This window comes from Bubalus bubalis, chromosome 4 (assembly GCF_019923935.1).
Source record: "Bubalus bubalis isolate 160015118507 breed Murrah chromosome 4, NDDB_SH_1, whole genome shotgun sequence".
NCBI lineage: Eukaryota > Metazoa > Chordata > Mammalia > Artiodactyla > Bovidae > Bubalus > Bubalus bubalis.
This window is the reverse complement of record NC_059160.1, coordinates 30016006-30160184: the sequence shown is the minus strand read 5'-3', so window position 1 is coordinate 30160184 and position 144179 is coordinate 30016006.

Genomic DNA, 144179 nt, shown 5'->3' with positions numbered 1-144179 from the left:
CTTCGTTTTCTGAATGTTGAGCTTTAAGCCAACTTTTTCACTCTCCACTTTCACTTTCATCAAGAGGCTTTTTAGTTCCTCTTCACTTTCTGCCATAAGGGTGGTGTCATCTGCATATCTGAGGTGATTGATATTTCTCCCGGCAATCTTGATTCCAGCTTGTGTTTCTTCCAGCCCAGTGTTTCTCATGATGTACTCCGCATATAAGTTAAATAAGCAGGGTGACAATATACAGCCTTGACGTACTCCTTTTCCTATCGGGAACCAGTCTGTTGTTCCATGTCCAGTTCTAACTGTTGCTTCCTGATCTGCACATAGGCTTCTCAAGAGGCAGGTCAGGTGGTCTGGTGTTCCCATCTCCTTCAGAAATTTCCACAGTTTATTGTGATCCACACAGTCAAAGGCTTTGGCATGCTCCATTAGATAGTGTCATTTGAACATATGAGCTAAATTTATGGCAGTTTTGTTCTCCCAGGGGAGCTGCATGTCTCTGAAGCTGTGGACCATCATCCATTTCCCTGTCAGACTGAGAGCACAAGTGACCGCTTCCAGTCAGGTAGGAACCTGCACATCAGGTAATACTCTGAAGATGGCTGCAGTATGAGGTTTGATCTAGCCACCATCTTTCTTCATTGTATCTTGCTATTTCTCTCCACTCCTGTTCCACAGCTTCTACAGGTACAATTGAGATTTGAAGTAAAATACACAGTTTGTTTATTCCTGTCAACATCATCTTTCTCGTACAGATAAAGCATCTTCATTTCTAGAATATTGTTCTGAGACTTACTCATATTGATGAGATCACTCAGCCTTGTGTCATCTGCAGATCTTAACCTAAACAAAGACATTCTCTTTGGAAGGAAGATTTACAAGAAGTCTGCCTAGAGGAAGTGAGATGCTCCAGATGACCCTGAAAATCTGTGCCAGGTTGTGTTTTGAATTTCCCATAACATTTCATTATGTAAAACAGACCCATTAGCTGTGCTTACTCAGGCACATGAAAGAAAATGGAGAAAATTACCTAAAATCCACTGTAAATTTTCAGTCAATGTTCTTAAAGAGAAAGTGAGAAATGAGCTTGAGTTATCCAGGGTGTTTATTTACATTGATCAAAGTCATAAAATAATTATTTCATTTTACCCTGCCAGATTAGTCATAAGTTCCTGACAGTTCTTATCTTAGGACAGACTGAAACTGAAACAGAGTAAAATGCTGTAAAAACTGACATCAGCTATGTTAGTTTTGAAATAAGGATACATTAAGGGTCCCTTATTTAAAGTGAAAAAACACTTCCAAAAACTCAGAATTTTTAAAGTGTAAGTTAGATTACTGAGGCTACAAAAACTTATTCAGTGATTAGTGACCAAGAAATGATCATCAAAAGAATACTAACTTTGTACCATAAAATAATCATATGGCTTTTGCTAGCCCTTAGTCAGAATCACAGCCACAATGCTGAGTTTCACAGAAGGTGGCAAAACAAGAGGTAAATAATATATGAAGTACCCTTTCTACCAGGGTGAAGTGAAAGAGACATTTTGAAACATTGTTTAGAATGACTGAAAACTTACCCATGAATTTATTAATGAAATTTACCATGGGAACTGGAACATAAAAGACCCTTAATAGTCAAGGCAATCCTGAGAAAGAAAAACACAGCTGGAGGAATCAGTTTCCCTGACTTCAGACTATACTACAAGGCAACAGTCATCAAAACAGTATGGCACTGGCACAGAAACAAAAATAGAACACAGTGGAAAAGGATTGAAGGTCCAGAAATAAACTCATGCACTTATGGTCAACTATGACAACTATCTATGACAAAGGAGGCAAGAATATACAATGGAGAAAATACAGTCTCTTCAGTAAGTGGCACTGGGAAACCTGGGCAGCTACATGTAAAAAAATGAAATTAGAACTCTCTCTCAAACCATATACAAAAATAACCTTGAAATGGATCAAAGACCTATATGTAAGGCTGGACACTATAACACTGTTAGAGGAAAACATAGGCAGAGCACTCTGACATTAACCGCAGCAATATCTTTTTTAAAAAAATAAATGAAACCTCATTAAAATTAAAAGCTTCTGCACAGCAAAAGAAACTACTGAATGTAAACAAACAAAAAGACAACCCACAGAATGGGAGAAAATATTAACAAACTAAGCAATTGACAAGGGATTAATCTCCAAAATACACAAACGGCTCATGCAGCTCTATGTCAAAAAACAAACAACCCAATTAAAAAATGGGCAGAAGATCAAAATAGACATTGCTCCAAAAAAAGACAGATGGCCAAAAAGTACATGAAAGATGCTCACCATCCCTAATTATCATCAGATCAGATCAGATCAGTCACTCAGTCGTGTCCGACTCTTTGCGACCCCATGAATCGCAGCATGCCAGGACTCCCTGTCCATCACCAACTCCTGGAGTTCACTGAGACTCACATCCATCGAGTCAGTGATGCCATCCAGCCATCTCATCCTCTGTCATCCCCTTCTCCTCCTGCCCCCAATCCCTCCCAGTATCAGAGTCTTTTCCAATGAGTCAACTCTTCGCATGAGGTGGCCAAAGTACTGGAGTTTCAGCTTTAGCATCATTCCTTCCAAAGAAATCCCAGGGCTGATCTCCTTCAGAATGGACTGGTTGGATCTCCTTGCAGTCCAAGGGACTCTAAACAGTCTTCTCCAACACCACAGCTCAAAAGCATCAATTCTTCGGCACTCAGCCTACTTCACAGTCCAACTCTCACATCCATACATGACCACAGTAAAAACCATAGGCTTGACTAGACGAAACTTTGTTGGCAAAGTAATGTCTCTGCTTTTGAGTATGCTATCTAGGTTGGTCATAACTTTCCTTCCAACGAGTAAGTGTCTTTCAATTTCATGGCTGCAGTCACCATCTGTAGTGATTTTGGAGCCCAGAAAAATAAAGTCTGACACTGTTTCCACTGTTTCCCCATCTATTCCCCATGAAGTTATGGGACTGGATGCCATGATATTCATTTTCTGAATATTGAGCTTTAAGCCAACTTTTTCACTCTCCACTTTCACTTTCATCAAGAGGCTTTTTAGTTCCTCTTCAGTCTCTGCCATAAGGGTGGTATCATCTGCATATCTGAGGTGATTGATATTTCTCCCGGCAATCTTGATTCCAGTTTGTGTTTCTTCCAGTCCAGCGTTTCTCATGATGTACTCTGCATGTAAGTTAAATAAACAGGGTGACAATATACAGCCTTGACGTACTCCTTTTCCTATTGGGAACCAGTCTGTTGTTCCATGTCCAGTTCTAACTGTTGCTTCCTGACCTGCATACAAATTTTTCAAGAGGAATGCAAATAAAAACAACAGTGAGGTTCTATCTCACACTGGTCAGAACAGCCATCATCAAAAATCCACAAACAATGAATGCTGGAGAAGGTGAGGAGAAAAAGGAACCCTTCTACACTGGTGGGAATGTAAACTGGTATAGCTATTATGAAGAACAACATGGAGGTTCCTTAAGAAGCTAAAAAAAGAACCACCATATGATCCAGCAATCCTACTCCTGGGCATATATCCTGAGAAAACTATAATACTAACAGGTACATGAGCTTCAATGTTCACTGCACTGTTTACATAGCCAAGACACGGAAGTCACCTAAATGTCCATTGACAGAAGAATGGGTAGAGAAGATATGGTACATATATATAGTGAAATATTGCTCATCCATAAAAGGAATGAAATAATGTTATTTTCAGGAACATGGATGGACCTGGAGATTATCATAGTGAAGTAAGTCAAATAGAGAAAGACAAATATGATATGTATTTGATATCATATTTGATATCACATATGATATCACTTATATGTGGGATCCTAAAAAAATGGAGTCATAAATGCAGAAACTTATGGTTACCAGGAGGAAAGGAGGGTGAATGATAAACTGGGAGACTGGGCATGACATAAACACACTACTATATATAAAGTGAAAGTGGCTCAGACGTGTCCAACTCTGCGACCCCAGGGACTGTACAGTCCATGGAATTCTCCAGGCAAGAATATTGGAGTGGATAGCCATTCCTTTATCCAGGGGATCTTCCCAACTCAGGGATCAAACCCAGGTCTCCCACATTGCAGGCAGATTCTTTACCAGCTGAGCCACCAGGGAAGCCATATATATATATATATCTACTATATATAAAGTAGATAACAAATAAAGACCTATTGTATAGCACAGGGAACTCTACTCAGTATTCTTTAATAACTCACATAGGAAAAGAATCTAAAAAAGGGTTGGATATATGTATAACTGATTTAATTATCTATATAGCAGAAAGCAACATAATACTGTAAATCAACTATACTCCAATAAAAAGTTTTAAAAAATAAAATTTATCAAGGGAAACACAAGATAATTCTCATGGTAGGAAAAAAGAAAATAATGTAAATACCAAAAAAATTGGACTACTATGATTTGAGAAAGTGATTTAAGACAAAACCTAATTTTTCTTTTTCCATGGTTGATGTAGTATCAAGTCAAAAATCATGCTCATCATAATTTTCTATATATGGTACTAACAAGGCTATTTATTTCAGCCAAAGATCAGGAAACATTCCATGGCAATGAGATCTCTTAATCTGTGAAACATTATCTCAGGGAAAATGGTAGAGTCACTTTCACTGGCCACTCATTGTTTACTTAAAAATTAGAGTGGACAAGATATGATAAGATACATCATGGGAAGCAAATTCAGTTTAAAGACAGAGGTAAGAAATTTAAAAGATTAAAAATGAAACAACTGCTGCTTAATGCCCACTCTATGGGGAAAAAATCATTTTAACACACTTCTTTAATATTCATAGTCACTCTGGGAAAGGATGCTATGAACATTTTGCAGATGAGAAAACTGAAGCTAAGAGCAGCTTGCTGAAATCAAGAGTTGTGAGTGACAGAGATGCAGACTTGACTATACATAAGACCATGTCTTATATCCTGATGGTTAATTTTATGTGTCAATATGACTAGGGCATAGGATGGCCATGTCATTTAATTAAACATTATTCTGGGTGGGTCTGCAAGGGTACTTCTGGATGAATGTTATATAGAATAACATTATTCTAAGAGGCTGAGCGAATCAGATTGCCCTTCCCAGTGTGAGTGGGTCTCATCCAATCTGTTTGAAGCCTGAACAGAACAAAAGATGGAATAAGAAAGAATTTGTTCTGTTTTTCAGCTGGGATATTGGTCTTTTGCACTTGGACTGGAACTTACATCATGAGCCTCTCCTGAGTTTTCAGAAGGCAGATTGTGGAACTTCTCAGCCTCCATCATCATATGATCCTATTTCTCAAAGTAAATCATACACACACACACACACACACACGTGTGTGTGTGTGTGTGTATATATATACAGGGCTTCCCTGGTGGCTCAGTGGTAGAGGATATACCAGCAATGAAGGAAACTCAGGTTTGATCCCTGGGCCAGGAAGATGCCCTGGAAAAGGAATTGGCAACCCACTCCAGTATTCTTGCCTGGAGAATTCCATTCACAGAGGAGCCTGGTAGGCTACAGTCCATGGGGTCACAAGAGAGTTGGACATGACTCAACAACGAAACAACAACAACAACCTGTGGTCCAGTGGTTAAGACTCTGCTTTCACTACAGGGGGCATGAGTTTGATCCCTGGTCTGGAAACATGCCACACAGCTTGGCCAAAATCTTTTTTACAAAATTTAAAAAAGTTAACAATAATAATTTTCATTATTATTATTTAATTAAAATAACTGAGGTAATATTTGAAGGGATGGAAATCAGAAGAAGTAGAAGTGATTCATTCTGGAAAAAAGATGGAAGAAGGAGAAGATGTGAGTAAACACAGAGACACTTAATGCACTGTAGTCATTATCTCTAGGAAATCAAGAAGACATCAGCTGTGAATAAAAATGCTATGTTCAGGGACCTGAATAAAAGTATACATAATACTATTATTATGTATATGTAATGCTGCATGGAAAAGGGGACAGAGGTGGAAAGATGGAAATGGATGGGAAAAAAGGAAAAGGATTGGGACTTACCTGGTGGTCCAGTTTTTGAGAATCTGCCTTCCAATGCAGGGGATGTGAGGTCGATCCCTGGTCAAGGATTGAACCTGCTGTGGAGATATATGCTATGGAGCAACTAAGTGCACATGCTGAAACTACCAAGACTGAACACCTTGAGCCCGTGCTCCACAAGAAGAGCAGCCTGTGAGCGGCAATAGAGAAACCTCTATGTCGCAACTAGAAAAAACCCATACACTGAAAGGAAGACCCAGTGCAGCCAAAAACACCCCCAACGAACCAACAAACAAATAAACAAAAAAGAGGAAAAGAATTGTTGTGTTGTGCAGCCCTAGACAATTTGAGATGGGAACAAAGTTCCTGCTTAGATGATATTTGCCACCAATCATCAGCATCTTGGAAATAGAAAGGACATGGTTTGATATTTCCTAGGCTGATGACTCAGAGGGCAACAGATGTGATCAAAATAGCAGGAGTACAAGTAAGAATAGAGTTGAATTGGAAAGTCAAGGATCCCAAGCTAGGAGGAAGACAAATGAATATAATTGGGACTGATATTGTTGTTAATAATAATCCTAGAAAACTAGTTGGAGATATCAACAAGCTGACTCTAAAATTTATACAGAAAAGCAAAACACCTAGAATAGGCATTTAACACTGAAGAAGATGGGCTTCCCTGGTGGCTCAGAGAGTAAAGAATCTGCCTGCAATGCAGGAGACCCTAATTCAATCCTTGGGTCGGGAAGATCCCCTGGAGAAGGAAATGGCAACCCACTCCAGTACTCTTGCCTGGAAAATTCCATGGACAGAGGAGCCTGGTGGGCTGCAGTCCATGGGGTTGCAAAGAGTCAGACAGGACTGAGCAACTTCATACTTTCTCTCTTCTTTCATTGAAGAAGAAAGACAGCTCATACTATCTGATCAAGATAGTCACATTGACACAATAATCAAGATTGCATAGTACAGATAAAAGAAAAGACACATACATCAAAGAAGAGAACACAGAGCTTAGACATAGATTCACAAAAATATAGTTAACTGATCTTTGACAAAGGTGCAAAGATAATTCATTGGAAATAAGATAGCCTTTCCAACAGATATTGCTGGAACAATTGGATATAAGCAACATAATGACTTTAGACATAGACTGTATGACTTTTATCAAATAAACTCTAAATATTACATAACTATGAAATGCAAAACTATAAAACTTCTGAAAGAAAACAAGAGAAAATCTCCATTTGATCTTGGGTTTGGTGATGATTTTTTAGATAAAACACTAAAAGTATGACTCATGGAGTTAAAATTACTAAATTGTACTTTGTTAAAGTTAAAAACTTCCTTTTTGCAAAAGACACTATTAAAGAATGAAAAGACAAGCTGTAAACCAGGAGAAAATATTTGTGCAACACATCTAGTCAAAATATACAATGCATTTGTAAAATTCAACAACAGAAAACCAAACATCCTATTTAAATGGGAAATCTCAGCTCAGACACCTCACCAGGATATGCAGGTAGTAAATAAGCATATGAAAAGATGTCCCACATTTGTCATTAGAAAAATGTTAATGAAAACAACAGTGAGATATGGCTATTTTAGACTTGTTTAAATGGATTAAATTTTTTAAAACCTGACAATATCAACTGGTGGTGAGAAGCTCTTACTCATTCCTGGTGGAAATGCAAAATGGTACAGCCACTTTAGAAAATAGTATGGAAAATTCTTTCAAATCTAAACATAATCTACAACCCACCCAGCTGGTTTGAAAACTTTATTCTACACAAAATACTGCATGTAATTTTTATAGGACTTTTATAGGACTTTATCAAAACTAGAAGTAACCAAGATGTCTTGTAGTAGGTGGCCAGAAAAACTGTGGTACAGCCAAGTAATGGAATATTATTCAGTGATAAAAAGAAATGAACTATCAAGTCATGAAAAGACATGGAAGAACCTTAAATACATATTGGTGAGTGAAAGAGACTAAACTGAATGAAAGAAGTCTGAAAAGGCGACACAGTGTATGACTCCAATCATGTGACATTCTGGGAAAGGTGAAACTGTAGAGATGGTAAATAAATCAGTGGTTGCTAAGGGTGCAGGGTTATGGGGAGAGATGAATAGGGGAAGTATAGGGGACTTTTTAGCATGGTAAATTATACTGTAATGATGGATACAGACATTATACATTTGTTAGAATGCATAAAAATTTACAGCAGAGAAAGTGAACATTAATTAATGCAAGTTCAAAAAATCATTTAGGAGTTTGAGGATTCTGAATTCATTGTAGATTGTGACAAAAGAATCTAACTATGTTACAAATGTAGGAAGCAATCTAATTGAAGTGGATAAGACTTAAAAAATACTTACCTAGGTAATTTTAGAAATGCACTCAGGCACTCAGTCGTGTCCAACTCTTTGCGGCCCCATGGACTCTAACCCACCAGGCTCCTCTGTCCACAGGGATTCTCCAGGCAAGAACACTGGAGTGGGTTGCCATTTCCTACTTTAGAAATGATTGATGATTTTCTAAGGCTAAAGGCAAAAGGAACTTCACATAAGCACTTTCTAGTTAATGAAGTTATTTTTCAAATGGGTACAGGTGAACAGTTCTAAAACAACTATATGTATATACTGGAATAAACAATTTCATAAGTGGATGGCAGGGGATGGGAACCAAGTTTCTCACTGTGGGAGTGAGAGGTTACAGATAAGCAAGAGGGAGAAGGTTAGAATGATCCATGTGGTATTAGATGATTACTCATGTTAGCTTAATATGATACTAATGAATATGATATATGTAAAAATATAGATATGTGTGTACTCAAAGATTAGTATGTATAGATATTTCCTTCCTCACTTATAAAAAGAAACCAGGCTCCTTGGAGAAATGACTGATTCTAAGACTGGGTTAGGGAATAAATATGAGCCTCAAGCATGTCATAGTGCCAAAAAGTAAAGTATTACTAAAATGTTTTAAATAAGCAATGGTGTGGGTTTACCAATGGGATATGGGGGGCAACTGAAAGAGCTCCCAATGGCCAAAGCAAGAATAATTTGAGGGAGGAAAAAAAAAGCAGTACTGGCTTATAAAACAACTTTTAAAATAAATATTCAGGAAGCCATACTGATGTAAATAAGTGATTGAATTATTAAATAAGTTGAGGAAAGGAAAAAAAAAAAGGTATTGCAGAAGAATTCCACATAATTTTTTTCCCCACATAACTTATATAGATGCTTTGTCCTTAAGAGAAGGAACATAACTTCTTGGTTCATTAAGTGTGAGATGTGCATAGTGAAGGTTTCCCAGGTGGCTCAGGAGTAAAGAATCTACCTGCCAGTGCAGGAGATGCAGGAGATGTGGGTTCAGTCTCTAGGTTGGGAAGAACCCCTGCAGTAAGAAATGGCAACACACTCCAGTATCCTTGCCTGGAGAATTCCATGAGCAGAGGAGCCTGGTGGGCTACAGTCCATGGGGTCACAAAAAGTTGGATATGACTGAGCATGCACATCCATACTTCTTTCCCAAGGAATATAGTATAAAAGAGGGTCAGGTGGTGTGAGAGAAACTTTACAGAGAAGAAACCTGACAAATGCTACCTCTCCCGGGTTTGTCAAAGTTAATATCAACAGTGCTAACTCATGTCAAGCAGACCTCTTGATATGATATGATGAAAATGGCCATTTATCTGTGTGCTCTTCCTCAAAACTCTTCACTTTAGTCAAACCATAGAAGAGAAAAAAAAAAAAAAAAAAACAATAAAGGGACATTTTACAAAGTACCTGACTAGAATAACTCTCAAGGTCAAAGCTCTCTGGGTCATCAAAAACAATAAAAGCCTGAGAAACTGTCACAGTCAAGAACTGCCTAAAGAGACATAATGATTAATGTAATGTGATACCCTGGATAGAATTCTGAAACAGAAAAAGGACATTAAGTAAAAACTAAGAAACCTGAAAATGTATGGACTTAATGATAACGTATGTGAAAGTTGTTCCTTCATGTCTGACTCTTCGTGACCCCATGGACTGTATAGTCCTGTATAGATTCTCTGTATAGATTCTGTACAGTCCTGTATAGATTCTCCAGGCCAAAATACTGGAGTGGATAGCCATTCCCTTCTCCAGGGGATCTTCCCAACCCAGGGATTGAACCTAGATCTCCCACATCGCAGGGTGATTCTTTACTAGCTGAGCTATCAGGGAAGCCCAATGATAACGTATTGATATTGGTTTATTATTTGTGACAAATGTATCACATTACTATAAGATGTAAGTAATAAGAAAAGCTGCATGTGGGGTATTTGGGAATCCTTTGTACTCTGCAAATTTTCTACAAATTTAAATATATACTGTATAATATATATGTAAAATGGTCTATTTAAAATAAAAAAGCATCATGTCTAACATTAAAACCTTATCATCTTTGTTCAAAAGTCAGTTTCTCACTATCAACTGAGTCATTTATGTCAGAAAACTAGATATTCTCTTGATTCTTTCCTTCCTTCATCTGCTCATTTAAATAATCACTGAGTTTGGCCAATTATTCTTCCTTTGTAATTTACAGATTATGTTCTACTTCATTCACACTGCCTTAGTCCAGTATTCTTCACCAAGCACCTCAAGAGATTTGCATTTAATGTCCCAGTTTCTTCTTTTTTGTCCCACTTTCATTCATTGTGTCATGCTATAACTAGTGAAATTTCAGTAAAACCAAGATGATTATTTTTCTTTAGTGTTTAAAATTCTTACTGACACCCCTGTGTCTCCATCATGGAACCCTAACAGCATAATCACATCATAGCAGGCCTTTGGTGATAACATTTGCCTACTTTTTCAGCATCATCTCTATATAGACTCATGCCCATCCTCTTCATCATATTGAAGGGCTTGTAGTTATTTAAATGGTTTAACACTCATATCACTCTACTAAGTTTTCCTTCTGCAGCTGAAATGCTTTATTTTCTGGGAAGCCTCCTCCACTTCTTCTAGACTATTAGATATTCTTCTTTTTTCCCCTAGTTTTCTGGGTGCACTTCAGTGAAAACAGTATTGCATAGTAATTTTGTGTCATTTGTTGAACTCACATACACTCACCTTGGGGGCTTCCCTGGTAGCTCAACTGGTAAAGAATCCACCTGCAATTCAGGAAACCCCACTTCAATTCCTGGGTCAGGAAGTTCCCCTGGAAAAGGGATAGTCTACCCACTCCAGTATTCTTGGACTTCCCTGGTGGCTCAGATGGTAAAGAGTCCATCTACAATGCAGGAGACCTAGGTTCGATCCCTGGGTTGGGAAGATCCCCTGAAGAAGGGCATTGCAATCCACTCCAGTATTCTTGCCTGGAGAATCCCATGGACAGAGGAGCCTGGCAGGCTACAGTCCATAGGGTCTCAAAGAGTCAGACACGACTAAGCACAGCACACTCATTTTGAGCCCTTTGAGGAAAAGGACAGCATTTTTCTCCCTGAATTCTTAGAATCTAGCACAGTGTCTGAATGTAATATTCAGCAAACATCTGTTTCAGAAGTTCTACAGCTTAATTCCTGAAACCATAGCTGGCCCTAAAGAAGCTGCCTTTTTTCTTTTAGAAGGAGTATGGAGTATATTTGGGGTAAGGAAGAGGGAGGTGATAATATCTGTTAAGCAAATATCACATGCTAGGTATTAGGATGGGAGATGCATGTGTATAGATAAATTAACGCATTAAATGTATTAAATCCCATTTGCAACTGACAGTTCTGAGGCTTGGGTGGAGAAAGCTACACTGGGCAAAAGTTTTGAAGTTTAGAGGCATGATTCTTGCCTTGAATTCAGAAACAATCAAGATATAAATGCAAGAGCCTGACAGACCTAAACAAACAGAGCTCCATGGCTGTAAGGCTGAAACTTTGGATTTTATACACAAATAGAGTCAGATCTGCAAAGCTGAGGAAACTACCAGAACCACTGCTTCAAACACATCAAATGCCCCCACCATTGCCATCAATTTGGGGAACAAAGATAAGCTTTCAGACTTGTTCTAAGTTTCAGAAAATGGGTCCTCCCATAACATCAGTAAGGAACTAAGCTCTCTGGGATTTCAGACACTACAGAGCACGGAGGGATTTTCCTAGGACAGTATACGTATTATGACTTTGTTGAGCTTGACTGAAGAAAAAGGATGATCCCTATGACACTACATATTTTACCTGAAAATACAGTTCACAGAGTTCTCTTTTAAGTTTTTTATGGAAAAAAAAAAAATACAGTACAGGATATAGACAATCAAAACTGGATCTTTTTTTAAGTCTGAAAATCCAAGATTTTATTTTATTTTTTAACTTTACAATGTTGTATGGGTTTTGCCATATATCAACATGAATCCACCATAGGTATACACGTGTTCCCCATACTGAACCCTCCTCCCTCCTCCCTCCTCCCTCCCCATACCATCCCTCTGGGCCGTCCCAGTGCACCAGCCCCAAGCATCCAGTATCCTGCATCGAACCTGGACTGGTGACTCGTTTCATATTTGATATTATACATGTTTCAATGCCATTCTCCCAAATCATCCCACCCTCTCCCTCTCCCACAGAGTCCAAAAGACTGTTCTATACATCAGCGTGTCCAAAAGACTGTTCTATACATCACTGTGTCTTTTGCTGTCTCGTATACAGGGTTATTGTTACCATCTTTCTAAATTCCATATATATGCGTTAGTATACTGTATTGGTGTTTTTCTTTCTGGCTTACTTCACTCTGTATAATAGGCTCCAGTTTCATCCACCTCATTAGAACTGATTCAAATGTATTCTTTTTAATGGCTGAGTAATACTCCATTGTGTATATGTACCATGGCTTTCTTATCCACTCATCTGCTGATGGACATCTAGGTTGCTTCCATGTCCTGGCTATTATAAACAGTGCTGCGATGAACATTGGGATACACGTGTCTCTTTCCCTTCTGGTTTCCTCAGTGTGTCTGCCCAGCAGTGGGATTGCTGGATCATAAGGCAGTTCTATTTCCAGTTTTTTAAGGAATCTCCACACTGTTCTCCATAGTGGCTGTACTAGTTTGCATTCCCACCAACAGTGTAAGAGGGTTCCCTTTTCTCCACACCCTCTCCAGCATTTATTACTTGTAGGCTTTTGGATCACAGCCATTCTGACTGGCGTGAAATGGTACCTCATAGTGGTTTTGATTTGCATTTCTCTGATAATGAGTGATGTTGAACATCTTTTCATGTGTTTGTTAGCCATCTGTATGTCTTCTTTGGAGAAATGCCTATTTAGTTCTTTGGCCCATTTTTTGATTGGGTCATTTATTTTTCTGGAATTGAGCTGCAGGAGTTGCTTGTATATTTTTGAGATTAGTTGTTTGTCTGTTGCTTCATTTGCTATTATTTTCTCCCATTTTGAAGGCTGTCTTTCCACCTTGCTTATAGTTTCCTTTGTTGTGCAGAAGCTTTTAAGTTTAATTAGGTCCCATTTGTTTATTTTTGCTTTTATTTCCAATATTCTGGGAGGTGGGTCATAGAGGATCCTGCTGTGATATATGTCGGAGAGTGTTTTGCCTATGTTCTCCTCTAGGAGTTTTATAGTTTCTGGTCTTACATTTAGATCTTTAATCCATTTTGAGTATATTTTTGTATATGGTGTTAGAAAGTGCTCTAGTTTCATTCTTTTACAAGTGGTTGACCAGTTTTCCCAGCACCACTTGTTAAAGAGATTGTCTTTAATCCATTGTATATTCTTGCCTCCTTTGTCAAAGATAAGGTGTCCATAGGTGCGTGGATTTATCTCTGGGCTTTCTATTTTGTTCCATTGATTTATATTTCTGTCTTTGTGCCAGTACCATACTGTCAAAACTGGATGTTTTAAAAACATAATTGTTTTGACTTCAAAGCCAAAGATACCCATTTTAAATTCATGTCTAAGTTAATTCATTAACTCTTGTGTTAGCTCAGTATTATTAACAATGAACTCAAAATATTATTGACAGATTGCAAACAACTCTTTAGCAGTATTGAGTTCTTCACATTCTTCTACAGTGAGTTCCTAAATGCTATCAATTACAATCAGAGGAGGCGATGGCACCCCACTCCGGTACTCTTGCCTGGAAAATCCCATGGACGGAGGAGCCTGGTAGGCTGCAGTCCATGGGGTCGCGAAGAGTCAGACATGACTGAGCGACTTCACTTTCACTTTTCACTTTCATGCATTGGAGAAGGAAATGGCAACCCACTCCAGTGTTCTTGCCTGGAGAATCCCAGGGACGGGGGAGCCTGGCGGGCTGCCATCTATGGGGTTGCACAGAGTCGGACACGACTGAAGTGACTTAGCAGCAGCAGCAGCAATTGCACTTAAAATTGTCCTCATATTTGTTCATATAAGAAACGAATCGCCAGTCCAGGTTTGATGCAGGATACAGGAAGGTTGGGGCTGGTGCACTGGGATGACCCAGAGGGATGGTATGGGGAGGGAGGTGGGAGGACAGTTCAGGATTGGGAACACGTGTACACCTGTGGTGGATTCATGTTGATGTATGGCAAAACCAATACAATATTGTAAAGTAATTAGCCTCTAATTAAAATAAATAAATTTAAATTAAAAAAAAAGAAAACTGTAAAATCATTATTCATTATCATATAATGACAAGTTTCAATTTCAACTTAAAATCTTGTACCTCTCTAACTAGGTCACAGACAAGCTTTCCCTCCCCTGCTTAGAATTTGAAATAGCTCGTTCATATGCAGTGTGAAAATGTAAATCACAGTGCCATAGATAAACCAGTCTTGTCAATGTGGATGCAAGTATTAAAGGAGAATGATTTTTCAGTTATGGGAAATACTTACATTTTTACATAATTATTTATGTATCAAATAATACTTTTGTGACACCTAAAGTATGTGAATATACTTTTCCAACTGTGAATTACATAAAATCCCCTCATCTATTCCTTATAAAACCTGAGCATCCAAATATGGTGTACTGTAAGTATACGGTACACTTAGTAAGAAGAAAACAACCTAAAATATCTCAATATGTTTTATATTCATTATGTGATGGAGTATCATGTTATATGAAGTATATTATGAAAATTTTCAAAAAATTGAATTAAAAATAAAAGTGTAAAAGTTTTAGAGACAAATGATAGAACATAAAGTAGTTCTAATATATTCACAATTGAGGTCTAAAGGAAACACACTAGAGGAATTCACTAGACATACATAAAGGGATGGGCTAGAATAAATTATGTTTATATAAAAAATTCATTACATAAATGAAGATGACATTCTTTCAAAGATACTTCAAAAATGAAGAAAGAAAACCTAAGGAAGCCAGAGAAAAATATCAAATCATTCGTGGGGGGAAAAGCAGACTGGCCTTTTGTTTTTCTCCACTGCAACGTTCAATTGTAGAAGGCTAAAGAATAATAATTATCTTGAAATGGGCAGATATAGCCCCTGCCCTGGGGGTTCATAATAGAACCTAGATAGGCAGGGAAATCTGAACAAACCATGCCAGTGAGTACAAGGCTTGGCAGCTTACACCAATCTATGAATTTCTCTTCTTTTTCACCGTATTTCTTCCCCTTTATTCTTATAAAACTTTGTATATCAAGTAAATACATTACTGAATTTTTTTTGCAGACTTCTCACTGAGAGTTTAAATGGATCACAGCTTCGTCCGAAAAGAGTCCTTTAGCATCATTTAGCACAGATCACTGACAACTCTTCACAGGGAATTGGAGATTAAATTCATAAATACTTATATTTAAATAAAAATATTTTAAGTATAAAAGAGTACAAGACACACAAGAAAGATTCAGTTCAGATCAGTCAAGTTACCCAGTCATGTCGGACTCTGCAACCACATGGACTGCAGCACACCAGGCTTCCCTGTCCATCACCAACTTCTGGAGTTTACTCAAACTCATGTCCATTGAGTCAGTGATGCCATCCAACCATCTCATCCTCTGTGGTCCCTTTCTCCTCCCACCTTCAATCTTTCCCAGCATCAGGGTCTTTTCCAAGGTGTCAGTTCTTTACATCAGGTGGCCAAAATATTGGAATTTCAGCTTAACATCAGTGCTTCCAATGAACACTCAGGACTGATTTCCTTTAGGATGGGCTGGTTGGATGTCCTTGCAGTCCAAGGGAATCTCAAGAATCTTCTCCAACACCACAGTTCAAAAACATCAATTCTTTGGTGCTCAGCTTTCTCTATAGTCCAATTCTCACACCATAGATAACTACTGGAAAAACCATAGCTTTGACTAGACAGACCTTTGTTGGCAAAGTAATGTCTTTCCTTTTTAATATGCTATCTAGGTTGGTCATAACTTTTCTTCCTAGGAGCAAGCGTCTTTTAATTTCATGGCTGCAGTCACCATCTGCAGTGATTTTGGAGCCCCCCAAAATAAAGTCTGTCACTGTTTGCCTTGTTTCCCCATCTATTTGCCATGAAGTGATGGGACCAGATGCCATGATCTTAGTTTTCTGAATGTTGAGTTTTAAGCCAACTCTTTCACTCTCCTCTTTCACTTTCATCAAGATGCTCCTCAGTTCTGTTTCACTTTCTGCCATAAGGGTGGTGTCATCTGCATATCCGAGCTTATTAGTATTTCTCCTGACAATCTTGATTCCAGCTTGTACTTCATCCAGTCCCGCATTTCTCAGGATGTACTCTGCATGTAAGTTAAATAAGCCAGGTTATAATATACAGCCTTGACATGCTCCTTTCCCGATTTGAAGCCAGTCTGTAGCTCCATGTACAGTTCTTATTGTTGCTACTTGACCTGCATACAGATTTCTCATGAGGCCACACAAATGTTTTAATACATAGCCAAACATGAACCGTGAACTTCCAGATGTTCAAGCTGGTTTTAGAAAAGGCAGAGGAACCAGAGATCAAATTGCCAATATCTGCTGGATCATTGTAAAAGCAAGAGAGTTCCGGAAAAACATATATTTCTCCTTTATTGACTATGCCAAGCCTGTGATTGTGTGGATCACAATAAACTGTGTAAAATTATAAAAGAAATGGGAATACCAGACCACCTAACCTGCCTCTAGAGAAACCTGTATGCAGGACAGGAAGCAAATGTCCAAATAGGAAAAGGAGTATGTCAAGGCTGTATATTGTCACCCTGCTTATTTAACTTCTATGCAGAGTACATCATGAGAAATGCTGGGCTGGATGAAGCACAAGCTGGAATCAAGTTTGCCGGGAGAAACACCAATAACCTCAGATATGCAGAAGACACCACCCTTATGGCAGAAAGTAAAGAAGAACTAAAGAGCCTCTTGATGAAAGTGCAAAAGGAGTGCTAAAAAGTTGACTTAAAGCTCAACATCTAGAAAACTAAGATCATGGCATCCGGTCCCATCAGTTCAGTTTAGTTCAGTCGCTCAGTCGTGTCCGACACTTTGAGACCTCATGAATCTCAGCACGCCAGGCCTCCCTGTCCATCACCAAATCCCGGAGTTCACTCAGCCTCACATCCATGGAGTCAGTGTTGCCATCCAGCCATCTCATCCTCTGTCGTCCCCTTCTCCTCCTGCCCCCAATCCCTCCCAGCTTCAGAGTCTTTTCCAATGAGTCAACTCTTCACATGAGGTGGCCAACGTACTGGAGTTTCAGCTTTAGCATCATTCCTTCCAAAGAAATCCCAGGGCTGATCTCCTTCAGAATGGACTGGTGGATCTCTTTGCAATCCAAGGGACTCTCAGGAGTCTTCTCCAATACCACAGTTCAAAAGCATCAATTCTTTGGTGCTCAGCTTTCTTCACAGTCCAACTCTCACATCCATACATGACCACTGGAAAAACCATAGCCTTGACTAGACAGACCTTTGTTGGCAAAATAATGTCTCTGCATTTCAATATGCTATCTAGGTTGGTCATAACTTTTCTTCCAAGGAGTATCACTTCATGCCAAATAGATGGGGAAACAGTGGAAACAGTGGCTGAATTTATTTTTCTGGGCTCCAAAATCACTGAAGATGGGGATTGCAGCCATGAAATTAAAATACGCTTGCTCCTTGGAAGGAAAGTTATGACCAACCTTGACAACATATTAAAAAGCAGAGACATTACTTTGTCAACAAAAGTCTATCTAGTCAAGGTTATGGTTTTTCAAGTCATCCTGTACGGACTTGAGAGTTGGACTATAAGGAAAGCTGAGCACTGAAGAATTGATGCTTTTGAATTGTGGTGTTGGAGAAGACTCTTGAGAGTCCCTTGGACTGCAAGGTGATCCAATCAGTCCATCCTAAAGGAGATCAATCCTGGGTGTTCATTGGAAGGACTGATGTTGAAGCTGAACCTCCAATACTTTGGCCACCTCTTGCGAAATGCTGACTCATTGGAAAAGACCCTGATGCTGGGAAAGATTTAGGGCAGGAGGAGCAGGGGATGACAGAGGATGAGATGGTTGGATGGCATCACCGACTCAATGGACATGGGGGACTTTGAGTGGACTCCGGGACTTGGTGATGGACAGGGAGGCCTGGCGTGCTACAGTTCATGAGGTAGCAAAGAGTTGTACACAACTGAGTGGCTGAACTGAACTGAACTGAATCTTATAAAAGACTCTAGCAAAAACTTGGGTAATATTATTTCCATGAATAAGTACTTCTTGAGAAAACTACTATAGTCAAACTTCAGTCAGTCAAGAGACAAATAGAGAAATCCTAGCAAAGTAACTGGCTGTGAAAACCAAGGTTAAAGTAGTTGTAGGGAGTGGAGTGAAAGCAAAAAATTATATATATAACCTTTTGTTCTGAAAATCTAGAAATGATGGAACTAAGGAAAATTGGTGGGCAAAGAGGGGGGAAGGTTGAAGGTAAAATAAGTTTACCGATGACCTCATCTATAATCTCTGAAGTCAAAGGATATCATTTAATGTTAGCAGATCAATTAATACATATTTAATTATATTTAACAGTACAAAAGTAAATATGAAGAAAGATAGCACTGTTGACTAAAGTCAGTCCATGGAGAAAGAGAGAGAGAGAGAGAAGTGGAAATATGTGATTTTAGCCTTGCTTATAGTAGAGAATTAATAGAAACTGGCTAGGAATGCAGATGACACCACCCTTATGGCAGAAAGTGAAGAGGAACTAAAAAACCTCTTGATGAAGGTGAAAGAAGAGAGTGAAAAAATTGGCTTAAAGCTCAACATTCAGAAAATGAAGATCATGGCATCTGGTCCCATCACTTCATGGGAAATAGATGGGGAAACAGTGGAAACAATATCAGACTTTATTTTGGGGGGCTCCAAAATCACTGCAGATGGTGACTGCAGCCATGGCATTAAAAGATGCTTATTCCTTGGAAGGAAAGTTATGACCAACCTAGACAGCATATTCAAAAGCAGAGACATTACTTTGCCAACAAAGGTTCATCTAGTCAAGGCTATGGTTTTTCCTGTGGTCATGTATGGATGTGAGTGTTGGACTGTGAAGAAGGCTGAGCGCGGAAGAATTGATGCTTTTGAACTGTGGTGTTGGAGAAGACTCTTGAGAGTCTCTTGGACTGCAAGGAGATCCAACCAGTCCATTCTAAAGGAGATCAGCCTTGGGATTTCTTTGGAGGGAATGATGCTAAAGCTGAAACTCCAGTACTTTGGCCACCTCATGCGAAGAGTTGACTCATTGGAAAAGACTCTGATGCTGGGAGGGATTGGGGGCAGGAGGAGAAGGGGATGACAGAGGATGAGATGGCTGGATGGCATCACTGACTCGATGGACGTGAGTCTGGGTGAACTCCGGGAGTTGGTGATGGACAGGGAGGCCTGGCGTGCTGTGATTCATGGGGTCACAAAGAGTCGGACACGACTGAGGGACTGAACTGAACTGAACTGAAGAAAACATTAGACCCAAAATGTGTACTTCAAAATAGAAACAGACTCACAGATGAAAAGAAAGTAGTGGTTACCATTTGGGAGACGGAAGTGGGGACAGGCATTGGATTAAGAGATGTAAACTGCTACATATAAAACAGATAAGCAACAAGGATATATTATACAGCACAGGGAAATACAGCCATTGCTTTGTAGTGACATTAGATGGGATATCTCTATAAGAATAGTGAATCACTATGTTGTACACCTGGAAATAATATAATTCTGTAAATCAACTACACTACAATTAAAAAAAAAATACACACTAAACCAATGGATCTCAGAATGCTACCTGTGGACATAAAGGAGTCCTGGCAACAGTTTGAGGAAGTTTATGAGATCATAAACCAAAATCACTGAAGACGGTGACTGCAGTCACAAAATTAAAAGACACACTCCTTGGAAGAAAAGCTGTGATAAACCTAGACAGCATATTAAAAAGCAGAGACATCACTTTGTAGTCATGTACGGATGTGCAAGTTGAACCATAAGGAAGGCTGAGTGCTTTCGAACTGTGATGCTGGAGAAGACTCTTGAGAGTCCCTTGGACAGCAAGGAGATCAAACTAGTCAATCCTAAAGGAAATCAACCCTGAATATTCATTGGACAGACTGATGCAGAAGCTCCAATACTTAAGCCACCTGATGTGAAGAGTCAACTCACTGGAAAACACCTTGATGTTGGGCAAAATTGAAGGCAGGAGGAGAAGGGGATGACAGAGGATGAGATGGTTGGATGGCATCACCGACTCAATGGACGTGACTTTGAGCAAGCTCCAGGAGACAGTGAAGGACAGGGAAGCCTGGTGTGCTGCATTCTATGGGGTCACAAAGAGTCAGAACAACAGCAATGAAAATATTTGCATAATGATGCTAAGATGTTGTTTGTCCCTTTCTCTGTGCAGAGAATTGTACTAATGCTGCCAAATAATAATAGTAAAATTGTTTTCATTTTAGAAGAAATCAAATCAATGACACACTTGTAATAGTAGTCACTGCATTCTTCATTGTCATAACACTTAAAAAAATACTTCTTGCTTTATAGAAGTATTTGAAGAGGTAAAAATTCTTAATTTTATTACACCTTAACCCTGGAAGACAAGTCTTTGAAAAATCCTGAGTAATAAAATAGAAAGTACGCAGACCACTTCAGCTGCTCACCTAACTTTGATTATTGTCTCAAGAAAAATCAGTTCTTCCCTGATAGCTCAGTTGGTAAAGAATCTGCCTGGAATGCAGGAGACCCATGTTCAATTCCTGGTTCAGGAAGTCTGACTAGAGAAGGGATAGGCTACCCACTCCAGTGTTCTTGGACTTTCCTTGTGGCTCAGTTGGAGAAGGAAATGGCAACCCACTCTAGTGTTCTTGCCTGGAGAATCCCAGGGACAGAGGAGCCTGGTAGGAGGCCGTCTATGGCGTCGCACAGAGTTGGACACGACTGAAGTGACTTAGCAGCAGCAGCAGCAGCTGGTAAAGAATCCACCTGTAATGTGGGAGACCCGGGTTTGATCTCTGGGTAGGGAAGAACTCCCGGAGAAGGGAAAGGCTACCCAATACCCAGTATTCTGGCCTGGAGAATTCCATGGACTGTATAGTCCATGGGGTCACAAAGAGTTGGAGATGACTGAGCAACTTTCACTTTTCAATTGTTTCAGCTGTGAGTGAAACCAGCTGTTTCTTCTCATGAAACATCATTTTTGCTTGAAAGAATTGACAACCTGTGGTTAACCTGATTCCAATATTTAGCAGACATGACTTAGAAAATGAACAAAGCAAGCTTACCAGCTCACAAAAAATCAGTGAAAAGCAAAAGTCAGAATCTTGGAAAAAATTGTCTCTGCAATTTCAAGCTTGACAGTTTTCTAATATTTGAATTTTTTTTTTTTTTTTTGCTAATGAGAACAGTGATGATGCTAATAAATCTTTTATAATGGTTGTTAAAATGTTTCAGTATTTGGAAGATCTGTGTAAGTCAGTGAACCAACATTTTCCAAATGATTAACGCATCATTTTGTAGAAAGGTGAATAGGCAAACGGTCCATTTGAAGTGCAAAATAAATTTTAATGCAACTGAATACCAAAACTTTATTGATATGGTTTATGTTCCACCTTGTGGTATAATACCTTAAAAACTACTAGTTGCTGAATTTTAGTGAAATGTCAAAGAAGGATATTGACAGTATTCTGAAAAATATGCTAAAAAGCTTGGTATTTTCCAAGCTTTGCAAATCTGTATGAAACCAGATTTTCTACATACACTTCAACCAAAACAATACACCATAACAGGTTGAATACAGAAGCATATACGAAACTTCAGCTGTGTTTTATTAAGCCAGGCATTGACATTATTTGCAAAATGTGTAAAATGCCAACCTTCTCATGAGTAATTTGTTTTGAAAAATTATATTTATAAATATTTATGTATTTATGTTATGTCATTATATTTGTGTTAACATAATGAGTTTATTAGTTACTTTGAAATAAGATGAATATTTTTTAAAATATCTCAGCTCTAATATCTAATACAGGGAACATGGGTAGGAATAGCTCACATAAACATGGACTCTTTAGGGTTCTCAGTACCTCTTAAGATCATAAAACAAATCCTGAGACAAAAAAGTTAGAGAATTAAAGTATGTTATATAGCTTGACAATTTAAAAGCCTACCTTGGAAATAATCCTTTAAATGTAGGATTAAATGGACTCACTTTACTTTATCATGCATTGCAGGAAGATTCTGTATCGTTGGAGCCACCAGGGAAGCCTCTTAATATTATTAAATATTTCTTAAATACATTTGAAACCTTGCATTATACATCTGCTGGATATAGAAATCTAGGAAAAATTGTACTACCTTTTATGACTTTTATGTTTTCTTTTTTTTTTTAACTGAACATCTTTCAGAATGTTTTATTTTTTTTAATTTTATTTTATTTTTAAACTTTACATAATTTATGTTTTCTAATAAGAAATTTATCCTCACTGAAATCATTATTCCCTTATAGGCAAAGTATTATTCTGCTGTTTTGAAGAATTTTTTCTTTTTCTTTAGTTTCCAAAAGTTTGATCATGTGTCTTGATGTGGATTATGTCTTGTGTGGTTATGTCTTTTGCCAAATTTGGGAAGTTTTCAGCTATTATACCTTGAAGTACTTTTCAGCCCAGTCTTCTTCCCCCTCTTATTGCAGGACTCTGATAACATGAAAATTATTATAGTCTAACAGGTTCCTGAGGCTCTGTTCAAATTCTTTTCAGTCTGTTTTCTCTCTGTTTTTTGAGACTTAGTAATTTCTGTTGTTCTATAGTCAATTTCACGTTCTTTCCTCCCACCTTCTTTCTGCTATTGAGCTCATTTGTCACCCTGTTTATTTAGCTTATATGCAGAGTACATCATGTGAAATTCCAGGCTGGATGAAGCACAAACTAGAATCAAGAAAACCAAGAGAAATATCAATAAACTCAGATATGCAGATGACACCACCCTTATGGCAGAAAGTAAAGAGGAACTGAGGAGCCTCTTAATGAAAGTGAAAGAGGAGAGTGATAAAGTTGGCTTAAAACTCAACATTCAGAAAACTAAGATCATGGCATCTGGTCCCATCACTTCATGGCAAATAGATGGGGAAACAAGGCAAACAGTGACAGACTTTATTTTGGGGGGGCTCCAAAATCACTGCAGATGGTGACTGCAGCCATGAAATTAAAAGAAGCTTGCTCCTAGGAATAAAAGTTATGACCAACCTAGATAGCATATTGAAAAGCAAAGACATTACTTTGCCAACAAAGGTCTGTCTAGTCAAAGCCATGGTTTTTCCAGTAGTCATGTATGGATGTGAGAGTTGGAATATAAAGATAACTGACTGCCAAAGAATTGATGCTTTTGAACTGTGGTGTTGGAGAAGACTCTTGAGAGTCCCTTGGACTGCAAGAACATCCAACCAGCCCATCCAAAAGAAAATCTGTCCTGAATATTCATTGGAAGTACAGATTCTGAAGCTGAAGCTCCAATACTTTGGCCACCTGATGTCAAGAACTGACTCACTAGAAAAGATCTGATGCTGGGCAAGATTGAAGGCAGGAAGAGAAGGGGACAACAGAGGATGAGCTGGTTGGATGGCATCACTGATTCAATGGACATGAGTTTGAGCAAGCTCCAGGAGATGGTGAAGGATGGGGAAGCCTGGCATGCTGCAGTCCATGGGGTCACAAAGAGTCAGACAGGATTGAGCAATTGAAGTGAACTGAACTGAGTTTTCAATCATAATTATTGTGTTTTTTCAACTCTAAACTTTTCACTTGGCTCTTCTTTCTAACTCCAATTTTGCTGCTGAAATATTCTATTTGCCTGCTATGACATTCTATTTTTTGTTTTTAATTTGAACATGTTCATAATTACTTGTTGCAACATTTTTAAATGACTACTTTAAAACATTTGTCAGATAATTCTAACACCTCTGTTGTTTTAGTGTTATCTATTGATTGCTTTTTCATTCAAGTTGGGATTTTTCTGGTTCCTGGTATGATGTGATTTTCTACTAAAATCTGGACATTTGGGTATTATGTTATGAGGCTCTACATATTATTTAAAATTTGTATTTTAGTTAGCTTTCGTTTACAGAACTCAAGCAGAGGAAGGGAAAAAGACACCTCTACTGGTTTAGGTAAAGTCCAGGTTCTCATTCAGTCTCTGTTGACACCTGAGGGGAGAAAAGGCTCTTTGTTAAGGGAGGTATTAGTAGGAGTTCTGTTTCCACATTAAGCCTTTGCTGATACCATCTAGGTGGGAGGGGTAAACTATTTACTGCTTGGTGAGGGTGAGACTCCTGTTTCTTCAGTGGGCCTACTCTGATACCATGGGTCATGGAGAAGAGGTGGGTTGAGGATCATCAGCTTTCACAGGAATAGGTAGAGGTAGAGTCAGAGTTTTTTTCTGTGATATTTGGCTGGTGTAAAAGGGTTATTGTCTAAACATTTTCTGTTTTGTCCCCTTCCTGGTTATCTGGCTAGAGAGAGTAGGCTTTTGCTGGGGCTTGTTTTTTGTCTATGTCTATTTGCATTTGAGTTTTCTGCTTTTCCATTTCCATGCCTGATTTCTATGAGCCAAAAATAAAACCCAGGGAATTTATCACTAAGTTGTTCTTTGGGTCCCAAGTTCTGCAGTTGTCTTCTCTTCACTTTTCGGAGTCTTCTCATGTTTGTCTTATAAATGTCCAAGATTTCTAGATGTTCTTTGAAGGGGGAATAAGGAAACATAAATCTGTTTCATCTTACCAGGAGTAGAAGTGTCCAAAAGATGAATTTTTTAATATCAAGGAGTAGTACAAGGTAGTCAAATAGAAAAATAAAGTTGGATAAATATCTACTTGTGTGTGTATGTGTGTTGAGTCGTGGCCAACTCTTTGCAAATCCATGGACAGAGGAACCTGGCAGGCTAGAATCTATGGATTTTCCCAGGAAGAATACAGGAGTGGGGTGCCATTTCCTTCTCCACCAGATCTTCCCAACCCAACTGAGGGATTGAACCTAAGTCTCTTTCATTGGCAGATGGATTCTGTACTACCTGGGAAGTTCACTAATTATAATACACATCATAAAATATTCTAAGTGAATTAAATATTTGAGTGAGAAATACCAAAACATAAAAAACATGGAAGAATTAATTTATAAGTTCAGACTGGGGGAAAATTATTCTAATTATATTTAAAAACTAAAAGAAAATGAATTCATTTAACCACATAAAAATTAAATATTTTCCTTGGCAAAAAGTAAAACAAATATTATAAGCATAGTCAAAAAATCAAATGGCAAACAAAGTGTATACTCACAATTTTTTCACAGAGTTAACCTCCTTGGTACATAAAAAGCTACCAACTAGTAAGAAAATCATCAATAAGTCAATAAAAAATGGCAAAAATATGAAAATATAATTCACAGGAAAGCAAATGCAAATGGTTCTTAAATATTTTTAAATGTATTTAACTGGGAATATATTGTCTTCCCACATCTCTGAGACTGGTAAAAATCCAAAAATTCATAATGCATTCAATAAGTAAGAATATGGGGAAATAGAGAATTTCATCTATTCCGAATAGATGAGTATAAACTGGTACAGCCCTTTAGAGAGAATTTGGTAATCTCAAAATTATTTCTAGGAATTTATCCTAATATGTAATTGCATGTGTGGAAAATGATGCATGTATGTGGTTATTCATTGTAACTTTTTTTTTACTAGCAAGAGATTGAAAACAATCTGTAGTTAAATAAAAACATGTGTACTATGCTACCATGTATTTTTTTTTTTTAAAGAGGAGAGAAAAATCTACAGTTTTATTGGTTTGTGCTTACATAAAAATTCTTTGTAAGAATAAACAGGAAAGCAAGGAAGAGCGATTTCCTGGGACCTGGGAGGGTTAAGATATTTCCTGAGACAATAAGAAGACTTACGTGAAGGCAACTTTTATTGGATACATTTTTGTAGTTTTGATATTTGAATCATGTGAAATAAGCAAGAAAAAAAGACAGGCAGAGAGAGACAAGGAGAAGGGAAGGAGGGAAGAAGGATGATTCAGGACACTGCAGTACAGTTCAGTTCAGTCACTCAGTCATGTCCGACTCTTTGTGACCCCATGGACTGCAGCACGCTAGGCTTCTCTGTCCATCACCAACTCCCAGAGCTTACTCAAACTCATGTCCATTGAGTCAGTGATGCCATCCAACCATCTCATCCTCTGTCATCCCCTTCTCCTCCTGCCTTCAATCTTTCCCAGCATCAGGGTCTTTTCAAATGAGTCAGTTCTCGGCATCAGCTGGCCAAAGTATTGGAGTTTCAGTTTCAACATCAGTCCTTTCAGTGAATATTCAGGACTGATTTCCTTTAGGATGTATTGGTTGGATGTCCTTGCAGTCCAAGGAACTCTCAAGAGTATTCTCCAACACCACAGTTCAAAAGCATCAATTCTTTGGTGCTCAGCTTTCTTTATAGTCCAACTCTCACATCCATCCATGACTACTGGAAACACCAAAGCTTTGACTAGATGGACCTTTGTTGACAAAGTAATGTCTCTGCTTTTGAATATGTTGTCTAGGTTGGTCATAACTCTTCTTTCCAGGAGCAAGCGTCTTTTAATTTCATGGCTGCAGTCACCATCTGCAGTGATTTTTCAGAGCCCCAAAAAATAGTCTGTCACTGTTTCCATGGTTTTCCCATCTATTTGTCATGACGTGATGGGACCAGATGCCATGATCTTAGTTTTCTGAATGTTGTTTTAAGCCAGCTTTTTCACTCTCCTCTTTCACTATCATCAAGAGGCTCCTCAGTTCTTCTTTACTTTCTGCCATAAGTGTGGTATCAGGAGACAGGAGGGAAAAAAGGACAGGGAAAAAAAATTAACATGAAAAGACAGCTGCTGGAAATAATTTGTGATTATTTAGGCATCACAAAGGGGAACAAGTTGATGATATTGAAAAGGAGAGGAAAGAACAAGGATCTACTGGGAACTATATTCAATATCTTGTAATAAACCATAATGGAGATGAATATGAAAATATTATATATGACTAATTTGCTCTGTTGTACAGCAGAAATTAATACAACATTGTAATAAACTGTACTTCAATAAAATAAGTTTTAGAAAAGAATGAAGCAGAAGAAAGTTTGCTAGAAGAGGAATACAGACACACACACATGTGTTCATGCTCCTACTCAGTTGCTTTAGTCGTGTCTGACTCTTCGTGATCCCATGGACTGTAGACCACTGCATGCTCCTCTGTCCATGGGATTTTCCTTGTAAGAATATTGGAGTGGTTGCCATTTCTTCCTCTAGGGAATCTTCCCAATCCAGGACCGAACCTCCATCACCTATGTATCCTGCATTGCAAGAGGATTATTTACCTCTGAGCCACCAGGGAAGCCCCTACACACACACAGGCACAGGCACATGCACACAAACACACACACACATTTTTTTTTTAAATAAATTGTATCTTGACAAATGCAAATTATGGTAGCTGACTCTTCAGTTTTGTTCTTCCACAAACTGGTAAGAACAAAAGTGACTGTATTTTCAAAGACAGAAAATCTTCTAAAAGCGCCTGTGTGAAAGCCAGGAATGGGTTTAAGATTCAGGTCCATGGTGTGGAGAAAAGGGAACCCTCTTACACTGTTGGTGGGAATGCAAACTAGTACAGCCACTATGGAGAACAGTGTGGAGATTTCTTAAAAAACTGGAAATAGAACTGCCTTATGAGCAGCAATCCCACTGCTGGGCATACACACTGAGGAAACCAGAGTTGAAAGAGACATGTGTACCCCAATGTTCATCGCAGCACTGTTTATAATAGCCAGGACATGGAAGCAACCTATATGTCCATCAGCAGATGAATGGATAAGAAAGCAGTGGTACATATACACAATGGAGTATTACTCAGCCATTAAAAAAGAATACATTTGAATCAGTACTAATGAGGTGGATGAAACTGGAGCCTATTATACAGAGTGAAGTAAGCCAGAAAGAAAAACACCAATACAGTATACTAATGCATATATATGGAATTTAGAAAGAAGGTAACAATAACCCTGTATGCGAGACAGCAAAAGAGATACAGATGTATAGAACAGTCTTTTGGACTCTGTTGGAGAGGGAGAGGGTGGGATGATTTGGAGAATGGCATTGAAACATGTATAATATCATACATGAAATGAATTGCCAATCCAGGTTCGAGGCATGATACTGGATGCTTGGGGCTGGTGCACTGGGATGACCCAGAGGGAGGGTACGGGGAGGGAGGAGGGAGGGGGGTTCAGGATGGGGAACACGTGTATACCCGTGGCGGATTCATGTTGATGTATGGCAGAACCAATACAATATTGTAAAGTAATTAACCTCCAATTAAAATAAATAAATTCATATTAAAAAAAAAAAGATTCAGGTCCTGAGACCTAGTCCATCATGATACTTACCATCCCATAATACGATACGCTACAATATCAGCACCAAACAGTCACTGTGGGCAACAGATCATGCAGGATGCATCTGGACATACAAAGAGAGACTAATCAGAGATCAGTCAGTCAGTTCAATTGCTCAGTCGTGTCCGACTCTTTGCAACCCCATGAATCACAGCATGCCAGGACTCCCTGTCCATCACCAACTCCCGGAGTTCACTCAAACTCATGTCCATAGAGTTGGTGATGCCACCCTCTGTCGTCCCCTTCTCCTCCTGTGCCCAATCCCTCTCAGCATCAGGGTCTTTTCCAATGAGTCAACTCTTCGCATAAGTTGGCCAAAGTATTGGCGTTTCAGCTTCAGCATCAATCCTTCCAATGAACACCCAGGACTGATCTTTAGGATGGACTAGTTGGATCTCCTTGCAGTCCAAGGGACTCTCAAGAGTCTTCTCCAACACAACAGTTCAAAAGCATCAATTCTTTGGTGCTCAGCTTTCTTCACAGTCCAACTCTCACATCCATACATGACCACAGGAAAAACCATAGCCTTGACTAGACGGAACTTTGTTGGCAAAGTAATGTCTCTGCTTTTGAATATGCTATCTAGGTTGGTCATAACTTTCCTTCCAAGGAGTAAGCGTCTTTTAATTTCATGGCTGCAGTCACCATCTGAGGTGATTTTGGAGCCCAAAAAAATAAAGTCTGCCACTGTTTCCACTGTTTCCCCATCTATTTCCCATGAAGTGATGGGACCAGATGCCATGATCTTCGTTTTCTAAATGTTGAGCTTTAAGCCCACTTTTCACTCCCCTCTTTCACTTTCATCAAGAGGCTTTTGAGTTTCTCTTCACTTTCTGCTATAAGGGTGGTGTCATCTGCATATCTGAGGTGATTGATATTTCTCCCGGCAATCTTGATTCCAGCTTGTGCTTCTTCCAGCCCAGTGTTTCTCATGATGTACTCTGCATATAAGTTAAATAAGCAGGGTGACAATATACAGCCTTGATGTACTCCTTTTCCTCTTTGGAACAAGTCTGTTGTTCCATGTCCAGTTCTAACTGTTGCTTCCTGACCTGCATACAGGTTTCTCAAGAGGCAGGTCAGGTGGTCTGGTATTCCTATCCCTTGAAGAATTTTCCGCAGTTTATTGTGGTCCACACAGTCAAAGGCTTTGGCATAGTCAATAAAGCAGAAATAGATGTTTTTCTGGAACTCTCTTGCTTTCTAGATGATCCAGCAGATGTTGGCAATTTGATCTCTGGTTCCTCTGCCTTTTCTAAAACCAGCTTGAACATCTTGAAGTTCATAGTTCATGTATTGCTGAAGCCTGGCTTGAAGAACTTTGAGTATTACTTTACTAGCATGTGAGATGAGTGCAATTGTGTGGTAGTTTGAACATTCTTTGGCATTGCCTTTCTTTGGGATTGGAATGAAAACTGACCTTTTCCAGTCCTGTGGCCACTGCTGAGTTTTCCAAATTTACTGGCATATTGAGTGCAGCACTTTCACAGCATCATCTTTCAGGATTTGAAATAGCTCAACTGGAATTCCATCACCTCCACTAGCTTTGTTCATAGTGATGCTTTCTAAGGCCCACATAGTGATGATTCATATTCCAGGATGTCTGGCTCTACGTGAGTGATCACACCATCGTGATTATCTATCTGGTCATTAACTTTGCTCTTTACAGGGTAAGAACATGGTATGCATGTTGGGGGTGAATTGAGAACCAAGAGGCTCCCATTGCCTGCAAATACCATCTTTCATAGACATGTTAAATCTACATAGCATCTTGAAGCACCCAGTAAGCCCCGAGAGAAAAAGAACCATGTTAATTAAGTTAATTAATACTGTTAATTAAGTTTTTCAGACCCAGGGAGGGGCTTCCCTGGTGGCTCAGACAATAAAGAATCCACCTGCAATCCAGGAGACCTGGGTTTGATCCCTGGGTTGGGAAGATCCCCTGGAGGAGGGCATGGCAACCCAGTCCAGTATTCTTAGCTGGAGCCAGGTAAGAATCCAGTATTTTATATGGACAGTGGAGCCTGACAGGCTACAGTCCATGAGATCACAAAGAGTTGGACATGACTGAGCGACTAAGCACACAGAACTAGTGAGCCCCTATGTTACACCTGGAAGCTTCCCAGCCATGACATTCCCCCACATCAGAAATTCCTGCGGACCTCAAGGAGTGCCATCAAGGTGGACTACCATGCACCTGCTCTCTGTGGTCAATGCTATAGCTGAATAGCTGTGTGTGTGCTCAGTCGCTCAGTTGTATCTGACTCTTAGCTACACCATGGATGGTAACCCACCAGGCTCCTCTGTCCATAGGATTCTCCAGACAAGAATACTTGAGTGGGCTGCTATTTCCACCTTCAGGGGATTGTCTTGATCTAGGGATTGAACCCACATCTCTGGAGTTTCCTGCTTTGGCAGGTGGATTCTTTACTACTGAGTCACCTGGGAAGCCCAGTTGTATAGCTATACACTTTGTCAAGTAATTTAGAATCTTTTTTTTTCAAATCTGTAAGTAAAACAGTGCATGATAAAGAGGGAGATGGCTGGGGAGAAAGAAGAGATGGGGTAAGAGAAGAGAGAAGGAATGAGACGGGGACAGAGAAGATGAGCAAGAAACACAGAGGAGGGAGGAAAGTGGAGAAAAAGCAGGAAAAGGAGAAGAGAGGAGGGGGAGAGGAGAGAGAAAATGGCAGGAGAGAGGGGAATGACTTCTTGGATATTTGATGTGCTCTCCTACTTTTTAATTGAAGTATACTTAATATATAATGTTGTGTTCATTTCAATTGTACAGCAAAGTGATTCACTTATGTGATGTGCTTAGTTGCTCAGTCATATCTGACTCTTTGCAAGCCACATGGGCTGTAGCCCACCAGGCTCCTCTGTCCATGGGGTTTCTCTAGGCAAGAATACTGGAATGGGTTGCCATGCTCTCCTCCAGGGAATCTTCCCAACCCAGGGATCGAACCCAGTTCTCATGCATTGTAAGCAGATGCTTTACCATCTGAGCCACCAGGGGAAGCCGAAGAACACTGGAGTTGGTAGCCTATCCCTTCTCCAGGGGAACTTCCCAACCCAGCAATAGAACCGTGGTCTCCTGCATTGCAGGAGGATTCTTTAACAGCTGAGCTACTTGGGAAGCACAATTTAGTTTATATGTGTGTGTGTGTATATATATATATATATATATATATATATATATATAAACTCCCACTCTCTATATATATATACATATACATATTCTTTTTCAGATTCTTTTCCATTATACGTTATTACAAGATATTGAGTCTAGTTCCCTGTGCTATACAGTAGTCTTTGTTGTTTCAGTTCAGTTCAGTCACTCAGTCATGTCCGACTGTTTTCAACCTCATGGACTGCAACATGCTTAGGCTTCCCTGTCCATCACCAACTCCCAGAGCCTACTCAAACTCATGTCCATAGCATCGGTGATGCCATCCAATCATCTCATCCTCTGTCATCCCCTTCTCCTCCTGCCTTCAATCTTTTTTGTTTACCTAGTTTATATATAGTAGCTTGTATCTGTTAATCCCAAACTCCTGATCTCCCCACCCTCACCATTTTCACCATAGTTTGTATTCTATGTCGGTGGGTCTATTTCTATTTTAAGTTCATTTGTATTCTTTTTTTTTTTTTTTGAGATTCCACATATAAATAATATCATGCAATATTTGTCTTTCTCTGTGTTACTTCACCACTACTCTGTCCAGGATGGTCCATGGCAACTGTGTGTTTTTTTTTTTTTTCTTTTTCTCTCTCAGTGATGAACTGCCTCATGATATGACTTGTTCAAGCTACTTTCTTTCCTTCATCATTTCAAAGTAGTGTATTTCTAATTCCCTGATGATTTTTCTCCTTCAACAATTTCCATTGAAGGTGAATAGAACCACTATAAAAGTTTTATGCTAGCATCTAGAAGATCAAACTCCACTAGTATTTTTGCAGTACCTCAAAAATATCATCCATCACCACTTAAGGTCAAACTGTTCAGTATAGTAATGAACACACACACATACATACATACATACATACATAAAACAAAACCTGTTTCTGAGACACTCAACAAGGACACAGGTAATGCTTATACAGCCTTGTACTTCCCCAATATCCTTCCAGTGCCTCACAGTAACCCTCCAGGGCAGGTCCCATCCCTTTCAGCTACCCAGTTATATTCTCTTCTGGTTACCCATGAGGCTGGGCAGGGTGAATTATCCAAGTTGGACAGCAAATATGTCTGTCACCTTTAGACCTTATTGTTTCAGAATCATATTCTTTCACAGTACCATTAACTTTCCTGGGTATTGCTTTTATTCTATTTTTTTCCTTAACCCTTATCCATTGTGACCTAACATTCCATTCTCCGGTTAATCTCACCTGTAGATCACAGCTACCTTGGTCTTCTAACTCTACCAATAAGGAAATAATTTCATTAAGTAACCAATCAACTTGAGAAGGAAATGGCAACCCACTCCAGTTTTCTTCCCTGGAGAATCCCATGGGGAGAAGAGCCTGGAGGACTACAGTCCATTGGGTCGCAAAGAGTTGGATACGACTAAGCAACTAACACACACACACAACCAATCAACAGGTCATCGTTATGTGTTCCTTCCTGGGTGCAAAAGCAATCTGCCATATCTTTGGCATCTTTGCTTGCAGAACTTCTGAGAACAAGAGCTGTGATTTACTTCTGAGCTCCCAGAATTACACATCCCTGAAGTCTATACAGATTACTGTTCTCTCCTTTCTCCATCCTGAGTTGAAGACTGTAATGGCAAAATATACCATACAATTTTTTAAAATTCTGCACCAGCATGGTTGAGCAAGCACAGGAAATTTCAATATCAATTTGACTGAGAGAGGTGCAAAAGAAATGCTATTTACTATACACATTGGATTTGTGGTGTGCAAGAGATTCCAGAAATAATTACAGGACTTAATAAGAGCTATGACAATAAAAATGGAATACTGGTATATGCTTCCTCAGGGTCATTTTTCATTTCTATATCCAATAAGTGTTTACTGAGTCTCTACTAAGTTCCAGAATTATGCTGAATACAAGCTAGATAATACAAAACAAGACCTGATAATGTGTGATGCCTACTGGGGAAACATGGCAAGGAGAGTGTTGGGCTGGTTATTCAGACACTGGATTACAAATCTGTCTGCAAACAAGTGCTGTGTGATGTGTGTGTGTGTGTGTGTGTGTGTGTGTGCGCGCGTGCGCGTGTGTGTGTGTATGTTAGTCACTCAGTTGTGTCTGACTCTCTGCGATCCCACGGACTATAGCCTGTCAGGCGCCTGCGTCCATGAAATTCTCCAGGCAAGAATACTGGAGTGGGTTGCCATTCCCTTCTCCAAGGGATATTCCTAAACAGAGATTAAACCCAGGTGTCCCATATCACAGACAGATTCTTTACCATCTGTTGGTTAAGTCATTAATCTCTGAAGTTCTTTTTCCTCAGCTATAAAATAATTTAAATTATGTCTTCATTCAGGTCTCTCTCAAGGTTCAAAGTTGTATGGTCTGCAATAGGTGCCGAATGGTCAACAAAGTTGAAAAACACAGATATTTGCCTATAGACAAAATATTGGTGAAATTCCAAAGTTAAAGAAAAAAAACCCTAGGATCCACTTTCAGTATTGCCTGATAAATTACTTGATCCTTTGAAATGTTTATCTTCTTTTCAAGAGTCATCCCCCAGGTCTGGGGAGGGTGAGGGGGATACATCATGTAATTACACTAGAGCTAGATATTCAGGAACCACAATCAAGACTGTTTTAAAAATAGCAACAAACAGAGAAAGACAAATACCATATGATTTCACTTATATTTAGAATCTGAAAAACAAAACAAACATAACCAAATAGAAGCAGAATTACAGATACAGAGAGGTACAAACTTCCTGTTGCAAAAAAATGAGTTATGGGTATGAAATATACAGAGTGGAGAATTTAGTCAATAATTACACAACATCTTTGTATGATGACAGACGGTTTCTATACTTATGGTGATCGCTGTAATGTGTAGAAATAGCGAATCACTATTTTACATACCCGGAAAAAACATAGTGCTGTAGGTCAATTATACTTTAACAAACAAACTCACAAAAACAGAGGTCAGACTTGTGGTTACTAGAGGCAGGAAGTGAGGGAAGGGGAAACTGGATGAAAGTGGTCAAAAGGTAGACATTCAGTTATAAGAAAAAATAAGTACTAAGGATGTAACAAGGCTATGGTTTTTCCAGTGGGCATATATGGTGTGAGAGTTGGACTGTGAAGAAGGCTGAGTGCCGAAGAATTGATGCTTTTGAACTGTGGTGTTGGAGAAGACCCTTGAGAGTCCCTTGGACTGCAAGGAGATCCAACCAGTCCATTCTGAAGGAGATCAGCCCTGGGACTTCTTTGGAAGGAATGATGCTAAAGCTGAAACTCCAGTACTTTGGCCACCTCATGTGAAGAATTGACTCATTGGAAAAGATTCTGATGCTGGGAGGGATAGGGGGCAGGAGGAGAAGGGGATGGCAGAGGATGAGATGGCTGGATAGCATCACTGACTAGATGGACGTGAGTCTGAGTGAACTCTGAGAGATGGTGATGGACAGAGAGGCCTGGCGTGCTGCAATTCATGGGGTCGCAAGGAGTCGGACACGACTGAGCGACTGAACTGAACTGAAGGATGTAACATACATTATTAAGATGATAAGCACTGCTATATGTTATATATGAAAGCTTTTAAGAGAGTAAATCCTAAAGAGGTCTCATCATGAGAAAAAAATATATTTTTTTGTTTTCCTCTTATTTTATATCTATGTAAGATGATGGGAATTCACTAAATTTATTATAATCATTTCATGATATATGTGATTCAAACCATTATGCTCTACACAGACTTATACAAGGTTAATGTCATTTATATCTCAATAAAATTGGAATAAAAAAAGTCAGCAACAAGAATTAAACAGTAAAAACAAATGTATCACTACTCTATTAGCAAGATAACTTTGTTTATTTTACATTGCAAATGTTATCTAATTTAATTTCCCTCGTTCTTTAGCAATATTACTTTGCCAGTTCATGTCTCTCCTTTATGCTACTAACATTGTTTGGCACCTGAGTTCACATTTGGAATTTTCTCATCTCATTGTCAAGTAAGTAATTTTTTGTAATAGAAGATGTTACCAGTAAGCTTGAAAAAAAACAAGACATAAAGATCATCTCTAGACTCTAGTTAAGTAATATTCTTATCATTATTTCTCACATGGAATCCCTCTTTTTTGAACTTTTGCTTTAAATCTTTTTTTTAAATTTAGAATTGTATGAAGGATATGAAATACTGTATCAAAGAAGCTGTTTTGAAAGGTCATTTAAAACATATCTAGTGTGTTCTACTCTACATATAAAACTAATGAGGACATCAAGTCCTGCTTGAACCATAAGCATTATCATTAGCACTCTGAGCAAAAATGTGATTCCAAGTAAAAATATTTATCCATAAAACTCCAAAACTCAAATACAGTATGATTTATCAAGATAACCGACTCAATAAAACAGACTTCTATTCCCAAAGATAATTTGTCAGAAGAGTTCCCACTCCACAGACAGCGGAGTATATCTGAGAAGTCCAAAACATCAGTGATATGCATGATCCCATCTGTAAGAAACAGGGAATGAACTAATCCTCTAATTACAGTCACAAAGAACAAAACTTAAATCATGTTAATCCTTTTTTAAGTTATTGAAGAAATCAAGGAGATGCTGAAAAGCAGATGAGAGCCAAAAGAGAGGAGTGATTTTAAGCAAATAGTTTATTAGCAGAAGCAGAAAAATTATGTTGGAAATAAGTCTAAAGATATTGCTTAGCAGAATGCTTAAAAGTACATTCTTGTCCACATGTACACTCAGTGGTAAAGACACTTCTCTCAGAAAATGACATACTCGTCTTATACTGGGCACATCCTTCTCACTATTATATAATAAACCATCAAGTAGAATCCTCCAGCTTTACTTTCCCACCTGTGGTTGGGATGCAAATATATTAAGAACAAAAACATAAAATTCAGGGACTTCCCTGGTAGTCCAGAGGTTGGAAATCTGCCTGCCAATGCTGGAGACACCTTCAATCCCTGGTCTGGGAAGATCCCACCTGTGGTGGAGCAACTGAACCTCTGTACCCCAACTATTGAGCCTGTGCTCTAGAGCTCTGCAGCATCAGCTACTGAGCCCCCTACCTCAGATCCTAAAGTCTGTGCTCTGCAACAGGAGAAGCCACTGTAATGAGAAGCCAGCACACTGCAGCTAGAGCGTACTCCACCCCCCACCCCCACCACATCTAGACAAAGCCTGCGCAGCAACAAAGGCCCAGCCAAAGACCCAAAGACCCAAAATTAAAACATGAATTCCAAAGTTTATATGATTTTCTTGTTTCATCTTGAAGTGACCCCTTTCATACAGACTATAAAGTTAAATGATACATAGGAAATTAAACAGACTGATGCTAAGTCATTTCAAAAAATCCAATTACTTAACTTACATTTTCAAACTAATAACATAAAGAAGATCTTACATTCCAGGTATAAAGATATGTATTTGCTTAACACAGTCAACTCATTCTTGTTAATACTTAGCATCAGTGTAAAGAAAAGTCACTACAATGGGACTTCATGTGATAGAGGTGGACAAATGAATTCCTATATGGAAACAATACAAAATGATTGCCAAAAATATGAGGTCACCTTAGTGAAAGTGTGAAAGTCGCTCAGTTGTGTATGACTCTTTGCGACCCCATGGACTTCCAGGCCAAAATACTGGAGTGGGTAGCCATTCCCTTCTCCATGGGATCTTCCCAACCCAGGGATTGAACCCAGGTCTCCTGTATTGCAGGTGGATTCTTTACCAGCTGAGCCACCAGAGAAGCCCTCATTTGACTCTAAGTGAGCACATATGTAGGATCAAGGGCTCAGACTCTCCTCTAGCAGCTTCCTTTGCTTAAGCAAAATGGGAAAAGGAAAAGGAACACTCTCAATCAGAAGTGGATGTCACCAGAGTGAACCCCGCCATTCTGGATGTAAGACCACTTGGAAATATGAGATCACCTTAGGCTGAATTTACAACTTTTTATAAAGCAGTCAAATATATGGCGGTAACAGTCCTCTCACTGGTCATACCACATCTGGAATATCTTTCATTCTAGAAAGTGAAAGTTGCTCAGTCACTGTGTCTGACTCTTTTCAACCCCATGGACTGTATAGTCCATGGAATTCTCTAGGCCAGAATACCGGAGTGGGTAGCCTATCCCTTTTCCAGCAAATCTTCCTGACCCAGGAATCGAACCAGGGTCTCCTGCATTGCAGGAGGATTCTTTACCAACTGAGCTGTCAGGGAAGCCCTTCATTCTCGAAGGAATGTTTTAAGACACAATAAGTAACAGGCAAATGCAGAAAAAGCTAACAGCATTATATTGAAGCTTAAAGTTATCCTGTAGAAAGAACAGTAGCTGCTCTTAAAAAGAAGAGAAAGGAAGAAATAACTATTGCTTACCCACCAAGTCTGAGGCACTCTGCTTGATAATTTAAGTGGGAAAAAATGCTAACACACATCTGCTTTCCAAAGAGACTTATGATCACTAATAAAAGCCTTTTCATCAGCTGGCCATTTTGCTCATCTGGAATTAGTAAAATGAGCTAGGGGCTGAGTTTTGGAGTAAGGACTGGAAAGAACAGTATTAATTCAAATTGATTATAATATTTTGCATGAATTATGTAGAATTATTATTAAAACAGAATGAGTTTTGGAAATACCAAAGACAATCATGAATGCAAGGAATATAAGGAAGAAAAAGGAATTGAGAGGCAAAGGAAACTTAGAGCCAAAGGAGATACAGTTCAGACCAAGGAAACAAGTAAGTATGATTTAAAGCAAAGAAAATGCATTGGGGTGGTGGTGCAGTTGGGAGGAATGAACAGGAGTTGTCAGACAGGAAAATTAGTCACAGAATAGAGTCTGGATTTTATCCAAAGGCTGGTGGGAAACCACTAGCAAGGAAGCTGCATGCCCAACGTTGAATTTTATAAGGTCTGTTTTGTCCATAAAGAACAGATAGGAGTGTATAGCTTTATATCAGGTGAAAGATGATGGTGACAAGAAATGAGGCAGTTCCATTAATAGTGGAGACAAGAGAATGATTTGATAGCCCAGGGTAACTGACAGAAAAGATAATATCAAGGTTGACACAGGTTTTTATGGCTTCAGCTGTAGTTAGGGCTCAAGTTAGATTGGAAGGAAATCATGGAACTTCTCTTTGGAAATCCTTCCTTTGCTAGTTTGCCTTCTGAAATTCAGCTTGTGGTTTTCTCCAATGAAACATGCATCCTTTCCCAAAATCCTGAACCCTGGGGTTTTATGTTAACAGGGTTTCCCTGGTGGCTTAGATGGTACAGAATCCGCCTGCAGTGCATGAGACCTGGGTTCGATCCCTGGGTTGGGAAGATCCCCTGGAGGAGGGCATGGCAACCCACTCCAGTATTCTTGACTGGAGAATCCCCATGAACAGAGGAGCCTGGTGGGCTACAGTCCATGGGGTTGCAAAGAGTCAGACACGACTGAGCAACTAAGCACACACACAGCATACAAGGAGCTAGATGGTTATAGAATTCACTAAGCTAGAGGAAGACTATGATGACTTCTGTTTTGTACATGTTCAATATGCAGGTAGACACATAAGTTTCTTGCTCTGAGCCAGAGATACCCATTTGAGACTTAGCCCTGCATAAGGATAGTGCATGGAGACTTGAGTGCAACAACTTAACATGAGGAGAATCTGGAGAGGAGATTGCTTAGAATAGAAATAAACAACCCCAGCAGTTAAGTGCCCTGGAAAAGCTGAAGGTCCAGCACTGCACAGTAAAGAGAAATAAGAAGGATGAGGAAACCCAGACAAAAGCATTCCAGAGGAGAGAGCAGTTCAAAGTGATGAGATTTCAAGTAGCCTAAGAATGTCCTTTTAGATTAATAACCAGAGATGTTTTGATGAGAATCCGGAGTACAGTTTTAATGGAAAAATGAGAATGTTATTCCTTAAAAGTCTCTGTGATCCTTATATAAATATGATTAATTTTATTTTTTAAAGTTAACATTGAAAGAGAATGTTATTGCCTAAACCCTGCTTAACATTAAATTATTCTGAAAAGTGAGAAGTAAAGCAATACTATAAATTTTGCTGAAGTCATAAACACAGTAAATGAGTAATTCACAGCAAAGCCAAGGGATATAACATATTTTTAAGAATCAGACAAGAGGTGTTGAAATCTATTGCTCATGTTGGTTGGAAAGAAGTGACCATAATGCTTATAAACAAAGAAGGTAAACTTACTGCAGTGAAGTTCTTGAGCAATAGGGCTGAGATCAAGTGCACACGTAGAAATATTGACCTTTGATAGGTGTGTGAATGATCCTTTCACCCTAACAGGAGAAGGGGAGTGATGAGCACAGATACAGATAGATTGTGATTCTAAGAGTGTGCAGTGGTTCTCTTCTAATGGCTTCTATTTTTCTCAGTGAAATAGGACCAAGGTCATCAACTCAAAATAGGTGAGAGAGGAAATATTGGAAGGAGGTGAGCAGAGAAAAGATATGAAATAGAAATCTAGCAGAAAAGGGAATGAATGGTTTAGAGAAGTATTCTAAGATTGTGAGCAGCTCTAAGGCCATACATGAGGGTCTGTGGTCATGAATTTAAAGTGAGAGCATCAGAATGGTATTGTGTTGTTTCTAGCTATATTCATCTGGACATGTGCTGACCAAGCAGAGCACTGAGGATTTTTCCTGGTAGGCAGATAAAAGTACATAAAAATAGGGACATTACTTATTATGAAAGAAAGTGAAAAGTGAAAGTGTTAGTTGCTCAGTTGTGTCCTACTCTGCAACCCCATGAACTGTAGCCCACCAGGCCCCTCTGTCTATGGAATTCTACAAGCAAAAATACTGGAGTGGGTTTCCATTCCCTTCTCCAGGGGATCTTCCTGACCTAGGGATCAAATCTGGGTCTCCTGCATTGCAGGCAAATTCTTTACTATTGAGCCACCAGGGAAGCCCCAGTGGATGAGAAGTGAATTTATACTGAATAAGGAGAAAAACGAGAACTTTAGGGAAATGAAAGATAGTAAAACGCTGGTCAATTCATCTGGAGTAGGATAACTTTTAGAATTGGAGTAATTACAGAAGTAAATTAGAGAGATGAGAGGTTTTGGTCAGAAAACAATGTTTAAAATTGAGATTATGAAGTTGGGGTTATTGGTGATGACAAGATTTAAGTTACGTTCAAGAATGAAGATGAGAGATGGCTGAGGTAGAGTGCAGATCAGATTATTAGAGAAAGAGAGATTGAGGAATTTAGAGGGCAGCATATTTGAAGGACTGTCTGTGTAGATGCTGAAATTGCTACCAAGAATGAGAACAGTGCTGTGGACAGTGCCTTTGAGTGTGAAATTTAGACCTTCAGGAAATGAGGAAGAAGGACTTAAGAGTTCTACAGTTGTCTCCAACAAGGTGAGTTAGGTTTAGTTTGATGGGTTTAAAGGGAGTGACTTTTAGAATAAAAAGGAGACACAGAAAAGCAGTGGTAGAAAGCAGTGAATCGATGTGATTTCAATGCTATGATTGAGGGTTTGAGGAGGGCTTCTCTAGGCAGAGCTTAAAGAGAAGCTTAAAGACATTTCTACTCTATGTCCTTGAGTAGAAACATGTGGTGGCTTGTTTCCTTACTCTAGACCACATTTCTCTCTCTCTCTCTCTTTCTCTCTCACTCTCTTCTCACTTTCTTCTCTCTCTCTGCGTATATGCACACACTCCCACATATACATAGCTGCTTATAAGCACGTGTATCAGACAATGCCACCCCTTATCCTCTTTTTCAGACAGCCTATCATTGTACGTGGGACTTCCCAGGTGGCGCTAGTGGTAAAGAACACACCTGCCAATGCAAGAGACGTCAAACCCATCAACGTAGGTTTGATTCCTGGGCTGGGAAGATCCCCTGGAGAAGGAATGGCAACCCACTCGAGTATTCTTGCCTGGAGAATCCCATGGACAGAGGAGTCTGATGGGCTGAAGCACATGGAGTCACAAAGAGTGGGACACTACTGAGCGACTAACACCTTCACTTTTCAAAGCTGAAAAAACTCCAAAAAGCCCCAATTTTCCTCTTGTAAGGAAGCCAGTCATTGATTAGGGCCCATCCTAATCCAGGATGACCTCATCTTACTCTGATTAAATCCACAAAGACTCCATTTCCAAACAAGGTCACCTCAGCCACCCCAGATAAGAAATGCTGTGTTTCCTGCTGGACCAAGGAAACTGATTCCTGGAATCTGCCTCGAAGTCTTCCACTGCTCACGCGTGCTAAGATGCCTCAGTCATGTCCCACTCTTTGCAGCACTATGGACTGTAAGCCGCCAGGCTCCTCTGTCCATGGGATTCTCCAGGCAAGAATACTGGAGTGGGTTACCATGCCTTCCTCCATGGGATCTTCCCGACCCAGGGAGTGAGCTCAGGTCTCCCAAGATGAGATGCTTCCTCCCCTCCACAACGGGCAGACCTCTTCCAAGGCCACAGTTTCATTCCAAACCAAAAGAGAATATTAAATGAAAAAAAAATTATATTATTTTGTTTTTTAGTGTACACAATTTTTAATGCTCTCAGTAAGAGGAATGTGGTATGAATCTGTTAGTAGGATTAATGATCTTATTTTCCTTGATAATGAGATTGACCAAGCCCCGTACAGCTCCAAAGAGAAAGGAGACTTCTGCCCATTGTCTTCTTTGCTTGTTTTGCATCATTAATTTTTCTCAATCCATTGTTTCTTAGTAGGAATCTTTTAGAAACACTTGTCAGTTTGGGTTAGTATAATTAAGATTTGTTGTTGCTAAGTCACTTCAGTCGTGTCCGACTCTGTGCAACCCCATAGACGGCAGCCCACAAGGCTCCCCTGTCCCTGGGATTCTCCAGGTAAGAACACTGGAGTGGGTTGCCATTTCCTTCTCCAATGCATGAAAGTGGAAAGTGAAAAATGAAAGTGAAGTCGCTCAGTCTTGTCCGACTCTTAGCGACCCCATGGACTGCAGCCCACCAGGCTCCTCCATCCATGGGATTTTCTAGGCAAGGGTACTGGAGTGGGGTGCCATCGCCATCTCCGATAATTAAGATAAGATACTGTAATCCATAAATCCACTTCATCAGGCACAGGTAAACTGTGATATACTGTCAACTCCTTCTATGTTGTGAAATGTCTGTGGTTCTCCCTGGATGTGTTGGGAAATGTACATCATATATGATGGTCTGTTGTACATCTAAGTGAAGAAGCCAAGACCAATCTACATACAAATATTAAATAAAATACTACTCTTTTTATAATAATTAGAATTCTTACATTTTCTCCATATTTCAGTGGCTCCTCTTACAACACACATTTTGAGAACAACCTTTCCAGGAAACATCAACATATATCTAAAAGAATTATCCAATAAGATGCTGTTTCAGTTCTTTAATGTTCCCCCTTTCAATTCAGTCACTGTCTCTTTTCTTTAGTCATCAACACTTCTATCTGATCTCAAGATTTTCCAATTCTAGATTTCCTGGTCAACTATAATTTTAAACCGAATGCTATATATTTCATTGAGAAAATCAGTCTAATTACCCTCGTATTGCACTTGCACCTCTTTCATCCCTTCACTTCTTTCTCAAGCCAGTATAACAGAGACAGCAAAATATGTGATCTAAAATCTAGGATTCTAGAGTCAGAAAAACCTGGGTATATGACATACGCAGAGTTGTTTTACTTCTCTGAGCCTCAGTCTCTTTGTCATGGAAAGTGGAGATAAAAACCAAAGTCAGCATAGTCTTCTTCAGAATTAAAAAAAAAAAAAAATTAAAGTATGCAAAGTCTTATCCAGAAAGCTTGTGGTTCTAAAAAAAGAGTCAAATGTAAGAAATGGTCCAGATGGATGAAGTCTGCAAGTATCCAGTGAATTTGACTGCACAAAATAAATGTGTTATAGTAAGTAGCATCATCATGTCTGTTGATTTCTTGGTTGTTTGTTCATCTCTCTCTAGACTCTGTACCATTCTATCACATCTGAATGAGGAGACATCATTCAAATGCTGACTGTTTGTTACCATCTGCTCTCCTTAAAATCTTGTGCTTTCCTTATTGACTCCTGATACTTCTCTAGACTTTGATGATGTCTCCTCTGGTTCCTATTGTTAACTCTCCCACCTTCATAACTGAGACTCAACTTGGACATTATCAATGGTCCAGCATCCTGGTGGCTCAGTGGTAAAACATCTACCTGCCAATGCAGTAGACAAGGGTTCTATCTGATCCGGGAAGGTCGCACATGCCACAGAGCAACTCAGTCTGTGCATGACAACTACTGAGCCTGTGCTCTGGAGTCCAAGAGCCACAGCTCCTAAAGCCTGCTCACCCTAGAACCCGTGCTCAGCAACAAGAGTAGTCACTGCAAGAAGCCGAAGCACTGCATCTAGACAGTAGACTCCACTTGACTCAACTGAAAAAAAGCCCACACAGCAAGAAAGACCCAGCACAGCCAAAAATAAAATAAGCACTTTTTTTTAACTGAAAAAGGGAAAATGACTTTTTTTTTTTAATTTTATTTTTTAACTTTACAATATTGTATTGGTTTTGCCATATATCAACATGAATCTGCCACAGGTATACATGTGTTCCCCATCCTGAACCCTCCTCCCTCCTCCCTCCCTGTACCATCCCTCTGGGTCGTCCCAGTGCACCAGCCCCAAGCATCCAGTATCATGCATCGAACCTGGACTGCTGACTCGTTTCATATATGATATTATACATGTTTCAATGCCATTCTCCCAAATCATCCCACCCTCTCCCTCAGGAAATGACTTAAAAAAAAAGATATTGAGGCACAGAAAAAAAAAGTAGGGGAATAGGCTGGAGTAACCTATATCGTGAAGTCTATCCCTAGGCCTACCACTAAAATAAATGGTTTTCAGGATTGGAATTTAGCACTATTAAAGAATTTTGTTCAGAAAATGGTAAATAGGCAGTGGAAAACCAAGTTGAGGGCTCTGTTTCTACCTGAATCAGGTCATCATGAGCTTGACAACAAAACATGCTCTGTAGTCATCCTTCATACGGTGCTCATGGTGTCCTGGGTACATGGTGTCCAAGTCACCTGTAGATGGTCAAACACTTTTTAAAGACAAAAGTTTGTTTTTGAATTTTTGGTTCATTTGAGCACTCACGGCTTGATTTTGAGTACACAGTCTCATTGAAAATGTAGGTACATATGGCTTAAACTGTCACTTTGAGTGACACTTTCTCATATGTATGCTCCTATATATGAAGTCTCTATATCTGTAAGTAGAACAATTAGAGCAGTAATTTCTAACCATACAGGAAAGTTTCTCCACCTGCTGTTCTCATTTTTCTGGTTTCCATGCAGTACCACCTCCCCCATTTATCTTACATAAGTTGTTTTCTTCAGTTGGTCAAACTTTACAAGCTAAGCAGCATCTCTGTGAAATCATTCTTTCCAAAGTTCTAGAGATGAGATAAAACTAATAAAAGTGGAACTTGTGCATAAAAAACAATGGCTCTTACACCTCCAGTACACAAATATCAAACTTTGAAATTTATTGGAAACTTGATATTTTATATTACTAGAACCCAGAACAGAATTCTGAGTATTTAAATTGAACTTCTAGGATTCCATTAGAGGATAACTTACACTTGAAGCATTTAGGACACGCAATTTTATAAACTTTGAAGCCAGGAAAATGTTCTTAGGATTTATAATCTGGGGGAAAACACATACACATGGAAATAAAAGGAAATATTCAGGTTATACTGTCTTCAGGATCGCATTGTTGCTTTTCAGTTGCTAAGTTGTGTCCAGCTCTTTGCAACCCCATGGACTGCAGCACGCCAGGCTCCTCTGTCCTCCACTACCTCCTGGAGTTTGCGCAACTTCATGTCCATTGAGCCAATTATGCTATCTAACCATATTATCTTCTGCTGCCTCCTTCTCCTTTTGCCCTCAACCTTTCCTAGCACCAGGGTCTATTCCAGTGATTCAGCTCTTCGCATCAGGTAGCCAAAGTATTGGAGCTTCAGCTTCAGCATCAGTTCTTCCAATGAATATTCAGGGTTGATTTCCTTTAGAATTGACTGGTTTGATCTCCTTGCTGTCCAAGGGACTCTCAAGAGTCTTTTCCAACACCCTCAGGATTACATATAGAGTTATATTTTAATATAACTTGACTTTTAATATGACTTCCCTGGTAGCTCAGATGGTAAAGCGTCTGTCTACAATGTGGGAGACCCAGGTTTGATCCCTGGGTTGGGAAGATCCCCTGCAGAAGGAAATGGCAATCCACTCCAGGACTATTGCCTGGAAAATCCCATGGACAGAGGAGCCTGGTAGGCTACAGCCCATGGGGTCGCAAAGAGTCGGACACGACTGACCGACTTCTCTTTCTTTCTCTTTATATTTTAATGGTCTAGCCAGAATTCCAAAACCTCGGATGTATATATCAAAGATACTGTGTCCATGCCTTCTCCTCTGCCTCTGTTACTTCAGACACCCAATTTCTCTTTGACCTTAACCAGAGACTGAATGCCATGATCTCTTGTCTGCATTGTGTGTACAGACAGCATGATCAGACTGAATTGGAAATCTTCATATTTTCTCACATGCCAAATAGACACAGCCATTTTAGAGGACAATTCCACTTGAGATGACAATGGCTAAGTATGAACCCAAATTGTCCATGTGTTAATGCGAGATCTGAGGTGGAGGAAAGCTGAAAGGGGTCACTTCTGTCAACCTTCACAATGTAGGCAGCCATTTATTTGTATTCAGTAGCTTGCAATTCCTTTCAATTTCTCACCTCCTTCTTACATGCTAGATTCTGGCACCATGGAGAACACACTTTTTACAACACCGTATTTCTTTATAGTCTCAGAATTGGATTAGAAGTTTTCTGTCTTATAACTTTATTGATGCTTTCAGTGGGTAAGTCAAAGATCTCTCTTGGTAAATGTCACATTACATTTGAAAATAGGTGGTTATTTTCAAATATCTTTTGATACTGATTTCTAACATAATTCCACAGTGATGAGAACGTACTCTATATGATTTCAATACCTCTAGACTATGAAATTTTTGCACCTTGTTTTATGTCCATGGGTATGTCAGTGTCTCCTAGTTTATAGTCTATGGGAACTTGAATAGAATTTGTATTACTGTGGTGTGAAAATTGTATAAATCTTAATTATGTTGAATTGATTCATGGTGCTTTTCAGGTCTCCTATATCCTTCTACTTTTATGTCTATTCATTCCATTAATTTTTGAGAGTTTGATATTGAAACTTCAACTAAAAACCTTAATTTATCTACCTAACAATAATTGAACTATTTAGTGGAACTATATGCAACTTTGTTTTGCATTTTCCAAATCTCCTGTAAATGTGTTATCATACTTTCATAATTGAAAAAATTAAAAATAAAGAGAAAAATAAGAGAGTCTAGCTACTGCTGAACAAACCAGGAATACTGTGCTTTGTAAATGGTTTATACTACGCATCTTTGTACACTGCAACATTATGCTGGTTTTCCAGTATGCAACATATTTGACACATCCTAAACTTGTTCTCTTTAATGAGTTAGAATACCTTTAAATCCTCTAGTGACATGAGTCACAGCAAGAAACACTGTAAAAGAGGAGAAATGAGCATAAATTTTACTCAAGCATCCCTTTTGTCATATACAAGAAGACCAACATGTCATTATTTGGGCATTGCAAGAGATAAAATAAATAATGTCAAAAGTTTTACTAGTAAATTTAAAATGCAGAACTATAAAACTCCTACCAGATAACCTAGATGACCTTGAATATAGCAATAACTTTTAAAGATACCACATTAAAGACACAGTCCATGGAAAAAATAATTGATAAATTGTGTTTCATCAAATTTAAAAATCTGTTCTCTGTGAAAGATAATATCAAGGGAATGAGAAGATAAGCCACAGACTAGGAAAAAACATTTGCAAAAGAAACATCTGGTAAAGAAACGTTATTCAAGTTATGCAAAGAACTCTTAAAACTCAACAAAAGAAAGCAGACAACCCAATTAAAACATGGGCCAAAGACCTTAACAGACATTTCACCAAAGATATATGGATGGCAAATAAGCACATGAAAAGATGTTCTACATCATATGTCATCAGAGAAATGCAAATCAAAATAACTATGAAATATCACTACATATTTATATGAATGGCCAAAATTCAAACACTGACAATACCAAATGCCAGTAGGAATTGAAGCACTGGGAATGGTCATTCACTGCTGGTAGAACTACAAATGATACAGCCACATTGAAAGACAATTTGGCAGTTTCTTACCAAATCCAACATACTCGTAACACATGATCCAACAAGTGTGCTCCTTAGCATTTACCCTAAATAGTTGAAAGCATGTCTGCACAAAGACCTGCACGTGGATATTTATAACAGCTGTGTTCATAATTGCCAAAACGTGGAAACAACCAAGATATACTTCAGTAGGTGAAAGGATAAATTGTGGTACATTTAGACAAGGAAAATTGTATATATATATACGCGCCGTGCTTAGTCACTCAGTTGTGTCGGACTCTTTGCAAACCCATGGACTGTAGCCCACCAGGCTCCTCTGTCTATGGGGATTCTCCAGGCAAGAATACTGGAGTAGGTTGCCATGCCCTCCTCCAGGGGATCTTCCCAACCCAGGGACTGAACCCAGATCTCCTGCATTGCAGGCAGATTCTTTACCATCTGAGCAACCAGGGAAGCCCATACATATGCACTAAAGCCCATTATCAGCACTAAAAATAAGTGAGCTATCAAGCAATGAAAAAGCATGAACTTAAGTACATATTGCTAAGTAAAAGATGATGCTGAAGATGAAACTCCAATACTTTGGCCACCTGATGCAAAGAATTGACTCATTGGAAAAGACCCTGATGCTGGGGAAGATTGAAGGCAGGAGGAGAAGGGGACGACAGAGGATGAGATGGTTGCATGGCATCATCAAATTGATGGACATGAGTTTGAGCAAGCTCTGGGAGTTGGTGATGGACAGGGAAGCCTGGCGTGCTGCAGTTCATGGGGTCACAAAGAGACAGACATGACTGAGCAACTGAACTGAACTGAAGTAAAAGAAGCCAATGAAAAGATTACATCCTCTGTGAATCCAAGTATGTGTTAATCTGGAAAGGGCAAAACTATGGAAACAATGAAAGGATCAGTGGTTGCCTGGGATAGGGAAATGGGGGAGGGAAGAATAGGCTGAGCACAGAGGAGATTTAAGGCAATGAAAATACTCTGCACCATCTTATAATGACAGATGCATATCATCATACATTTGGCCAAACTCATAGAAAGTATAACACAAAGAGTAAAATCTAATGTAAACTATGGACTTTGGATAATTATGATGTGTCAATAGAAGTTCAGCAATTGTAAAAAATGTATCTTTTGATCAAGGATGTGACAGTAGGGGAAGCTTAGCAATCACCAGGGCAAGGGATAATGCAGGAAACCTCTGTTCCTTCCTTTCAATTTTGCTGTGGACCTAAAACTGCTGCAAAAAAGCTACTGAAAATAATAATTAATTTTTTTTAAGAGAGTGGGTTGGGGGTATGCGGGAAATGAGTGCTCTAACATATTTCCTAACGGAATTCACTTGTGAAAGCACTTTTAAACCAGTGGTCTATACAGATGAATTAATACTTTGCCTTTGATAATCTCAAAGTCAAGGACCTTAAAATTAAATATATATTTTTTTTTTCATTATAGTTTCTCTTTAAAATTGCCACTGTATTTCCTAACATTTAAATTCAATATCTAGGCTCAATCAATAGATATGAATGCATTTGCTCTGAACAGGTGTCTGCTAAGAAACATATAATCCATTTAGTGGAAGCCTACAATACTTGTTTCATTTTCACAGGTGGTGCTGGATTATTAAAGTGGAAATATGCCAAGAAGTTTTTAGAGTATATTTCCATTTAAGTTGGACTTTACATTATTTAAAGCTATGATAATTCAACTCAGCTCTAATCCTCTTATAGTCTAGTCTGACCAAATCCATCATTTTCTGTATCACCTGAATTTCAGTTTTCCTGTTACTAACCCCCGCCTCGTACAAAAAGTTTCAAGGAGGAAAACATCATTCACGTCCAATGTGTTTAGCCCATAGCCATATTTTTTTTTTCTGTTTAGAAAGCAGACAGTGGACACTAGTGGGTTGAAATAGAGTTAGGGGAAGAAAAATAATGGTGAATATACTACTGACTGACTATGGGGAGGTCATTTTGTAGTTCCTTATTTCACTTTAATTATCTGCTAAATAAGGTAGTAAATTTGTTCACACTACTAAGTTTTAAAGAGCAAACATGTTAAAGTAGCTCAAGATTTGCTTGTTTGTTGAGAAATAATATAAATTTAAAATATGATCATTATTTACCTAATCATACACAATACCTACCAAAGGCCTTTTAGTTACTCAGGGTGGCAGTCCCTGTTGTAGAGTAGAAAGATTTGGAGTTGGATAATGAATTCAGTCCTTTCATTTAGTTTTGTTTGTTTAGTTTGCTGTGATCTTCAATAAATGACATATGTGTTTCTTTGGCTGCCTAGAATCTGAACTACTTCGTATCCCTGGAGAATTCCTCATCATATACATTTCTGTTGAACTCTCTCCTAATATATAAGCTGAAAAGACCAAAAACCTACTCCTCTATCCTCTACACTCTTCACTCCTCGCACCTAGGGTATTGGCACAGAACCTAGGCTTCTCCAAATATCAGATTACTCCATTTGAAATTCTTGAATGAAATAGAGTACAATTCATTTTTCCAGTTGGAATGGCAATGGTGGGGATGGTGCTCTGGGCATTTCCATTGAGCTGTTCCTACTAAGCAGTGCTACTGTTATTAGTCAGGAGGCTGAAATGGGGATTCAGATTGATGGTCATGATATCTATCCTGACTTTATACTGAGAAAATGGGAGAAGCCAGAGGATGAATTTAAGGCATGATATTTCATATCAGAATCCCATTTATCATGTGACCCTTCTGAAACACTCATTCAAAAAAATGGACTCAGTGGTAAGTTCCCAGCAATTAGTTTTAGCTCAGAGTTGGTATGATTAATTCCTAAGAGATATGTGGGTTTTTTAAGCTGTCAGTACACTTAGGAGGCTAGAGGAAACACTTACACGAGGACTTGCAGCTATAGTCTATTGTCCGTTCTCATGCTGGTAGATGGGGAAACAGTGACTGACTTTATTTTTCTGGGCTCTAAAATCACTGTAGATGGTGATTGCAGCCATGAAATTAAAAGATGCTTACTCCTTGGAAGGAAAGTTATGACCAACCTAGATAGCATATTCAAAAGCAGAGACATTACTTTGCCAACAAAGGTTCATCTAGTCAAGGCTATGGTTTTTCCAGTGGTCACGTATGGATGTTAGAGGTGGACTATAAAGAAAGCTGAGTGCCGAAGAATTGATGCTTTTGAACTGTGGTGTTGGATAAGACTCTGAGAGTCCCTTGGACTGCAAGGAGATCTAACCAGTCCATCCTAAAGGAGATCAGTCCTGGGTGTTCATTGGAAGGACTCATGTTGAAGCTGGAACTCTAATACTTTGGCCACCTGATGCGAAGAGCTGATTCATTTGAAAAGACCCTGATGCTGGGAAAGATTGAGGGCAGGAGGAGAAGGGGATGACAGAAGATGAGATGGTTGGATCGCATCACTGATTCAATGGACATGGGTTTGGGTGGACTCCGGGAGTTGGTGATGGACAGGGAGGCCTGGCGTGCTGTGATTCATGGGGTTGCAAAGAGTCGGACACGACTGAGCAACTGAACTGAACTGAATTGAACATGCTGGTTAGCCTCCCCTCAGGTGACACTGGGCCCACAAAAGCACAGCATCAGTAATTTCCCTCTCACCATGAGAATCTTCTCCAGGCAAACCAACTCACCAGAAACAACTTTCACAATCCCCTAAGGAAAAGTAAGTGTTCCTAATATGCTGAAGCTTAATTGTCTAGAATAGATTAAAATTGCAAGCATATGCAAATACTAAATGAGTTACCACTTAATTAGAAAATATTAAATTTGTCATTTTTATTACCAAGAAGTCACTTTGAGGGATAAGCCGCATCAGACTCATTTTAAAGATGAGAAACAGAAACAACAAGTGTTCTTAGCAAATATTAACCTAGAGTTTGAAATTGTGGTTCTTTAATTTAAAATATATTGACTCATGGCTGAGTCCCTTCATGGTTCACCTGAAACTCTCACAACATTGTCAGTTGGCTATACTCCAATTTAAAAAAAAAGTACAAAATAAAATAAAACACACTGACTCTAGAGATAAAATTTCCAAGGTACCAATACTAATAAGACATGTTGATTTGTATATTACAATATTTAACAAATGTCTGGCTTCAGAATTAATTTTGCTCCTTTTAAAAATATGTATTTTAAAAGGCAATTATTTTAAATGGATAATACCACATACAAAATAGACTTTATCCACAAATACTGCCTCCCTGGTGTCTCAGATGGTAAAGAATCCGCCTGCAATGCAAGAGACGTGGGTTCGATCTCTGGGTCAGGAACATCCCCTGGAGAAGGGCATGGCAACCCACTCCAGTATTCTTGCCTGGAGAATTCCATGGAGGGAGGAGCCTTGTGAACTCCAGTCCATGGGGTCAAAAAGAGTCAGACACGACTGAGCAACTAACACTTTCCCATTCACTTCACAAATCATACAATGAAAAAATTTTTTTAACTTAAAAAATTATTTTAAGGAATTTAGACAATTAGGACTTAATGATGAAATTCTGATAATTAAGGTAGTGGTTGACATAGTAATAGAGAAATTGACCAACTGAATAGAGAGAGTATAGAAGCCCAGAGGCAGAGCTAGTCCAGTGTGGAAAAAATTTTGTATATACAAATAGGTGAAGAAGAGAGAAACTATTTAATAAATGAAGCTGAAAAAAATTTCCATTATGAAAAAGATCAAATATGATCCCTACCACAAGCCATAATTTTTAAAAAATCAATTCTAAATAGAACAGGTATTGAAAATACAAACAATAAAATTTCTAGAAGAAAATACAGGTGAGTATTTAAGACCCTGCTGTAGGGAAAGATTTCTTACTTTGAAAAAACAACAGAATAAATAAAAATAAACTTTGCTGTATCTAAATTAGGAAATTTTGTTCAAAAACACCTTAGGGAAGGGGGTGTGGATAGGGGAGGGTTTTAATGCAGAAGACATATGAATATTTGTAACGAGAAAAATTTCTATAAAGAATATATCTTAGACTTCCCTGGTGGCACAGTGGAAAAGAATTTTCCTGAAATTCAGGGGTCACAGGTTCAATCCCTGATCAGGAAATATCTCACATGCCATGTAGCAGAACAACTAAATCCATGTAACACAATTCCTGAGCCCGAATTCTAGGATCTGAAGCCCACGTGCCTAGAGCCCGTGCTTTGCAACAAGAGAAGCCACTGCAATGAGAAGCCTTCACACAACTACAGAGTAGCCCTCACTTGCCACAATTAGAGAAAGCCATGCACAGCAAAAAAATCCCATCACATTCAAAAATTAAAAATAAGCTAATAAATAAAAGAATATATATTTTAAAACTCTTAAGAAAACAATAGAAAAATCAATATAGAAACTATAAGAATAAAAGACACAAACATTTAGCTAAAGATAAAATGCATATAAATAAAAAATACATGATAGTCAACGTTGTTAATAATCAGTGAAAGGTAAATCAAGACCCAAATGAGATACCATGTTATGGCCATTAAATTTGCACAACTTAAAAAATCTGGAAATGTCAAGTGTCAGGAAGCACATGGAATTCCAAGGTCTCTTATACATTCCCATTGTAAAGGTATCTGGACGAAATCACTCTGAAAAACAGTTTTATATTACCTCCAAAATCCAAACATTCATAAACCTTATGACCAGCAACTTAATTCTCAGGCATATATACTAGAAAAATTCATAGATATGTACCATAAAAGACATGGATAGGAATCTTATAACAGCATTACTTTCAACAGCAGAAAGCTAAATGCCCATCAACATGAATAAGCTGGTATATTTACAAAGTGGAATATTACATAGGCAGCATTTTACTATTAGATCAATACAAATTGTGGTAGACTGAAAAATGGCCCCTGACAATACACTCAAATCCCAATTCCCAGAACCTATGCATATAGTAAGTCCTTCACATCCTCTCTGTCTATGGGTTCCATATCTATGAGTTGTGCATTCATGGACTGAAAATACAGTTTTTTAAATCCTGAATGTTCCACTAAGCAAAATTTGAATTTACTGCTCACTGGCAGCTATTACTTAGCATTTATATTACAACTATATACCTAGCATTTATATTGTATTAGCTATTATAAGTAATCTCAAGATGATTTAAAGAATGTACATAGGTTATATGCAAATACTACACCATTTTATATAAAGGTCTGGAGCATCCTCGGATTTTGATGACTGGTGGGGATGGGTCCTGAAATTAATATCCCACAGACCTCAGGGATAAAAGGTTAGCTTAAAACTCAGCATTCAAAAAACTAAGATCACAACATCCAGTCCTATCACTTCATAGTAATAAGTGGGGGGAAAAATGGAAACAGTGACAGACTTTATATTTCTTGGCTCCAAAATCACTGTAGATGGTGACTACAGCCATGAAAGAAAAGCTATGACAAACCTAGACAGCTTATTGAAAAGCAGAGACATCACTTTTCAAACAAAGTTCTATCTAGTCAAAGCTATGTTTTTTTCCAGTAGTCATGCATGGATGTGAGAGCTGGACCATAAAGAAGGCTGAGCACCAAAGAAGTGATGCTTTCAAACTGTGGTGCTGGAGAAGACTCTTGAGAGGTCCTTGGACTGCAAGGAGATCAAGCCAGTCAATCCTAAAGGAAATCAGTCCTGAATAGTAATTGGAAGGACTGAAGCTGAAGCTGAAGCTGAAGCTCCAATACTTTGGCCAACTGATGTGAAGAACTGACTCATTGGAAAAATCCATGATGCTGGGAAAGATTGAAGGCAGGAGGGGAAGGGGTCAACAGAAGATGAGATGGTTGGATGGCATCAGTGACTCAGTGGACATGAGTTTGAACAAACTCTGGGCAATGGTGAAGGGCAAAGGGGAGCCTGGCATGCTACATTCTATGGGGTTGCAAAGAGTCAGACATGACTTGGAGACTGAACAACAACAGACACCAAGGGACAAATGTATTACCTTATACGGCAAAGGATACAATCAAGTTAAAGCTACTGAGAAGAAGAACTTGTTCTTATCTTTCTTATGGGCCCTAAATGATATCACATATATCTTTATAAGAGAGAGGAGAGGGAATTCTGAAACAGACATCCATAAAAAGAGAAAACAACAAAGCAGTGGGTGATAGTGCATTTGGAAGCATTGAGAAAAATGAGACAAACAGCTATGTTAATTTGAACAAAGTAGAATAGAAAGATTGTTTTTAACATGGATAAAAGAGAATCATGAAAGTAATAAGAGATGAAAATCCTAAGATGTATCAAAATACAGAAAGACAAATTCTTGGAATTGAGTGATAATTTGACATAGGCCCAATTCTATACACATTTCTCAGCCCCTAATCAATTATATAGAAAATATCTGATTATATTTAGGCTTCCCTGGTGGCTCAGATGGTAAAGAATCCACCTGCAATGCGGGAGACCTGGGTTCAATCCCTGGGTTGGGAAGATCCCCTGGAGGAGGGCATGGCAACCCACTCCAGTATTCTTGCCTGGAGAATCCCATGGACAGAGGAGCCTGGAGGGCCACAGTCCTTGAGATCGCAAAGAGTAAGACACAACTGAGCGACTAAGCACAGCACACAGCACATAAAAATTAGAAGAAATGAATTCAGAATTTTATATATATCAAATTTTGTGAAATTTTCAATAGAGAATTAACCAATGCACATGACCCTTTAAAAATAATATATACCCTGCAAAAAACTTAAATTTCAAAGTACCGAAAATATGCACCTCACTCCAGAAGGCAATGGCACCTCACTCCTTTACTCTTGCCTGGAAAATCCTATGGACGGAGGAGTCTGGTAGGCAGCAGTCTTTCTCTGCAAAAGAATAAAACTAGTTATTTCCAAAAGAAATATTTTTTAAAAAGGATCTGCTGCTGCTGCTGCTGCTAAGTCGCTTCAGTCATGTCCGACTCTGTGCGATCCCACAGATGGCAGCCCACCAGGCTCCCCCGTCCCTGGGGATTCTCCAGGCAAGAACACTGGAGTGGGTTGCCATTTCCTTCTCCAATGCAGGAAAGTGAAAAGTGAAAGTGAAGTTGCTCAGTCGTGTCCGACTCTTAGCGACCCCATGGACTACAGCCTACTAGGCTCCTCCGTCCATGGGATTTTCCAAGCAAGAGTACTGGAGTGGGGTGCCATTGCTTTCTCCAAAAAGGATCTAATTAATTAATGATTCAAAAACAGCCTCATAATACATTGGGCCAAAAATATGTATAATTATAAACTGTTTAGGAAGTAATGGTAATGAGTTATATGTATAAATTGTAGGGGATGGTCAAGGCAATGCTCAAAGGAAATTTTATATTTTAAAGATAAAATTTCAATTAGCTTAAAATGAAATATTTGTTTTTTATTATGTTATTCTAAATTCAAGTATTTGGAGAAAATCCATAGAAATCGAGGCAAGTCAGAAAGAAAATATTAATAGCTTTGAATCTTTGGACTTTGATGCTGAATGAAAAAACACCTACTTTTTATTTATTAAGAAAAAAAAATTGGGGCTTCCCTGGTGGCTTAGTGGTAAAGAATCCACCTGCCAATGCAGGAGACATGGGTTCGATCCCTGATCTGGAAAGATCCCATATGCTGCAGGGCAACTTAGCCTGAGTGCCACAACTATTGAATCTGTGCTCAAGAGCCCATGTGCCACAACTATTGAGCCCACATGCTCCAACTACTGAAGCCCACATGCCTAGCGCCTCTGCACCGTAACAAGAGAAGCCACTGCAATGAGAAGCCCATGCACTGCAACTAGAGAAAAGCCCCCACAGCAACAAAGACACAGCAGAGCCAAAAATAAATTAAAAAAGAAAAATAATTTTTAAAATTGGGTGCTTAATTCATGCTCGGCATTTTTCTATACAAAAAAAAAAAAAAAAAAGTCACAGGTGTTATCCTCCAGAAATAGGGAATGAAGTCAGTAGGGAATTAAGTCAATAGATAATTAAAATATAGGGGATATCAGGGATTCTCTGATAGTAAGTACAAGAGGCAAAAAGGCAGGTAGCTGTACCATCTATAAGCCATAAGGTGACAGTGAAGGTCTTTTGAAGGAAGGATATGCAAAGTAAGTCTTGAGGGTAAAAGGCATTATCCATTAGGGAGAGGGTGTGGTGCACATATAGGGAAGCATATGGAAGGACAAAGAACAGCGTGGATTTAAAGAACTGAACACAATATTGCTGTTGTTCAATTGCTAAGTCAAGTCTGAATCTCTTGCGATCTCATGGAAATGTAGCCTGCTGGGTTCCTCTGTCCATGGGATTTCCCAGGCAAGAATACTAAAGTGGGTTACCATTTCCATCTTGAGGTGATCTTCTTGACCCAGGGATCGAACTTGCATCTCCTGCATTGGCAGGCAGATTGTTTACCACTGAGCCACCTGGGAAGCCCCCAAAACAATATTGTTAGAGAGCAAATGATAAAATGTGGTGATGGAGAAGTAAGCCTGGACCCTATCCTGGAAAATCTCTAGGAAATGTTAAGGAATTTTAACTTCATCCTGAGAAGGGATGAAAGTAGAGGTGTGACATTTTAGAAATGTGGCAGGATGGGGGGTGAGGCAAGCTATCCTTTCTTGGGTGAGAGATCCATGCCATGCTAGGAGCAGAGGGACTCATAAATCTTAGTAAAGCATAGACATGACATGGATGCGAGCATAGACATCTATGCGAGCACAGACATAGATATGAGATGAAGTTAAGCAAGGAAATGAACACTGAAAACCTAAAATTATGTACAGGGAGCCAGGAAGTGAATACTAACAAATACTGACTCAGTAGAGAACGGAAGATCCAAAAGTGAAGGAAAAAGTAAAAGCAGCCAGAGAGAAGGGTACAAAGGAAAGATACAAAACTCAGAGGAGAGTGGAGATGAAATAATAAAAAGTTAACAGAGATGTTATAAATGATCAGAACTGAGGAAAATTGGCAAAGCCTCCATTGTAACCTTAAGGAGAATAATTTCAGTAGAGTTGCACCACAATTCTATTGGGTTTCCTTTAAGGTCAATTGGCAAACTATTTCTTAGAAACTCATCATTCAGTCCTATTATGAAATTTTAATTCTCTAATCAATTAAAAACGCATATTACACTCCCATTCCCAAGATACCTAGGTAGGCTGAATGTGAAAGCTTAGAAAGCAGGTTGTGATTCTCTGGAATCACAGAGCAGTAGTTACATAAGGACTTAAAAAAAAAATAAAAATTTTATGGGAAGCTTCAGAGTAATCTGCCGGGGTCCAGCCCCAGCTGATCCAGGGTATTCGAAGGAGAGACGGCTAGGCGAGGGTCAGGGAACAACTGCTTAATTAAACGTTAATTAAGGAATAGAATAAGGATAGCTCAGTAGGAAAATTCAGTGGAGAAAAGAGGCTGAGTAGCTTGGTTTACGCGGGGGACCAATAAAACTTCAAGACAAGAAGCTTGCACCACTTACGTAGGCCGCAGGCGTCCTTCCGTTCTCCCGAAGGAGAGGAGACACTGAGGCCTCCCCGGTCGGATCTTAGAAGCCCAGGCATAATTAGTAAGCATGGTGGGTTCCGCGCTCCAGATGGAGACTCAACCAGAGTGAGAGAGAGAGACAGACATGGGGAGACCAGTCTTTCGAGGAACTGATCCCAATTCTTTATTTTCCATGGTCTACTTTTATACACTGAGGTGTTATGCAAAAGTCACGCGGGGTCAGCAGTCCTGACTTTTATCAAAGTCAGGTGCTTCATACAAATGTATACAGAGGTCTTAGGGGTGTTACATCATCTTCTGGCCAGGGGGCCTGCTGACAATTTACGACCCTCTCCTTGTGACAGCGGTCAGTCAACCAGGACACTTATTTCTCCAGGGGTGATTATTCTTAAAACAGACGCCACCCAAATAAAGTTACATTCCTATAGGGTGAGGGTGTAGTGGGTTTTAGTTAAGGAAAGAATTTACTTAGCCTAAGGTCTAACGTGATTAATATCAAAGGTTAATACTTATTTCTTCTATATATTCATTAATGTGTATAAGGGCAGGGGATGTGGAGACTTAGCAGTAAACATTGGCTCAACAAATGAAAAACCCTTCACCAATATGATTTCTAATCAGCCCATTATACTTATACTAATAATTTTCTAACTTTTCTAAGGAACCTGTTTTTAGAAGGTTTAAAGCATCTTGTGCCTCTCATGGTTGGGAGGCTGTGAGCAATCACATGTGGCCGGACAAGCCTGTCAGGCAGGCTAGAGAACCTTCAGAGGAGTTTGTAGGTTAAAACACTCTTGTCACGCCCAGGGGTTTTTATCAACTGGAGCTTTAGGTTAACTCCTTCTCCGAAAGAGGTGGTGGGGGACAGCCCCCCGTAAAGTCAGAGGTGTAGGTGAGAGCACAAAGTAGTAAAGTAGGCAGGCTCTGGTTATGGGGGTAGATGCTCGAGGATTTCCAGGGGGACTCCTGAGGCTCGATCCCGCCTTTGCGTATGTCGAGCCTCCTTCCTCATGACCTTTGCCATGGGCGGAGTGCCTCATGCCGGCCCCCAACAGTAATCCTGCAAGTCAATCATTAATTTGAATAATATTGGAAGCTTTTAATAAAATAATATTAATTTCTTGAACATCATTCCCAACAGTGATGGTAACATCACATCAACTTATAACCAAAGCAGTATATGTTAAAAGTGAGAGGCTTCAATCTAAAATGTTTATTATAGGAATGTATGAATTTGCAGCAAAGAATTTTTAGGGGGTATTGTTAGTGAAATATCACTTTCTCGCCACAGATTAGGAAATTCCTTCCCAGTGCCACTGAGCCCTTCTGCTTCCATCAATTTGGTTACCAATCATTTCCCAATATCTATCAATGCCAGTCACTAATATGTTTCTCTGTGGTATTTTAAAAGTAATCTTAAGGATAAAGTGGAATGGAAATGAATCATCTGCTCTTGCTGGAACAATTGGCCAATTCAAAATATTTAAGTGCCAGTTCTGAGTGTCATTATGAATATCACATTAAATACATCAACTGCCAAAGCTGATTATGTGGATACACTCATAAATGAAGTTAAACTTTGCAGAATTTCAGTAAATTGAAGTTCCAGGATTATATAAGCATCTAATTAACTTTGCAGTCAGTTATTCAATCAATCATACATTAAGTATTTATTGAGCATCTACTGTGTACTAGGTCCTCTTCCAGGCACAGGGAGTAGCAGGAACAAAAAAGAAACAACTATATTCTCAATGATTATCACAGAATTGCTCTCTCTGAGTATTCATTTCTGAAATAAAAATTCGTGACACAAGACATTTTGAAGAGGTATATGTTCTTTGAAAGCTTTGAAGATGAGTCTGTGATATATTTTGTCCCTTCTTCCCAAATCCATTTAAAATATTTATCATCTTTCTCTGACAAAATGTAAAATAATGTTTCTTTTTTGAAGGCGATGAAAAAGGATTCTGTAATAAAATTTGCTTATTGCTCATGAGAAAGAATTCTAATAACATAGATAATATTTTTTTAAAAAACACACTATTTAAATTATAATTTTAAATTTGGAATCTGTCAGCCACATACTTGATTTACCAGTCACCTGCATATTAGACAATTCAGTAATCTCTAGATGTGTCTCAATTACACAAAGAATAAAAACACATCAACCCATGTTTTATACCTTTCTTAGCCCACTCCTAATGCTTTTGTTCTGCTTACATATTTTAAGAATTATTCATCCTTTTGCATATTCATGAGTAGTGTCATATAAAGACATGGCAGAATTGAGAGCTTTTCACATTTTCACTTATTCATAAAACATTACAACTTATACATTCAAACAACATGCATAATGATAAGTGCATACACTTCTTTGCTTTTCTTCCTTAAATTCAGCACCTACTTCATTACATTTCCCACCGTTTCATGACTCTGTTGCTGGCCAGCTCATATCTTTTCTTGTGATTTGCTGCTGAAAAGTTTTTACACTCTATGTAAGTTTATGCCCATCATTTTTTCTACTTTGATGAACTTTGAGAGCTTTGAAATTAGGATATATTGACATTTCCAGTGAGTCTCATATATACCCAAATTGCTCTTTTCTTAGAGGTTTCTTATAATACATAGTTGAAAGGGTTGAGGAAGTGATCTCATGTACTGTCATTTTTTTGTTTGTTTGTTTGTTTTTAGTTAGTATCAAATGTATTCCCTTTTTAGGAATCTACTCTCAATTTATATTTCTTGTTTTTCAGGCTAATGTAATTAATCAATCATTTGATAACTCAACAAACATGTATTTAACACTACTTTGTAGGAGGCAGCTTACCAGGTGCCAAGATTATAACTGTGAATAAGATATAAATTCCTGGCCTCATAGAGATATCACATCCTCCTAATATTAAAAGAACTTTTTTTAATTTTTTCTAAAAAAAAAAAAACTTTTTTAAAAGAAATGTATTCCACTTCCCTGGTGGCTCAGATGGTAAAGAACCTGCTTGCAATGTGGGAGACCCGGGTTCAATCCCTGGGTTGGCGAGATCCCCTGGAAAATGGAATAGCTACTCATTCCAGTATTCTTGCCTGTAGAATTCCATGAAGAGGGGAGCCTGGCAGGCTATAGTCCATGTGGTCGCAAACAGTTGGATATGACTGAGTGACTAACAATTTCATATTCTTTTAAAGACAAAACTTCAGTTCAGTTCAGTCGCTCAGTCATGTCCAACTCTTTGCGAAACCATGAATCACAGCACACCAGGCCCCCCTGTCCATCACCACCTCCCGGAGTTCACTGAGACTCACATCCATCGAGTCAATGATGCCATCCAGCCATCTCATCCTCTGTCGTCCCCTTCTCCTCCTGCCCCCATCCCTCCCAAATCAGAATCTTTTCCAATGAGTCAATTCTTCACATGAGGTGGCCAAAGTACTGGAGTTTCAGCTTTAGCATCATTCCTTCCAAAGAAATCCCAGGGCTGATCTCCTTCAGAATGGACTGGTTGGATCTTCTTGCAGTCCAAGGGACTCTCAAGAGTCTTCTCCAACACAACAGTTTAAAAGCATCAATTCTTCGGCACTCAGCCTTCTTCACAGTCCAACTCTCACATCCATACATGACCACAGGAAAAACCATAACCTTGACTAGACGGACCTTTGTTGGCAAAGTAATGTCTCTGCTTTTGAATATGCTATCTAGGTTGGTCATAACTTTCCTTCCAAGGAGAAAGCGTCTTTTAATTTCATGGCTGCAGTCACCATCTACAGTGATTTTGGAGCCCAGAAAAATAAAGTCTGACACTGTTTCCACTGTTTCCCCATCTATTTCCCATGAAGAGATGGGACTAGATGCCATGATCTTCGTTTTCTAAATGTTGAGCTTTAAGCCAACTATTTCACTCTCCACTTTCACTTTCATCAAGAGGCTTTTGAGTTCCTCTTCACTTTCTGCCATAAGGGTGGTGTCATCTGCATATCTGAGGTTATTGATATTTCTCCCAGCAATCTTGATTTCAGCTTGTGTTTCTTCCAGTCCAGTGTTTCTCATGATGTACTCTGCAGATAAGTTAAATAAGCAGGGTAACAATATACAGCCTTGACGTACTCCTTTTCCTATTTGGAACCAGTCTGTTGTTCCATGTCCAGTTCTAACTGTTGCTTCCTGACCTGCATACAAATTTCTCAAGAGGCAGGTCAGGTGGTCTGGTATTCCCATCTCTCAGAATTTTCCACAGTTTATTGTGATGCACACAGTCAAAGGCTTTGGCATAGTCAATAAAGCAGAAATAGATGTTTTTCTGGAACTCTCTTGCTTTTTCTATGATCCAGCAGATGTTGGCAATTTGATCTCTGGTTCCTCTGCCTTTTCTAAAACCAGCTTGAACATCAGGAAATTCACGGTTCATGTATTGCTAAGCCTGCCTTGGAGAATTTTGAGCATTACTTTACTAGCATGTGAGATGAGTGCAATTGTGCGGTAGTTTGAGCATTCTTGGCGTTGCCTTTCTTTGGGATTGGAATAAAAACTGACCTTTTCCAGTCCTGTGGCCACTGCTGAGTTTTCCAAATTTGCTGGCATATTGAGCGCAGCACTTTCACAGCATCATCTTTCAGGATTTGAAATAGCTCAACTGGAATTCCATCACCTCCACTACCTTTGTTCATAGTGATGCTTTCTAAGGCCTGCTTGACTTCACATTCCAGGATGTCTGGCTCTAGGTCAGTGATCACACCATCGTGATCATCTGGGTCGTGAAGATCTTTTTTGTACAGTTCTTCTTGGAGAAGGAAATGGCAACCCATTCCAGGACTCTTGCCTGGAAAATCCCATGGACAGAGGAGCTTGGTGCAGGCTACTGTCCATGGGGTTGCAAGGAGTAGGGCACGACTGAGTGACTTCACTTTCACTTCACTTTTCTGTGTATTCTTGCCACCTCTTCTTAATATCTTCTGCTTCTGTTAGTCCATACCATTTCTGTCCTTTATCGAGACCATCTTTGCATGAAATGTTCCCTTAGTATCTCTAATTTTCTTGAAGAGATCTAGTCTTTCCCATTCTGTTGTTTTCCTCTATTTCTTTGCATTGATTGCTGAGAAAGGCTTTCTTATCTTTCCTTGCTATTCTTTGGAACTCTGCATTCAGATGCTTATATCTTACCTTTTCTCCTTTGCTTTCACCTCTCTTCTTTTCACAGCTATTTGTAAGGCCTCCCCAGACAGCCATTTTGCGTTTTTGCATTTCTTTTCCATGGGGATGGTCTTGATCCCTGTCTCCTGTACAATGTCACGAACCTCAGTCCATAGTTCATCAGGCACTCTATCTATCAGATCTAGGCCCTTAAATCTATTTCTCACTTCCACTGTATAATCATAAGGGATTTGATTTAGGTTATACCTGAATGGTCTGAAAGTAGGTTTTCCCTACTTTCTTCAATTTAAGTCTGAATATGGTAATAAGAAGTTCATGATCTGAGCCACAGTCAGCTCCTGGTTTTGTTAGTTACTCTCTTTAATTCAACCTCTCCTGAGTAAAGCTTTGGTACTTTAAGAGCACAGTTTTCCTACAAAATACACTTTAAAATCACAATAATTTAAAGTATGTTTCATATCTTTCTTGTATTTTATGTTTCTAGGGCTCTCTTTCTAACTTTTTCTCTATAACACCTTGTCTTATAAATGTCTTTTCTTATATCTAAATTATTTGGTAAAATAATTGGTGTAAGTAGCTAAATGTGCCATAGCTTTACCATCAAAAATATGAATATCAGTGTTTTAAAAAACTCAGTATTGTACCTTTAGGTTTGAGATAATTTGGGTTAATAATTTTGTGACTGAGATTGGAAACTGTCCCTGACATACATTCCTCCCCCCTCCTTCATAGTTGAAGTTTGTCCTTTCGGGGTTCTTCTTTTTCACTGACTGGGCAATAAACAAGGGGTGGTGGTGGAGTTTTAGTTATTAAGTCGCATCCTACTCTTGAGAACCCCATGGACGATAGCCCGCAAGCCTCCTCTGTCCATGGGATCTCCCAGGCAAGAATACTGGAGTGGGTTGCCATTTCCTTCTTCAATAAATAAGAGACTGGAGCGTAATCGGTCACATGTGACCATAACATGGAAGCCACATAGTGACTATGGCCCAGCAACAAGAGAGAAGGCATTTCGATCCCCAATGGTTATGCAGGCATCATGCCAACCCTGGACAGGTAACACCAAGATTCTGTTTGCCTGAGACAGAAAACCCCCATGTTGCTTACGACACTGTCATTTGCAGATTTCTATCAGTTGCAGACAAATCTAATCCTACGTGATGCATAGTCCATAACTTATTTTCATAAATTCAACAATCTTTTCTAGATCCTATATAATTATGGTCACCCAGATTATTTATTGTAAATGATGAAACTTTCAGCTATGACTGTTACTGACAACAGCATGATTCCCCAGTCCAATGCCTAGAGATTTTTTTCTGAAAAATGAAAGCACAATCTTTTTCTGACATCATTTTCACATAATCACAGATACCTAGGGAAAGAAACAAATGAACCATGTCCAAAATAGCAAGTGACTGGTGATAATAAAAGCACATGCTTGTTGAGTTATCAAATAATTGACTAATTACATTAGAATGAAAGATAAGAAATATTTCAATTTATGAATTACAAGTAGATTCCTACCAAAGGGAATAATAATATTTTGAAAGTGAGATAACAGACAAATATGTTAGCTCAGGCAGCTAACACCAACCAGGCAGAAAAAAAGGCACTACTTGAGTGATTAAGAAAGATGCATTAAGTTGACCATAAAATTTACTTCTTTTTTATCAAATAGGATATTGAAAAAAATCCACTCTATAAAATTATAGTAAAAGGTGTGACTTGTTTTGTATAACTGATTTAATGTAATTGTTTCTATTTTATCACTTTCCTCAGAGTTAAATTTTGCCTGGCCCCATTTTTCTGGGAAATTAGGATTTGCATATTTTCCACTCTTCCCTTTTTCCTCCCTCTGCTTGATGCTATCTTATGCATGAAATTGTACAAGGGGTTCACCTTCATTTTCTTTTCCTTTTTTTAAAAATGTTTTATTTTGTATTGAGATATAGCCGATTAATAATATTGTGATCTTTTCAGGTGAACAGTGAAAGGACTCAGCCACACAGACACATGTCCATTCTCTGCCAAAGCACCTTCATTTTCTAACCAAGATCTTGTACGTTAAACACCAGATCCACCACATGTCATGTAACATGTGGTTACACATGTTACATGACATGTGGTGCTGATTACTTTTCCAAATTTCAATGATTCACAACCACTGCTGAATTGCTCAAGAGCATTTTTAATCCAGAGTGGTTAACATGACTTGAACAGTGACATTATGTAACTGGGAACACTGTAGGTTTACAAGCAAAAGCAAGCCTTACACCAGAGACATCAAGTCAGCAAAAAAATAAATAAAAGAGAATGAAACCTCAAATTTTAAAAGCTGATGTGAAAACTGTCTTATGTAATTCAAATAAACTACTATGAAATAATCCTTTAAAACATGTAAATGAAGAGCTAAGCACCTAAAAGTGAAGATAACATCTAGTTGAGAGAGATAGTTTATATTCTTTTGGATGGTGGGATTAAATAACACGAAGATTCCAAATACACCTACATATAAAGAGTTTGGTTCCCAAAACAATTTTTAAATATTTATACCATCTCTAAGGGAATGGCTGGAATATGAACAAAGTACCCTGTTTAAAAGAGTTTCAAAGAGCATACTTATTGTTGCAATTAATTTACTTCCTGACAGGCTGAAAGAAATTACAGACCTATGTAGAAGTTTATGGTACTTGATACGTTTAGATGAGAAATTATATTAACATTTGTGATTATCAATAATAACAAAACAGTTCAAGAGATTCACACAAGAGAAAAACAAAATGGTTTTAGTTTGGATGCGACTGAACAAAAGTACAACTCAAACTTATTTTTTAACAAGACAATGTAGAAGTTCAAGTTACATATTAAATCTTTATTTCCATTCAAAAGCTTAGGAGGTTTTAATAGACTGCTAAGCCAGCATAGCAAATGTCATGCTCTGATACCACATTAACAATGCAAACAGAGACTCGTTTATTCCGTAAGTGCAAAGTATTAAATTTTTATTGACTTTTAGTTTTTACTACTTTAATTATTTTTTTAACATGCACAATGTTTACAGAGACAGCACAGAAATGCTTATTGATAGTATGGTATTGTGAAGAGTGATTAGTCAGACTGTCCTGGGTTCAAGCCCAGGTCTTTTCCATCTGTATAATTTCAAGCAAATTGCTCACTTCCACTTGCCTCAATTTTTAAAATAAGAAAAATAATAATATTTCCTTTATAAAGTCATGTGAGGAGGAGCATGTAAGGCTCAGAGTCTCAAATGAGAAGCGGACACAAAAAGTCAATTCTGTCCTCATTTACCCTCACTTTCTTACTTTCTTTTACGTCTTTGAATAGCAGTCCAAGGAAAAAACTACAGACACACATTTCTGGATGAATTGCTAACGTCTTCCTTCTCTTTATCCACCAGTGTTCTTGATACACTGAAAGGAAATTTAAGGAATTGGAAAAATCCTATTTTCCATGTCAAAAGCTATGACATCATCCTACTTGCAACATGCCTTAATCTTCTCCAGGTGGGATGAATTCTTGGCCAACTAGAATAAGTGTCATAGACTTGAAAAGCTAGAAAAGAATGCATATTTGAATTTTCCAAAGTATTATCTCCATCATTACAGTGAAAAAGGAAGAGCAGAGTGATTGAGCTGGAAGGACAGGAGGTAACAGGCCTATGCTTCTGAAAGGATACCAGTCAAACAATGGAGAGGAAATGGTATTATCTGGATACAAAGCCAAGCAAACCTTGACAGACACAGACATGGTGAATCAGTCCCTTATTAGATTTGTCGGTCTCAGCTGCGCACTGAGCTTTAGAGTTTAGCTATATCTACTCCTCCTACAGTCACAATGAAAACTCTACAAGGAGAAGCTATTTAACAATTAGAGAGGCTCCCAGGGATGTGCCCATGAGTAATCTCCTTTAATTTGTCAGTTTCCTCCCAATACATTGGAAGGGTGTCTCCATGTAGGCTGTATATTTTTATTTTAAAAAATTAACTTCACTGCTGCCAATGCAGGAGATGCAGAAGATACAGGTTTCATCCCTAGGTCAGGAAGATTCCCTGGAGGAGGAAATGGCAACCCACTCCAGTATTCTTGCCTGGAAAATCCCATGGAGAGAGGAGACTGATGTGCTACAGTCCATGGGGTCACAAAGAGTCGGACACGACTGAGCCACTGAGCACAGCACAGCTCGAGTTCTGTATTACTATGAGTTTTACCACCATTTATGGAGAAGTGACATGCAGTTAAAAACAGCAGCCACACTGATTTAGCCTCACATGGCCCTATAGGATTGATAGGAGACTCATTTGTATCAATATTTTCTGATTCTGTTCAGGGATTATCCAAGATGTATAAATTCAATTTAGAAAATTTCAATCTCTAATCACATGTTTAAACTTCAAAAAACCAATTAGTTCATTTTCAATTAATTAAACCATGGAATCATGAAAAATATTAATCTTGTCAGTTAACACAGTTAATCAGCAGTTAACACACTTCAAGAAGCTGATTTTTAGATTCCATGTGTCTTCTCTTATACACATAGCATTAATCTCTACCCTGCTGTTCTAAATATTAATGCTCATATTTAAAGGTAGAGGCACATACATCTTAAAATGTATTTTAAAATTTAAATTCTGAAATCAAGGTTTTAAAAGATTATATTATGTCACAGTAAAATGTTTATTTTGCCCATGGGGCACTTTTAATATGACACTAGAATGGCCCTAGTAGTAAAGAACCCACCTGCCTTCCCCAGTGGCTCAGCAGTAAAGATTCTGGATGCCAATGCAGGAGATTCAGGAGACACGGGTTCGATCCCTGGGTTGGGAAGATCCCTTGGAAGAGGGCATCGCGACCCATTTCAGTGTTCTTGCCTGGAGAATCCCATGGACAAAGAAGCCTGGCAGGCTATAGTCCATAGGGTCACACAGAGTCAGACACAACTGAAGTGATTTAGCATGCATGCAAGAATATTTAGTGTTTGAGCAAGACAAGTCTTGTAAGGATTGCTAATACTGTCTTCAAGCTTCCTAGAGAGTATAGATCTTTAGTCTCCTTTTTCAGATGCAAATGACAGCTTGTTAAGTATTATTCTTATTCCTCTTGGCTCACTTTATGATCCTAGCTCTGGAGAGATAAAGATGCATCTTACCCTAGCATACACTGGGTCATACTTATACCAGATCACAAAGCCCAGGTAAGACCCATATGTCTGCCAGTGTGTGACCTTCCACCTAAAGAAACAGCTATCCCCCCTTCCACCCTCAGGGTGCTTCCTCTGAGGGAATAAAAGGAAGGTGAGATGGTAAGGGTGCTGAACACTTGTTTTTTTTTTTAATAATATATTTTATTTGTTGTTTGTTTATTTGTGGCTACACTGGGTATTTGTCGCCGTGTGCAGGCTTTCTCTAGTTGTGGTGAATTGGGGCTACTCTCTAGCTGCAGTACACAGGCTTCTCATTACAGTGGCTTCTTTTGTGAGGATGGACTCTGAGACTCATGGACTTTACTAGCTGTGGTGCATGGGCTTGGTTGCTCCACTGCATGTGGGATCTTCCCAGACCAGGGATCAAACTGCTGTCCCTTGGTCCCTTGCATTGCAAGGTGGATTCTTAACCAATGAACCATCAGAAAGGCCCAAAGCTGAACGTTTTAAATGGGCAAGTGCATCGAACCTGGACTGGCAACTCGTTTCATACATGATATTTTACATGTTTCAATGCATGATACTGGATGCTTGGGGCTAGTGCACTGGGACGACCTAGAGGGATGGTATGGGGAGGGAGGAGGGAGGAGGGTTCAGGATGGGGAACACATGTATACCTGTGGCGGATTCATTTTGATATTTGGCAAAACTAATACAATTTTGTAAAGTTTAAAAATAAAATAAAATTTAAAAAAATAAAAATAAATGGGAAAGTGATCTCCAACAAGTTATTGTTGTTGTTGTTGCTGTTCAGCCACGTAATCATGTCCAAGTCTTTGAGAGCCCATGGACTGCAGCACACCAGGCTTCCCTGTCCTTTACTATCTCTTGGAGTTTGCTCAGACTTATGTCCATTGAGTCCATGATGCCATCCAACGATCTCATCCTGTCAGTCCCTTCTCCTCCTGCCTTCAATCTTTCCCAGAAACAGAGTCTTTTCCAATGAGTTGGCTCTTAGCATCAAGTGGCTGAAGTATTGGAGCTTCAGCTTCAGCACCAGTCCTTCCAATGAATATTCAGGGTTGATTTCCTTTAAGATTGACTGGTTTGACCTTCTTGCTGTCCAATGGACTCTCAAGAGTCTTCTTCATCACCATAGTTTAAGAGCATAAATTCTTTGACTCTCAGCCTTCCTTACAGTCCTGCTCTCACATTTGTACATGGCTACTGGAAAAACCATAGCTTAGACTATATAGACCTTTGTTGGCAAAGTGATGTCTCTGCTTTTTAATATGCTGTCTAGGTTTGTCATAGCTTTCCTTCCAAGGAGTAAGTGTCTTTTAATCTAACTGCAGTCACCATCTGCAGTGATTTTGAAGCACAAGAAAATATTATCTTTTATTGTTTCCACTTTTTCTCCATCTATTTGCCATGAAATGATAGAGGAAGAAAATGTTCTAAGCAAAAGAGGTAACATATGAGAAGGGAGAATTTATATTGTCTGTGTAAAGTCTTGTCTAGGGCAGAGGTGATAAGGGATTGAAGCAGGACAGTGACTGTAGAAACAGAAAATAAAAGGAATAGCCTGATTTTGTAATGCTTAAGGAAGAACTGACAGGATTTGGTTATTACTTGGATGTGTGCAGTGGTGGAAGGAGGCGTGCAGTACTACTCACAACACTTCTGACACCGTTAGTGTGGCAGTTTTTCCCCAACACCATTCAACTCTTCAACTCTCTGAACACCAATGGGGTGTCCCAGAACTTAACCTGGAGTTGTTGCAGACCACACAGGTTAAAGGCTCAGTCCCACAAGACTGTCACCCCACTTCAGACACCCATTACAAATCCTCCCCTTCTTCTAACAAACAAATTATCAATCAAGGGTTCCCACAATACTCTCCCAACATCTGATGATTTGCTCACAGAATTCCGGAGAAGTTTACTTACTATTAAATGTTGATTATAAAGGATACAATTCAGGAACAGGCAAGGAATAGGGGCAAGTTCACAGAGCTTTCAGATTCTCTGGGTATACTCCACCCTCTCAACACCAAGATATGTTCACCAAACTGAAAATGCTCTGAATCCAGTTATTTCGGGCTTTTATGGAAGTTCTATCATGTAGGAAAAATGGATTAAATCATTGGTGGTAGGTAATTAATTTGATCTCTAAATCTTATCCCTTCCCAGATGTTGGAGAAAAAATACGGATGCTGAAAGTTCCAATCCTCTGGTCATGTTGTTGGTTCTCCCGCAACCAGCCCCATTCCTGATGCTATCCAGTGGTCTACCAAGAGTTACTGAACTAGATTAAATTCAGATATGGATAAAAGGAGCTTATTATGAATAACAAAGATGTCCCTCTCACCTCTTTCAGTAAATTTCAAGAATTTTAAGAGTCGGACATGACTGAGTGACTGAAGAACAAAAGAGCTCTGTACCAGGAACCAGGGGGAAAAACCAGATAGGTTCATAGTATCTCACAGTATCACAGGGTATGGTTGTTTAGTTATTTTCCTCCCCAGGTTGTACATTAGGAGACATTCTATGATTTAAATCTATAATAATTGCAAATTTATATATCTATCATCACATTTATATTGAAATCCCAGTATAGCCTTGGTTGTACAAAGCAGCTCTAGACATAGTTATGGTCAAACACTTCCTTTTGTCAACTACTTACTATTAACTTAAGACATCATCTCTAAACATGAATATGAATATTTCCTTTTCAAAACAATTTCAAGGGGTTCTATTGTGGAATCACAGAATTTCAGGGTAGAAAAATTTGTTACAAAACCTAATTATTTGGGACACTCTGCAATTTAAGCTCTATCCATAATTTTATGAGACCAATAGGCTAGAGAGCAAGGGCCACTTGCTTTGACAAATTTATCTTCAATTCCTGGTTCTCAGAAGATTTTGAGAAGCTAGGAACAAAAATATGTGACTACTGATTTCACAGCCCCCTGTGATTTCAAGTTCACTTCCCTGCTTCATCAAACAAGGTTATTTTTTTCCTCCTCATTTCAAGGTCTCTCACGCTTTCTGATACTAGAATCAAACTAAAATGAAATTAGCCACTGTTTGTTCTCCTTTTCCCTAGCTTGTTTTACAGGAAAGAATAATATACCCTAAAAGGATTATACACTTAAATGAATGGGTGAAGTGTGACTATATGAGTCACATGGGGAATAAAACTGCTCTCTCGGAGACAGTAAGAATTACTGCTATATTGTTCACAAACTAGAAACTTACAGATTATTTTCTGAAATTTCATTTTTATAATATTGAGAACATTCAGTATGAGGATGATATAATATTTTAAAGCCCTAAATCCAGAGGTAGTGTTGGTGTAGTTTAAATAAACTATTCAACAAAACATAATTTATCAACTCTCTATGGGACAAACAAAAATCTCCTTTCCTCTTCTAGAAATTGAGTTACCTTACTAGAAAATGATTGCTTAGAACTTTCCTTAAGTATCCAAAGACATCTATAAGTGCAAAGAGTCACATGGACTTATTGAACCTAGAAAACATGTATACACACACAAACATACACTTCACTTATATATATATATACCCATGTCATACCAGATTTATAGCCTTATATAAATATATATATTCTATATAAATCTATACCATTTGGAGCAAGGAAAAAGAAGGAAAAGACTTTACATATGGAAACAAAAAGAAAATGATGTCATTTTTGGTATTTGATAAGCTAACCATAGATTTCTAACATAAATGCATGATTATAAATGCAAGGTGTCTTTCTAATGCATCATACCAAATAAGCCATAAATTCTGAAACATGAGATCAACCAATGACTACGGTCTGGATAAAGATCATGACTGAATACACAGGATGAAAGCCAAAGAACAGACTCCTATGGATAAATAACAGTTAAACATCACACATTTAAGTTAATGTTTTACTTTACTTATTTTCCAAAATGTTGCATTAATTCAATGAATATGTGAAGATCCTATTTGTGTGGGTGTGTGTGTGCACATGCTCACGCATACTCAGTCATGTCCAACTCTTTGCTATTCCCTGGACTATAGCCTGCCAGGCTCCTCTGTCCGTGGGATTTTCCAAGCAAGAGCACTGGAGCTGGTTGTCATTTCCTACTCCAGGGAATCTTCTCAACCCATGGACTGAACCCACGTCTCTTGCATCTCCTGTATTGGGAGGAGGCTTCTTTACCACTGTGCCACCTGGGAAGCCCTATTACATGCTGGAATCATTATTCTGTTTGTAGCAAATTCAGGGTCATCAATAGGTGCTAAAAAGTAATATCTTTCCTAAGAGATTTTATTTCACTCACTGCTGACTTTGTGCTCTTTTCTGTTGTTTTTGAAATTGATAAATGTTTACCACATTCAGTAACATTTTCCAGACTTCCAGACAGATGAATTCATAGCATACACATTCACTTCCTCTGGAAAACACAATTTGAGCTTTTGTTTCCAGAGAATACAGACTAAGTTTATTTTTAAGGAAAATTAACGAAATAAAATGATTGCTTCACCTAGTAGCCTAGCCTCAAAGCCATGGATAATCTGGAGAGCTTCAGTGACCTATGTCTTTTCCCCCAGGGGTCTGTTCCAATTAAAATGAATCTACTCTCCTGTAAAGTTCTCTTTATCCAGCTACCACCAACTTAATGAGAACTCCACTACCTGCTCCAGCCTCATCAAATAGGCATTCAGGACAAATCCTTTGCTGCCTTAAATGCTGACTTGTAATGACTTTTTGTACAAATACTTTTAAACAATAGTCTTATTTCTTTTACCTGTTCTACTATAGTCACTGGAATAAAGAAAAATTATTTCAGGAATGTAATTTTCTGGTTTCCTTGTATTGTTCTCTGTGGGTATCTGTGTGGGTATCGATGTTTTGTTCATCTGCCTTGTCCTCATTTGAGGGCAAGAATCAAATTTATAGTCCTATATAGCCCTGTAACTAAAATATCTTTTAAAACCATAACTCATTTTGTTTACTAGTCCTCTGGAGATTATATAGATTTATTTAAATATGTTTATATCACACCCATCTGCTGATACTAACATGGACATTAGTGATTTTGTCATGTGTCAAATAGTTATTTAATTAAGGCTTCCAAAGACTGACAATCAGAATTAGAATTCTCTAAATTTGAGTCTACAGAGTTTGTTGGTGAATATGTGTATATATATATTTATGTATGTGTGTGTATGTGTATATATATATGTATATAATATTCTGGATATAAACTAACTAGTGTCAAAGGCTCAACAGAAGAACCTTGTTAATGCTAATTCAGTTACTCAATGTTTCATTAAGTAACTTGATTACTGTATCTAGTCCTGAAGAGGCTATTTGATCTCTCTCTCAGCTGACTTGATTTCTACAACAACTTTTCCAAAGTCACACAGCCAAGGATAACCTAGAAGTGGATTTTGAGTTTGTATGTCTAGAAAGCTTGTGCTTTTCACAATGGGCAGAATTACATTTTGTTCTCCCACCTCCACCTATGACTGGTTTTTCTGTATTTTAAACATAAGTGAACAGCAGCATAATCTATCAAATCACCCATGTGAGCACCCACATGCTCCATCTTCCTCAGAGACCATTTATAATTAGTCCCAAGGATCAGGAGAGTTGACTTCTTTAATATTCCTGGTACTTTGACTCTTTTTTTCTACTTCTACCTCAATTTCTACTGCCTTAGATAAACTCCTTATCTAAATTACATTCTCCTCTTTCTCTCACCTACTCCCCTATATTGAATTACACTTATCAACAAATTATCTACATGGCAAAATTAACTTCCCATACACACATATGCATGAACACACACACACAAACACACACACACACCATCACCACCATAAAATTCAAAATAAAATTCAATTTCCTTGGTATGCTATATAGTGTTCTCTATGACCCAATCACTGCCTAACTCCCTCTGGGTTTTGCTGACATATCACACCTTTTATTTTATTCCTCAATTGTATTAAATCACACATTTCCCCCGAATATGTCAAGGGTTTTTTGTCTCTGCAACTGTGTTCAGCAGCTCTAATTATCTGGATATGCTTTGCTTCCCCCAACCCCTTCAGATCAAGCAGTGCTTCTTCTGTGAGGCCTTCTGTGAGTCTCCTTTTTTGGGAGACTGACATTGACTTTCGAACATTCAGTCAGTTCAGTTCAGTCGCTCAGTCATGTCCAACTCTTTGCGACCCCATGAACTGCAGCACGCCAGGCCTCCCTGTCTATCACCAACTCCTGGAGTCTACTGAAACTTATGTCCATCGAATCGGTGATGCCATCTGGCCATCTCATCCTCTGTCATCCCCTTCTCCTCCTGTTCCCAATCCCTCCCAGAATCAGGGTCTTTTCCAATGAATTAGCTCTTCCCATGAGGTGGCCAAAGTACCGGAGTTTCACCTTTAGCATCATTCCTTCCAAAGAACACCCAGGACTGATCTCCTTTAGAATGGACTGGTTGGATCTCCTTGGAGTACAAGGGAGTCTTGAGAGAGAGAGAAGAACACACTTGTGTCTTCTCCAACACCGAAGTTCAAAATCATCAATTCTTCGGCACTCAGCTTTCTTCATAGTCCAACTCTCACATCCAGACATGACCACTGGAAAAACCATAGCCCTGACTAGACGGACACTTGTTGGCAAAGTAATGTCTCTCCTTTTCAATATGCTATCTAGGTTGGTCACAACTTTCCTTCCAGGGAGTAAGCATCTTTTAATTTCATGGCTGCAATCACCATCTGCAGTGACTTTGGAGCCAAAAAAACATAAAGTCTGACACTGTTTCCACTGTTTCTCCATCTATTTCCCATGAAGTGATGGGACAGGATGCCATAATCTTCATTTTCTGAATGTTGAGCTTTAAGCCCACTTTTTCACTCTCCTCTTTCATTTTCATCAAGAGGCTTTTGAGTTCCTCTTCACTTTCTGCCATAAGGGTGGTGTCATCTGCATATCTGAGGTCATTGATATTTCTCCCTGCAATCTTGATTCCATCTTGTGCTTCTTCCAGCCCAACATTTCTCATGATGTACTCTGCATATAAGATAAATAAGCAGGGTGACAATATACAGCCTTGATGTACTCCTTTTCCTATTTGGAACCAGTCCGTTGTTCCATGTCCAGTTCTAACTGTTGCCTCCTGACCTTCATACAGGTTTCTCAAGAGGCAGGTCAGGTGGTCTGGTATTCCCATCAGATCAGATCAGATCAGTCGCTCAGTCGTGTCCTACTCTTTGTGACCTCATGAATCGCAGCACGCCAGGCCTCTCTGTCCATCACCAACTATTGTAGTTCACTCAGACTCACGTCCATTGAGTCACTGATGCCATCCAGCCATCTCATCCTCTGTACTCCCCTTCTCCTCTTGCCCCCAATCTCTCCCAGCATCAGAGTCTTTTCCAATGAGTCAACTCTTCGCATGAGGTGGCCAAAGTACTGGAGTTTCAGCTTTAGCATCATTCCTTCCAAAGAAATCCCAGGGCTGATCTCCTTCAGAATGGACTGGTTGGATCTCCTTGCAGTCCAAGGGACTCTCAAGAGTCTTCTCCAACACCACAGTTCAAAAGCATCAGTTCTTCGGTGCTCAGCCTTCTTCACAGTCCAACTCTCACATCCATACAGGACCACAGGAAAAACCATAGCCTTGACTAGATGGACCTTTGTTGGCAAAGTAATGTCTCTGCTTTTGAATATGCTATCTAGGTTGGTCACAACTTTCCTTCCAGGGAGTAAGCGTCTTTTAATTTCATGGTTGCAGTCACCATCTGCAGTGATTTTGGAGCCCAGAAAAATAAAGTCTGACACTGTTTCCACTGTTTCCCCATCTATTTCCCATGAAGTGATGGGACCGGATGCCATGATCTTCGTTTTCTGAATGTTGAGCTTTAAGCCAACTTTTTCACTCTCTTCTTTCACTTTCATCAAGAGGCTTTTTAGTTCCTCTTCACTTTCTGCCATAAGGGTGGTGTCATCTGCATATCTGAGGTTATTGACATTTCTCCCGGCAATCTTGATTCCAGCTTGTGTTTCTTCCAGCCCAGTGTTTCTCATGATGTACTCTGCATATAAGTTAAATAAACAGGGTGACAATATACAGCCTTGACGAACTCTTTTTCCTATTTGGAACCAGTCTGTTGTTCCATGTCCAGTTCTAACTGTTGCTTCCTGACGTGCATACAAATTTCTCAAGAGGCAGATCAGGTGGTCTGGTATTCCCATCTCTTTCAGAAATTTCCACAGTTTATTGTGATCCACACAGTTTGGTTATTCCCATAATCTCACCCAAATTTATTGGCTTAAATTAGCATAATCTCATTGCTTTATTTTATATGGCTTCAGGATAATGTATTTCACAACTCCAGCCAAAGTTAATTTCCCTGTTATTTTACATGACTAGCATTTTTTACAAGGCTTTAATTTCTTGAATGGCAATAAATCTCTGACATTCATTTTTGTAGCGGTAATATATGTAACTCTTACATGGTAGGTATGACCACATTATTTCTATAATAGGCACTGTCATTTAGTAACTAGAATCATATTTGTCTTTGACATATAGTAGACTGTCATGTAGAAGACGCAATCATAACTCAACTGCAGGCACTTAAATGTTCACATAGTAAATTGTTATTTGAATAGCAGTTCTTACATGATAATTTATACAAAGTTGTGAATTAATCAACATTTTTCAGCATAATGCAATTTCACTGTGCTCGTATCATAGTTAGTGCTTCCTTTTAGTGACTTTATCCAGTGTTTTCAGATTCTTAAGATTGTTTATGGTAAATTTATCATTTTTCAGATGGCTCTGTCCTTAAAAAGATCTCCATCTGGGTCATTATACTATTTTCTGCTTTCATGAAATTATATTACTAAATCAGATTGCGTCTTGTTTGCTTCAATATGTTCTTGATAGCTTTATTGAAGTATAGTTGATATATTAAAAATGACATATATTTAATATATACAGTTTGATGATTTTATAAATAAGTATACAGTCATGATATCATCACCACAGTCAAGTTAATAGACACGTCTATCACCTCCCAAAGTTCCTTGTGTCTTTGTTTTCATGAGGTAAGAACACAAGGTGAGATCTGAACATGAGGGTACTCTAAACAAACTTTTGACTGAACAGTATTGTGTTGTTAACTACAAGTACTATGTCAAACAGCAGCTCTCTCAACCATATTCATCTTGTGTGATTTGTAACTTCATACTCATGGAGCAACAACTCCTATTTTCTCTCTGCCCATCTACTACCACTATTCTATTTTTTTTTCTCTGTAACTTTGACTATGCTTTTATTTAACAATTAAAAAAGAAACCACAATTCACCCATTTTACCCACCCTCCATCTTCTGCCACTGATGACAACCAATCTTCTCTGTAACTATGAGCTTGTTGGTTTTTCTCTTCTAGATTATACAGGTGAAAAAGTCACATGGTATTTGTCTCTGTCTGACATATTTCACCTAGCATAATTCTCTCAACGTCCATCCATGGTGTCACAGATGGTAAGATGTCATTATTTTTATGGCAGAATTATATTCCATTATACCTGTCTAGAGCCAGATAACTTGGAATGTGAAGTCAAGGGAGCCTTAGGAAGCATCACTACAAACAAAACTAGTAGAGGTGATGGAATTCCAGTTGAACTTTTTCAAATCCTAAAAGATGATGCTGTGAAAATGCTGCACTCAATATGCCAGCAGATCTGGAAAACAGCAGTGGCCACAAGACTGGAAAAGGTCAGTTTTCATTCCAATCCCAAAGAAGGGCAATGCCAAAGAATGTTCAAACTATTGCACAATTGCACTCCTCTCACACGCAAGCAAAGTGATGCTCAAAATTCTCCAAGCCAGGCTTGAACACCACGTGAACCATGAACTTCCAGATGTTGAAGCTGGATTTAGAAAAGGTAGAGGAACCAGAGATCAAATTGCCAACACCCACTGGATCATAGAAAAAGCAAGAGAGTTCAAGGAAAACATCTACCTCTGCTTTATTGACTACACCAAAGCCTTTGACTATGTGGATCACAACAAACTATGGAAGATTCTTCAAGAGATGGGAATACCAGACCACCTGACATGCCTCCTGAAAAATCTGTATGCAGGTCAAGAAGCAACAGTTATAACTGGACATGGAGCAAAAAACTGGTTCCAAATAGGGAAAAGAGTACATCAAGGCTGTATATTGTCACCCTGCTTATTTAACTTCTATGCACAGTACATCATGAGAAATGCTGGGCTGGATAAAGCCTAAGCTAGTATCAAGAATGCCAGAAGAAATATCAATAACCTCAGATATGTAGATAACACCACCCTTGTGTCAGAAAGTGAAGAAGAACTAAAGAGCTTCTTGATGAAAGTGAAAGAGGAGAGTGAAAAACCCGGCTTAAAACTCAACATTCAGAAAATGAAGATGTTTGCATCCAATTCCATCACTTCAAGTCAAATAGATGGGGACACAATGCAAACAGTGGCTGACTTTATTTTGGGGGGCTCCAAAATCACTGTAGATGGTAACTGATGTCATGAAATTAAAAGACACTTGCTCCTTGGAAGAAAAGCTATGACCAACCTAGATAGCATATTAAAAAGCAGAGACATTACTTTGCCAACAAAGGTCTGTTTAGTCAAAGCTATCATATTTCCAGTAGTCATGTATGGATGTGAGATTTGGACTATAAAGAAAGCTGAGCTCCAAAGAATTGATGGATTTTTGGTTGGTTTGTTGTTTATTTAATTGAAGCTAATTACTTTACTATATTGTGGTGATTTTTGCCATATATTGACATGCATTAGCCATGGGTGTACATGAATCCCCCATCCAGAACCCCCTCCCATCTCCCTTCCCATCCCATCCCTCTGAGCTGTTCCAGTGCACTGGCTTTGAGTGCCCTGTTTCATGCATCAAACTTGGACTGGTCATCTATTTCACATATGGTAATATACATGTTTCAATACTGTTCTCCCAAATCATGCTGTCATCGCCTTCTCCCACAGAGTAGAAAAGACTGTTCTTTATATCTGCGTCTCTTTTGCTGTTTCTTATATAGGGTCGTTGTTACCATCTTTATAAATTCCATATATATGTGTTAATATAATGTATTGATGTTTTTCTTTCTGACTTACTTCACTCTGTATAATAGGCTCCAGTTTCATCCACCTCATTGGTACTGATTCAAATGCATTGTTTTTAATAGCTGAGTAATATTCCAATACTACAACTTTTTTATCCATTCATCTGCCAATGGACATCTAGGTTGCTTCCATGTCCTGGCTATTGTAAACAGTGCTGCGATGAAACTGGGTACACGTATCTCTTTCAATTCTGGTTTCCTCAGTGTGTATGCCCAGCAGTGGGATTGCTAGGTCATATGGCAGTTCTATTTCCAGTTTTTTAAGGAATCTCCACACTGTTCTCCATAGTGGCTGTACTAGTTTGCATTCCCACCAACAGTGTAAGAGGGTTCCCTTTTCTCCACACCCTCTCCAGCATTTATTGTTTGTAGACTTTTTGATAGCAGCCATTCTGACTGGCATGAGATGGTACCTCATAGTGGTTTTGATTTGCATTTCTCTGATAATGAGTGATGTTGAACATCTTTTCATGTGTTTGTTAGCCATCTGTATGTCTTCTTTGGAGAAATGTCTATTTAGTTCTTTGGCTTATTTTTTGGTTGGGTTGTTTATTTTTCTGGTATTAAGCTACATGAGCTGCTTGTATATTTTTGAGATTAATTCTTTGTCAGTTGCTTTGTTTGTTATTATTTTCTCCCATCCTGAAGGCTGTCTTCTCACCTTGCTTATAGTTTCCTTCATTGTACAAAAACTTATAAGTTTAATTAGGTCCCATTTGCACCTTTGGAGACCTTATCTTTGACAAAAGAGGCAAAAATATACAATGGAGAAAAGACAATCTCTTTAACAAGTGGTACTGGGAAAACTGGCCAACTGCCTGTGAAAGAATGAAGCTAGAACACTTTCTAACACCATACACAAAATAAACTCAAAATGGATTAAAGATTAAATGTAAGACCAGAAACCATAAAACTCCTAGAGGAAAACACAGGCAAAACACTCTCTGACATAAATCACAGCAAGGTCCTCTAAGACCCACCTCCCAGAGTAATGGAAATAAAAGCAAGAATTGATGCTTTTGAACTGTGGTGTTGGAGAGAAGACTTTTGAGAGTCCCTTGGACTGCCAGGAGATCCAACCAATCCATCCTAAAGGAAATCAGTCCTGAATATTCATTGAAAGGACTGATGCTGAAGCTGAAACTCCAGTACTTTGGCCACCTGATGCAAAGAGCTGACTCATTGGAAAAGACCCTGATTTGGGGCAAAATTGAAGGTTGGAGGAGAAGGGGATGACAGAGGATGAGATGATCTGATGGCATCACTGACTCAAAGGACATGAGTTTGAGCAAGCTCTAAGAGTTGGTGAAGGATAGGCAAGCCTGGCATGCTGCAGTCCATGGGGTTGCACAGTTGGGCACAGCTGAGAAACTGAACTGATATATATGCAATATATATTCTTTATCCATTCATACATTGATAAACAATTTAGTTTGTTTCCATATCCTGGCTATTGTAAATAATGCTGCAATGAATATGAGAATCATATATATATAGTTAGTTAGTTAGTTAGTTAGTTAGTTGTTTTGCTTCCTTCAGATAAATACCCAGAAGCTGAATTTCTGGATCATATGGTGATTCCGTTTTTAAATTATTGAGGAAATTCTCTACTGTTTGCAATTGTGGCTTCAGTAACTTTCATGCCCAGCAACAGCAATAAACATTTCCTCTTTTCCACATCCTCAACAACACTTACTATTTATTGTCTTTTTGATAATAGCAAACATTCTAAAGAGTTGGGAATACCAGACCACCTGACCTGCCTCTTGAGAAACCTGTATTCAGGTAAGGAAGCAACAGTTAGAACCGGACATGGAACAACAGACTGGTTCCAAATAGGAAAAGGAGTACATCAAGCTGTATATTTTCACTCTACTCACTTAACTTATATGAAGAGTACATCGTGAGAAATGCTGGGCTGGAAGAAGCACAAGGTGGAATCAAGATTCAGCTCAGTTCAGTTAAGCTCAGTCGCTCAGTTGTGTCCGACTCTTTGTGACCCCATGAATCGCAGCACGCCAGGCCTTCCTGTCCATCACCATCTCCCGGAGTTCACTCAAACTCACGTCCATCAAGTTGGTGATGCCATCCAGCCATCTCATCCTTTGTTGTCCCCTTCTCCTCCTGGCCCCAATCCTTCCCAGCATTAGGGTGTTTTCCAATGAGTCAACTCTTCGCATGAGGTGGCCAAAGTACTGGAGTTTCAGCTTTAGCATCATTCCTTCTAAAGAACACCCAGGACTGATCTCCTTTAGAATGGACTGGTTGGATCTTCTTGCAGTCCAAGGGACTCTCAAGAGTCTTCTCCAACAACACAGTTCAAAAGCATCAATATTTCGGCACTCAGCTTTCTTCACAGTCCAACTCTCACATCCATACATGACCACTGGAAAAACCATAGCCTTGACTAGATGGACCTTTGTTGGCAAAGTAATGTCTCTGCTTTTCAATATGTTGTCTAGGTTGGTCAAAACTTTCCTTCCAAGGAGTAAGCGTCTTTTAATTTCATGGCTGCAATCACCATCTGCAGTGATTTGGGGGCCCAAAAAAATAAAATCTGACACTGTTTCCACTGTTTCCCTATCTATTTCCCATGAAGTGATGGGACCGGATGCCATGACCTTCGTTTTCTGAATGTTGAGCTTTAAGCTCACTTTTTCACTCTCCACTTTCACTTTCATCAAGAGGCTTTTTAGTTCCTCTTCACTTTCTGCCAGAAGGGTGGTGTCATCTTCATATCTGAGGTTATTGATATTTCTCCCGGCAATCTTGATTCCAGCTTGTGCTTCTTCCAGCCCAGTGTTTCTCATGATGTACTCTGCATATATGTTAAATAAGCAGAGTGACAATATATAGCCTTGACGTACTCCTTTTCCTATTTGAAACCAGTCTGTTGTTCCATGTCCAGTTCTAACTGTTGCTTCCTGACCTGCATATAGGTTTCTCAAGAGGCAGGTCAGGTGGTCTGGTATTCCCATCTCTTTCAGAATTTTCCAGTTTATTGTGATCCACACACTCAAAGGCTTTGGCATAGTCAAATAAGCAGAATGCCAGGAGAAATATCAATAACCTCAGATATGCAGATGACACCACCCTTCTGGCAGAAAGTGAAGAAGAACTAAAGAGCCTCTTGATGAAAGTGAGAGGAGAGTGAAAAAGTTGGCTTAAAGCTCAACATTCAGAAAACTAAGATCATGGCATCTGGTCCCATCACTTCATGGCAAATAGATGAGGGAACAGTGGAAACAGTAGTTGACTTTATTTTTTTTTTTTGGACTCCAAAAACCACTGCAGTTGTTGTTGCAGCCATGAAATTAAAAGTCACTTACTCCTTGGAAGGAAAGTTATGACCAACCTAGACAACATATTAAAAAACAGAGACATTACTTTGTCAACAAATGTCCGTCTAGTCAAGGCTATGGTTTTTCCAGTAGTCATGTATGGATGTGAGAGCTGGACTGTGAAGAAAGCTTAGTGCCGAAGAATTGATGCTTTTGAACTGTGGTGTTGCAGAAGACTCTTGAAAGTCCCTTGGACTGCAAGGAGATCCAACCAGTCCATTCTAAAGGAAATAAGTCCTGAATGTTCATTGGAAGGACTGATGTTGAAGCTGAAACTCCAATACTTTGGCCACATGATGCAAAGAGCTGACTCATTTGAAAAGACCCTGATGCTGGGAAAGATTGAGGGCAGAAGGAGAAGGGGACGACAGAGGATGAGATGGCTGGATGGCATCACTGCCTCAAAGGACATGAGTCTGAGTAAACTCCGTGAGTTGGTGATGGACAGGGAGGCCTCGCATGCTGCAGTTCATGGGGTCGCAAATAGTTGGAGACCACTGAGTGACTGAACTGAACATAAAACATAAATTGTGGTATGGGAAATTAAAAATGTTAAGGGCATTAAACTTAAGGCATTATCAGCTTAGACTGTAATAGGTAAAAAATTTTATGTCTAAGGCTCATGGGAACCAAAAAAGAACTATAATAAATATACAAAAGCAAAAGAAAAGAAATACACCTCTACCACTGAAAAAAGACATCAAACCACAAAGGAAGAGAGCAAGAGAAGAACAAAAGAACAGAAAAGAACTATAAAAATAGTCAGAAAAAAATTAACAAAATGACAATAAGTATAGATTTTCAACAATTACTTTTAATGTACAGAATGGGGCTTACCTGGTAGCTCAGTGGTAAAGAATCTGCCTGTCAAGTGGGAGACATCGCTTCAACCTGAAGCTGACATCAAGGGTCAGAAAGATCCCCTAGAGAAAGAAATGGCAACCCACTACAGCATTTTGCCTGGGAAATCCCATGTTCAGAAAAGTGTGGTGGGCTAGAGTCCATGGGGTCACAAAGAGTCAGACATGACTTAGTGGCTAAACAACAACTATACATATTTTTATTTTATATATATATAGAGAGAGAGAGAAAGAGAGAGAGAGAGAGACTTTCTGGATAGGCAACTGTTCAACTCTATTGACAAATTCCTAGCATTGCATTGCATATAATATATATATGTATATATCATATTATGTATAATATATATTTTATATATATATATATATAAAATAAAACTGACATGGAATAGGTTAAAATTAGAACTTCTTGCTGGTTTTGAGTCCATGGATTATAGTTAAGAGAACATAAAGGGAAATTTTAGTTTATAAATAGTAATACCATTATGAAACATGTCAAAGCCATCATTTTCACATGCATTAAAATATCTACTGCATGCCAGACCTAGGAGCTTAGGGGAAACTTCCAAGGTAAATAGCATTGCTTAGTAACCACTATAGTCCTTTTCTTCTGAGGACAGCATATATTTTGAAATGACAGAATGTAGTTAATTATAAAGTCTCCTGGTAGGATTTGTACCTCATTACCTGCTAAAAGGCAACAGCACAGTCTCTTTATCACAACTCAGCCTGTGAAGCAATGCAATACTAGGAATTTGTTGATAGAGTTGAACAGTTGCCTATCCAGAAACTCTCTAACTATGATCTTGTCAAAATATTCTATGAGAAAGCTAATAGTTTTGTCTCATAATCAATTTTGCCTTCAGGGCTCTAGAACTCTATTTTTTTTTCTGTGATATTTTGATTTATTCATGAGTTTATGTTATGAGGTTAAGGTATCTATTTTAATTTTTTTATTATTTTTTTTTAAATTAAATTTAATTTAATTTTTAGACTTTACAATATTGTATTGGTTTTGCCATACATCAACATGAATCCGCCACAGGTATACATGTGTTCCCCATCCTGAACCCCCCTCCCTCCTCCCTCTCCATACCATCCCTCTGGGTCGTCCCAGTGCACCAGCCCCAAGCATCCAGTATCATGCATCGAACCTGGACTGGCGACTCATTTCATATATGGTATTATACATGTTTCAATGCCATTCTCCCAAATCATCCCACCCTCTCCCTCCCCACAGAGTACAAAAGACTGTTCTATACATCAGTGTGTCTTTTGCTGTCTCGTATACAGGGTTATTGTTACCATCTTTCTAAATTCCATATATATGCGTTAGTATACTGTATTGGTGTTTTTCTTTCTGGCTTACTTCACTCTGTATAATAGGCTCCAGTTTCATCCACCTCATTAGAACTGATTCAAGTGTATTCTTTTTAATGGCTGAGTAATACTCCATTGTGTATATGTATCACTGCTTTCTTATCCATTCATCTGCTGATGGACATCTAGGTTTCTTCCATGTCCTGGCTATTATAAACAGTGCTGCGATGAACACTGGGGTACACGTGTCTCTTTCTCTTCTGGTTTCTTTAGTGTGTATGCCCAGCAGTGGGATTGCTGGGTCATAAGGCAGTTCTATTTCCAGTTTTTTAAGGAATCTCCACACTGTTCTCCATAGTGGCTGTACTAGTTTGCATTCCCACCAACAGTGTAAGAGGGTTCCCTTTTCTCCACACCCTCTCCAGCACTTATTGCTTGTAGACTTTTGCATCACAGCCATTCTGACTGGTGTGAAATGGTACCTCATAGTGGTTTTGATTTGCATTTCTCTGATAATGAGTGATGTTGAGCATCTTTTCATGTGTTTGTTAGCCATCTGTATGTCTTCTTTGGAGAAATGTCTATTTAGTTCTTTGGCCCATTTTTTGATTGGGTCATTTATTTTTCTGGAGTTGAGCTGTAGGAGTTGTTTGTATATTTTTGAGATTAGTTGTTTTCAGTTGCTTCATTTGCTATTATTTTCTCCCATTCTGAAGGCTGTCTTTTCACTTTGCTTATAGTTTCCTTTGTTGTGCAGAAGCTTTTAAGTTTAATTAGGTCCCATTTGTTTATTTTTGCTTTTATTTCCAATATTCTGGGAGGTGGGTCATAGAGGATCCTGCTGTGATGTATGTTGGAGAGTGTTTTGCCTATATTCTCCTCTAGGAGTTTTATAGTTTCTGGTCTTACATTTAGATCTTTAATCCATTTTGAGTATATTTTGTATATGGTGTTAGAAAGTGTTCTAATAATGAGAAAATAGAAAGAGAAAAATTTTTTTAATTTAATTTAATTTATTTATTTTTTTAATTTTATTTTATTTTAAACTTTACATAACTGTATTAGTTTTGCCAAATATCAAAATGAATCTGCCACAGGTATACATGTGTTCCCCATCCTGAACCCTCCTCCCTCCTCCCTCCCCATTCCATCCCTCTGGGTCGTCCCAGTGCACCAGCCCCAAGCATCCAGTATCGTGCATCAAAGCTGGACTGGCGACTTGTTTCATATATGATATTATACATGTTTCAATGCCAGTCTCCCAAATCATCCCACCCTCTCCCTCTCCCACAGAGTCCAAAAGACTGATGTATAGAACAGTCTTTAGAAAGAGAAATTAAGGAAATAATTCCATTCACCATTGCAATGAAAAGAATAAAATACTTAGGAATATATCTACCTAAAGAAACTAAAGATCTATGTATAGAAAACTATAAAACACTGGTGAAAGAAATCAAAGAGGACACTAATAGATGAAGAAATATACCATGTTCATGGATTGGAAGAATCAATATAGTGAAAATGAGTATACTACCCAAAGCAATCTATAGATTCAATGCAATCCCTATCAAGCTACCAATGGTATTCTTCACAGAGCTAGAACAAATAATTTTACAATTTGTATGGAAATACAAAAAACCTCGAATAGCCAAAGCAATCTTGAGAAAGAAAAATGGAACTGGAGGAATCAACATGCCTGACTTCAGGCTCTACTACAAAGCCACAGTCATCAAGACAGTATGGTACTAGCACAAAGATAGAAATATAGATCAATGGAACAAAATAGAAAGCCCAGAGATAAATCCACGCACCTATGGACACCTTATCTTTGAGAAAGGAGGCAAGACTATACAATGGATTAAAGACAATCTCTTTAACAAGTGGTGCTGGGAAAACTGGTCAACCACTTGTAAAAGAATGAAAATAGAACTCTATTTTTATTCTCATTTTTGTTTCATCTGCATAAGAATTGAGCTGCTGCCACCAAATCAACCTGATGCAATTCATACCACTTTTCTCATCAGTCAGTCATTCCCCATTTTCATCCAACAGCTTTCTAAGAAACTATATTCTTTGGAAGGCAAGTACAGTGACTCTTCTTTGTTTTAAAATCCCCTTCTTCTGAAAGTCATCTGAGTTTTTCATTTCTTCCTACATTACTTCTTCCCTGTATGTATGTGCGGGGAGGGGTCAGGGGGTGCTGTACATTTCTGAGCATAGTCAAGACCATTGCTATGCTAGTGTCTCCTGTGAGTATGTCTTACTGAGAGAACTGTGATATCAGAAATACCATCAAAACTGAGTATAGAAGATATCCATCAACTGAGTTTAACCATAGGCTGGCCTGCTGTTTTTTTCTCTTCTTAGGAGAAAAGTATAAGCATAGTCTTTCTACAGGAATTGCGTGCTAGTTCTTCCAACAAATGGTTTAAACAAATGGTTTCTCTGCCCGCTGTGTGTTCTGTGCTTAGTTACATCCAACTCTTTGTGACCCCATGGTCTGTAGCTCACCAGGCTCCTCTGTCCATGGGGATTCTCCAGGCAAGAATACTGGAGTGGGTTGCCATTCCCTTCTCCAGGGGAGCTTTCCAACCGAGGAATCAAACCCAGGTCTCCCATATTACAGGTGGATTCTTTACCATCTGAGCCACCAGGGAAGCCCCACACACACCCTCACCCCCCACAGCCTGCTTGCAGAGGGGATTTATTCAAACTGCCCAGTATCAGACTCTACCACTACATACAGTCTTACCTGGGTAGCTTCCCCTGGAGGTATTCAATATTACAAACCTCTCATTTTTTATAATCAATATACACTTAATTTCTTTGTAATAAGGAGAATCTACTCCCCAACCCCCAGGTGGCACAGTGGTAAAGAATCCACCTACCAATGCAGGAGATGCAAGTTTGATCCCTGAGTCAGGAAGATCCCCTGGAGAAGGAAATGGACATCCACACCAATCTTGCCTGGAAAATTCCATGGACAGGAGTCTGGTGAGCTACCATCTAGGGATCACAAAGAGTTGGATGCGACTGAGCATGCACCCACCACCACCACCACAAGAAAATACTTGCTTTGAAATCTGAAAGAACTGGGTTTAAATCCCCAGTTTGTGCTGAAAATTATTATTATGGAAAACTTAATACTAACTTCAAGTTCCTTCAAGGATTAAATGACAGAATGTATCAAACATGGCAACATAGGAGATGTTTTATAGTTGTCTATGAAAAGTCTTTTCCTTAAAATAATATGAGGAAAGTCTTGAATTATTTTGTGCAAAAGTCAGAAAACACAAAGGTAAATGAGTTTGTCTCAGTAAAACCAAAAGATTCCCTGAATCTTAAGCAATACGAAGCAATTACAAAAGACGCAGCAAGAGCCCCTTGTATGGCCCTGCCGTCAGTGAAGCTAAACATGGTATGTAGCCAGAATCAGATGTAAGAGCTGAAGAAACTGGCTCTGGAGTTAGGTCACCACTTATGGCTCTTTGCTGGGAAAAGATCTTCACCTCTCACGTTTCCTCATCTCTGAAATAGTTTCTGCTTCGTAGGTTTATTAAGAAGGCTTAGAGTTGATACATAAAGCATAGGGCAGAAGATGAATAGGGAAGCAGAAAAAGAAAGATGTCTTACTGACCAACTCTGTAGACCTGACAGTTTATTTACTCAGACCTGAGCACCAATCTTTTATTTTATGTGATTATTAAGAATGACTACCTGCTTTCCACATGCTGAAATGTCATTGGTGCATATATCACATAACCTTTCCTTCCAAGTGGTTTCACATTTTTAGAAATTTATTTTATTTAGGTACAGTTGATTTACAATGTTATGTTAATTTTTACTGTACAGCAAAGTGATTAACTTATATGTGTATATTCTTTTTCATATACATATTCTTTTCCATTGTGGCTTATTACAGAATATCGAATATAGTTCCCTGTGCTTTACAGTAGGACCTTGCTGTTTATCTGTTCTATACATAATAGTTTGATTCTGCTAATCCCAAACTTCAAATTTATTCCTCCTCCCCTTGCACCACCTCTCAACTTGTCAACCACAGTCTCTATGTCTGTGAGTTTGTTTCTGTTTCATAGATAAGCCCATTTGTGTCATATTTTATATTCCACATGTAACTGATATCATATAATATTAGTCTTTTTCTTTCTTGTGTCACTTAGCATGGGAATGTCTAGTTCCATTCATGTTGCTGAAAATGGCAGTTTTTCATTCTTTTTAATGGTTGAGTAATTTTTCATTGAGTATATATATATACACACACACACACCACATTTTACTCATTCATCTGTTAGGTTTCATCCATTTCTTGGCTATTGTAAATAGTGCTGCTATGCACATAAGACTGCATGTATCTTTTTGAATTATAGTTTTGTCTGGATATAGGCCCAGGGGCAGGACTGCTAGATCATATAGATCATTTAAGTTTTTTAAGGAACCTCCATACTGTGGTCCATAGTGGCTGTACCGATTGACATTCACCCAAGTGATTTCTTTTGTTTACCCTCTCTTTCCCACTATTGTTCATATAAGGTACACATTCTCCCCTAGAACTTTCTATCATCTACACATTTTCTCTTGCTTAGTTTTTAATCATGATGACTTACATGTAAAACCCTACAGGGATATTTCCATTGTTTTTCATTCTTACCTTTTGACATATTTTAAAGGTTTCATTTCAAATATTTTTGATGAAATAAAAATTCTAAGTTTTTAGTTATTTGTTCACACATTCAAATAACTTCAAATCACAGAGACTTGTGACTCTTAAACTATTCATTCCAAAAGAAAGAAAAACAGATCAGTGTTGGGAAAAAGAATTGGATGCAAATATTGGTGCAAATGTTCATCTTAAAGAAGTTCTGATTATGTTTCTTGTAAAATGATAGTTATAGGAAGCAACAGATTTTGACTGATAGCTTCTACTCTATTTAAATCTAATACAGCCAACAAATTGTCACATGAGTGTACTTTTTTCTTACTGTGGTTAAGTCAAGACATGACTTATTTGGAACAAACCTATCCTTATACTTCAGGAGCTGACTTCAGCTTTATTTAAGAGAATTAACAGTCTGGCAAAATTTATTAATAAAGGAACCAACAAAGACCAAGCAAGAAAAACATGAGGCTGAATGCTCTCAAGATCCTACTGCAGAGATCTTCTTTTAAATCTTGTTTTAAAAGAACAGTCTTATGGACTCTGAGATAGAGGGAGAGGGTGGGAAGATTTGGGAGAATGGCATTGAAACATGTAAAATATCATGTATGAAACGAGTTGCCAGTCCAGGTTTGATGCACGATACTGGATGCCTGGGGCTGGTGCACTGGGATGACCCAGAGGGATGGAATGGGGAGGGAGGAGGGTTCAGGATGGGGAACACATGTATACCTGTGGTGGATTCATTTTGATATTTGGCAAATCTAATACAACTATGTAAAGTTTAAAAAAAAAAAAAGATTTGTTTTAAATGAATGTGGTTCAAATCTCTGAGTGTGAGGTTCTACATCAGTTGGTAGTAGTTCTATCTTTCCCTTTTTATATCCTAATTATATTTTAAAATAATTCTATTCCACTTTAACAAGTAAGCCCTAGGTACCCTCTGTGCTATGGCTAAGAAGGTTATGAGAAGGTTGGTCAGGAGGGCATACCATTTCCTGATAAAAGTTGTTTCTAAGATATATAAATAGAAGCTTTTCCAAGACTGCAGCTTGATGCTATATTGGGAATCATGGAACATTTACAATATACTCCCATACAAGACAATCTTGCACTAAAGCATTGCTAAAAGAGATAGAAACTTTGGAGTTGAACTACATATGCTATTCAGAAGTAATGGCAAGTCCAATCTCCTATCTTAATCCTTACTTGCTATTATGGTAAGTAGCTTCCTGGTTTTAGGCTTTGCCCAGCAAACACTGAACTATTTTGCCCATTAGAAGTAGATAGTAAACATTCCTCTCAAAACTCCATTTGCTTGATCTGTAGCCACTGTAATAGAATTGAAATGAAAGATTTTAAAAAATAGGATGAAACCTTATATTTAAGCTCTTTTCGAATGAGATAGGTTTAATTCAAAAAGGGAAAGAAATTTAACTCAAATATCTAAATACCATACAATGATCTAGAAACTTTTATGAAGAGCTAATAAGAATGCCCCAAATTTTAAATTTAGATATTCATTTTATTATATGATAGTTTTCTACACATTTTTACTCAATGGTTTCCTAAAGAAGCTGCATATCTCAGTATCTCAAGTTTTTTGTATAAATTCTAGATGATGTATGACATTTTAAATAATTCCTGGAGGAAATCTTATAATTCATATGGAAAAAAAGATATGCATGATTAAGATGTTTGTGAAGCTCCCTAATTAAAGTAATCTTGTGAACTTGGATGTTGATGTTGCTATGGACATATTTCCTTAACACTCTGGATTTTATCATATGTTTAGAGCAATAAATGTAATTCTTAACTTGAAGATGAAGGGAAAAATAGCTACATGATGCCACATTTAAACATGAGGATCAAATAATAAATATAAGACTATAGGCTAAATTCTTCTCAGAGACATCAGTGAGCTTAAAGATACCCCCAGAATTTGTTGGACCAAGATCTGGAAGAAGACAACAAATCAGAGACAGTGATATAAGCTCAGGCACTCAAAGCACACATTCCCTAAGAATATTGACCACTCCTGTGGGAATAGCTGAAAAACTGAGCAGTGCTTTTGGTGGCCTTGTGGGACTGCAGAAATAAAGGTCAGAATTAGGAACATTGATAATGCACCCACTCCAAACAGTGATACCCATTAAGTAAGTTAGAATAAGTAAACCCTACCCTGAACATGCAACCTATCATCTTTTGGGACAGGGAAGCTTAATTCTTGACTTTAAGTACTTCTAAACTTGTAGAACCCTGATGCAGCCTGAAAAAGCAAATAAAAATCCGCTATGAAGGATGATATCATATGAAAGTTATCAAAATTTTTTCAAATGATTTTTAATATAATATTATTCAAAGTCAAATAAAATCAGGTACTCAAGGAAAGGCAACATTATGAGTGAAAACCAGCAGACACAATAGATAAAGAGCCTTCCTGTGTTTGGAGCATCCCTTGTGGCTCAGCTGGTAAAGAATTCACCGGCAATGCATGAGACCTAGGTTCAATCCCTGGGTTGGGAAGTTCCCTGGAGAAGGGAAAGGCTACCCACTCCAGTATTCTGGCCTGGAGAATTCCATGGACTGTATAGTGCATGGGGTCGCAAAGAGTCAGACAGGACTGAGCGACTTTCATTTTCACTTTCCTGGGTTTGAGAATTCCCATGCTCCGCCTCAGGCAGGAGAGCTAATGCATAGCCCCACCCACTATTGACTGTAGTTATAAACTTTATCCGACCAGAAAATGTGGCCATAAAGCCTAGAAGCTGTGTAGCCTAGCAATGTTTGAGCACAGAGTCCAGGCAGGCAGAACTGATTCTCTGTAGAGCAAAGCCAGTGGCCCTGTTTGGCCAGAGAACTTGGGTTACAGGTTGGCTTGAGACAGGACCACAAACAAAGCCTTCCTGGTCTTGAAAGTGGTTTTCCTGCTCTTCTCAGGAAACTAATTTGTAGCCCCACCCATTGCTGAATATAGCCTTCAGCCTGTCAGACCAGGGAACCCAACCAAAGCACACAAGAAGCTACATAACCCATCCAACCACCCTGCTTACAGTGACACCTGAACAGACAGCATATTCTGTGACTTTCTCCAGCTACAGAGCATAACCAAGGCCTCTGCCAAGTCACTGCAAAGGTTTGCCTGATTTGGGTCCCCAAACAATGAGCCATGCAGGTCATGGGGCCTGTTCTGTCAAGGACAATGAAAAGGAAGCTAATTCATAGCCTTGCCTACTTCTGTATGGAACTCAGGCCCAGTTGTCTAGAAAGCCTGACCAGAGAGCCTAGGTAACTTCAGAGTCCGTCCTACAGCCTGACTTAGGCAGGAAAGCAAGCCAGTAGTCTATCCAAGTGTTCTCAGCCAGGAGCAACCCCCACCACCCAAGGGCTCAGACAGTGACCTTGCCTCAAAATAGACACTGATAACAAACCCCACCTGCCAAAGGACAATGCCAGCAGATAAACCTAGAAATTAAACCTGAACCGATTGGAGAAGAACTGTCTCTGCCAAATCAAACTTGTAAAGTCTGGAAGAGGAAACCACTTATTCAAATGTGCAGATATCTATGTAAGGAATCAAGGTTCACAACAAATCAGGTAAGCATGGTATCAAAGAGAATTCATAAAGATCCACTGTGCTATATGAGATGTGCTTAGTCACTCAGTTGTGTCCAACTCTTTGTGACCCTTTGGACTCCTCTGTCCATGGGGATTATCCAGGCAAGAACATTGGGGTAGGTTGCCATGCCCTCCTCCAGGGGATAAAGAAAGGGAAATCTATGAACTGTCAAAGAATTCAGAATAATCCTCCTAAAGAAGTTTAGTGAACTACAGGAACACAAACAGAAAACTAAACAAAATTAGGAGCACAATAAATGAACAAAACAAGAAGTTCAACAAAGAAACAAAGATCATTAAAAAAAAAAAAAAAAGGTTAAACAGAAACCCTAGGGCTAAAAAGAGCAATGACTGAACTGAAGAACTCAATCAGTTCAGTTCAGTCACTCAGTTGTGTCTGACTCTGAATCACAGCACGCCAGGCCTCCCTGTCTATTACCAACTCCCGGAGTCTACCCAAACCCATGTCCATCGAGTCAGTGATGCCATCTAACCATCTCATCCTCTGTTGTACCCTTCTCCTCCTGCCCCTAATCACTCCCAGCATCAGGGTCTTTCCAATGAGTCAACTCTTCACATGAGGTGGCCAAAGTATTGGAGTTTCAGCTTCAGCATCAGTCCTTCCAAAGAACACCCAGGACTGATCTCCTTTACAATGGACTGGTTGGATCTCCTTGCAGTCCAAGGAATTCAATAGAGAACTTCAAAAAACTTAACCATAGAAGAAAGACGAATGACCCAGATGATAGGATATTTGAAATTATCCAATCAGAGGAGGAAAAAATAAAAAAAAGAACAGAATACATATATATATATACATACATACACACACACACATTATAGGAAAAATGGACATCCAAATCAATAAGGTGCAAACAGGATGAACTTAAACAGGGCTACACAAAGTCACACTATAATTAAATTGTCTAAAGTCAAAGCATTTTGAAGACTGCTAGTGTAAAGAGAGATGTTATATACAAAATAACCTCCATAAGATTACTGACAGAAACTTTTCAGGCTGGGATATAATGGGATGACATATTTAAAATATTGAAAGAAAAAATTGTTTAAAAGTAATTCTACATCTAGCAAAATTATTCTTCAGAAATGAAGGTAGATAAAACTTTTAGCAAACAAATAAACAAAAGCTGAGAGAGTTCATCACCAGTAGATCTGACATACAAGAAATGCTACAGGGAATTCTTTGAGTAGAAGCAAAAGGATGGAAATTACCAACATAAAAACATAAGAAGGTAGCATGAAACTCACTGGTTATGGTAAACACATAGTCAAAATTAGATTCTGTAATATGGTAATAGTAGTGTACAATCCACTTACAAATCTATTTTAAAAAGTTGAAAAAAATGTAGTAAAAATAACCATAACTACAATAATCTGTTATTGGATATACAATATAAAAATATGTAAACTATAACATTATAACCTAAAATTTGAAGGCGAGGAGAAGTAAAAGTATAAAGTTTAGGAATATTATCAAATATAAGTTGCTACTGGTTTAAAATAAAGTGTTATAATTTTCATATATTTTACATAAGCCTCATAGTAACTATAAGGGGAAAACTTGCAATAATTACATAAAAGAACATGATAAGGGAGTCAAAGCATATTAATACCAAAAGGCATCCAAACATCCCCCTAAAAGACAGCAGGCTAAGAAACAAGAATAATGAATCTACAAAACAGCCAGAAAACAATAAAACACCAATAGTGAGTCCTTACCTATCAATAATTACTTTAAACATAAAAGGATTAAGCTATGTATTAATAATTAAAAGCATGGAATGACTGAATGAATCAAAAACAAGATTTTACAATATGCTAACTACAAAACATTCACCTTAAATATACATATAGACTGAGAATGAAGGAAAGGAGTACATAAAGGATGTTTCAAGCAAACGGTAACCAAGATCAATTACGGGTAGCTATAGACTTATAGCCGAATGACTAGACTTTAAACTAAAAAATGGTAAAAAGGGATTAAAAAGGATATCCTATAGTAAAGAGGGGATCAATTCATCAAAAAGATATAAAATTCTAAATATTCAGCTATCCAATATCAGAGCACTAATATATAAGCAAAAACTAATAGAGCTAAAAGGAGAAATAAACATGAATTCAGTAATAGTTGGACACTTTAATACATCAGTTTCAACAATGGATAGATCATCCAGGCAGAGAATCAATAACAAAACAGCAGATTTGAACAACACTATCGACCAAACAAACCTAACAAACATAAACAGAACATTCTATCTGACAACAGCAGGGTACACATTTCTCTCAAGAGTACACAGAACACTTTCTAGGATAAAACATATGTTAGCCCACAAAACAATTTTTAGGAAATTCAATAAAATGAAATCATACAACTATCTTCTCTAACCACAATGATATGAAGTTAGAAATCAGTATAGAAGTAAAACCGGAAAACTCGTGAATACATGGAAATTAAACAACACTCTCCTGAACAACCAATAGATCAAAGAAGAAAATAAAGAGGAAATTTAAAAGTATATTGAGTCAAACAAATGGCAACACAGCATAACACATCTTATGAGATGCAGGAAAAGCAGTTCTAAGAGGAAAGTTTATTGCAATAAACAGAAATAAGAAAGATTTAAATAAACAAATCTATGCCTTAAGAAACTAGAAAAGAAAAACAAATTGAGCCCAAAGTTAGAAGAGGTAAAGAAATAATAAAGATTAGAGCAGAAATAAATGAATCTGAGAAGAGGAAAATAATACAAAACAAACATAAGAGTTGGTTCTTTGAAAAGATAAATAAAACTGACAAACTTTTAGCTACACTAACCAAGGAAAAAAGAGAGAGGACCCAAATCAATAAAATCATAAATGAAACAGGAGACATTATAACTGATATCACAGAAATACAAAGGATCATAACACAATACTATAAATAACTCTACACCAACAAACTGGACACACTAGTGAAATAGAAAAATATCTAGAAATATCAATATAAAACCCACCACACCTGAATGAGAAAGAAATAGAAAATCTGAACAAACTAATTACTAGTAAGGAGATTGAATCATTAACCAAAAATTTCTCAACAACATTAAACACAGGACCAGAATCTTTTGCTGGTGAATTTTACCAAACATTTAAAGAAGAAAGAATACCAATGATCAAACTCTGAAAAGTTGAAAAGAATGGACGATTTTCACACTCATATTATGAGTATAGCATTACCCTGATACCGAAGCCAGTAATGAACACTATAAGAAAAGAAAACTGTAAGCCAATATCCTTAATGAACATGGATACAAAAAATTTCTCAATAAAATACCAGCAAACTAAATTCTGAGCACATTAGAGGGATCATTCACCATGATCAAGTGAGATTTAGCCCTGGGATACAAGGATAGCTTAACATTTGTAAATCACTATACCTGATTAGTAGTGTTACTGGTAGTCACTCAGTCACGTCCAGCTCTGTGCAAGCCCACGTACCCCAGAGGCCCATCAGGCTCTCCAGGCAAGGGATTCTCCAGGCAAGAATGCTGCAGTGGGTTGCCATTTCCTTCTCCAGATTTGTAGAATAAAAGAAAAACAAGTACATGATCACCTCGATAAACACAGAAAAAGTATTTGAGAAAATTCAACATGTATTCATGCTAAAGTCTTAAAAAATTAGGTATGGAAGGAATTTACATCAACATAATAAAGGTCATGTATGGCAAGCCCAATGCTAACCACATTCTCAATAGTAAAAGTTTCACTCAATAGTAAAAGCTTCACCCTCCAAGATCAGGATGAAGATGAGGGTACCTGCTCTCACCACTCCTATTCAGCATATTACTGGAAGCCCCAGGCAACATAAAAAATAAAAGACATCAGAATTGAAAAGGAAAAAGTAGTCTCTATTTGGGTAATAATTTTATACATAAAAAAATTCCAAAGACTACACACACACACACACACACACACACACACAGATGTAATCAGCAACTTCAATGAAGTTGCAGGACACAAAATTAGCATACAAAAACCAGTACATTTACTGATTCACTAACAGTAAATTATCTGAAAAGGAAATAAAGAAAATGATCCCATTTATGGTAGCACAAGAGCAATGAAACACTGAGGAATAAATTTAACAAAGAAAGTAATGATATCTACACTGAAAACTATCAGACATCAATCAAATTGAAGTAGACACAAATAAGTAGAAAAGCATCCTATGCTCATATGTTGGAAGAATTAATATTGTTAAAATGTTCATTGTTTCTAAAATGATCAATAGATTAAATGCAATCCCTATCAAGATTCCAATAGCATTTTTTTAAGAAAGAGAAAAGCAATCCTCAAATTCATTTGGAGCCACATAAAACTCCAAATGAGAAAAATCAAAGTTGGAGGCACCACACTTCCTGATAAACTCTTAATGTGTTATAAACTAGAATAATTAATCTCATTATGCTGGCATAGACACATAAACCGATGGAATAAAGAGTTTAAAAGTAAAGTCATAAATACACAGTCAACTAATATTTCACAAAAAAGCCACACACAGTCAATGGAGATAAGATAGTCTTTTCAATAAGTGGTGGTGGGAAACAATATTTACATGCACAAAATGAAACTGTGCCCCTATCTCACACCTCTTACAAAAGTTAACTCACAGTTGGTTAGAAAATTACACATATGCCATCTGACAACATAAAACTCCTAGAAAAAAGCATAGGGAAAAATCCCCTCAGCATTAGTTTTAGCAATAATTTTGAATATGACACCAAAAGCACGAGCAACAGAAGCAAAAAATAAATAAGTGGAACAACATCAAACTACAAAGTTTCTGTATGGCAAAAGAAATAATCAACAAATTGAAAAAAACTTACATTTGATTCAACAGTTTTCAGTTCAGTTCAGTTCAGTTCAGTTCCTCGGTTGTGTCTGACTCTTTATGACCCCATGGACTGCAGCATGCCAGGCTTTGCTGTCCATTACCAACTCCCAGAGCTTACTCAAACTCATGTCCATAGAGTCAGTGATGCCATCCAACCATCTCATCCTTTGTCATCCCCTTCTCCTCCTGCCTTCAATCTTTCCCAGCATCAGGGTCTCTTCCAAAGAGTCAGTTCTTCCCATCAGGGGCAAAGTATTGGAGTTTCAGCTTCAGTATCAGTCCTTACAATGAATATTCAGGACTGATCTCCTTTACGGAGAAGGCAATGGCACCCCACTCCAGTACTCTTGCCTAGAAAATCCCATGGATGGAGGAGCCTGGTAGGCTGCAGTCCATGGGGTCGCTAAGAGTCAGACACAACTGAGCGGCTTCACTTTCACTTTTCACTTTCATGCATTGGAGAAGGAAATGGCAACCCACTCCAGTGTTCTTGCCTGGAGAATCCTAGGGACAGGGGAGCCTGGTAGGTTGCCGTCTATGGGGTCACATAGGACTGAAGTGACTTAGCAGCAGATCTCCTTTAGGATGGACTGGTTGGATCTCCTTGCTGTTCAAGGGACTCTCAAGAGTCTTCTACAGCACCACAATTCAAAAGCATCAATTCTTTGGCACTCAGCTTTCGTTATAGCCCAACCGTCACATCCATACATTACTACTAGCAAAACCATAGCTTTGACTAGATGGACCTTTGTTGGCAAAGTAATGTCTCTGCTTTTTAATATGCCGTCTAGGTTGGTCATAGATTTTCTTCCAAGGAGCAAGTGTCTTTTAATTTCATGGATGCAGTCACCACCTGCAGTGATTTTGGAGCCCAAGAAAATAAAGTCTCTCACTGTTTCCATTATTTCCCCATCTATTTGCCGTGAAGTGATGGGACTGGATGCTATGATCTTAGTTTTCTGAATGTTGAGTTTTAAGTCAACTTTTTCATTCTCCCCTTTCACTTACATCAAGAGGCTCTTTAGTTCTTCTTTGTTTTCTGCCATAAGGGTGGTGTCATCTGCATATATGAAGTTATTGATATTTCTCCCAGCAATCTTGATTCCAGCTTGTGCTTCTTCCAGCCCAGCATTTCTCATGATGTACTCTGCATAGAGGTTACATAAGCAGGGTCACAATATACAGCCAACAGTTTTACTTCTGGGTAAATATATTAAGGAAATGAAATCACTATCTCAAAGAGATATCTGCACTCCCATATTCATTGAAACCTTATTTTCAATAGCCAAGACATAGAAACAATCTAAGCATCCTTCAGCAGATGAATGGATAAAGGAAAAATACCAGGGAATAATATTCAGAATATAAGAAGCAAATCCTGCAATTTCTGACACCATAAGTGAAGCTTAAGAAAATAACACTAAATAAATAAAATGTCAGATAGAGAAAGGCAAATACTTTATAATCTCACGTACTTGTAGAATAAAAAAAAAAAAAAAAAAAGCCAAATGCTTAGAAACACAGAGAAGAAACAAGGAGCAAGAGGTGGAGGGGGAAGGAGAGGAGTGATGATGATCAGGGGGTGCAAATTTCAAGTTATAAGATGAAAAGTTCTGGTCATGTAATGCACAGCATGGTAACTAGAGCTTACACTACTGTATTGTATATTCGAAAGTTGCTAAGGGAGGAGATCTTATCACCACACACAAATGATAACTGATGGATGTGTTAACTAACCTTATTTTTTTAATCATTATGCATTATTTACATATATGAAATCACCACATTGTAGACCTTAAACTTACACAATGTTGTATGTCAATTATATCTCCATAAAGCTGAAAGGAAAACACTTAATATAAAAAAGTATTAAAGAGATGCTTTACATTCTTTTTACTAAGCCTTTTCAAACCTATGTATATTTTAAACAACAGCATATCTCACTTAGAACCAGCTACATTTCAATTATTCACCAGACATTTGGGGCCAATGTCTTGCATGGTCTAAACATTCCACGAGGTGAGACTTTTGTGCAAGAGATAAGTAGATTTTGCATATGGAAATATGTAAATAACTACAGCATTCTGTAACTAAATTTGGAGAAGGCAATGGCACCCCAATCCAGTACTCTTGCCTGGAAAACCCCATGGACGGAGGAGCATGGTAGGCTGTAGTCCATGGGGTCACTAAGAGTCGGACACGACTGAGCGACTTCACTTTCACTTTTCACTTTCCTGCATTGGAGAAGGAAATGGCAACCTGCTCCAGTGTTCTTGCCTGGAGAATCCCAGGGACGGGGGAGCCTGGTGGGCTGCCGTCTATGGGGTCGCACAGAGTCAGACATGATTGAAGTGACTTAGCAGCAGTAACTAAATATGAAATTGCATAATAATTTTGAAACAGATTAAATATGATCACAAATATTTTGCAGCTCTTTCCATTAGATAGTGGAATCTATTTCACCACTCCTTGAAGTTAGGTTCAGGTTTTGACTGGCTCTGACCAATAAAGTGGTTTCGTATGAGTTCCAGGACCTAATTCTCAAGAAGACGTGTAGCTCTTCTTTTACAGTCTTAGAAAATACCCCTGCTGTTTAAGAAGGCTGGGAGCCAACTACTGAAAGATGAGATTTTCTAGATCATTGATCACAGGGAACATCCAGACTCCAGGAATTTTAGCAAGGTCACCTTAGACACCCACCCCCGCTGCCATGACTGTTGCAGTATGAGTAAGCCCAGAGACCAGCAAAAGTGCCCAACTTCTCCAAGCTATTAATTATCATCTCTGCTATTGATAATCTCCAAAGAGCCCTCTTTACTACCTCAGTTCAGTTCAGTTCAGTCACTCAGTCATATCCAACTCTTTGCAACCCCATGAACCTCAGCACGCCAGGCCTCCCTATCCATCACCAACTTCCGGAGTTTACCCAAACTCATGTCCATTAAGTCGGTGATGCCATCCAACCATCTCATCATCTGTCATCCCCCTCTCCTCCCGCCTTCAATCTTTCCCAGTATCAGAGTCTTTTCAAATGAGTCAGCTTTTCTCATCAGGTGACCAAAGTATTGGAGTTTCAGCTTCAACAACAGTTCTTCCAATGAACACTCAGTACTAATCTCCTTTAGAATGGACTGGTTGGATCTCCTTGCAGTCCAAGGGACTCTAAAGAGTCTTGTCCATCACCACAGTTCAAAAGCATCAATTCTTCTGTGCTTAGCTTTCTTTATAGTACAACTCTCACATCCATACATGACTACTGGGAAAACCATAGCCTTGACTAGACAGACCTTTGTTGACAAAGTAATGTCTCTGCTTTTTAATATGCTGTCTATGTTGGTCATAACTTTCCTTCCAGGGAGTAAGTGTCTTTTAATTTCATGGTTGCAGTCATCATCTGCAGTGATTTACTACCTATCAGCATTTATATGGCAAGGATACATCTGTGAGGTTACTACTTCCCAACATTCCATATGAAGAGGCATTCAATCTCTCTCTTCTCAGCCTTATATTTGTAAGCTCAATAAGACATGCTGCACACTGTTTACAATAGTCAGGACATGGAACCAACCTAGATGTCCATTGGCAGATGAGTGGATAAGAAAGCTGTGGTACCTACACACAATGGAATATTACTCAGCCATTAAAAATAATGCATTTGAATCAGTTCTAATGAGATGGATGAAACTGGAGCCTATTATACAGAGTGAAGTAAGCCAGAAAGAAAAACACCAATACAGTATACTAATGCATATATATGGAATTTAGAAAGATGGTAAAAAATGACCCTATATGCAAGGCAGCAAAAGAGACACATGTAAATAACAGTCTTTTGGACTCTGTGGGAGGAGGTTAGGGTGGAATGATTTGAGAGAATAGCATTGAAACATGTATATTATCATATGTGAAACAGATCACCAGTCCAGGTTCGATGCATGAGACAGGGTGCTCAGGGCTGATGCACTGGGATGACCCTGAGGGATAGAATGTGGAGGGATGTGGGAGGGGGGTTCAGGATGGGGAACACATGTGCACCCATGGCTGATTCATGTCATTGTATGGCAAAACCCACTACAATATTGTAAAGTAATTAACCTCCAATTAAAATAAATAAATAAATTTTTTAAAAAGATATACTGCAATATTCTCCCTTTTAAATGTTTTCTAAGATTTCTCCAGCTCTCTAGCTCTCTCTTCCCCTCCATAGTTTAGCATTCTTAGCTTATATGGTGATGGAATAAGCAGCTTCTTCTGCCTTATCATTTATTTTCTCAATTTTCTTCCTGTCTTACAGTTATTCAGTGAGAGCCTTCCTTTGAACAATCCCTAGCTGGCCACAGCAGGATTGCATCACAGGTCTAAAGTAGACAGATGAAAGTGGAGGCAGAATAGGAATATATCAGTTATTCATACATAATCCTACCCTATGCACTGTCCAAATAAATTGCAAGTATATGGGCAATAAATAAGCTTATCATTCTTACATGCAATGCAGAGAGTTGAATGCATGGTAAATACTAATCTGAGTATGTAAGTTTAATTTGTTGACTGAGCCAACAAATCCTTTCTGAGAGAATTTTTCCTTTGGCATGTTTGACTCTTCTTTCCTCAAAGGAAGGTTATACTTCCAACTGTTTTGTAGTCAATGGGCATAAATCTTTCCCAAAATATCTACACAGCCAACTAGTGGCTGCTGGGTAATTTCCTACCCAGGAACAAAAGGAAAAGAGGATACGGGAGAGGGAGAGAGTTATTATGTACTATACATTCATTGGCCTTGGAATACGGAATGAAGCAGGGCAAAGATTTACAGAGTTTTGCCAAGAAAATGCAGTGGTCATAGCAAACACCCTCTTCCAACAACACAAGAGAAGACTCTACACATGGACATCACCAGGTGGTCAACACGGAAATCAGATTGATTATGTTCTTTGCAGCCAAAGATGGAGAAGCCCTATACAGTCAACAAAAACAAGATTGGGAGCTGACTGTGGCTCAGATCATGAATTCCTTATTGCCAAATTCAGACTTAAATTGAAGAAAGTAGGGAAAACCACTAGACAATTCAGGTATGACCTAAATCAAATCCCTTATGATTATACAGTGGAAGTGAGAAATAGATTTAAGGGCCTAGATGATATAGACAGAGTGCCTGATGAACTATGGAATGAGGTTCATGACATTGTACAGGAGACAGGCATCAAGACCATCCCCATGGAAAAGAAATGCAAAAAAGCAAAATGGCTGTCTGGGGAGGCCTTACAAATAGCTGTGAAAAGAAGAGAAGTGAAAAGCAAAAGAGAAAAGGAAAGATATAAGCATCTGAATGCAGAGTTCCAAAGAATAGCAAGAAGAGATAAGAAAGCCTTTCTCAGCAATCAATGCAAAGAAATAGAGGAAAACAACAGAATGGGAAAGACTAGAGATCTCTTCAAGAAAATTAGAGATACCAAAGGAACATTTCATGCAAAGATGGGCTCGAGAAAGGACAAAATTAAAAAAAAAAGAAAAGAAAAGAAATGGTATCGACCTAACAGAAGCAGAAGATATTAAAAAGAGATGGCAAGAATACACAGAAGAACTGTACAAAAAAAATCTTTACAACCCAGATAATCACAATGGTGTGATCACTGAGCTAGAGCCAGACATTCTGGAACGTGAAGTCAAGTGGGCCTTAGAAAGCATCACTACGAACAAAGCTAGTGGAGGTGATGGCATTCCAGTTGAGCTATTTCAAATCCTAAAAGATGATGCTGTGAAAGTGCTGCACTCAATATGCCAGCAAACTGGAAAACTCAGCAGTGGCCACAGGACTGGAAAAGGTCAGTTTTCATTCCAATCCCAAAGAAAGGCAATGCCAAAGAATGCTCAAACTACTGCACAATTGCACTCATCTCACACGCTAGAAAAGAAATGCTCAAAATTCTCAGAGCCAGGCTTCAGCAATATGTGAACCATGAACTTCCTGATGTTCAAGCTGGTTTTAGAAAAGGCAGAGGAACCAGAGATCAAATTGCCAACATCCGCTGGATCATGGAAAAAGCAAGAAAGTTCCAGGAAAACCATCTATTTCTACTTTATGGACTATGCCAAAGCCTTTGACTGTGTGGATCACAATAAACTGTGGACAATTCTGAAAGAGATGGAAATACCAGACCACCTGATCTGCCTCTTGAGAAATATGTATGCAGGTCAGGAAGCAACAGTTAGAACTGGACATGGAACAACAGACTGGTTCCAAATAGGAAAAGGAGTATGGCAAGGCTGTATATTGTCACCCTGTTTGTTTAACTTATATGCAGAGTACATCATGAGAAACGCTGGACTGGAAGAAACACAAACTGAATCAAGATTGCCTGGAGAAATATCAGTCACCTCAGATATGCAGATGACACCACCCTTATGGCAGAAAGTGAAGAGGAACTAAAAAGCCTCTTGATGAAAGTGAAAGGGAGAGTGAAAATGTTGGCTTAAAGCTCAACATTCAGAAAACGAAGATCATAGCATCTGGTCCCATCACTTCATGGGAAATAGATGGGGAAACAGTGGAAACAGTGTCAGACTTGATTTTTTTGGGCTCCAAAATCACCTCAGATGGTGACTGCAGCCATGAAATTAAAAGACACTTACTCCTTGGAAGGAAAGTTATGACCAACCTAGATAGCATATTCAAAAGCAGAGACATTACTTTGCCAACAAAGGTCCATCTAGTCAAGGCTATGGTTTTTCCAGTGGTCATGTATGGATGTGAGAGTTGGACTGTGAAGAAGGCTGAGAGCCGAAGAATTGATGCTTTTGAACTGTGGTGTTGGACAAGACTCTTGAGAGTCCCTTGGACTGCAAGGAGATCTAACCGGTCCATTCTGAAAGAGATCAGCCCTGGGATTTCTTTGGTGGAATGATGGTAAAGCTGAAACTCCAGTTACTTTGGCCACCTCATGTGAAGAGTTGACTCACTGGAAAAGACTCTGATGCTGGGAGAGATTGGGGGCAGAAGGAGAAGGGGAGTACAGAGGATGAGATGACTGGATGGCATCACTGACTCGATGGACGTGAGTCTGAGTGAACTCCGGGAGTTGGTGATGGACAGGGAGGCTTGGTGTGCTGTGATTCATGGGGTCTCAAAGATTCAGACACAACTGACTGACTGAACTGAACTGATATATTCATTAAAACACATTCTAGGTTCCATCCTGGCTCAGTTTAGTTCAGTTCAGTCGCTCAGTTGTGTCCAACTCTTTGCAACCTCATGAACGGCATCACACCAGGCCTCCCTGTCCATCACAAACTCCTGGAGTTTACCCAAACTCACATTCATTGAGTTGTGATGCCATCTAACCATCTCATCCTCTGTTGTCCCCTTCTCCTCCTGCCTTCAATCTTCCCCAACATCAGGGTCTTTTCAAATGAGTCAGCTCTTTGCATCAGGTGGCCAAAATGTAGTTTCAGTTTCAACATCAGTCCTTCCAATGAACACCCAGGACTGATTTCCTTTAGGATGGACTGGTTGGATATCCTTGCAGTCCAAGGGACTCTGAAGAGTCTTCTCCAACATCACAGTTCAAAAGCATCAGTTCTTCTACAGAGAATTAGGTCAAGCAGTTCTTAAACTATAATTTTTTGATACCTTAATTAGTTCAGTGGTACAATAACTAGAGTTTGTAATCTGCTTCAGATTTTATCGCTTATTGATATTCTGAAATATACTTTGAGATTTAAAAAATTTTTACAGTAAGGCTTTGATTATATCAGTTAAGTTCAGTTCAGTCGCTCAGTAGTGTCCGACTATTTGAGACCCCATGAATCACAGCACACCAGGCCTCCCTGTCCATTACCAACTCCCAGAGTTCACCCAGACTCATGTCTATTGAGTCAGTGATGCCATCCAGCCATCTCATCCTCTGTCATCCCCTTTTCTCCTGCCCCCAATCCCGCCCAGCATCAGAGACTTTTCCAATGAGTCAACTCTTCGCATGAGGTGGCCAAAGTACTGGAGTTTCAGCTTTAGCATCATTCCTTCCAAAGAAATCCCAAGGCTGATCTCCTTCAGAATGGACTGGTTGGATCTCCTCGAAGTCCAAGGAACTCTCAAGAGTCTTCTCCAACACCACAGTTCAAAAGCATCAATTCTTCAGTGCTCAGCCTTCTTCACAGTCCAACTCTCACATCCATACATGACCACAGGAAAAACCATAGCCTTGACTAGATGGACCTTTGTTGGCAAAGTAATGTCTCTGCTTTTCAATATGCTATCTAGTTTGGACATAACTTTCCTTCCAAGGAGTAAGCGTCTTTTAATTTCATGGCTACAGTAACTACCTGCAGTGATTTGGAGCCCAAGAAAATAAAGTCTGACACTGTTTCCACTGTTTCCCCATCTATTTGCCATGAAGTGATGGGACCGGATGCCATGATCTTTGTTTTCTGAATGTTGAGCTTTAAGCCAACTTTTTCACTCTTCACTTTCACCTTCATTAAGAGGCTTTTAGTTCCTCTTCACTTTCTGCCTTAAGGGTGGTGTTATCTGCATATCTGAGGTTATTGATATTTCTCCTGGCAATCTTGATTCCAGCTTGTGTTTCTTCCAGTCCAGCGTTTCTCATGATGTACTCTGCATATAAGTTAAACAAACAGGGTGACAATATACAGCCTTGACGTACTCAGCTGTTGATATACTGTAGGTGGGAACCAATGTAAAATCATGGAAAGCTGTTTAGTTTGAAATATAAATCAGATATCATTCATCATGTGAATAAATAAAAATATGGATTTTCTACTCATTTCCAAGTTATCAACATGACTGTTGTTATTGTTCAGTCTCTAAGTTGTGTCCAACTCATTGCAACCCATGGACTGAAGTCCGGCAGGCTCCTCTGTCCATGGGATTTACCAGGCAAGAGTACTAGAGCGGGTAGCCATTTCCTTCTCCAGGGGATCTTCCTGACCCTGGGATAGAATCCATGTCTCCTGCATTGGCAGGCGGATTCTTTACCGCTGAGCCACCAGGGAAGCCCATCAATATGATTAGCAGATAGCAAGAGCGCATATTTTTCTAAAAACCAGCACTGGTTCAAAATCCAAATCATTACCTATTTATCTCTTTACAGATCCATAACTGAAGTTTCAAGGCAAAATAATAAAAAATATTTTTGGAAATAATATAAATATATATATATATATTTTTTTTTTCTATCCATGTGTATGTCAAAGTTTACAAAGCAAGGAAAACCTGTTATCCAATTCTAGAGACACACACACAAATGGAATGACATTGGTAAAATGTGAGACACATCAAAGTTTCCAATAAAATTTTTGAATAAACTTGTATTGATTTTGGAGAGCTTATTTCAAAGTTTAGATAATTAATTTCACTTTGTAAATTACTCTTTGCAAAATAGTAATAATTTAGGTAAATGAGCATTTAATAACTATGTATTCATTGTAAATGATACTGTTTCTAAGGAAAAGTTCCTGCCTTTTATCAACACTTCTTTTATCCAAAAAGAAGGAAATGAAAAGGGGAGGGAAAGATCCATAGTGTGAATTTTGTTTATTTTGTTTGTTTGTTGTTTTTGCCTTCCCCACTCAGTTTTTTTTCTTTCTAGATCCAGATATTTAACTTATCAACCAGATAGTTTCATCAGTATACTAGTTTTTTGTTTTAAACAATACTGGATTTCATGGAACCAGCGACTCTAAATAAGTTCAGTGAAGCACAGGAACTTCCCAGAGAAACACTAAAAAATAAAGCATAAATCACAAACATAGTTGTTCTGCCATTAAACATTAAGATTAGATCATTTTAAGTCTAGATTTTTATTCCAAATATTCTGATTAAAATTTATTATATTAGTAATTTTGTTGAAAATATTTATTGAGCCAAGTTCTCCTTGGTGCCAAAGTTACTCCCTAACAGTAAACATAACAGTTCTAAAAAGTGAAGTTCCAGTAGCCTGAGAGAGTTAACGCTCTCCTTGAAGAATTAACTTAAATCTAAAGAAAATACAAACCCATAAATGTAGAGATTTTCATTAAATGGAAATTAAGAAGAGCACTTTGGAAGACTGGTACAGAAAAAGCCACATTAGGAAATATCCTTTCAGTTGGAAAGAATAATAACCACTTAAAAACTACTAAAAAGTCATTTAAACACAAATTCTATATGAAGTCTGTTTGATCATAGTTTTGGGGATGTTTAAGAAAATTGGAGATTTTTTAAAAACACAATATGCAAAAATTTTAATGCATATATATATTTCCCCTCAGACTCTTAAAAGCTGAATTTTCCCCCTAGAGCTCATGTATCTATGTGTATAAAAAAAATGCCTTAAAGCCTAATCTCCTTGGCTCAGAATTCCATGTATGGTTTGTGTGGTGTTAATGAATTACTCAACCTGTAGTCAAGATGCCAATCCACCTCATGCCCTTGGGGACCTTATTCTGTCTGTTGCAAACTCTTTCTTCAGTATCTTCAACATCTTTATTTACCCAGCCTGGCTGGCACCCTTAATTTTTCCTTCCCTGCAAGTCAACAAGAGCTCTATAAGAAGCATGGCTATGTTCCCAAAACACATGCAGTTTCTCCAGGATCTAGTTCCTACAGTCCATTTTAATGCCTTTCATGACAGCTTTATTTACTCTGTTTTTATCCTATTGCCTTGAATCAGGAGTCTCCCTTTAGATTCACTCAAGTTGAAAATCTGCCTGCCTTGGATTTTTTCTCCCCCTCTCAGAGGACTTTTTTCTTTGTTCTGCAGCCCAGAGACCAGGCCTGCCCAGCTCTAACCTGGCTAGTTGCTTCCTGACTATTGAACCCACTTCATGACCTGGTTGGCCCCTGTTTATCCACTTATGAAGTTAGCCAAAACTGAGTCTTTTCTTACAGTTTTTAAACATATTCAAGTCTACCCTATCTAAAAAAAAAAAAATGTCCATGATTTATCTCAAATTCTTCTGTTTTCAAAGACTTCCCTGGCGGTCCAGTGGATAAGACTCTGCTTTTACTGCAGGGGGCATGGATTGGGGGAGCTAAAACCCACATGCAATGTGGCACAGCCAAATAATTACTAAATTTTAAAAAGGAAAAAGTAAAAAATCTGGAGGAATTGTTTTGAAAATCTTTTTGAATTCTAATTCCTCTCTCTCCTTTCCCTTTTGATCAAGGAAGCTCTGTGAAGATGCAAGCTACTTTTAGTCTCTACTTCTTTACCCGACAAGCCCCAGACTACAGTCCTCCACAGCACATTGAAGCTGCACTATCCTCCTGATCATTAGCTCCCACCCATACTCTTTTGGATTTATTTTAGTTAAACTCCTTATGGCCTGAGACTCTATAGACTGTTCTTTCTTTCTTGAAATTCTCTCTTACGATATATGTGGTCCTTCTTTCTTTCAGCTTCCAAGCACGTCAGAAAGGGGGAGTGAGAATGGCCCTAAATAGAAAAGAAAATGGTCTAAAACATAAATGAAAGCATAAAATGTGAATCTTCATATGACTTGCAACATCTCATTGCATCATCTTACCCCATACGAATACAAAGCATCACATAATTGCATATTCATGCTTCATTTTGGTGTCTAATGGCTACTTATTCTGGTGGCTCAGACGACAGAGAATCTACCTGCAAATCAGGAGAACAGTTCAATCCTTGGGTCAGGAAGATCCCCTGGAGAAGGGAACAGCTACCCACTCCAGTATTCTTGCCTGAAGAATTCCATGGATAGAGGATCCTGGGTAGGCTACAGTCCATGGGGTCACAAAGAGTTGGACACGACTGAGTGACTAACACTCTCACTCTATATCTACTTATTCAGCTTTACTGGAGAGCTGCTGGCTGAGGGGGCCAACTTAGTTGTAATTCTTGAGGACAAAGAAGGTAGAATAGAGCCTAAGCCAGATTTCCAGTCCTTCTCAGACAAGTTGCATCAAAGCTTCCCCACCTGAGAGGTTACCTGTTGAAGGCTGGGATTTTCTCAGGGCTGAGGCATATATGGTTTCCTAAACTTTCTTGATGGAAAATGGAAGAAAAAATGCTGGAAGAGGTTTTTAAAAAGCAGGACAGACAATTTTTTGCTTCCATTGAAGTTTTCAGAGAAATTGCTGAAACCCAGGGCTAAAAGGTGGGTGGGTGTGAGGAGGTGGTTCCCTTAGAACCACAGAGTAGAAGATAAGCATGGGCTTGCTTTACCCTCCCACTAAAGATTCTTTCAATTCAACAAATATTCATTGAATGGCCCTTATGTGCCAGGCATCCTGTTGGGCAATGAGGACCCAAGGACAGGGAAGGCACAGGTTTTAACCCCAAGGGACAACAGTCTAATGAACAGCCAGTTTTATCAGGTGGACCTCAGAGAATAAAACATAAATAAAACATAAAACATAATAAAACATCAGGAATCCTCAGCTTATCTAGTGAACTCTCTCCCTCCTCTTCAATCTCTGTAGGTGGAATCTCAATTTTCACTCATCAGTCCCCTTACAGTACTATTTATACCTGTACTTCTGAGTCCCATAATGACACTTGGGATGAAGTTTTTATTACTACCTTCAATTTGTCACAGGAATTTTCCTTCCAGTGAATTTTTTTATAGGGGATATGAATTCACCTCCTGCATGAGTTGTTAAGATATGCAACTTCTGTTGGATAAAACATTGGCAGGGGCTTTTGACTCATCCCATGTTATCCACATTTCTGTTCCTTTCGTAAGTATTCCTACCGCTTTGGGATTTTAGTCGTTAAGAGGACAACCGAATTGAATCAAAACAATTATGCAATAACGTGCATGCCAAGCTTTCCTGGCACTACCTCCCAGAAATTCTACAGTGTTAGAGTGTATTGCCCAAATATTTTATTTACATTCAACTTGTCCCAAGGTATTGCTAAGAATAGGAATGAATATATAGCCTGCTTGTCTGGAATAGTAAGCCACATGGCCATATTTGGACTGGTTAATGTTGCATCTCCCTCATGAATAGAGAATATGGAATTGAAAAATGACTAGCATGGAAGACAGAATGACTCAGAAATCTAAGAATAACTAAATCATGTGAAAAGACCCAAAGGCTGCTTCAAAATGAACTGCATCTGCCCAACTCACAAAACCAGCAAATTACATTATTTAGGTCTTTGCAAAATAGCATTTCACCAGCCTATCATCTACATATTTAAATTGGGTTTGGGTTGGTATGGGTTTGCCTTCTTACTGTGAGATAATGCATAGGTTCAAAGGTGCACTTCTTGCTTAAAAATTCATCTTAAACAACCTTGCTTTGTATATGATTATAAATGAATAGCTTCAGCTTCAGCATCAGTCCTTCCAAAGATGGCATCACCAATGCAATGGATTTCATGTCCATTGCATGGTGACAGGATGGGAGATGGTGAAGGACAGGGAAGCCTGGCGTGCTGCAATCCATGGGGTTACGAAGAGTCAGACACAAGTTGGCGACTGAACAACTACTTAAACAAATAACTTGCACTGTCTGAAATTTTAAGAATAGAATAGATTTGAAAATACACTTTGGACAAATCATATGCTCTGTAGAGGTCTAGGAGTCACTTGGAGAAGGCAATGGCACCCCACTCCAGCACTCTTGCTTGGAAAATCCCATGGATGGCAGAGCCTGGTAGGCTGCAGTCCATGGGGTTGCTAAGAGTCAGACATGACTGAGCGACTTCCCTTTCACTTTTCACTTTCATGCATTGGAGAAGGAAATGGCAACCCACTCCAGTACTCTTGCCTGGAGAATCCCAGGGACGGGGAGCCTGGTGGGCTTCCATCTATGGGGTCGCACAGAGTCGGACACGACTGAAGCGACTTAGCAGCAGCAGCAGCAGCAAGAGTCACTAACCACCAAAGCATCAAGAAAGGAAGATAACATGAAAGCCTCAGACGCCATGGGAGGTCCACTGTTGCTCCAGTGGACCTGGAGCTCATCATCTAGGATTTGGGAAATAATCAGATCACTCTAAACAGAGTATCTCCTCTGCTTTTATAGGATGAGCCACTTTATTGGGATCTAATTGGGAACAGAACTGAGAGTAATCTGAGAGGACACAGTCTTTACCACTCTCATCATGACATTCATCACTAATAAACCATCCAGGAAAGAGCTGAGGACAAGGTCCCTGGAACTGACTGTCACCTGCATGATTAGCCACCTTTGTTAGCCATCCTCTTCGCCATCACACTGTGCCCTCTGGAGTTTCCATACTTTGATCAGCAAACAAATCAATATCCCAAATTTCTCCCCCAAAAGTCTTTGCAACCACATGCCTCAATTAAAATCTGGATCTCATCATGGGCTTTGTTCCCCCTGCAGCTCTTTCCAGTGCAGGTTGATTTCTTCTCACAAGCAGTGTAGGCAGCATCACCATGTACCATTGCCATTTCCACACCACTAATTTATCTCTAGAACCCCTGCTCCTTTTGGTGCCGTACCACCCAGAGAAAATATTCGGTCTCCTTGATTCCTGTTATTATAATGTTGAGACATGCCTGGTTCTTCTTTCTCTTATTACAAGGCCACCATCTAATGTCTTTAAAAATTCTCTCCTGATATATGGCAAAACCAATACAATATTGTAAAGTTTAAAAATAAAATAAAATAATAAAAAATTTCTCTCCTTCCAATAAAACGTATTCTATTTTTAACTAATTTTTGTTGGAGTATAGTTGCTTTACAATGTTGTGTTAGTTTCTTCTATACAGCAAAGTGAATCAGCTATACATACATATGTTTCCCCTCTTTTTGGATTTCCTTCCTATTTCGCTCACCATAGAGCACTGAGTCGAGTTCCCTGAGCTATACAGTAGAGTCTCACTGTGTGCTCAGTCATGTCTGACTCGTGACCTCATGGGCTGTAGCCCACCCAGGCTTCTCCGTTAATGGGATTTTCCAGGCAAGAATGCTGGAGTGGGTTATCATTTCCTTCACCAGAGGATCTTCCCAACCCAGGGATCAAACCCAGGTCTCCTGCATTGCAAGCAGATTGTTTACCACTGAGCCACCTGGGAAGCCCCAGGTTCTCATCAGTTATCTTATTTACACATAGTATCAATAGTGCATATATGTCAATCCCAACCTCCCAATTCATTCCACCCTCTACTTTCCCCCTTGGTGTCCAAACTTTTCTTCTCCATGTTTGTGTCTCTATTTCTGCTTAAAACATATTTTAAATCCATACATTTGTCTGCATTGTCACTGTCATAAGCCTAGCCTAAGTCACCATCATCTCTTTTCTAGATTGTTCTAGGAGCCTTTTACCCGAGCTGCCAATTCAGTTAAAAGGAGTAACACCTGTGCAGGTACATGGGGCCTCATGCTTAAAAGAGCCCCGTGTTTTGTTTAAAGCTCTGCTGCTGCTGTCTTGAAATTTTAAAGAGTTTTTGACCAAGAGGCCTCACATTTTCACTTTGCACTGGGCCTCATACCTATATAGACTGTCCTTTCATATTTGTATTCCTGCCCCTTCTAACTCACTCTATGAAGTCAGGGTATTCGTCTTCCTGTATAAATCACGACAGTGACACTCCCTTGTTTAAAATACATTGATGGCTTTCCTCTGCATCTAGAATGAAATCTTCACTCATACAATGGCCTCCAGAGACTTGCCTGGTCGGTGGCGGTCCACCCTTCCCCACTCCATCACCCTCCCTCACTGCACTCTCGGGCACACTGACATCTTCCAGTCTGTTGTACACAGGGATTTCTTTCCTGTCCCTGGTCCTTTGCACAGGCCATTTCCTTGCCCTGACATACTCTTTCTCACACTACATCCTTTCCATCCCTCAACATGTAGCTTAAATACCACTTGATGTGTTACAATACACTATCTGCCATAACAACCCCCAACACTCAGTGGCTTCCCCAAAACAGGCTTCTCCCTTAGTCATGACAAATCAGCTGGTGTCAGGTTTTTAAGGAGGATTCAGAGACCCACTCTTTCCAGTGGAGTGGCTCCATTACTTACTAAGTTCTCAGATTCCTTCAGATCTCCACCGTATTCAGCAGAGAGAGGATGGAAGAATGTGTGGAGCATCACAGTGCAGATCTGACACCAGGTCTCAAAGAGGAGTGTGTTAATTTTGCCCCCAATTCCACTGGCCCCATATAATTGTCAAGGGGCCTGGGAAATGTTTTCTTCTTGGTGCCCAGTAAGTGAAAGGAGATGTGTTTGAGGTCATGTTATGCTCCTGGCTCTCAGAGTCTTACCAGATTTCCAGTCTCAAACAAGTCAGTGCTGTTTGACTGAGCAATTGATGTCTTTCCTATCTCAATGTGCTGGTTATTTTACTTCTGCATTTTACCTTTAGACCAGTTGTCCCCAACCTTTTTGGCATAGGGATAGGTTTTCTGGAAGATAATCTGTCCATGGATGGGGTGGTGGGGGATGTGGGTGGGGAGGTAGTGGTTTTGGAATGATTCAATTGTATTACCTTTATTGTGCACTTTATTTCTATTTTTACTACATCAGCTCCACCTTGGATCATCAGGCATTAGATCCCAGAGGTTGGGTACCCCTGGTTCAGATTGTCTCCCCTACTAGGCTGCAAATGCCTATGAGCAGGGATCATTCTCCTCCACCACTAGAGCCTCAGGGCTTAGAGAAGGATTGGATGTATAGTAGATACTTCATTTTAAAATCTGCTAACTGAAAAAGAACAGGGAAAATATCTGTCTTTCTCTTCCATATTAGCAATATTGGTAGCTACTCCTGGCTGTTGAGCAGTAGTGACAGACTGGAGGGATTCCCTTCTCTCACAGTGAGATTACTGGCACTATTAAAGGCAGCACATAATAATATTTAGATGCACAAATTTCTGGAAATCTGAAATCAGATTTCCTGGGTTCAAATCCCAAGGTCATTTCTTATTAGCTATGTAATCTTGAACAACCTACTCAATCTCTTGAAACCCTAATTTCTTTTTCTGTTAAAAAGTATAATAATAACTCAGCCATAGAAAAAGAATGAAATAATGCCATTTGTAGCAATATAGATGGAACTAGAGAAGGCAATGGCACTCCACTCCAGCTTTCTTGCCTAGAAAATCCCATGGACGGAGGAGCCTGGTAGGCTGAAGTCCATAGTGTCACTAAGAGTCGGACACAACTGAGCGACTTCACTTTCACGTTTCACTTTCATGCATTGGAGAAGGAAATGGCAACCCACTCCAGTGTTCTTACCTGGAGAATCCCAGGGACAGCAGAGCCTGTTGGGCTTCCGTCTATGGGGTCACACAGAGTCAGACACAACTGAAGTGACTTAGCAGGCAGTAATGATCATATTAAATTAAGTAAGTCATACAAAGACAAATATCATGTGATATCACTTAAATGTGAAATCTTAGGAAGTGATACCAATGAACTTAGTTACAAAATAAAAATAGGCTCACTGACACAGAAAACAAATCTATGGTTATCAAAGGGGAAAACTGGGGGGAGGGATAACTTAGGAATTTGGATTAACAGATGCTCATTACTATATAAAAAATAAACAATAAGAACCTACTGTACAGCATAAGGAACTACATTCAATATCTTATAATAATCTATAGTGGAAAAGAATATGAAATATATGTATAACTGAATCACTTTGCAGTAATACCTGAAATATTTTAAATCAACTATACTTCAATTAAAAATAAAATAAAAATGCTAATGTATAATAACATTGTCCACATCACAGGATTATTGTGAGAATAAAAGAAATACTATAAGAGAAGTGTTTAGTACCATGCTATGACTAATGGCTCAAGAAATGTAAGTATAATTATTGCTCACCACTACATACTCATGGTCTGCCCCATACCTTGCTCAAGCAAGCACTCAGTATATATTAGCTGATTAAATGAACAAATGAGGAAGTGAAAAACCTTCTCTCATAGTTAGGTGCATGCATGCATGGTCACTCAGTTGTGTCCAACTCTTTGGGACACTTTGGACTACATCCTGCCATGCTCCTCTGTCCACAGGCTTTTTCAGGGAAAAATACTGGAGTGGATTGCCATTTCCTTCTCCAGGGGATCTTTCTGACCCAGGGATCAAATCCATGTCTCCTGTGGCTCCTGTGGATTCTGTACCACTTAGACATCGGGGACTCTGATATAAATAAGAGATATCTTTATTGGAATCTTCCAGTCCACTGATGACCTTAGTTGCTAATGTTCAGCTCTAAGAGAGTGCTCTTAGGCAAGACAATATATACAAGACCTAGAGAACATCCAGTCTTTTAAAAAGTGTCTGGCATTATGTGTAAACTTGAACAAGAGCCACAGAGACCATTCTCTGCCCTAGCAATTTTTAGTATATCTCTCCATTTACATCATCTGATTTTTATATTTTTAAACAAGGCTTTTTCCATATACATGAGGAATACTGAAATTTATTTCTATATAAAGAATAATGGTGAAGGAAATAAATGACCAGTTCATATTAAACTTCAAAGTCAGTATTTCCATATAATTTTAAGATATTTTGAAAAAAATTAATCAAATACGCAGATATACATTCATAAACATTTTCAAATGGTATAGAGGAAAATACAAGAAAAAAAAAATACCCCTCTATTACTGAACACCAGTCCCAGTCCCCAGAAGCAAAAATTTTTAATAATTTCTTGTGTTTCTATCTGGAAATTATGCATGATAAGCCCAGGTTAACTTATTTTTAACCAAAATTGTTACCCAAAATTGTACTCCTATATACAAACTGTTCTGCAACATACTTTTCTTTAACAATTTACCTTCCATATTTTTCTCAACAATGCAGCTCTCATTCCCTTTGCTGACTGCATAATATCCCATTGTATCGATATACTATTACTTTTTAGATACTGTTTGGTGATATTTTTCCAACTTTATGAAATAACAGTTCACATATCATATAATTCTTCCACTTAAAGTGGACAACTCAGTGGCTTTAGGTATGTTTACAGAACAGTGCATTCATCATCACAATCAATTTAAGAACATTTTTGTTATGACCCAAAGAAGCCTCATATCCCTTAGTTTTCATCCTCCAGTGCCTTCATCCTCCCACAGCCCCTGACAGCTACTTAATCTGAATTCTGCCTCTACAGATTTGCCAATTCTGGATATCTTATATAAATGGAAACATATAATAAATGAGCTTCTGTCAATTACCTTAATGTTTTCAAAGTTCATCCATGTTGCAGCACATGTCACTTATACTATTATTTACTGTTCAGACTTTTATGAATAGATATTTAAGTTGCTTCTATTTGTTTATGATTACACATGACTCTGTGCAATTCAGTCATAAAATTGAAATGTTTATATATATATATATATATCTTAGCAGACTTATGGGAAGATTTCTATAAGATAAATTCTTAGAAAGGAAGTCTCTGGATCAAATAATATGTGGCTTTAAATTTGAATGATTTTTCCAAACTACCCTCTAAATAGTTGGGTCACTTAATTTTAAAATGTTTATCATGTTTTTTGTTTAATTAGCATTTTAAAATCAGAAATGAAGAGACTCTTCTCATATGTTTGTGTATACATTTGCTTGTATTTCTTTTCTTTTTTGAATGAAATATCCTTTCATGTACTTTGCTGTTTTATAGAGGATTATTTTTCTTTAGTTCAGTGTATTGCAAGGAAGATTAGCTTTTTGTTTGTCATATATGTTACAAATAATTTTCCCCACTTTGTCCTTTGTCTTTGACTTTGTTTATGGTAATTTGCAATATAAAACTTTAAAAATTGTAAATAGTTAAGACATCATCCATCTTTTCCTTTCCTGGTCATTTCATGATAGTTAGAGATGACCTCCAGAGAAGGCAATGGCACCCCACTCCAGTACTCTTGCCTGGAAAATCCCATGGACGGAGGAGCCTGGTGGGCTGCAGTCCATAGGGTTGCTAAGAGTCGAACACCACTGAGCGACTTCACTTTTTCTCACTTTCATGCATTGGAGAAGGAAATGGCAACCCACTCCAGTGTTCTTGCCTGGAGAATCCCAGGGACGGGAGAGCCTGGTGGGCTACCGTCTATGGGGTCGCACAGAGTCAGACACGACTGAAGTGACTTAGCAGCAGCAGTTGCAGAGATGACCTCTGTGCTCATAAAAAATTCCTATGCTTTCTTTGGGTGATTCTAAATTGTTACAATATCGTTTCTGTTATATGTTTTGGTTTTTTTTGTAAGGTATGTTGGGTCTTAGCTCCCTGACCAGGGATCAAACCCTCGCCCCCTAGATTGGAAGGCAAAGCCTTAACCACTGGACCATCAGGGAAGTTCCCATGACTCCCCATTTCTTTACCAGTACCACATTTTTTATGTTATAACTTCAAGTTTAATATCTGATAGATCTAGTTCTAACCATTATTATTTATCTCTTCAGAATGTTCCTAATTATTATCAAATGATTATTTTTCAGTAAAAATTTACCCAAGAAAGCCCTGGTCACATTATTGCCTAAATATACATATTTTAATTTGTATCATATTAAAATTGTGGGTTAAGTTCAAGGAAAACTGACATCGTCACTATTTTTTCTTTAGTCAAGAATAAGATATATTTCTTCCTTTTTTTACATCTTTCTCTATGCCCATCACTGGAGTCCTATGCATCAATAAACTTATTTTCTATGACTAGATATGTCTTTTTTGCTATTACTATATTAACCTTGAAACCTTTCTAAATTATCTTACTGTTTGCAAAAGCTTTTCAGTGGGTTTTCTGAAGGCTTTCCAGTTCTAAGTTAAATCATATCATTCATTGATTTATTTGATAATTAATTATCAAGTACTAATACATGCTAGGCATTAATCAAAATCCAAGGCAAAGAGTAATGATCAAAATAGACAATTTTCTTGTTCTCCTGGAGTTCATATTCTAGTAAAAAAAAGGGGGGGGTTAAAAATTAAATATGCAGTGTGTTAAGTGATTATAAATACATGGAAGAAAAATAAACTAGGGCAAGGGAATAGAGAATGACAGGGGTAAAGACCAGTTACCATTTAAATTACGTAGTTATTAAACTTTGGCCTGAATGAAAAAGGGAAGTGAACAATTTCAATATCTAGGGAGAGGAGAGAAGCAGGAACAGCAAGTGAAAGGGACCTGAGTAAGGAACGTGCTCAGTGATTCCGTGATTAGTGGCTAATGTAGCAAGAAGGACCATATAGTATCTTATGGGTTTTGCATTTTATTCTGAGAGATATGGGAAGGCAAAGTTGAGCTTTGTGAGGGAAAATGACATAATTTATTATTTAAAAAATACATATCTGACTGTTTTGTGGAGGAAAATATTGGAGAGCAGAATGCTAAAGGTAGGCTGCAGAGGGAAATGGTAGAGGTGAAATGGTGGTGACTGAAAAGAAGGGGTAGCAGGGAAGATGGTGAGATGTGATCAGATTTGGGATATATTCAGGTTTAAATGGTAGATTTACTGAGGAATTGTAAATGGTATATAAAAGAAACTGAGGAGAATAAGAATATAGCTTTTTTCAGTAAAGTATAAGCCATTCTTACAATTTACTTTATCACTGGTTCTATCCTTGCCATTTCTAATTTTGTGTCTTTGTACTTTCTCCAGTTTTCTTTGTTTGAGATCTAGGCAAATAGGTTATCTATTTTATTTTTACTGTTTATCAATCATTTTTAGAATGTATTTATTGTTTCTAGTGTATTCTTTATTAATTTCTGCTATTTTTGATCCCTTCCTACTTTTAAAATAAATTTTGCCATAGTTTAAAAATACTCATTTGAATATCTAGTAATAGTAATTTAATTTATTCTTTCTGTGTAACCTAAAGATTTATGGTTATAATCTTTTCTCTATCCAGTTTCTGTCATGAACTAATAGCATGGATTTTTTGGATCTAAAATCTTATTTTTACTTTCCAACTATGAAAATTTGGCCTATATTTCCTCTTCAATACTAGAGTTAAAACTTCAGTTTTTTGTTATAAATTTCTATCTTTATTGCTTTATAGTCAGAGAATATTATCTGCAATATTTCTATGTTTTAGGATTTATTGAGATTCTCCTTGTGCTCATCTAGAAAATGTTGGGAAACAATCCACAGAGACTTGAAGAGAAGGAACATTCTCTGTTATTGGGATATAGAGTTAAACATTCAGCATTAATTCTATTTAATTAATGCTGTTATTGAGATTCATTATATCCTCATTTGTTTATTTCACCTGTCATGTCATATGAATTACAAATAAACTATATTGCTTCTTGAAGGTACTAAATTGTTTGTGGTTTTGATGTTGTTCTATGTGGGAAGGTTAAGATTCATGATGGGAAAGATGGAGCATCTGGAAGCAAAGTGTCTGTTAAACCAAAAAAGAAAAACTGAACCAAAGGATAAGTCTGGGCCCCAGATTGCTGCTAAAGGCAACCAGGGGATGAAAGTCCAAGATCCTGGGGAGAGAGATATAGCTCAGGTAGGCAAGTGGATATTTTGCAGTGTTTTACCCCTTGGTTCCCTTGCTATTTTAGAACATGGAACGAAAGGTTGGGATCCAGGAAAAGGCCAAACAGATGTCCCTGAAAGAGGTAGAAAAACCAGCAGAAATTCTGACCATCCCACAAGGCTGAGAAGACACAGAGACTTGAGTTGGGATTCCAGTGACAAAGGAGGGCTAGAGAATAACATCCACACTCTACTGGTTTCCCGTTATGACACTGACTAATTTCTGCTGCTATGTGGGGAAAGGAAACTAAGAAGCCAAGTAGGATGTCTTCAAAACACAAAGAGAGTTTTTAACAATGTCACAATACTTAGGAGGCAGGGACTCCAGTCTTGGATACCCCACAATACAAGGACCCAAGTGAAGATACTGAGCTTGCAATTGGAATTCTCTAGGAGCTACACCCTGTGAACAGAGAGACCCAGATACAGCCTTAGAAAAATTGTAATACAGCCTTGACTTTTAACTTCTGACTGAATTGAAGGAATCCACTCTTTCTGCTCTTGGAAGAAGATGATATAAGCAAGTCTTTACGCTTCTCATATAAAACATCAGACATTGAATTAAAAAGTACTATGTATGCCAAAAAACAAAAACAAAAAACAAATCCATAACTATCTGACCTCACACCAAGAGAAAAATAGTTAATCAAAAGAGATCCACAGGTTATCCAGATATTGAAATTATCAAATTAGGACATCCCAAGTATCCTGACCATTATGTTTGAGAAAATAAAAAGATGAAAACAGATGAAAAAATGGAAAATTTCACCAGACTATTTAAATCTCGAAAAAGTCAAATGGAAGTTATAGAAATGCAAAATGCAATTATTAAAATCACAAACTTGATAAGAGGACATAACAGCAGGCTAGACAGAGAATAATAGTTAACTGGTGAACTGAAACACAGTTTAAAAATTTTCATACTGAAACACAGAAGAATAAAAAAGATTAAAAATAAAGAAATACATATAAGAAAAGCAATTAAAATGTCCGAATTATATTATCAGAGAACAGAAAGAAAAGAGAGAGAGAATCAAGCAAAGCAATACTTAAAGAGAAAAAGATTGAGGGAAGTCATCAAGTTACAAATGCATGAAGCTCTCGGCACACCATCAGGATAAAACTGAGGAAGTGAAATCTCCACACATCATGATCAAACTACTGAAAATCAAACACAAAGGGAAAATCTGAAAGTACCAAGAGATGTAGAGGATTGTGGGGCAAGGGGGATATACATTACTAAAACCAGAAACAATAAGACTAACAAGTGATTTTCAACACAAAGGATTAGAGCCCCAAAACAATGATAGGACATCTTGAAGATACTCAAATCCATATCTGCCAGCCTAAAATTCTATACACAATGGGGATAAAAATCCAGAGATCTTCACTAAAAGAAACACTAAAAAGATATCTTTGGAAAAAAAAGATGACCCCATATTCAGTGAGAAATAAAGAACAGTGAAAATGATAACCATGTTGCAAGTATAACAATATTGACTGAGCAAAATAATAATAATTTCTTTTAAGTATATACAGAGAATTAAAATTATGGCAATAACACACAAAACAAATAAATGGAATTTATGTGGTCTAAATTCCAAGAAACACTGGGGAATAGTAAAGTTATATCTTACAGCTTGACTATATTAAGAAAGGTATGCATCTTGTAATCTCAAAGTAAATAGTAAAAAGATAGAAAAACAATATATAACTACCAAATTACCAGAGGTAATAGAGAAATAATTTTTAAAATGGATTCATCTGAAAAGAGAAAAATAAAAGAAAGGAAATGAGAACATAAAATAGGTAGAACTAATTTTAAAAACACAAAGATGGCAAATATAAACTCAAATATACAGCAATTAAATAAATATTAATGAAATATTCCCAGATTATGAAAAGTGAAAACAAAGAACAATACAAGCACATGTTCTAACAAAATATGTTATGCTGATGGTTGAAAGCAAAAGGCCAGAAAAAGATGTGCATGCAAATAGTAACCAAAATAAAGATGGTGTAGCTATGTTAGTATAAATGTTTAGAGACTTTAAGTATAAAAAAGCATTCTTGACTAGAAACCAAGAATAAGCATGTATTAGTGGCTCAGATGGTAAAGCATCTGTCTATCAATGTGGGAGACCTGGGTTCGATCCCTGGGTCAGGAAGATTCCCTGGAGAAGGAAATGGCAACCCACTCCAGTACTCTTGCCTAGAAAATCCCATGGATGGAGGAACCTGGTGCAGGCTACTGTCCATGGGGTCGCAAAGAGTCAGACACGACTGAGAGATTTCACTTCACTTCACTTCCAGTTGCTCAGTCAGCCACTGTTTCCACTGTTTCCCCATTTATTTGCCATGAATGATGGGACCACATGCCATGATCTTAGTTTCCTGAATGTTGAGCTTTAAGCTAACTTTTTCACTCTCCTTTTCACTTTCATCAAGAAACTCTAGTTCTTCACTTTCTGCCATAAGGGTGGTATCATCTGCATATCTGAGATTATTGATATTTCTCCCAGCATCTTGCTTCCAGTTTGTGCTTCATAGGGCCACACGTCTTCCTAACCCCCTGACAATCAAGCTTGCAAGTTTCAAGACACTTTGGCTAACTTGGTACCTAGAGAATATAAGAAAGTACTTTTCTTTTATCACAACTTCTTAAATTATATACTTTGATGATTTATTTTGAAGATTTCACATAGCTGTCTCAGATCCCAGTCAGATTTTTGCATCAAAGAAAGTGACACAGTAATTTCCCTTCAAACACTTGAATGTCAAATGACAGATTGCTGCATCCTGCCAAAGTTTATCACAGTATATTCAAGCTGAGATTATACTGACATAAAAAGCAAATATCCAAATGAAGAGTGAAATATCCAAAGAATCATTTGAATGTTTCTATACAATAAGACTTAATTAGTTGAAAATAATTTCAATTACCTATATTTCCAAATATGAAACCAGAGCTCAAGAGATTAAACTCTGGTTTTTTTTTTTTTTTTTTTTTTTTTTTGTGTGTGTGTGTGTGTGTGTGGTCTATTTAAAAAGGCAAATAGCAATAAAATGATAACTGGAATACTGATTGGCTTTTGTATAAATGGGCACAAATGAACATGGATATATCATGTAGACAAAAAAAGACTGAATCTCTTATTTAATGGTTAAGTTTTTCCACTGCTTTTGTTTTTAGAGGAATCAGCTAACACAATTTCTTTTTTTAAATATTTAATTTTTAAAATTATTTCAAAACTAATATTTCTGTATAGTATCTCCTGGGATAATGACCCCTTATTTAATGATAACAAGCTTCTGAATTGCCTTAAATCCTTACTGTTAAATTCAATAAAGAATATAGTTGCTGGGTATTATTTGACAGGCTTTTATATGATTGCCTTAGTCACTTTAATAGAAATTGACTCCAGCCTGTTTTGCCAATAGAAGTTAATAACAAGTGAAGAGGTGACAATGAATGTAAATTGTAGTTTTTCGATTTTGGGTCTTACTAATATATCCTCTAAAAATCAATGGAGTTTCCCAACTTCAGTTCAGTTCAGTTCAGTTCAATCATTCAGTCATGTCCGACTCTTTGCAACCCCATGAATTGCAGCACACCAGGCCTCCCTGTCCATCACCAACTCCCGGAGTTCACTCAAACTCATGTCCATCGAGTTGGTGATGCCACCCAGCCATCACATCCTCTGTCGTCCCCTTTTCTTCCTGCCCCTAATCCCTCCCAGCATCAGGGTCTTTTCCAATGAGTCAACTCTTTGCATGAAGTGGCCAAAGTATTGGAGTTTCAGCTTTAGCATCAGTCCTTCCAAAGAACACCCAGGACTGACCTCCTTTAGAATGGACTGGTTGGATCTCCTTCTAGTCCAAGGGACTCTCCAGAGTCTTCTCCCACACCACAGTTCAAAAGCATCAATTCTTCAGCACTCAGCTTTCTTCACAGTCCAACTCTCACATCCATACATGACCACTGGAAAAACCGTAGCCTTGACTAGATGGGCCTTTGTTGGCAAAGTAATGCCTCTGCTTTTTAATATGTTATCTAGGTTGGTCTCGCAGAAGCGTGGCCAAGAGGAGCTACCCCATGTCCGAGGTCAAGGGCGGCAGCCGAGAGGAGCAACCGCACGTCCAAGGAGCGGTGGCTGTGCGGGCGCAGGAGAGCAGAGAGGAGATACTCCATGTTCAAGGTCAGGAGGGAGGGCTGTGAGGAGATACCCCTCATCCAAGGTAAGGAGCAGTGGCTGCACTTTGCTGGAAAAGCCATGAAGAGATACCCCACGTCCAAGGTAAGAGAAACCCAAGTAAGAAGGTAGGTGTTGCCAGAGGGCATCAGAGGGCAGACAAACTGAAACCATAATCACAGAAAACTAGTCAATATAATCACATGGACCACAGCCTTGTCTAACTCAGTGAAACTAAGCCATGGCCATGGGGCCACCCAAGATGGGCGGGTCATGGTGGAGAGGTCTGACAGAATGTGGTCTACTGGAGAAGGGAATGGCAAACAACTTCAGTATTCTTGCCTTGAGAACCCATGAACAGTATGGAAAGGAAAAATGATAGGATACTGAAGAGGAACTCCCCAGGTTGGTAGGTGCCCAATATGCTACTGGAGATCAGTGGAGAAATAACTCCAGAAAGAATGAAGGGAAGGAGCCAAAGCAAAAACAATACCCAGTTGTGGATGTGACTGGTGATAGAAGGAAGATGCGATGCTGTAAAGAGCAATATTGCATAGGAACCTGGAATGTCAGGTCCATGAATCAAGGCAAATTGGAAGTGGTCAAACAGGAGATGGCAAGAGTGAACGTCGACATTCTAGGAATCAGTGAACTTACATAGACTGGAATGGGTTAATTTAACTCAGATAAAGATTATATCTACTGCTGCAGGCAGGAATCATGGTCAACAAAAGAGTTCGAAATGCAGTACTTGGATGCAATCTCAAAAATGACAGAATGCTCTCTGTTCGTTTCCAAGGCAAACCATTCAAAATCACAGTAATCCAAGTCTATACCCCAACCAGTAACGCTGAAGAAGCTGAAGTGGAATGGTTCTATGAAGACCTACAAGACCTTTTAGAACTAACACCCAAAAAAGATGTCCTTTTCATTATAGGCAACTGGAATGCAAAAGTAGGAAGTCAAGAAACACCTGGAGTGACAGGCAAATTTGGCCTTGGAATACAGAATGAAGCAGGGCAAAGGCTAATAGAGTTTTGCCAAGAGAATGCACTGGTCATAGCAAACACCCTCTTCCAACAACACAAGAGAAGACTCTACACATGGACATCACCAGATGGTCAACATCAAAATCAGATTGATTATATTCTTTGCAGCCAAAGATGGAGAAGCTCTATACCGTCAGCAAAAACAAGACTGGGAGCTGACGGTGGCTCAGATCATGACTCCTTATTGCCAAATTCAGACTTAAACTGAAGAAAGTAGGGAAAACCACTAGACCATTCAGGTATGACCTAAATCGAATCCCTTATGATTATACAGTGGAAGTGAGAAATAGATTTAAGGGCCTAGATCTGATAGAGTGCCTGATGAACTATGGAATGACGTTCATGACATTGTATAGGAGACAGGGATCAAGACCATCCCCATGGAAAAGAAATGCAAAAAAGCAAAATGGCTGTCTGGGGAGGCCTTACAAATAGCTGTGAAAAGAAGAGAAGTGAAAAGCAAAGGAGAAAAGGAAAGATATACCCATTTGAATGCAGAGGTCCAAAAAAGAGCAAGAAGAGATAAGAAATCCTTCCTCAGTGATCAATGCAAAGAAATAGAGGAAAACAACAGAATGGGAAAGACTAGAGATCTCTTCAAGAAAATTAGAGATACCAAGGGAACATTTCATGCAAAGATAGGCTCGAGAAAGGACAGAAATGGTATGGACCTAACAGAAGCAGAAGATATTAAGAAGAGGTGGCAAAAATACACAAAAGAACTGTACAAAAAAGATCTTCACGACCCAGATCATCACGATGGTGTGATCACTGACCTAGAGCCAGACATCCTGGAATATGAAGTCAAGTGGGCCTTAGAAAGCATCACTATGAACAAAGCTAGTGGAAGTGATGGAATTCCAGTTGAGCTATTTCAAATCTTGAAAGATGATGCTGTGAAAGTGCTGCACTCAATATGCCAGTAAATTTGGAAAACTCAGCAGTGGCCACAGGACTGAATAAGGTCAGTTTTCATTCCAATCCCAAAGAAAAGCAATGCCAAAGAATGCTCAAACTACCGCACAATTGCACTCATCTCACATGCTAGTAAAGTAATGCTCAAAATTCTCCAAGGCAGGCTTCAGCAATACATGAACCGTGAACTTCCAGATGTTCAAGCTGGTTTTAGAAAAGGCAGAGGAACATGTGTACAACCGTGGCAGATTCATGTTGAGGTATGACAAAACAATTACAATATTGTAAAGTAATTAGCCTCTAATTAAAATAAATAAATTTAAATTAAAGAAAATAAAGAAAAGAAGAGGCAGAGGAACCAGAGATCAAATTTCCAACATCTGCTGGATCATCAAAAAAGCAAGAGAGTTCCAGAAAAACATCTATATCTGCTTTATTGACTATACCAAAGCCTTTGACTGTGTGGATCACAATAAACTGTGGAAAATTCTGAAAGAGATGAGAATACCAGACCACCTGACCTGCCTCTTGAGAAACCTATATGCAGGTCAGGAAGTAACAGTAAGAACTGGACATGGAACAACAGACTGGCTCCAAATAGGAAAAGGAGTACGTCAAGGCTGTATATTGTCACCCTGCTTATTTAACTTATATGCAGAGTACATCCTGAGAAATGCTTGGCTGGAAGAAACACAAGCTGGAATCAAGATTGCCAGGAGAAATATCAATGACCTCAGATATGCAGATGACACCACCCTTGTGGCAGAAAGTGAAGAGGAACTAAAACGGCTCTTGATGAAAGTGAAAGAGGAGAGTGAAAAAGTTGGCTTAAAGCTCAACATTCAGAAAATGAAGATCATGGCATCTGGTCCCATCACTTCATGGGAAATAGATGGGGAAATAGTGGAAACAGTGTCAGACTTTTTTGGGGGGGCCCAAAATCACTGCAGATGCTGGTTACAGCCATGAAATTAAAAGACGCTTACTCCTTGGAAGGAAAGTTATGACCAAGCTAGATAGCATATTCAAAAGCAGAGACATTACTTTGCCAACAAAGGTCTGTCTAGTCAAGGCTATGGTTTTTCCAGTGGTCATGTATGGATGTGAGAGTTGGACTGTGAAGAAAGCTGAGCGCCGAAGAATTGATGCTTTTGAACTGTGGTGTTGGACAAGACTCTTGAGAGTCCCTTGGACTGCAAGGAGATCCAACCAGTACATTCTAAAGGAGATCAGTCCTGGGTGTTCTTTGAAAGGAATGACGCTAAAGCTGAAACTCCAGTACTTTGGCCACCTCATGCGAAGAGTTGACTCATTGGAAAAGACTTGATGCTGGGAGGGATGGCGGCAGGAGAAAGGGATAACAGAGGATGAGATGGCTGGATGGCATCATCGACTCGATGGAAGTGAGTTTGAGTGAACTCCGGGAGTTGGTGATGGACAGGGAGGCCTGGCGTGCTGCGATTCATGGGGTTGCAAAGAGTCTGACACGACTGGGTGACTGAACGAAACTGAACTGAATTAGGTTGGTCGTTAACTTTCCTGCCAAGGACTAAGCGTCTTTTCATTTCATGGCTGTAACCACCATCTGCAGTGATTTTGGGCCCCCCAAAAATAAAGTGTGACACTGTTTCCACTATTTCTCCATCTATTTCCCATGAAGTGATGGGACCAGATGCCATGATCTTTGTTTTCTGAATGTTGAGGTTTAAGCCAACTTTTTCACTCTCCTCTTTCACTTTCATCAAGAGGTTTTTTAGTTCCTCTTCATTTTCTGCCATAAGGTCGGTGTCAAATGCATATCTGAGGTTATTGATATTTCTTCTGGCAATCTTGATTCCAGCTTGTGTTTCTTCCAGCCCAGCGTTTCTCATGATGTACTCTGCGTAAAAGTTAAAGAAGCAGGGTGACAATATACAGCCTTGATGTACTCTTTTTCCTATTTGGAGCCAGTCTGTTGTTCCATGTCCAGTTCTAACTGTTGCTTCCTGACCTGCATACAAATTTCTCAAGAGGCAGGTCAGGTGGTCTTGTATTCCCATCTCTTTCATGGTAAGTTTGGTTTCCAATGATTAAGTAACTATTTAAAAGAGGTCAGTTGTAAATAGTCCAAAATCCCCAACTCCCAAAAGATACAGAGGCTTGGGCACCAACACGGCTTTATTCCTCCATCACTAGGTGTTATAACATGACATCCATATTCTTAAGTGGTTTTATTAGCTTCAACTACTTGCAATACTTAATATTTAATAGCAAGGGAGAATTGCCACAATTAGCTCCTGGAAAGTGGCCAATCTACCCACATTAAACTGATGCTTTCCCAGCGGAGTTCCCCAGGCTAGATTCTTAACAAAAAGGAATAAGAAAGTGAGATTGTCACTATGAAGTATTGTAGGGACCCATCAATGCAGAGCTTTCTTTGAGTTACCTGGACACAACTTCAAACTATACAGGAAAATGAGCACCTGCTAAGACAACCTAGTAACACATCTGTTTGAATTTGAGCAATCAGAAATGGGTTTTATCTTTTTGGTCATATAAAACATACTGAGAAATAAAATGATGGCATTTTGTGAGTATGGCATCAGGTACAATGAATGATGATTGTAACCACAGTCCAAATATCACAGAAAGCTAATACACATGTATTTACCTTCTCTGTCACAGGTTTGCATAATGTGTGTGGAATTAAATGGATTATTTAGTGTATGTGTGTGTGTGTGTGCATATGCGCTTGTGCGTGTTACTTAAAGCTCTGGGATCAGACAGATCTGAGTTCAAATTCTAGTCCTGCCATTTGCAAACTATTTGAAAAAAATCTTTCAAGTCCCAGTTTCATGACTGATAAAATGAGAATAATAATTGTACCTAGTTTATCAGCTATAAGAAGTAAAATAATGCCCATTAAAATATATCACTGCTCCTAGAAATGCTTAATAATTTTTGACTACTATGCATGTTACAGTAGTCAGTCATATATATGGTTTCTAGAATGAGTAAAAGCCAAAGAACCAAGACACCCAATTAAATTTTAATTTGTTTGAATTTCACATAATGAATAATTTCTTACCATAAATATATTCCATGCAATATTTGGAACAAACTTATTCTTAAAAAGTTATCTATTATTTTTATGAAATTAAAGTTTATCTGGGCATCCTTATTTTACTGGCAACCCTGTTTATACATCATGTGAGCAAGAAAGTTTACTTATCTGTGGCTTAGTTACAAACCTGGGCATATATCCAGAAAGAACCATAATTCGAAAAGGTACATGCACCTTCATTGCAGCAATACTTACAATAGCCAAGACATGGAAGCAACCTAAATGTCTATCAGTGGATAAATGGATACAGAAGATATGATATGTACACATACACACACAGAGAGAAATATTACTCAATCATAAAAAAGAATAATATAATGCCATTTGCAGCAACATAGATGGACCTAGAGATTATCATACTAAATGAAGTAAGCCACAGAAAGACACATATCATATGATATCACTTACACGTGGAATCTAAAAAAAGGATACAAATGAATGTATATACAAGACAGAAATAAACCCATAGATGTAGAAGACAAACTTACAGTTACCAAACAGGAAAGCTGGGAGGAGGGATAAGTTATAAATTTGGGATTAACATAGACACAGTAGTATATATAACATAGATAACCAACACGGACCTACTATATAGCACAGGGAATTATACTCAATATTTTTTAATAATCTATAAGGGAAAATAATCTGAAAAAGAATATATACATATACACACATATTTATACACACATATATGTAACTGAATCACTTTGCTGTATACTTGAAACTAACACATTGTTAATCAACTATATTTCAATTTAAAAAACCTATTGATCAATAAAAGAGATCAAAATCGGTCAAACAAAATAGACACATTAAAATTTATTTTTATTTATTTTATGTAAAGAAATGGTCCCTCAATTTTGACTCAGTGTCTATGCATCTTAACTTCAGATTTAAAAAGTTCATATTCTACTTAAGAGATGCTTGTCTTGGAGAGTTTCACCTATAAAAAGGATCAAAGTTTACTTGTGGAAAAGCTCCAAGCCTTCAAAAGGAGCTGTAGCACAAGCTGCTGGCTACAAGTACTCCCAGTCAGGCCTGCCTGCCCCACGCCTCTGTGCTTTATCTTCTGCTTGGCTCCTGTCAGCCTGTGACCCCAGACTGAGCCATGGACTTTGGCTCTCCCACTGGTATCTGTGCTACCCCAATCTCTGGCCCCAGTCACGTCCCTGATTCTGTTTCAACTGCATGGACTGTGCTTTGGAATGCTGTCCATGTTTTCTCAGCCTTTCCACCCTTGTTTTGTTCCTGGCTTGACTTTGCACCCTCAGCTTAGTGCCAATATCTTGCACAAGTCCATTCTGCTGTTACCAATACAAGAACTGTTTTCTAAGCCCCAACAGATTAGACTCTACAAATTAGTGAAAGAGCCAGATATAACAGGAACACTGATAGCAGTGAGAAATTATGGTTAGCCATCTGACAGCAGTGATAGGCTACAATAATAGTGTGCCATTGGTGGAGAACTTACTGCTTGCCAGTCTGTACTCACACACTTAGCTACACTGTCTCTTTTTATCCTCTTGAGAGTAGGCGATACTATACCCATTCTACAGATGAAGAAGTGAGACTATACTGCTACTGTGTATCGGAGCTAGAACTGAATACATCTTTCTAATTCTGCACACCACATGCTTTTGACTGCAAAAGGCTATATACTCAGCAAAAGAGGGCATAGAAAAGCAAAGTCTTAGTGGCATGAACCCCCAAAGCATTATAGTCTTTGGCCAATGAATCTGGTACTAACAGTGATTATTTGTACCCATATTCACTGTATCAAGAGTACAATGTTACCTTGGGATTGGCAGATACAAACTATTATATATAAAATAGATAAATAACAAAGTCCTACTGTATAACACATAGAAGTATATTCAATATCCTGTAATAAATCATAATGGAAAAGAATATGAAAAAGGATGTATATATGTATGTATAACTGAATCACTTTTTTGGAAACCAGAAAATCATATGACACTGTAAATAAACTATACTTCAACAAAAAAGGAAAAATGTACAATATTACAATGTATATATTACATATATATACATATACATATATTTATTTACAGGACTTCCCTGGCAGCTCAAATGGTAAAGAATCTGTCTACAATACAAGAGACCAGGTTTAATTCCTGGGTCAGGAAGATCCCCCGGAGAAGGAAATGGCAACCCACTCAAAGTATTCTTGCCTGGAGAATTCCATGGACAGAGGAACCTGATGGGCTACAGTTCATGGGGTCGCAAACAGTCAAACATGACTGGGTGGCTAACACAACACATATTTATTTATACATATGTTCATATATATGTATGTGTGTGTGTGTGTGTGTGTGTGTGTGGTGTGTGGTGTATCTTCATACTCTTGAACCCAGATGGCCCCACTCTATTAGGATGCAGGTCAGCTTGATATTTAATTATAAAAGGTAGACTCACCACAGAGTCTTAAATCATTCATAAAGACAAAATAGTGAGGTTATTAAACAAGTTTGGGGGAGGCGTGGTCAGAGGACTGGTTTCAATTCTGGATTCACTCCTTCCTACTAGTTAGGAGAACTTGACCAAGTTCTCAACTTCTTCAAACCTCAGACTCTATGATAAAATAATGATGATAGTACCTACCACATACATTTGGAGTGAGGATTAAATGACATACAGGTGGTGTGATCATTAACTCAGTGACAGACAAATCACCATCACTGAAAAATGTTAACTTAGAGTAACACCAGGAAATATGTGGTATGTTTTAGATTTTTCTCCAAAACAGTTATTTTATAAAAAAAAAAAAAAAGGACAAGTTGTTTTTAAAAAGGAATGCAACCCTTAGCTAAGAGGAAGTCAGTTATTCGAAATAATTCATATACTACTGTTCCCAACAGCACAGCTGTATACAGTTGGCCCTTGAATAATGCAGACACTGGGGCCCCCACCCGTTGCCAAGTTGAAAATCCACTTATAGCTTGTAGTCAGCCCTCTGCATACATGGCTCCTCTGTATTTCAAGCTCTACATCTTGGGATTCAAAACTCATATTGCTGTAATGCTGTAGTATTTACTATTGAAAAGTATCTGCATATAAGTGGGCCTGCACAGTTTAAACCCCTGTTGCTCCAGGGTCAGTTGTATATGTATATATTTTTACACACACACACAAAGCAGTTTCAAAGTCTAAACTTTCTTTAATTTATGTAAGCCCTTATAGTCCCAAGACTCTGGTCTTTTTAGAATTTGAGGAACTATAGTCTAAAAAGACTTCCCTCATAGCTTAGTTGGTACAGAATCCGCCTGCAATGCAGGAGACCCCAGTTCAATTCCTGGGTGGGGAAGATCTCCTGGAGAAGGCATAGGCTACCCACTCCTGTATTCTTGGGCTTCCCTTGTGGCTCAGCTGGGAAAGAATCCACCTGCAATGCGGGAGACCTTGGTTTGATCCTTGGGTTGAGAAGATCCCCAGAGAAGGGAAAGGCTATCCACCCCAGTTTTCTGACCTGGAGAATTCAGTCCCTATACAGTCCATGGGCTTGCAGACAGTCTGACGCAACTGAGTGACCTTCACATAGTCTATAGTATGGGCACCTCAGCCCTCATGTCAGTAATAGACCTCTGTATACTCTTTATAATCTCCCTCTCTATATCTGTACTGATATAAACAGGTATAAACATCCACGATCTATATACTACACCTATCGCCTATTTCCTGCAGACTTGCTCCTCATGTACTCATTTAGCAGATAACAATCAATCAACGGGAAAATCTACTAGAGCCCAGAGTATGACCCAGAAAGGAATTATTTCTAGAATATAATAATTACAATGCAACCCACCTCTACCTTCAGGAGTTGTCATTTTTAAGTGACTAATTAAAGAGTTAAAAGTGGTGAAAAAATAAAAAAGTTGGAATGGTCTCCCCTGTCTGGCATTTTGGGAGTTAGCCTGTGTGGTCTCTGCATGTGGATTTGTTTGGGAGACATGGAAAGCATTTGAGAGGGCAGCTGTGCTGGGTAGAACCAGCAGTGGGCATGACGACCAAGGGTGTGGATTGGAATCTAGTTCTCCACATCCTGGCCAAGCCTCTTAAAATTACAGAGCTTCAGTTTCTGCATCTGTACCATGTGAATGATGCCACCTACATCAGAGGATTGTTGCTATCAGAAGGGTTTTGCGTGCAAACACTTCTACACAATGTTTGGCACAGAGAAGGCGCTTAATAACTTGACTGAAAACTGCTCTTCTAGAAAGAGTTAATAGAAGCAGAATGAGATGCTTTTGGAGGAAGTGCCTAGTAGTTTCGATAAGGAATCAGGGAAATCTTTCTGAACAGTTGGCAAGTTTTCAACATTAAAAGAGATAAATGCCATTTCAACATTTGGGAACTTACAGATTCAAACCTTGTGACACTTACCTCTTACCAACTGCCTAGTGAATTAACAAAGTACATACTGAGGTCATAGAAAATCTTTAAAAGTGTATGTAGGAATGAATATACTTAATATCACTGGACTGTATACCTAAAATGGTTATAATTGTCAATTTCTTTTCTTTTTTAAATTAATTTTTATTGGAGTGTAGTCGCTTTACAATACTATGTTAGCTTCTGCTGTACAAAAAAATGAATCAGATATATGTATACATATGCTCCCTCTTTCCTTCCCATTTCAATCACCATCAGTTCAGTTTAGTTGCTCAATCGTGTCCGACTCTTTGTGGCCCCATGAATTGCAGCACGCCAGGCCTCCCTGTCCATCACCAATTCCTGGAGTTCACTCAAACTCACGTCCATCGAGTCAGTGATGCCATCCAGCCATCTCATCCTCTGTCGTCCCCTTTTCCTCCTGCCCTCAATCCCTCCCAGCATCAGAGTCTTTTCCAATGGGTCAACTCTTTGCATGAGGTGGCCAAAGTACTGGAGTTTCAGCTTTAGCATCATTCCTTCCAAAGAACACCCAGGACTGATCTCCCTCAGAATGGACTGGTTGGATCTCCTTGCAGTCCAAGGGACTCTCAAGAGTCTTCTCCAAGACCATAGTTCAAAAGCATCAATTCTTCAGCGCTCAGCCTTCTTCACAGTCCAACTCTCACATCCATACATGACCACTGGAAAAACCATAGCCTTGACTAGATGGACCTTTGTTGGTAAAGTAATGTCTCTGCTTTTCAATATGCTATCTAGGTTGGTCATAACTTTTCTTCCAAGGAGTAAGCATCTTTTAATTTCATGGCTGCAATCACGATCTGCAGTGATTTTGGAGCCCCCCAAAATAAAGTCTGATGCTGTTTCCACTGTTTCCCCACCTATTTCCCATGAAGTGATGGGACCAGATGCCATGATCTTCGTTTTCTGAATGTTGAGCTTTAAGCCAACTTTTTCACTCTCCTCTTTCACTTTCATCAAGAGGCTTTTTAGTTTCTCTTCACTTTCTGCCATAAGGGTGGTGTCATCTGCATATCTGAGTTTATTGATACAGTGCCTTGAAAAATGGTCAGTTTCACGTTATGTATTTTACTACAATAAAAACATGGGGGTGAATGTGTGTATAGGAAGGTGAAATGTGGAATATGGAAGGGATAACTGTTATTAGACACCTAAGATAAAAGGGTTTTTCCTGTAGTATTTTTGTTTTTCTTGTTTTCTCTGGTTTAATAAATTTAAATTTAAAGCCTTAAAAAGCATAAGACTAAGAGTACTTATTATGAACTTTTTGATTTGTGCAGTATCCTATGGGAAGTTTGGAGAGGGTCAGAGTACAAACTGATAATTCTATACATGGGTGAATTCTAGAACACCTGCCTAGAATATCACAGGATTAAAACTTTTACAACAAAGCAAACCAATGAAGTGAATTTACCTAATGGCATTATGTCAAGCTGGCTCAACTAGTTTTTTGAGTGCTCAAATGCTCCCTTTTGTATTTTCATTAGTTGTACAGATAATTACCCAGTCCAGTACTCTTACCTGGGATATCCCATGGACAGAAGAACCTGGCAGACTACTGTCCATGGAGTCACAGAAGAGCCAGACACAGTTTGGTGACTGAATAACAACAGATATTACATAAAATGGTGTAACAGTCCCTGATGCATATCTGGAACTTCAGTGACCTTCTATCAATGATTTTTAAAGTACATATGCATCCAACCCAATTATAAAGGTAATTTACTCCAATAATAAGTTAAAATGTCGAAAAACATATTTAACGCAACTTTTTGCTTTTGTATATTACCATACAGTTGTGGTTTATATAGGTTTTATGTCTTTTTAATTTAATATACCATTATAATTTTGATGCTATATTTTTACAAAAGCTTCAAAATTATCACTGTGAACAGTTAACATAAGTTTTATTTGTTGATGTATTGAGTTTGCAAAACTATTTTCTTATAGTTGGATATTTGAGAGATTTCCATTTTGGGGTTGCTATTTTTAAATGCAATAATATATGTTCTTTTTTAATATTTTTAAACATTTTGTATCATTTCCGCAGGACAAATCTTGTTAATCAAAGTATTTGTCTATATTTTATATATTGCCAAATTATCTTCCAAAATGATCGTACCAGTTATATTCTCCCACAAAATATCAGAGTTGCTGTTTTCATTATCTTGTTGACTTTAAGGGTGAATAAATAATACTGTACTCTTTTAATTTGCTTTTACTTGATTACTAAAAATATTGAGCTAAAAACCATGTTAGGTTATAAATTGTAAGAGACAAAAAAGCAAACACACTGTTATAGTAGCTGATAAGAAGTGTGTGAATCATCTTTACATATTCTTCCCTGGTTTAAAGATCTTTGTTAACCTCCCAGCCTTCAGTTTCTTGAAACTCTATTTTATAACATTCATAGAGTACTTGCATACATAATATGAACTTAGATATATTACCATTGACAGATGCAAAATTCAATAGGTATCATGAAAAATGAACATTTGTATAACATTTATTGAAAACTGAATTCAGCTTTTAAATTACATACAAGACGTTGATTGTTAAACATTTTTGCATCATGAAAGAATTTGGGAATCTGGTAAAAACTGTACATCTTTTTTTCTACAAAAGTAGACCTGAACTGTAGGAGATTGACATTCCCCATGAAGAGCATCTGTGAAATCAAATCTAAAATCCCCTTATGCCCAAAATCTGGTTCCTTCTTCCTTAACAGCAGAGCTTGTCATTTTTAACTGGGCACATGGCTGCCCAGAATAAACACTACATTTTGCAGCTTCCTCTTGTACAAGGTGTAGCTATATGATTTAATACTGGCCAATGGAATGTAAGCAAAGTCTGATGGGCATCTTCAGTAAGGTAAGTGGGCATGGCCTTCTTGCCTCCTTCCTTTCTGCTGCCTGCATAACCAGAGTTGTGGAGCACAAGCAGACCAATAACAAAAAAGACAGCCACATAAGATTTCTAGATTCTGGGGAAACCATATTAGAGGCCCTGCCATTTGAAGCAGGATCTGGGAGGAGTGAGGTAGGAGCTGGGGTGGCCATTGTAGCCTGGTATGTAGATCAGTGACAGTTACTTGCCGTTCTCCACTGACGACATAAAATATATTCTTCCTACAACATTTTCTCAAGGGAAAGAGGATAGAAATTTTAACCTTTCATCAGAGTTTTACATCTTTCTTATTTTTGTTAAATGCAAGTTTTCTGATGCCCAAGAATGTAACTGTTATGACAGAAAATTTATTCAGAGGTTTACTTTGATGTTGAATGCTACTGCTTAAAGTTATGAATACATGTCTATCTTAAGCTTAAAGTATAGCTTACAAGACATCGTATGTCTAGTTTAGCAGATTTTAACAATTATGAGGGATTTTAAACAATATTTAGTCTCAAAAATAATCTTCAAATCTGCATCTATAAATTAAATGGATTCTGTTTCTTTTTTAAGTACTTCATTTGCCTGACTAATGAATCTTCTCAGATACTTAGGTAGTTTTTATCAAGCTAATGAAAAAATATTAAAATATGATACATTATATACATGAGTTTCTTTAATATTTTAATACTGTTTATACACTTAACAAAAATTTTAAATGAGAATTCTAAGGCTAATCTACTACTTCAAAGCCCAAATTATCTTAAACCTCTGCAAATATGAACAGGCTTCTTAATATAAACATATTAATTTTACAGGCTTAATTCCATTAAATATTTCTAAATTTACCTTTAAATTTGTTAGAATTGAAAGATATTCATTCAATAAGACAAGTATTATGTCATTCCCAAGCAATTGAAGATGTGTTTGTGGAGGGTAGGGTTGCTGTCCCCATCAGCCAAAAGAAAACACATAAATCTGTAACCATAGATTTAGGCCATCACAGTTACTGATCTCTTTAAAACAAGGTTCGATCCCTGGATCAGGAAGATCCTCTGGAGTAGGAAATGGCAACCCGTTCCAGTATTCTTGCCTGGAGAATTCTATGGACAGAGGAGCCTGGCAAGCTATAGTCCATGGGGTCGTAAATAGTCGGACACGACTGAGCGAATAATACTTTCACTTTCAAGCCCTAAGGATAGTCTGTAACAGATATTTCACGCCTCCTGGTTTCATTGGTGCCATGATAAATCTGCTGCCGTAGGTCTCTTTAGGAAGTTTATTACCTCCTTGAATAGATCTTGTATTTCTTTGGCTCTTAGGATAAGTAAAATGTCTTTCCCATTTAACTGTGAAGACTTTGATCTACATGGACTTCTGTACTCTTTGACTTCCCTGGTGGCTCAGATGGTAAAGTGTCTGCCTACAATACGAGAGACCTGGGTTCAATCCCTGGGTCGGGAAGATCTCCTGGAGAAGGAAATGGCAGCCCATTCCAGTATTCTTGCCTGGAAAATCCCATGAACAGAGGATCCTGGTAGACTACCGTCCATGGGGTCACAAAGAGTCAGACACGACTAAGAGACTTCACCTTCCTTCTGTATTCTTTTCATGTGTTCATTTCCCTAATAGGTCCAGCAGCTTTCACAGATTTTTAAATGATACACAGTCTATTTTAGAGGGTTGTTTTGAGGATTAAGTGAGTCAATCCACATAAAGTCTTTACATCAGTGCCTGAGACAGAGGCAGCTCTACATCATTTCATATGCTTGATCTGATTAATTGGTCACAATTTCCAGTGTCATTCTCCTTTTAGAATTTTTGTCCCATAGCGGTCACAGCTGTGGTTCCCATAGTAGTTCTGAAGGCTGAATTTCCAGCAGCAGCATTAGAACAAATCAGCCTTAAAAACATGTAAGATTCAAGGGGTAGTAAAGTGGGACTAATCTGAGTAGGAGCTCTATTTCCTCTGTGCACATGCATGGGTGCATGAGACGGATTTTAGTTACCTACTTTCAATGTTTGTGTTTCATCTTCCTGAAATTGGATCACAGGCTGCATGTATGGTTAAACTAGCTGGTCTTATGGTTTTTTTTTTTTCTTTTATTTTATTTTTAAACTTTACATAACTGTATTAGTTTTGCCAAATATCAAAATGAATCCGCCACAGGTATACATGTGTTCCCCATCCTGAACCCTCCTCCCTCCTCCCTCCCCATTCCATCCCTCTGGGTCGTCCCAGTGCACCAGCCCCAAGCATCCAGTATCGTGTATCGATCCTGGTCTTATGTTTTCTTATCAAACTTGAAGCTCTTCTCCCTTTCCTACTCTTCACACATGCTACCACCAAAGAAAGGGGGAAAGGTATTATGTTTTTAATGGTCAGGTAAGGACTTAATGGACACAATTTGTTAGCAGATGAAATTCTAGTGAGAAGAGAAAAAGAAGATAGGAACAAATGGTCTCTTGGCTCTCTTGGTTGTCCTTTGCTTCCCATTGCAGTATTTTTTCTTTCCTGGGATTACCTCCAGTTAATCCTTATAAAGCTTAAAAATCAGTACCACTACAGAAAAGAGAAAATACAAACTGGCAGAGAAGCCTGATTTACTACCATGATTTCCAAAAGTGACTAACCATCAGAATCAGCTAGAGAGCTTATTAAAAGTACAAATTCCCAAGTTCTTCTTCCAGTCTACTGAATTGAAATCTTCTAGACTCCCTATGGCAACATATAAAAGACTGTTTCCTAGGCAGCTGGTTACTGGATCACAACTGTAGTCTAACCACCAAGGCAGAAAATGAGGACAAAATTCATTACCAACTTAGTAACAGGAGTATTTCTTCAAGCACATCATCTGAGGTGCAAATACATTTTGAGTCATGAGTACTCAAATTGTATTTGACAGTTATTATGAGGATTAAATGGGCTTCCCTGTAGCTCAGCTGGTAAAGAATCTACCTGCAATGCAGGAGACCCCAGTTTGGTTTCTGGGTCAGGAAGATCTACCAGAGAAGGGATAAGCCACCCACTCCAGTATTCTTAGGCTTCCCTGGCGGCTCAGCTGGTAAAGAATCTGCCTGCAATGCGGGTTCGATCGCTGGGTTGGGGAGATCCCCTGGAGAAGGGAAAGGCTACCCACTCCAGTATTCTGGCCTGGAGAATTCATGGACTATACAGTTCATGGAGTGGCAAAGAGTCGGAAATGACTAAGCAACTTTCACTTATGAGGAAACAATGAAGCAACTTTCACTTATGAGCTGATCTAAACTTAAAGATTTTAGTCCTAGATGCATCAGTCTTCTTTTCTGAGATTAAATGAAGAAAATGGAGACAGAACTTAGTACTGGTGAACTATGTTATTTGGAAACTGAAAATTGTAGCCACTTACACTGATTTAATCTTACCAATAAGAATATTAATGGTATGGGGAGGGAGGAGGGAGGAGGGTTCAGGATGGGGAACACGTGTATACCTGTGGCGGATTCATGTTGATATATGGCAAAACCAATACAATATTGTAAAGTTGAAAAAAAATAAAAAAAAGTTCACTTATTAACCTTAAAAAAAAAAAGGATATTACAGTATCCACTATTTACTATATGAATTGCATGTTACATACACTACAAAATTCTGCTTATGGTTTATCTTATATAATCTTTATAATCATCTCTTGAAGTTGATAACTACACCCAAATTTATAGGCAAAAAAATAAAAATTTTAGAGAAATACAATAACACAGCTAAGAAGAACACTCAAGTTCATTTGCTACTGAAGACTGTGATATTAATTACTTCACCACACTACCCTCTTAATATTAATTGTGGATAATATAAATTATCAAAGTACCCAGATATTTTTAAATATGTACTTGACTCTTCTATTCAAATATTACATCTATCACAACAATAAAATATGTATTAATATACATATAGTGGAGTGCAGTTAAAGATGTCATGATTATATTGCCTTTAAAGCACTAATAAATTTTTACTTTCATATACATTTATTTTCAAATTTGATAGGCAGCATGCAGAAATGTGACAGAATTAGAATTTAAACAGTCTACATTTCTCTAGAGAGAGTTGATATCCCTAATTCAAAGAATCCTTAAATTTCAATAAGAAAAAATAATATCAACCTTGTATAACACTAGACAAACTATCAATATACACACAGGCCAATCATAGAAAGAAAAAAAAAAAAAACACTGGCCAAATATATGCTAAATACAATCAGTTTTATTAAACTGAATATAATGTAAATATTCACCATAATAAAATGTTTAAACATGAGTTTGTCCATGCTTTGGAACATTATATAAATCTTCAAATGAATGAGAGAGATAGACATCAAAGTCAGAAAGTTCTGGAAGAATATTTGGCTTCCTCCAGAAGCAGATTGAATTTGAGAATCTACCATCATGGGCAAGAGGGTGGAGAAAGTAACATGCATGCTTGTCCAAGGCTGTACTTTTGGTTTTTACTGCATATATTTCTGTAATGCTTGGCTTTTTATAGCTAAATTATATTTATATTGAATTTTTAAAAATTTAATACTAAAAAATTTATTAATATGAAAATAAGGAGTAAAACATTGGATAGAATGTCCAACTATATTATGAGGAACTGAATGTAGAAAAGAGAAAAACAAAATAATTTTAGAAACATTTAGAGTGTTATTTGTACTAATTATTTTGAAACCTTCCTTTAACATAAAACCCACTCATCTGCACTTTCGTATTTTTAATATTTAATACTTTCATATTTGTAACAAAATGCACTATAACAATATCATATGTATTTTTATATGATTTTACAGTTCATAAAGTACTGTTACACATCATAGTGGGTTGAAAGGTGGCCCTGCCTTTCAAAGATGTCCATGTCCTATTTCCTGGAACTTGTGAATATTATCTTATGTGGAAAAAGTCTTTGCAGATATAATTAAATTAAGGATCTTTAGATGATGATATCATCCTGTAAGAGGCTTCCCAGGTGGCTCAGTAGTAAAGAATCTGTCTGCCAATGCAGGAGATGTGAGTTTGATCCCTGGGTCAGGAAGATCCCCTGCAGAAGGAAACAGCAACCCACTCTAGTTTTCTTGCCTGGGAAATCCCATGGATAGAGAAGCCCAGTGGGCTACAGTCCATGGGGTCACAAAAAGTCAGACATGACTTAGGGACTGAAAAACAACATTATCCTGTGAAATCCAGATGGTTGCTAAATCCAGTGATAAATGTCCTTATAAGAGAAAAGTAGGGGGAAATTTGATACAAAAAGGAGAGGCAATGTGGCCATAGAGACAAAGATTAGAGTAAGGCAGCTGGAAATCAAGGAATGCCAACAGGCATCAGAAGCCACAGCAGGCAACGAGTGTATTCTCCCCTAGAGCCCTCCTGCTAGCAGCTTGATTTAAGACTTCCCATCTCCAGAAGGATAAGAAAATAAGTTTTGTCCCTTTAAGCCACCCAGTTTGAGTAATTTGTTTCAGCGGCCACAGGAAACTAATACACATAGTTTATATGTCATTTTGGTTTTGTTTTCTGTAGCAATCCTTTGAAGAACCTAGATCCAATGCTTTTTCCAAATGTTCTCAAATTTGTCTAAAAATAGGAGGGAACAGTTCCCAACTCATCCTGTGGTGCCAGTATCACCCCAAAACCAAATCCACACAAAAACATTATAAGGAAGGAAAGCTACAGAATCAGGTCACATACAAACCTCCTCTATAAAACGCTAGGAAGCCAAACCCAGCAGCGTATAAAAAACATTATAGAACTTGACCCAGTAGTATTAATCCCAGAAATACAAGATTGATTCAACATACAAAAATCAATCACTGTAATATACCATATCAATATAATAAAAGAAAAAAATCATCTCAATAAACATAGAAAACATTAGACAAAATCCCACAGGCTTGATAGAATACAATACAAAGTGTAATATGATATAAGCACTCAATAAACTAGGTATACAAAGGAACTTCTTCAACCTGATGAAGGCCATGGATGAAAAACCTACACCTAACATTGTCCAGTTGAGTTCAGTCACTCAGTCATGTCCGACTCATTGCGACGCCATGGACTGCAGCATATCAGGCTCCCCTGTGCA